The following is a 144,179-nucleotide window of genomic DNA, read 5'->3' as shown; positions in this document are numbered from 1 at the left end:
CCTTGACTATCACGTGGTACAGGTAACAAACCAGAGACAACAACTGTTTGTTCTAACTCCGAGCTTCCAACCTAGCTCCCTGAAAGCCTAACATCCTCATCCCTCTTCCTACCTATGTCTTTGATGTCAATGTGGACCACGACTTCGGGCTGCTCCCTCTCCCCCTCAAGAACCCGGAAAACACGATCAGAGACGTCACGTACCCTTGCACCTGGGATGCAACATACCAAACGTGAGTCTCTCTCGCTCCCACAAAACCATCTATCTGTGCCCCGAACTATCGAGTCCCCAATAACTATCGCTCTGCTCTTCTCCACCCTTCCCTTCTGAGCAACGGGGACAGGCTCCGTGCCAGAGGCCTGAACCCCATTGCTTACCCCTGGTAAGCCGTCCCCCCACAAGTATCCAAAATGGTATACTTGTTCTTGAGGGGTACGGCCGCAGGGGGTCCCTGCACTGGCTGCTTCCTCCCAGTCCCCCTCACTGTCACCCATCTGTCTGCAAACTTTGGAGTTACTACATCCCTAACGATGTAGTATTAGAGGATCTATGGCCCGGAATAAAACCAATCTGATTCTCCTTTACAATAGAGGGCAACACCTTCACCAACCTCAGCACTAGTGTCTTGGGGAGAATTTTAAAATCCAAGTTTAACAGTGAGATGGGCCTGGATGAAAAGCACCGTCCTCCAGGGGTTTCCCTCTTGAAAAAGGGAGGGATATTATCTTCTCTTAAAGAGGACAGGAGGCAGTCCTGACTGTACAAATAAGTGTCCATGTCCAGCATCGGCCCAGCCAACGTATTCAAATTCCTTATTAAAGGAAAAATTCACTCGGAAAGCCATCTGGGCCAGGTGCCTTACTGCCTCCTGTACTTCCTGCACCATCAAAAGGGACAACTGCTCTAGAGTCATATCTGGAATATCTGGGTTCTTCAAGGACTCCATCTTCACCAGCCTGTCCTCACACCCTCTGGCTAATACAGCAAGGAGTAAAATTTCGTAAGTGCTGCATTGATCTTTTTGGAATCGAGAGTACCAGTACCAACTCTAATAGGTTGGGGGCACTCTTCTTCCTAGAGAATATAGGGCAGGCTTTTATCTTTCTTTTCACCATACTCAAATAGCCTTTGTTTCGCCAAAAAAAATCTTTCACTTTGCTGTCCGAGTAAGCACAGAATTCAGAGCAGCCCGAAGAGCTGCGATCCACTGTAACTTAATCACAGATAGCCCAAAGTACACAGTCTCGGCTGCTTTCAACCAGGCCTCGAGCATAGGCTGCTGCTCTCCCTTCGGTCATTTCCAATGAACTGAATGAGAGAGTACTAGATCCCTTGTATAGGCCTCGGCAGTCTCCCAGAGCACAGATGGGTTACTGGCAGTACCTGACTGGATATCAAAGAACATCTAAACTCCTGCAAAAAGTATTCACTACAATTATGGTCCTTCAGGAGTAAAGGATCCAAGCATCAATGCAGTGAACCTACCTCAGGCCTTAACCTCCAAATATACTGCCTCATGATCAGAAATGGCTATGTTCCCAATTTTACAGGGCAGCACTGAATCAAAAAAGAGAAACAGATCAAACCTTGGTGTGGCGCTTGTGCGGATTGGAGAAAAAAAAAGTCAAGCCCCTAACCACCAGGAGAAGGCATCTCCATACACCCACACGTCCCAACTCCCCAGACAAGCCCACCAGTTGTTTACAGTGTAGGGAAGTGCCTGGGAGACCCTGGACACTGTGATCCACGAGACGATTATAAAGTCTCCCCTTATAATTGTATGGTGGGCTCTAAGGGCCACCAACCTTGGAAGCACATTGTCGAAAATTTAAGGGGGTGTGCTGGGGAGCAATAAATACTGTACTCCTCACTACATATTAAAGCTGGAGGATCACAAACCACCTGTATTCATCCTTCATTTGATCTAACAACTGAAATAGGAGATTCTTCTGAACGAGTACAGCCACTCCCCTGCTTTTAGAGTCGAGATGAAAAGAACACTGTATCCAAATGGCTAGTACTCCCTGTATTCCATGAGATCTAACCTTGCTAATCAGTCTCCCATGGGGAACCTTGTCGAATGCCTTACTGAAGTCCATGTAGATCACATCTACTGCTCTGCCCTCAATCTTCTTTGTTACTTCTTCAAAATAAAAACCCAATCAAGGTTGTGAGACATGATTTCCCACACACAAAGCCATGCTGACTATCCCTGATCATTCCTTGCCTTTCCAGATACATGTACATCCCATCCCTCAGGATTCGCTCCAACAACTTGCCCACCACCGAGGTCAGGCTCACTGGTCTATAGTTCCCTGGCTTGTCTTTACCACCCTTCTTAAACAGTGGCACCACATTTGCCAACCTTCAGTCTTCCGGCACCTCACCTGTGACTACAAATATCTCAGCAAGAGGCCCAGCAATCACCTCTCTAGCTTCCCACAGTTCCTCGGGTACACCTGATCCGGTCCTGGGGATCTATCCACTTTTAACCGTTTCCAGACATCCAGCACTTCCTCCACTGTAATCTGGACATTTTGCAAGATGTCACCATCTATTTCCCTACAGTCTATATCTTCCATATCCTTTTCCACAGTAAATACTGATGCAAAATATTCATTTAGTATCTCCCCCATTTTCTGTGGCTCCACAAAGGCCGCCTTGCTGATCTTTGAGGGGCCCTATTCTCTCCCTAGTTACCCTTTTGTCCTTAACATATTTGTAAATCTCCTTAATTCTATTGCCAAAGCTATGTCATGTCCCCATTTTGCCCTCCTGACTTCCCTCTTAAAGTATACTTCTACTTCCTTTATACTCTAAGGATTCACTCAATTTATCTGGTCTATACCTGACATATGCTTCCTGCTTTTTCTTAGCCAAACCCTCAATTTCTTTAGTCATCCAGCATTCCCTATACCTACCAGCCTTCCCTTTCACCCTGACAGGAATATACTTTCTCTGGATTCTTGTTCTCATTTCTGAAGGCTTCCCATTTTCCAGCCATCCCTTGACCTGCGAACATCTGCCTCCAATCAGCTTTTGAAAGTTCTTGCCTAATACCGTCAAAATTGGCCTTTATCCAACTTAGAAAATCAACTTTTAGATCTGGTCTATCCTTTTCCATCACTATTTCAAAAGAAATGAATTATGGTCTCTGGCCCCAAAGTGCTTCCCCACTGACACCCTAGTCACCTGCCCTGCCTTATTTCCCAAGAGTAGGTCAAGTTTTGCACCTTCTCTGGTAGGTACATCCACATACTGAATCAGAAAATTGTCTTGTACACACTTAAATTCCTCTCCATCTAAACCTTTAACACTATGGTAGTCCCAGTCTATGTTGGGAAAGTTAAAATCCCCTACCATAACTACCCTATTATTCTTACAGATAGCTGAGATCTCCTTACAAGTTTATTTCTCAATTTCCCTCTGACTATTAGGGGGTCTATAATACAATCTCAATAAGGTGATCATCCCTTTCTTATTTCTCAGTTCCACCCAAATAACTTCCCTGGATGTATTTCCAAGAATATCCTCCCTTAGCACAGCTGTAATGCCATCCCTTGTCAAAAATGCCACTCCCCCTCCTCTTTTGCCTCCCTTTCTATCCTTCCTGTAGCATTTGTATTCTGGAACATTAAGCTGCCAGTCTCCTCCCCATCCCTGAGCCATGTTTTCATAATTGCTATGATATCCCAGTCCCATATTCCTAACTGAGTTCATCTGCCTTCCCTGTTAGGCCCCTTGCATTGAAATAAATGCAGTTTAATTTATTAGTCCTACCTTGTCCCTGCCTGCTTTACTCACTTCTGTTCTCAGCTGTACCCGACTCAGATCGATCTCTTTCCTCACTACCTCCCTGGGTTCCCCCCAGCCTTACTAGTTTTAATCCTCCCAAGCAATTCTAGCAAATTTCCCTGCCAGTATATTAGTCCCCCTATCCAATTTAGGTGCAATCCGTCCTTCTTGGTGTAGAAGTGCCCTGTACAAAAGAGATTCCAATGATCCAAAAAATGTGAATCCTTCTCCCATACACCAGCTCCTCAGCCATACGTTCATCCTCCTATTTCTGCCCTCACTAGCTCGTAGCACTGGGAGTAATCCAGATATTACTGCCCTGGAGGACCTCCTTTTTAAATTTCTATCTAACGCTCTGTAATCTCCCTTCAGAGTCTCAACCTTTTCCCTTCCACGTCATTGAAACCAATGTGGAGAATGACCTCCTGCTGGCCCCTCTCCCCCATGAGAACATTCTGCACCCTCTCGGAGACATCCTTGATCCTAGCACCAGAGAAACAACTGCTTTTTCTCTGCTGGCCACAGAAACGTCTGTCTGTACCTCTGACTACAGAATCCCCTAACACAATTGATCTCTTGGAAGCCGACGTACCCCTCGTTAGATTAGAGCCAGTCTCAATACCAGAAACTTGGCTGTTTGTGCTATGTTCCCCTGAGAATCCATCACCCCCTATTTTCCAAAACAGCATATTTGTTTGAAATGGGTATATCCACAAAAGACTCCTGCATTAGCTGACTACCTCTCTTACCCTTCCTGGAGTTAACCCATCTATGTGACTGTATCTGAGACTTTCCCCACTTTCTATAACTGCCATCCATCACATACTGTTGCTGTTGCAAATTCCTCATCGCTTCTATTTGTCTCTCCAATCGATCCGATAAGATTCGCATCCAACAGCATTTATGGCAGATATAATCCGCAGTAACCTTTAAACTCCTCTACTTTTTGTCATTTACCTAAGTGATTTGGATGGAGCATAAGAGGTACACAGTTAGTAAGTTTGCAGATAACACCAAAATTGGAGGTGTAGTGGATAACGAAGAGGGTAACAGGATCTGGACCAGATGGGCCAATGGGCTGAGAAGTGACAGATGGAGTTTAAGTCAGATAAACGCGAGGTGCTGCATTTTGGGAAAGCAAATCTTAGCAGGACTTATACACTTAATGGTAAGGTCCTAGGGAGTGCTGCTGAACAAAGAGACCTTGGAGTGCATGTTCACAGCTCCTTGAAAGTGGAGTCGCAAGTAGATAGGATAGTGAAGGCGGCGTTTGGTATGCTTTCCTTTATTGGTAAGGGTATGGAGTACAGGAGTTGGGAGGTCATGTTGCGGCTGTACAGGACATTGGTTAGGCCACTGTTGGAATATTGCATGCAATTCCAGTCTCCTTCCTATCGGAAAGACGTTGTGAAACTTGAAAGGGTTCAGAAGAGATTTACAAGGATGTTGCCAGGGTTGGAGGATCTGAGCTATAGGGAGAGGCTGAACAGGCTGGGGCTGTTTTCCCTGGAGCGGAGGCTGAGGGGTGACCTTATAGAGGTTTACAAAATTATGAGGGATATGGATAGGATAAATAGACCAAGTCTTTTCCCTGGGGCTGGGGAGTCCAGAACTAGAGGGCATAGGTTTAGGTTGAGAGGGGAAAGATATAAAAGAGATCTAAGGGGCAACTTTTTCAAGCAGAGAGTGGTACGTGTATAAAATGAGCTGCCAGAGGATGTGGTGGAGGCTGGTACAATTGCAACATTTAAGAGGCATTTGAATGGGTATATGAATAGGAAGGGTTTGGAGGGATATGGGCCGGGTGCTGGCAGGTGGGACGAGATTGGGTTGGGATATCTGGTCAGCATGGACGGGTTGGACCAAAGGGTCTGTTTCCACGCTGTACATCTCTATGACTCGAACACCTGGCTGAACCCTTCCTGCTGTAACTTTAAATGCTCTACCATCAAGGTGGGTTTCTTGCAACAGTGACATCAACCCTCTCCTTTCTAAGACTCAAAAGTACTTGTCTCTCAGTAAGAGACTTCCCTTAATATTCCAGTGCACCATTTAACTGAGCAACTAGCCACAGCCATCTGAAACAGCCTCAAAAAGTTTCTTTCAAAAAAAAAGGGACAAATTCAGACGAACAAATCACAGAAAAAAAAAGGGAACTATTATTGTTCATATTGCTTGAACCAGTCAGTCTATTTTAACATGTCCAAAATGTCCTTTGCCTAGTCCAACTAATCAAAGACATGAACAGACCCTCCATGGCGGAAATGTAACACTGCAGGGTACCTTACAGAGTACTGAATATCCAGATACCTCCGCCCTTTCTTTACTTCAACAAGAAAAGAATTTTTTAAAAAGTCTTCTTCTTACGGATCACACAGTTGCAAAAATGTCCTTTTAAAAAAAAACACACAAACTTGGATCCCTTGTAAATCAGGGCCTGAGGATCCTTCCCCAGCGTACCGGAAGCTTCCAATACCTTTTGCTGGTCTCTGCAGGACTGGAATTGCACTCGGACCACGTTGGGGTACTGGTCCGATCCAGGCCTGCACATCGCAACCTGGCTCGATCTGGAACCGGCCTACCTCAGCTTCCCAACCCAAGAACTATGAGTGGGTAGCACAGTGGTTAGCACTACTGTCTCACAGTGCCAGAGACCTGGGTTCAATTCCTGCTTCAGGCAACTGTCTGTGCGGAGTTTGCACATTCTCCCAGTGTCTGCGTGGGTTTCCCCTGGTTTCCTACCACAGTCCAAAGATGTGCAGGTCAGGTGAACTGGCCATGCTAAATTGCCCATAGTGTTAAGTGAAGAGGTAAATGTATGGGTATGGGTGGGTTGCGCTTCGGTGGGTTGGTGTGGACTTGTTGGGCCGAAGGGCCTGTTTCCACACTAAGTAATCTAAATCTAAACTATGGCAGCCATTGCTCCAAAAAGCTGGCTGGCTTTCTACCCACTCCAACAGCCCAATAATATTCTTCCTCTGACCTTGATTTGAGGTAGATGACCTGCTCCACTAAGGCCTGGATGCATCCCACCGGAGGATTTGACCACAGTCTGATACCATGGCTCAACCTCCTCCATGTGCTGCCCGACTCGCTGCATCTCCTGCTCATGCTTTTGCAGCATGGTCACTGAAGAGTGTCTGTTTCCATGTTGTTTGACTGAATAGGAGACAAATTGCTCAAAGTGGCAGCTCTGCTACATTTTCAAGGCCAGTGATATCCACAATCCATAGAGCCTCCACACCGTTCAATAAAGAGAGTGACAACTGACTTGACTTTGATCAGAACTCCAAAAATCAGAAAACCAATAAAACCCAGGAATGAATCCAGGAAAATCCGAAGAGTCATCGAGTGGAGTTACCAGGATTCCTTTATAAAACAGAAAAAAAATGGACACGTACAGCAGCAAATAGGTGAATCTATTGAAACAACAACAAAAAAAAGCATAGACCAGTTGTTCTGCACTCTTGGCTCAATGTAAATGGAACAGTGGGACAACAGGAGGAAGAAAGGTAGGGGGTGAGGGGTGGGGAGGAAAGGGGAGAACTTACCATAATATGCAACTGCATTACTTTCTTGCACGCAAAAACCACTGTCTGCCACTAACACAGGAACCTAAAACAGATATCGGAAAAAAAAGTTCAAGTATAATGGCCGTCACTCTAAATGACTTTCTAAAAATTTAACAAAAACACCTCTTGGTATGAGAGCATGCAAGATCCCACAAACTATGATCAAAGATATCAAGGGGGTTTCATTGGTTCACTAGTTCCTCCTGGCCAAACGCTGGCTAATGGAATCACTTTCAGCTCATACAGATTCACAGCAGGGGGAAAAAAGTACCCAATTAAAGTTATGTCCTAATAATTCTAATGGCACACAGTTTCCACAGTAATTATGGGGTGTACACACCTGGTCTATAAAAGATCATTAAATATTAAAATATTGCATTACTTTCCACTCAGGAATATAAAACTCAGCTGAGAATGTAGCAGAATGTGAACATCCCTACATCACATATACAGCCACTGAGAACATTATGTCCAACATGCACCTCAACAGCCACAGTGTGGCATTAATATTTTTCCAAAATTAAATATCAATAGCCTGTCAGTCAATGAATTATAGCCTCTATCAGAGAGAGCCAATGTCATTCAGTTTGGATTAAAAACCCTACCATCTATAAAACATTCCTGGCCAATGTCTGATGGAGTTCCACAAGTACCAGGTAATCTCATTGCTGACGTTGTAATGGTCAGACTCCTGAATCATCTGTGTTCCCCAAGTAAAGCAGGTGCTTTTGAGTCCCGAACCATTACATGCATGCAGCCTACACTCCCATCTCCCAGTGGACTTCAGCGGCACAGCACATGATCAGAGCATCACAGGCTGCTTGGAATTTGAAGGATGCAATTCAAAACTTTCTCACCTTGCCCAGTTTTACACTCAGTTGCTGGGAGAAAACAGGAACATGACAATTCAATTCAGGTGTGTCAACATTATTTTTGTGCCATTACCCAGAATCTACATTTAACGTCATCCTCCTGCTTCCACCTTAAGTCTGTCCATAAACTAAAATGGACGAAAGACTTCACACTAGATCTTGGAGGCTAGTGTAATGGAAAGCAAACTTAAGGACTGACGATAGCAAGTTTGTTCACAGGAACCAGATTGATAGATTGCAGTTACAACCCATCACCATTGACATTCATTGACCTGTACAGGAGAGAGAACTCCCACAAGTTCTTCAAATAGAGCTTTGTGATCTTCTACAGACAACAGGATGGCAGCCAGAGCCTCAATTTAGTGTTTCATCTGAACAATAATTCAGCACACCCTCAGTAAAGCAGTAAGAGCACCTAATTAAATTTTGCAATCAAGATCCCAGCAAGGGGTCTGAACCATCAGATCCAAAACGTGGAAGTGCTAAAACTGAGCCATGACAGACACCTCCAAATAGCAGGGGTGTTATGGACTAGGCCAGACCACTCAAAACATTCTGAAGCAGGCAGCCCAGACCGTAACTTTGCTATTTGTTGATTCGATAAGTGTACAGTAAAAATTACCCTAAGTTAGCTGGGTTGACTATCAGGTTTTAAAAATAGAAAAAATGTAATCAAAATTACAGAATGAAACACAAACAACAGAATGTAGAATACCCACAGAACTCAGATTATTCAAATTAGACTTCATTATACTGCTTCAAAAATACCAAACAAACCCATTAAACACAGTAAAAACAAAACCAAGACTGGGAGTTTGAAGTCAGAAGGGCAGAAGGAGAGTGTTCAGCAGCCTGTTTCACACAGATCCCCTGCTGCAACTGAACCGACCAAAAATAAGAATTCAGCTTTCAGGACTGACCACTCCCCTTTCATTTTACAGGTTACTTCTAAAACATGAAAGCTGTGGCCTAAAGTTTCAGCTGTTTATGTATAAACAAAAAAAAAACTCCCAATACCCTTTTCATCTGTATACCAGCCCAGCCGATCTGGAGCCTGGGCTGTTCTACAACCTCACCTGAAAAAAAAATCAAGGACACAGCATCCTTGAGGAGGAGAAGCAACAACTTTTAGAGGGGAAAAAAAAAGGACCAGCTTTGTGACAGTGCGAATTAGAGATTTTCAAATTCTACCCACCTCAGACATGTCACAGCATTTCTGAACAGTTCGATTACAAAATATTACACTAGAACGTTTTTTACCAGATGCAGCAGCAGAATCCCTACATTTATGGGTCGAGGACAGTGAAAACCATGAAATTATTGAAAAACAATTTGGAGCTGGGAACAGTTTCCAGATAAAAATCAAGTTATATTTTGATCATGAAAGTCAAGTGTTGTTAAACTCTTGGGGCCCATCTGATCAAGATTCACGAAACACAAAACGGTGAGCAACTCACTGACCTTCCCGTGGATGTTCAGGGATGTACAGCTAGTCTTGGAACAAAATTCTGAATCCCTGGATACTACTGTGAGTGGGACATTGCTATATTCAGCTGCAATCAGAATTGCATACGACCTCCAAAAATCAGGGGGGGTGTACAGAGTCTGAAAAAGATAAGAAGCCATTACAGAGAGCTAAAGAATCAGATCATTTAAGAATAGACAATAAGTTAAGCTAAATTTTAAACCAATTTCAATTGGATCAAGAGGTTTCACCCACAAAAGTAACTTCAACTGTCCTACACTCCCAGTCAACTTACACATCCAAATAGCACAACTGTGAAGTATTGAATTGAGTTAATCACATTTCCACCAGAACCCTATATTGGATTCTGGGCACCAATTACTGCTACTTTGTGACTGTTGCTACCATGCTGTAATCTACATGTATAATGTGTACAGTTCATACTCTTTCTGAAACTTTTTACTGAAAGCTGTATGGGCCCTTATTCTCGTTTTATGCTGAGTTAAGGGCCCATCTAGTCATCAGTAGAAGATAGATCAGCAGAGAGTCTGAACACCACACGTCATACATACAGACGTAGATTACAAAATGGTAGCAACAGCCATTAGTTATTATTGCTCATATCAGAAGCCAAAGATGATACATCTGTCCCCTTCAGAACCTCATGCAAGGCTGCAGAGCTCACCACTCAAGATTACTGCATCTGATTTGGGGAAGCTAATGTAACTTGAACATTAATTCTTTCTGAAAGATTCCTTTTAGGCATTCAATAATAGAAGACACATTCAAGACTTCTTTAGAGCCCATGGTGGTCAGTGGTATATTAGCATAGATAGAGGATTGGCCAATTAACAGAAGTCAATTTAAGATAAGGGAGCATTTTCAGGATAGCAACCTGTAACAAGTGGAGTGCCACAGGGATCAGTGTCAGGCCACGCTTACTTACAATAAATATTAATGACTTAGATGATGGAAGTAAATGTGCTATTGCCAAGTTTGCAGAGGACAAAAATAGGTGGGAAGGCAAGTCGCAAGGTTGACACAAAGTTATAAAGGAAGAGAAGTTAAGTGAGTAGGCAAAAACTTGGTAGATGAGACTTTGGTAAGAATAGAGGACTAAATATTTAAAACGGACAAAGACTTCAGAAAGTTTAAAATCTGATTGAAGATTTGTAGCTCGGGTATCCGTTGTTGTGGTTCTGCTCGCCGAGCTGGAAGTTTTTGCAGCAAAAACTTCCAGCTCGGCGAGCAGAACCACAACTTCAGAAAATTACAGCACAGATTGGAGGGTACTCCCTGTTTCAGAATAGGGAGAGCCTGAAGACAGCAAACTATAGGCCAATTAATCTGACTTGGATCATTGGTAATATTTTAAAAGCCCATTAAGGGTGAGATTACAGAGTACCTGAAAGTGCATTGTAAAACATGGCTGAATCAGCACAGCTGTGTCAGTGGGACATCATGCCTGGCAGTCTGTTAGAATTCTGAGGTAATAATAAGCAGGTTAGATAAAAGGAGAGCTGATGGAAGTGATCAGCTGGTATTTTGAGAAGGCCTTTGACAAGGCATTGCACAGGACAGTCCTAATTAAAAAGATAAAATCCCATGAAGTATTGACACGGATCGAGGACTAGCTGAGAGAAAGTTGAGAAATCAGGATAAAGGGTCTTTTTCAGAATGTTAGCTGGTGACTAGTGGATTTCTGCATGGGTCGGTGTTGGAGTCACAACAATTCATATTATTCATTATGAATCTGGACAAAGGAACTGACGGCACTGTTGCTAAGTTTGTAAATGACACAAAGATAGGGGAGGGCCAGGCAATGTGGAGGAAGTAGGAAGTCTGCAGAAGGACATGAACAGGTTAGGAGAGCAGGCAAAGAAATGGCAGATGGAACCTAACGTGGCAAAGTGCGAGGAAGAACAGAGGTGAAGACTATTTTCTAAATGGGGAAGAACTTCAGAAATCTGAAGTTCAAGAGGATTTGGGAGTCCTAGTTCAAGATTCTGTTAAGGTTAATGTGCTAAGTTTAGTTGGCAGTTAGGAAGACAAATGCAATGTTAGCATTCATTTCAAGAGGGCTACAATACAAGCACACAAACTTATTACTAAGTCTGTGTCAAAGGTACGTTTGACTATCGAGAGCAGTTTTGGGCTTGACAGACATTGGAGGAAGAATTGTGTGTATTGGAGAGGGCCCAGGGAAAGCTCAGAAGAGTGATCCAGAGGATGCATGGCTTATCATAGGAATGGTTGAGGACTCCGGGTCTGTACTCAATGGGAGTTTAGAAGGTTGAGGGAGAAACATGATTGAAACTTGAGAAAATAAAGTGGATGAGGAGATGATATTTGCACTAGTCGGAGAGACTAGGACCGGAGGGCACAGCCTCAGAATGAAGGGATGACCCTTTAGAACTAGAGGAGGAACTTCCCCAGCCAGAGGGTGGTTAATCTGTGGAACTCATTGCCACAAAGGGCTGTAGACACCAAGTCATTGAATGTATTTAAGATGGACATGCTGAAAGCCTCCTTGTTTAGTAAGGGGATAAAGGGTTATAGGGAGAAGGCAGAAGAATGGGTTTGAGATATACTGCCATTTTGATAATGGCAGAAGGGCTTAAGTTCTGTTCCTTTACGTATGCTACCATGAAAAGCATACAAGTTCAGAAGATAATAGGAAAGAAAAATTGTTTACTTTGCTTAAAAAGGAGATAGAGAGTGGAGAATTCTTTTGGTCCCCTTATCGAAGGAATGATATATTGGTATTGCAGACAGCCCAAAGAAAACATTAGGTAGATACCAGGTATGGAGGGACAGTCTTGAGGAGAGATTGAACGCCTTGGCCTTTATTCAGTTTAGAAAAGAAAAGGTAACCTTCTTGAAGCATAAGATTCTAAAAAGGCTCAACAGAATAGCTGCAGAGAGGGGTTGTATCTCAAGGGAGTTTTGACCAAATAGTCAAATGTACAGCATGGTCCAACACACCCATGCCAACCAAATATCCCAACCTAAACTAGTCTGGTTTGCCAGCACTTGGCCCATATCCCTCCAAACCCTTCCTATTCACATATCCATCCAGATGCCTTTTTTTAAATGTTATAATACCAGCCTCCACCACTTCCTCCGACAGCTCATTCCATACATGCCCATCATCTGCATGAAAAGTTGCCCCAAGGTCTCTTTTATATCGTTCTCCTCTCATCCTAAACCTTCTAGTTTTGGACTCCCCCACTCAAGGGAAAAGACTGTCTATTTATCCTATCCATGCCCCTTTCTCATCTCTAAAGGTCACCCCTCAGCCTCCAATGCTCCAGGGAAACCAGCCCTAGCCTATTCAGCCTCTCCCTGTAGCTCAAATCCTTTAACCCCAGCAACATCCTTGAAACTGTTCAGAAAATTTTACAACATCCTTCCGATAGGAAGGAGACCAGAACTGAATGCAATATTCCAAAAGGGCCTAACCAGCATCCTGTACAACAGCAAGATGATCTCCCAGCTCCTATGCTCAACACTCTGACCAATAAAGGAAAGCATATCAAACGCCTTCTTCACTATCCTATCTACCTGCAACTCCACTTTCAAGGAGTTACGAACCTGCACTCCAAGATCTTTGTTCAGCAACACTCCCTAGGACCTTCATCAAGTGTACAAGATTTGCTTTCCCAAAATGCAGCACCTCGCATTTATTGGAATTAAACTCCATCTGCCACTTCTCAGCCCATTTGCCCATCAGGTCCAGATGCTGTTGTAATCTGAGGTAACCTCCTTCACAGTCCACTACACCTCCAATTTTGGTGTCATCGGCAAACTTACTAACTATACCTCTTCAGCTCACATCCAAATCATTTATATAAAATGACAAAAAGTAGAGGGCCCAGCACCGATCCTTGTGGCACTCCACTGGTCACAGGCCTCCAGTCTGAAAAACAACCCTCCACCACCACTCTCTGTCTTCTACCTTTGAGCTAGTTCTGTATCCAAATGGCTTGTTCTCCCTGTGTTCCATGCAACCTAACCTTGCTAACCAGTCTTCCATGGGGAACCTTGTCGAATGCCTTACTTAAGTCCATATAGATCACACCCACGACTCTGCCCTTCCAAATACATGTAAATCCTATACCTCAGAATTCCAACAACTTGTCCGTCACTGACATCAGACTCACCAGTCTATAGTTCCCTGGCTTGCCTTTACCACTTTTCTTAAATAATGGAACCACGTTGTTGTGGTTCTGTTCGCCGAGCTGGGGATTTGTGATGCAGACATTTCGTCCCCTAACTAGGTGACATCCTCAGTGTTTGGGAGCCTCCTGTGAAGCACTTCTGTGATCTTTTCTCCGGCATTTATAGTGGTTTGCCTCTGCCGCTTCTGGTTGTCAGTTCCAGCTGTCCACTGCAGTGGCCGGTATATTGGGTCCAGGTTGATGTGCTTGTTGATTGAATCAGTGGATGAGTGCCATGCCTCTAGGAATTCCCTGACTGTTCTGTTTGGCTTGTCCTATAATAGTAGTGTTGTCTCAGTCAAATTCATGTTGCTTGTCATCCACATGTGTGGCTACTAAGGATAGCTGGTCACGTCATTTTATGGCTGGTTGGTGTTCATGGATCGGACCGTTAGCTGTCTTCCTGTTTGCCCTATGTGGTGTTTTGTGCAGTCCTTGCATGGGATTTTGTACACTACATTGGTTTTGCTCATGCTGGGTATCGAGTCCTTCGTCCTGGTGAGTTGTTGTCTGAGAGTTGCTGTTATGAGTCCTAGTGGTCACAGTAGTCTGGCTGTCAGTTCAGAAATGTTGTTCCAATAATGGAACCACATTAACCAACCTCCAGTCTTCCAACAACTCACTTGTGACTATCGATGATACAAATCTCTCAGCAAGGCGCCCAGCAAGTCACTTCCCTAGCTTCCCAGAGTTCAAGGGTACACCTGATCAGGTCCTAGGGATTTACCCACCTTTATGCATTTCAAGACATCTACACCACCACCTCTGTAATATGGACATTTTGCAAGATTTCACCATCTATATCTTCCATATCCTTTTCCACCTTAAACACTGATGCAAAATACTCGTTTAACATCTCCCCCATCTCCTGCAGCTCCACACAAAGGCCACATTGCTGATATTAGAGGGGCCCTATTCTCTCCCTAGTTACCCTTTTGTCTTTAATGTATTTGTAAAAACCCTTTGGATTCTCCTTAATTCTATTTGCCAAAGCTATCTCATGTCCCCCTTTTGCCCTCCTGACTTCCCTCTTTAGTATACTCCTACTGCTTTTATATTCTCAGGATTCACTTGATCTCTCCAGTAGATACCTGACATACACTTCCCTTTTTCCTTAACTAAACCCTCAATGTCTTTAGTCATCCAGCATTCCCTACACCCACCAGCCTTTCCTTTCAGCCTAACAGCAAGATACTGTCTCTGAATTCTCATTATCTCATTTCCGAAGGCTTCCCATTCTCCAGCCATCCCTTTCCCTGTGAATATCTGCCCCCAGTCAGCTTTTGAAAGTCCTTTCCTAATAACATCAAAATTGGCCTTCCTCCAAGTTCGAACCTCAACTATTAGATCTGGGCTATCCTTTTCCATCACTATTTTAAAACTAATACAATTATGGTCACTGGCCGCAAAGTGCTCCCCCACTGACACCTCAGTCACCTGCCCTGCTTTATTTCCCAAGAGTAGGTCAAGTTTTGCAACTTCTCTAATAGGTACATCCACACACAATCAAAGTTTTCTTGTACATACTTAACTTCCTCTCCATCTAGACCTTAATATTATGGCAGCCCCAGTCCATGTTTGGAAAGTTAAAATCCCCTACCACAACCACCCTTTTATTCTTACAGATAACTGAAATTTCCTTACAAATCTGTTTCTCAATTTCCTGCTGACTGTTAGGGGGTCCATAATACAATCCCAATAAAAGTTGATCATCCCTTTCTTATTTCTCAGTTCCACCCAAATAACCTCCCTGGATGTATTTCCAGGAATAACCTCCCTCAGTACAGCTGTACTGCTATCCCTTATCAAAAATACCACTCCCACTCCTCTCGTTCTATCCTTCCAACAGTAGCTGTATCCTGGAACATTAGGCTGTCAGTCCTGTCCATCCCTGAGCCATGTTTCAGTAATTGCTATGATATCCCAGTCCCAAATTCCTCACCATGCCCGGAGGTCATCTGCCTTCCTGTTAGGCCTCTTGCATTGAAATAAATACAGTTTAAATTTCAGTCCTACCTTGTTCCTTGCTTTGTCCCTGCCGGTTTGACTTGCTTCTTTCATCAACTGTACCACGCTCAGATTTCTCTTTCATCACTATCTTCTTCTCCCCACCACCACCACCACCTTACTAGTTTAAATCCTTCCGAATAGTTCTAGAAAATCTACCTGCCAGTATATTAGCCCCCTTCCAATTCAAGTCCAATCTGTCCTTCTTGTACAGATCACCTCTATCCCAGAAGAGATGCCAATGATCCAAAAATGTGAATCCTTCTCCCATACACCAGCTCCTCAGCCATGCATTCATCTGCTCTATCCTCCTATTCCTGCCCTCACTAGCTCATAGCATTGGGAATAATACAGATATTACTACCCTTGAGAACATCCTTTTAAAAATTCCTGCCTAACTCTCTATATTCTCCCTTGAGAATGTCATCCTTTTCCCTTCATATGGGATTGGTTCCAAATGTGTACAATGACCTCCTGCGGGACCCTCTCCCTCTGGAGAGCATTCTGCACTCTCTCCAAGATATCATTGATCCTGGCACCAGGGAGACAACACACCATTCTGATTTTTCGCTGCTGGCCACAGAAAAAGCTGTATGTGCCTCTGACCAAAAACAGGTCCCCTTACACAAATCAATCGCTTGGAACTCGACATACCTTTCTTTACATTAGAGCCTGTCTTGATATCAAAAACTTGTCTGCTCATGTATATTCCCCTGAAAGTCCATTTTCTAAAACAGCATACTTGTTTGAAATGGGGATAGCCACAGAAGACTCTTTACTACCCGCCTACCTTCCTTGGAGTTAACCTATCTACCTGCAGCTTTTCTCCCTTCCTATAACTGCCATCCATCACACCCCCTAGTTCTCAAATTCCTCATTGCCTCTAACTGTCACTCCATTCGATCGGACAGGATTCACAAACAACATTTATCGCAGATATAATCCTCAGTAACATGCAAGCTCTCTCGAAACTCCCACATCCGACAAGAGCGTATCACCCTAAGGCCATTTTGCTCTTTCCAATCTACAGACCCAGAAAATAGCATGGTCTTACTACTCTACAAAACTGCTCCAGACTAACTTAAACTTTAAAAATATAAGCCATAAAATATTAATCAAGAGACCGATCCCAATAAAAACACAATCAAGAAAGAACCCACTCTACTCACTATTGTAGATTTACAACAAGGCTAGATTTAAAATTATTCACTTATCCTGTTTCTATGCTGTGACCTCTCCCAAACAGGTTCCTCCAAGATCAATTGTGAATTTCGCTGTTTGTTAAGTTTTCCTAATTCAAACAGCAAAGGCAGTAACTGCACAAATTCACTGCTGTGTTAGCAGTGCAAATTTCTTCTCTCTCTCTCCCTTACAGATAATATTCTCGCTGCTTTTGTCAGTCTTTCTCCCTTTTAAAAAGGGAGATTGTTTTGACTTTTTTCCTTCAAAAGTTTTAGAACAATTAGAATAACATATAAGACAGTAACTGCTGCTCCTGGTATTCAAGGAAATCACCTCCAACACCTAAAAAAACTCAAAAAATAATTTAAAAAAAAAGGAGCAGCTGTTACAGCGACAAATTTTTCCAATCCTTCATTTTGGTTTACCCAGCCAGAGAGGGATAATCTCAATAAAGGGGGTCACCCATTTAAGCCAGGAGGGTTTTTTAACCTCCTGGAGGTAGTGAATCTATGGAATCCTTTACACCTGAGAACTGTCAAGGCTGTTGTTAATTATATTCAATGCTGAGAGATAGATTTTAAATCAGTAAGGGAATCAAGAGTTAAGGTGATTAACACAGAAAATGGAAAAGATCATTATCAGGTCAGCCACAAACTCATTGGTTCAGCAATCTGCAGTTCAGATTTGATGGGTCAAATGGACTTCATACAATGGGCAGTAGTCAGATCACCAAGACTTGAGAGGCACAGTGGTTAGCACTGTTGCCTCACAGCACCATGGTCCTGGGTTCGATTACAGCCTTGGGTAACTGCCTGTGTGGAGTTTGCACATTCGCCCAGTGTCTGCATGAGTTTTCCTCCCACAGTCACAAAGATGTGCAGTTCAAGTGAATTGGCCATGCTAAATTGCCCATAGTGTTAGGTGCATTAGTCAGAGGAAAATGGGTCTGGGTGGGTTACTCTTCGGAGTGTCGGTATGGGCTGGTTGGGCCGAAGGGTCTGTTTCCACACTGTGGGGAATCTAATCTCCTTTAAGTGTAGGGATGTATAAAAAGTTAGCTTGGTCAACTGTGGTAAAAGGATATTTTCTTAGTAGTCTAATAATGAATGGCTTTAGTCTTAGTTTTCATAAGATTTACTATTAATTTCTACCCAGGAGTAGAGAGGGTGGCAAAAGAAATGAACAATAAGCCTCTCAGTCTAAACTGTGGGCAGCACGGTGGCACAGTGGTTAGCACTGCTGCCTCACAGCGCCTGTAGACCCGGGTTCAATTCCCGACTCAGGCGACTGACTGTGTGGAGTTTGCACGTTCTCCCCGTGTCTGCGTGGGTTTCCTCTGGGTGCTCCGGTTTCCTCCCACAGTCCAAAGATGTGCGGGTCAGGTGAATTGGCCAAGCTAAATTGCCCGTAGTGTTAGGTAAGGGGTAAATGTAGGTGTATGGGTGGGTTGCGCTTCGGCGGGTCGGTGTGGACTTGTTGGGCCGAAGGGCCTGTTTCCACACTGTAAGTCTAATCTAATCTAAACCAAGGTAGACCATCAAGCCCTCACCTAGATCATAAGGTTCTCTTTCACATGGTCCATAGGAAACACCTTAAGCAGTGTCAGAATATAACAGATAATTCAAACATCAGTAATAAATTCTGAAAAGACATGTAATATTTCTCTTACTCCAGCGAATTGGAACTGGATTACCAAGCTACAAGCAGAGATGGCCCTAGAAACCATGACAACCAAATACCCCTCTAATAGAACACAGTCAGAAAGGGGAGAAATTTAGGAAGAAAGACAGGCCGAAGTCCACAAATATCGGCAGCGAATAGCAGCAGGAACAGAAAAGAATAGAGTCACCTAACTCTCGGTGAACTATCCGCTCGGATGACAGAGATTTGCACCGGATTATACAGATTCCTACTCACCATCGCCGCCATCACATCACCACAGTCCCGCCAGGCCATTCGGTCCGGACTACAACCCTGTAGATCCTAAACGTCAACGTTGATAGAAATAACCATTCCGTTTCTTTTATTTGCTGCAGGTGAGAGTTATCCTGCAATTTACATACCCTGACTTATTGTTATTGGAATTTAAAGAGACGGCCGTTACAAAAAAAGGAGGGTGGGGCCATCGACGCGTTGAAGGGAGACTCACTTTGCTTTGCCTGTATACAGTTCAACTTATCTGACGTTATAAAAGAAAAACTAGTAGTTTGCATTTAAATATAACACCGTTTTTGTTCTTGGTGCTTTAAATCTTTGGAAACATGGATGTTGTTGTAGTAGACGTATGAGCACAACAAGATCCCACATAGCAAGAAAATAAATGGCCAGTTATTTTATTTACCAAACAAACATAGAGAATGGCAAGGTAATTCAATAGGTCTGACAACATCAGTGCAGAGGAAAAGTTGAGGTTTTGGGTCTGGTTATGACTCTTCTTCTGCTACCAGTGTTAGTTGAGTGGCAAATGTTATTTGACTACAAGACAAGAGGAACTCTTTAATGCTCCATTGGAAGAGGATGGGCAAGGTTTACAGTTTTACACCTCTTTCAGGCAGTAGACTCTCCAATGGTACAGTACTCCTTCAGTGTTGTTCTGGAGTGTTAGCCCAAATCTTAAATCTCTCAATTGGAACTTGAACTCATAATCTTCTGACTTGGAAGGTAGAAGTACAAACTGCACCATAGTTTGAACTTGGGTTCAATCCTGGAACTCTTTCAATCTATATATTTAATTTGTTCATATATTTGGTTGTTGAATGTGAAGTGTGTTGTGAGGCACAGGTCCAGTAGTTTGAGTATGCCGTCTTTGTTGATAGGTTCCCTTTCTTGTTGTCTGTTCTGTATGTCCAGCAGGTTGACTATTGTTTCTCTGGCTAGGGTTTTGTCGATCGAAGTGAATAGTGCTGTTACATCGAATGAGACCATAGTTTCTTCCTTGTCTATGTGTATATTTCTGATGATTCCAAGAATTCCTGTGTTGACTATATACAATGTCTGGATCTGCTGATCAGGTGTTTCAGTTTCTGTTGTAGTTCTTTAGCCAGTTTGTGTGCTGGTGTCCCTGGTAGATGGCACAGTGGTTAGCACTGTTGCCTTACAGCGCTAGAGACCTGGGTTCAATTCCCACCTCAGGCAATTCTCTGTGTGGAGTTTGCACATTCTCCCCGTGTCTAAGTGGGTTTCCTCTGGGTGCTCTGGTTTCCTCCCACAATCAAAAAATGTGCAGGTTAGGTGAATTGGCCATGCTAAATTGCCTGTAGTGTTAGGTGAAGGGGTAAATTTTGGGAATGGGTCTGGGTGGGTTGTGCTTCAGTGGGTCAGTGTGGACTTGTTGGGCTGAAGGGCCTGTTTCCGTGCTGTAAGTAATCTAATCTATATAACCAGACCACTTTTCATTATTGGTCACTGTGGGCATCCTACCAATGAAAGAAATCTCTTGACACCTGGACACATCATCATCTAAAAGAAAGTTTTGCATTTATATGGATACATATACTGTTACCACATTTCAAAAACATTTGGAAAGGTAGATAAATGGGAAGGTTTAGAAGGATATGGGCCAAATACACGCAAATGGGACTAGTTTACTTTGGGAAGTCGAAGGGTCTGTTTCCATGCGGTATGACTCTGACTCTATGTAGCGCCTGTTGTAAGCATTGGACATCCCACAGCACTTTAAAGCGAATGAAGTACTTTGAAGTGGTGAAAACACAGCAGCCAATTTGTACAATAATAAAGTCTCGTAAGCTTCACTGTGATAATGACCACAAAGGCAGTGATGTTGGTTGAGAGATATTCATTGACCAGAGTACTCACAGATTTCCCCTCCTTCCTTTCATATAGTGGGGTATGGGGCCAAGATGTGAATGTGTGCATACAATTCCTGAAGCTGGTAGAGCAGGTTAAAGAGGCATACAGGAACATGTGTTTTATAATAGAGGCATAAAGTACAAAAGCAAAGACATTATGGCGAGCCTTTATGAAAAATAGCTTTTGGCATAACTGGAATATTATTTCCAATTCTGTGCATCATATTTTATGAAACATGAAGGCTTTGAAAAGATGCAGAAAAGATTTACAAAAATAGATGGTGTGCTGAGAAATTTGAGTTATGTGAATAGATTGAAGCCAATGACTCTTTTTTTCCTCAGGAATCATGCAGTTATTGAAGAAGTGCTGCATAAAATTCAACCTGATCAACCAGATTGAACATTGGCAAGTTAATTAATTTGCTCCAGATACTTGAGGACTTAACCGAGAAATCAGTCCATGGATAAATTCCCAATTTGCCTTCAGTGACAATCCCTTGGATTATGCCAAAAACCCATCTGGTTTCTTAAAGATCAGCAAGGAAGGAAATCTGTCATATCTATCTGGTTTGACCTGTGTGTGACTCCGGATCTACAGCAAACTGGTTGAATCCTGACTCGTGGCAATGGCGAGTGGGCCCAGCATGGACCTTGTGGTAGCAGTGAGTGAGCCCAGTGCGGACCTTGTGGTAGCAGTGAGTGAGCCCAGTGCGGACCTTGTAAGCCCCTACTTATTTTTTCCTGGGTGAGCATGGGATCTGGCAGCTGGTATATTGGTGGAGGTAAGGTAGGCCCAGCAGCGAAAGATGGCGCTTGATGATCAGTGACTTTGTTGTTAGTTGGGTCTGGCGCTGGCCAGACAGTGGCAGGATGAGCAGCATTGAGGTCGGCCCAGCAGCGAGAGAAATGATTCTGACATTGGCCGGTCTGGCACAGGCAGAGACAAGGCAGTGGTGGAGGAGAATTGGCCCAGCAGCGAAAAATGGTGCCTGAACAGTGGAAACTTCAATATTAGTTGGATTTGGTGTAGACAGCAGCAAGGTAGTGGACGAGGACTGACAACACAGGTATCCTTGATGATGGGCAGGCTTGGACTGATGGACTGTCTTTGAGCTATATCTTTGTTATTATTAGAGTCAAAGAATCATAGAGACGTATATATGGAAACAGTCCTTTTCTTCCATCTCATCCATGCCAACCAGACATCTTAAATTAATCTAGTCCCATTTACCAGCATTTGGCCCTTATCCCACGAATTTCTTCCTAAGGTATACCCATCCAAATACCTTCAAAAGTTGTAATTATAACAGGTTCCACCACTTTCTCTGGCAGCTCATGCCATACATGTACCAACCTCTGTGTGAAAATGTTGCCCCTTAGGTCCCTTTTATAACTTTTCCTTCTCACCTTAAATGTATGACCTCTAGTTTTGGGCTCCACTAACCTGGGGACAAAACCATGTCTATTGATCCTATATCTGCCCCTCATGATTTTATAAACTTCTATAAGGTCACCCCTTAGCTTCTGGCGTTGTGAGGAAAATAGCCCCAGGCAATTCAGCCTCTCTCTATGGCTCAAACCCTCCAACCCTGGCAACTTGTTTGAAAATCTTTTCTGAACTTGTCAAGTTTCAAAACATGCTTCCTATAGCAGGGAGACCAGAATTGAATGCAATATTCCAAAAGATGCCTAAAAAAATGTCCTGTACAGCCACGGCAAGACCTCCAAGCTCCTGTACTCAATGAACTGACCAATAAAGGCAAGCGTACTAAATGCCTTCTTCACTATCCTATCTACCTGTGACTCTACTTTCAAAGAACTATGAACCTGCACTCCAAGGTCTCTCTGTTCAGCAACACTCCCCACGGCCTTACCATTAAGTTTTAAAACTAATCAAAATGATGCAGGATCATGGTGACAGTAGAAAATTTTTTCACTGTATTTTACTCACTGCAAAAGATATGTGACAATAAAATCATTCATTCATTCATAAATGCCACATATCAGAACTGCTAGCTTGTTCTCACAGTGCTCGCTCACGTATCACCTACCTAGATGCTCACAGAATCCCTCCTTGCTTTGCCAATCAGTACAATCTGAGAAAGGATCACCAGATCCAAAACATTAACCCTGATTCCTCTTCACAGAAGCTGCCAGACCTGTTGAGTTTTTCCAGTAACTTCTGTTTTTGTGTACAATCACACAACCAGGCAGCTGTGAAGATGGTCCCTAGACTCAAAATGTTAACAGTGCTTTGTCTGCACAGAGCTGCCAGTCCTCCTGAGTTTCTCCAGCAATTTTTGTTTTAGTTTCAGGCAGCTTACCTTGTTGGCAGCAGTTGGCAGTCAAAGGGGATGCACATTTTGCTGTACAGCAGGGGACCATGTCAATCTCAAACCTGCAGTGTGTCCTGGAAACACAAAACTGTGCAGCAAGCAAGCTGCCATGTCTCACAGTCTTCATCGTGTGGTCCTCACCAAAGTCCTCACTTCTTAGTCAGTGAGTCCTGGCACAGTACGTCAAGGAGCAGTCTCCAGGAGCACACCAGGAGATTGACCACAGTCAGGTGTCCACTTGGATGGATCTCAGTCTGGGAGTCAATGCCTTTGCAGTCCAGGGAGTGTCTCACAGTTAATCCTATAGCTCCATTGCAACTAGTTTTAGGGACAGAGGGTGAACACAGTTATGGGGGATGTACGGTCATCAGCCAGGGATCTAGATGGGTCGCAAAAATCCATCCATTGGGATTGTTCACGGAAACTGAGGAGATAAATGAGTGGGGAGGAGGACAAGGTGGGGGTCACTGCCACAGGAAGGAGACTCAGGAACCTATTCATTGGGATTGGGGTGCTTCAGTCTAGGGAAGGAGGAATAACTGTTGTGAAAGGGGAGAACTGCATTTGTAAAGGTCGGGGTGTGGGGGGTGTGGGTGGGGGGCGGTGGATATGGTAAACCTTGGATGGGACCAGGGAAATGTGGGGGGAGGGTTTCTGCACAGTCAGGAGCCTCCTGGCTTTCAAGGGAAGGCAGTTTATGACCATACCCAGAATGATCATCTCATATGCCAGGGGCTCAGGAGGTGGGCGGAAGATGAAGGCTCATGTGCATGTATTCTTTGGAAACTTGGGGACATGTGAAGACTATGGGGTTCACGGGAAGAGATATCAGATTGGAGATATGGATGTTTGGGCCTCACAGAGACTGAGGCTTGAAGCCACTGTTCACCGAGTGTTCTTTGTCACCTTGTATCATGTTAGGTTTCAAAATTATGCAATAGAAAAGAAAATATTTGTGACCACACCCAGGTTGGGTGGGACAAGTGTGAGGGAATAGGCTGTAAAATATACCGATGTGAGACCTTTAAGTAGAAACAACATTACACGCAGACCCACCTGCTGTAAAGGATACAGACCTGCTTGGTCCCAAATCCCTGGCAATCCTAATGAATTGACTCCCTGTGTGCTGTGTGCTACTCCAGGTATCACTGAACACCTCATTCACACTAACACTTTTGACAATAGAAGCCAGAGGTAGAATATGAATGTTTTAGCAAAGGAGCAATAATGTCGGCACAATCCTTAGTCCTATTGACACCTTGTTCATCTTGCCTCTATAGACTGCGGCAGGCTCTTGACACAAACATCAATCATGATGCACTCTCGGTGGGCCTCATGCTGGTCCAATTACATTCAGAGCTGGATGCAGAATCAACCAAACAGTTGCACAAAACCAATCAGATTTAAATGAATGTGATACTTATACGCAGTGCTCTTAAAGCACCCATGCCACCAATGTCCCCTCAAAAGGCTTTTTCTTTCTTTCCCTCCCTCTATGTCTTAGCGTTTTCCCTGGTTCTACACCTGGGTGGTGCCAGTGGAACTCATTAGCCCTGAACACTTGTTGGGGTGCAAATGGAAACTGGACAGCCCTGACCTTGCTGAGGATCTTTTTTGCTGGAGGATAACGGACTGTCCTTGGCTTCAACTTCGAAGGATTAGGGGCGGAGTTTAGACAGGATGGGCCCTGCCATCTCTTGAGTATATGAGAGAAGACTTCTGAGGAGCCAATGTTTGGTTTCTCCTCCAGCTGTGTGGCACTACCCTGTCCTCTTGTGAAGAAGGGCCACCTGGATTGCAGGCGTATATCAGTTTGCCACTCCTGTTTTTGAACATGCATATGGACAAAGTCCCTGCTTGCCGACACTACTGGATCCTCCGTTGAGCAGGTTTCTGGTCTCTAGCAATCCCCCAAGTGTCAGCACTCTGGGGTATTTCTTCCTTTACCAGTTGAAAGGCTGTCATACTGAGGTGCTCACCAGCTCATGCTCCCAAACTTTCTAAGGCTGACATTCCCACCAGGGTTTCAGTTCTGAGCTGATAGGAGGTGCAAGAGGGAGCATTGCCAATGCTTCCTGTTAGGCCCCAGTAGTCTTGATCTCAGGAAAACAGCCAACATAATCAAAGATCACTCCTACCCTGGTTATGCTCTCTTCCACCCTCTTCCATCAGACAGTAGATAGAAAAATTTGAAAACACATACCAACGGATTCAAGAACAGCTTCTTCCCAGCTGTTATCAGACTTATGAATGGACTTCTCATATATTAGAGTTGATCTTTCTCTGCGCCTTCTGTGTAGCTATAATACTCTGGTCTGCTGATATAGTTAGGTAAGGTATGGTTTATCTGGATAGCACACTAAACAATAATTTTCACGATATCTAGGTACAGTGACAATAATAAACCAAATCAAATCAGAGATCGAGAAGGTGTCTTCTGGCAGAACCAGCCATTTCTCCATTGAGATATACATTCTACTGATACTCACAAGACACATGGAAGTAATGATGATGTGGTCAATGGTTTGAAGTGGTGTGCAACGTTAAAATTGCAGTCAAATGAAGACTGATATTCATTTGAATTGGTAGAATGTGGATATCTCTGCATCCCCACGAGAAGGACTCTACAGTTCCCCTGCGAGGGTCAGGATTCTCACCTTGTGAAGTGCCTAATGTTGGACACCGCTGCAACTGTGCCCTGTTATGGGGTGTCTTCTTCTGGAATGAGAGAAAGAGAGTGATTGAGTGTGATCCCAGTGGGTGGTGCAGCTGTTAGTGCTGTTGTAAGTAATTGAAAGGTAGTGAGGTGTTCTGAAGCAGTTAGTATTCAGCACAGAGGCCTTGCAAGATTAATGGTTTGGGAGTTTGGCGAGGGAAGGGGTGAGAGTGCTTAGTGAAGGAAGATGTTACAAGCAACCATGATATTGGTAGAAAATGAACTTCAGTGGGAGATGTATGCAGTAGCAGAGATGCAGTGAGTGTGAGGCAGGAGAGAGCAGAATGTGGTGCTTATCCTGGTGCAGCACAGGCCGTTAGCCTTCCTGCAGCACTGCTGGCAGTTCCTCTGCCCCTTGAGGTGATAATCTCAGACTAGGCTCCCAGGCGCTAGAATTATGACCTGCTCTGTCAGTTCCCTGAGATGAGGACATTCCCCTCCCCTTCTGTTCCACCCTTTCCACTAGGTCCCAATCGGAGAATTGTGACACCACCTTCTCTGACTGACTGTTCATCACCGAGCAGGGTGGCTTCAGAAAGACAATGCTTGTCAAAGTGCACAGCAACCTTTTCGAGTATGGTACAGGAGGAAGCATTGCTGGTGTTTCTGTGAGTATCCACTGGGTGGCGAGTTGTTTTGGGAACGGTGCACAGCAAGATGAATCAGATGAGGGAGATGTCTCAGGCCTGGGTGGGTCGTTTAATGAGGTGACAAGTTTTACTATGCTTCATGGCAAAAACCCCTCCACATAATCTCAACACAACTGGCACTTAGTCAAAAAAAAACATAAGCTTCAGCCCTCAGTTTTAATTTATTTTTTGAGTTCTGAGAGTGGTTCCTGGGTCTGGAAAGATTGCTTTGTTGTTGCAGTTATACAGGGGCCTTGATGAGGCCATACCTAGAAAATTGTTAGCAGTTTTGGAATCCTTTTCTAAAGAAGGGTGCTCTTGCTCTTGAGGGAATGCAGCGAAGGTTTACCAGGCTGATCCCAGAGACTGATGAATGAGGAGACATTGACTAGATTAGGATTGTTTTCACTGGAGTTCAGACGAATGAGGGGGGATCTCAGAGAATCTTGTAAAATTCTAACAAGAGTGGACAGGGTAGATGCAGGGAGGATGTTCCCAAACAAGGGGGCACAGTCTGAGGATTCAGAGTGGACCATTTAGGACGGAGATGAGGAGACATTTCTTCACCCAAAGAGCAGTGAGCCTATGGAAATCATTACCACGGGAAGCAGTCGATGCCAAAACATTGAATGTATTCAAGAGGCAGCTAGATATAGCACTTGGGAATGATTGGGTTCAAAGGTTATGGGGAGAAAGCAGGATTAGGCTATTGAATTGGCTGATCAGCCATGACCGTGATGAATGGCAAAGCAGGCTCAAAGGGCTGAATGGCCTCCTCCTGCTCCTATTTTCTATGTTTCTATGTTTACCTGTACTTGAATCAACCTTTAAAAATCCCTTGAGTGAAAATTAAAAGCTTTAAAAACAATGCAGATGAGAGAGAAAAAGAAGGTACTGTTGCCAAGCAGCAAGGTTTGCTATGATGCAAAGTGGCAGAGACAGGCAAAGGCGACGTTAGAAAGGCAGAACCTCCAGAAGGTCAGTGAGTGGGAAGGTTTCTTTCAGAGAAACAAGCAGGTCATTCAGAGAGGAAGAGGTCTGTAACGTCAGCAGTGCAGTTTAGCAGCTGAAAAGAAGTGGAGTAAGTGACCTGTTTTGACAATTTGTTTAAGCGTCTTATGAAGTGATGTTAACTAAAGAAGATAGCATCGAAAAAATGCGTAGGTTTGCCGGAAAGAAATCAAGTGCAGCCATGCCAACTGAACAAGGAACTTAACTGAACCTTCTCTGAGGTTTGAGTATCTGTAGGATTGTTGTTCAGCGTTGAATCTTTATTGCTGATATTTATAAGAAGTGCCTTTCAAAGAATTGCGGGGCGTAAAGTAACAATTACATAGTATAAAGTGGGTGGCACAGTGGTTAAGCACTGCTGCCTCATAGCACTCAGGACATGGACTCGATTCCAGCATTGGACGACTTTGTGGAGGTTGCACATTCTCCCCATATCTGCTTGGGTTTCCCACCACAGTCCGGAGATGTGCAGGTTAGGTGGATGCTAATTTATCCCATAGTGTCCAGACATGTACATGCTAGGTGGATTTGCCATGGTAATTGTGGGGTTACAGGGATAGAGTGGGGTTGTGTGCTCTTCGGAAGGCCAGTGCAAACTAAGTGGGCTAAATGGTTTCTATCTATGTTTTCTTTTCTTTTGATGTTTTCTCTTTTAATTTTTTTTAAGTACTTCAGCAGCCTCTCAGTGACTGACTACCACAGTGGCCAAATTGCAAAACTTAAGCTTCTGGTCAATCAAGCCAGGTTGCATTCTGAAATCTGACTTGTCCAATCTTATAGTCAGCTGAGATTAGAATGCCATCCTTTCTCCGAAATGGAATAAAATGGTTTTCAAACTTATGACAAAATGGAAGCATCTGAGATAGAGAATTCCAAAGATTCACACCCCATGGGTCAAGAAATACTATCTCATCTCAATGCTCAATGTTCCAGAACACCCCCATCCCAACCAGTGGAAACCTCTTTCCTACATCTATGTTTGATAATTCTGATAAGAATTTTGAGATCAACTTTCAATCCCCAGAGAATATGGACTCAGTCTGTTTGATCTTTCTTCCTAGGAAGTAGTTTGGTGAACCTTCATTGCACTCCCTCCAAAATAAGTTTATCTTTCCCCAGGCAAACTGTACATAATATTCCAGGCTGATCAGGATTATAGTTGTGTAAGACCTTTTTACTTCAATTCTCAAATCCTCTTGCAATAAAGGCCATCATATAATTTGCCTTCTTACTTATTTATTTCCTGTCTGTGGTAATTACGTAAGCCTGGTGGTGGTCAGTTTAGTTTTAGCACAGCAATGACGGATTTTTGTGTTTATCTTGGCAGTACTCACACTGAAGGGTAGTTAATCTTTGAGGTGAATAACCATTGTTAGGGAGATTGAAATATAGTGAGGACTGTCACATAGCCTTGCTTAACTCTGGTCCAGATTTTGAAGGTATTGGTTTCAGATCTCCCACTTAAACCAGCTGCAGCCACATCATCATGAAGCAGTTACCAGATTGCAAATTGGGACATCCCAATTCCCCCAAGCTCAATCCGCCGAATCTTTCAATTCACTGAGTTACTTTGGTCAGGTTGGTGAACGCAGAGTTCCTGGTGTTGCTCTCAATATTTTTTCTTGCATTATTGTGGTAGAAAAGATCATGTTAGAAATTACTCACTAGGCCTCAGGGAAGATTTCCTCAGCGACAGGAAGTAGCTAATTCATGAGAATGTGAGCCGGGATTTTCCCTGCTGTGAACAAGAGAGACATACATAACCCTTCTTGGAGATAGTTACAATGGTCACATTCCTGGAGTCAGTGGTGAGTTCTTTTCGGTCCCAAATCCAAAAGATAATTGCATGGTATCTTGATATGACCAGACCTGGAAAGAAATAGAAATGGGGTCATAGGCAAAATGATGCAGGAGGTCCCATTGTCACAGGAGTGAGGAGGAACCCTCTGACTCAGAGGGGGAAGGATGAGATAACCTCTACAGAGTTCATGGGAGTCGCTAATCAATCTGCCGATGTAGCAGTTGAGTGTGAGTGTCCTTGGTAACAGGCCGTGGCCTACCCAGCTGCAACTCGTCGCCTGAGCCCTTTGTAAAGCAGACTCAATAAGAATAAATAAAAATCAAAATAAAACAGGCCCAGTTTGTGAGTGAAAACACTTCCAGACATTTAATAAAAGAGAATAAAGCAGACCCCCAGTGTAAGTTTCTGTTTGGCTGCACAGGTGATTTCCTGGTGCTGGTGAATGGTTGAAGAAAACATTCACAGTGATTTAGTGGTGGGAAAGCCATTTGGTTGTGTATGGTTAACACTTTGAAGTATAAAATTTAAAAATCAGCTCCAGGAGGAACCTGATGGCACCACAGTAGTGTGCCTATCTCTGAGCCAAAGACCTGGGTTCAAGCCCCATCTACCACAGAGGTGTGTCATAACAAGGGGCAGCATGGTGGCTTAGTGGTTAGCACTGCTGCCTCACAGCACCAGGGTGCCAGGTTCAATTCCAGCCTTGGGTGACTATCTGTGTGGGGCTTGAACATTCTTACTGTGTCTGCGTGGGGGTGCTCCAGTTTCCCCCCACAGTCACAAAGATGTGCAGGTCAGGTGAATTGGCTATGCTAAATTGCCCATAGTGTTAGGTGCATTAGTCAGAGGGAAATGGGTCTGGATGGGTTTCTCTTCGGAGGGTTGATGTGGATTTGTTGGGCTGAAGGGCCTGTTTCCACACTGTATGGAATTTAAAAAAACTCCAAAGGTATCGATTAGAAAAGATCCATAAAGCGGACCCAGGAGCTGCTATGGTGCAGCGATTATGTCCCTACTTCTGAGACAGAAGGGCCAAGTTCAAGTCATCTACAACCAAGAAGATGACATCCCTAAACAGGTCGATTAGGAAAAGATCAACGTTTAAAAGAGGAAGGGCTCTTGTGACTCAGTGATAGCGTACATGCCACTGGGCCAGAAATCCTGGACTCATGTTCCATTATCTCCACCTGAACTAGTTGATTTAAAAAAAACAAAATCTATTACAAAAGAAGCCTTATTAAGGCAAAGTTGAAGAAGAAAGAAAAAGCAGAGGAGTGGGGTGGTGGCCAGTGATGTCGTAGCGCTGCTAAACGAGAGATGTGGCATCGTATTCCACCTTGACAGATGATCAAATTTGCATTTAATATAATCTACATGTCATGGGTGAAATGACAAACTTTTGGTCTGTTATGGTACAATGGTAAAGTTCCTTCTAGGACACCTGGGTTCAAGTCCCATCTGCTCTGGACATATAAGACATGTTCATTGAAATACCTGTTAAGCAGACCCAGAGGGACCTTGTGATGCAGTGGTAGTGCCCCTGTTTCTGAGGCAGGAGGTCTAGGATGAAGTCTCACCTGCTCCAGAGATGTGTATAATAGCATATTTGCACAGTTTGATAAGAAAGAAAAAAGCAGACCCTGCAGTAGTCATGTGCAACCACAGACTCCCAGTTCAATTGTTTATTTTGGAGTGGTGTGGAGGTGGTGAGTCACATGTATATTGGTTGTGGGCAATTGCACTCTCTTTTTAGTTATTTGAGAAATGTGATATGTTTGATTTGATTTGCTTTGATTTGACTTATTATTGTCATATGTACCAAGATACAGTGAAAAGCATTGTTTTGTGTGTAATCCAGGCAAATTATACCTTACATAAATACATCAGGCTAATAGAACAGAATATAATGTTACAGTTACAGAGGGTGCAGAGAAAGATCAATTCTAATATACGAGACTCTAATATATCTGTTCATAAGTCTGATAAAAATAGGGAAAAAGCTGTTCTTCAATCTTTTGGTACATGTTTTCAAACTCATGCATCTTCTGACCGATAGAAGAGAGTGGAAGAGAGTATAACTGGGGTGGGAGAGGTCTTTGATTATGTTGGCTGCTTTCCTGAGTCAGTAGGATGGATAGATGAAGCCAATGGAAGGAAGGCTGGTTTTTGTGATGTAGTGGGCTATAATTAGAGTCTCGTATATTAGAATTGATCTTTCTCTGCATCGTGTTGCAATGGTCTGGCGATGGAGGAGTCCAAGGACCTGCATGTCCTTGGTGGAGTGGGAGGGGGAGTTGAAGTGTTGAGCCATAGCATGGTTGGGATGCTTGGTCCAGGTGTCCCAGAGGTGTTCTCTGAAACATTCTGCAAGTAGGCGGCCTGTCTCCCGAATATAGAGGAGGTCACATTGGATGCAACGGATGTAGTAAATGATGTGTGTGAAGGTGCAGGTGAATTTGTGGCGTATATGGAATGATCCCTTGGGGCCTTGGAGGGCAGTAAGGGGGGAGGTGTGGGTGCAAGTTTTGCATTTCTTGCAGTTGCAGGGGAAGGTGCCGGGAGTGGAGTTTGGGTTGGTGGGGGGTATGGACCTGACGAGGGAGTCACGGAGGGAGTGGTCTTTTTGGAACGCTGAAAGGGGAGCGGAAGGAAATATATCTCGGATGGTGGAGTCCGTTTGGAGGTGGCAGAAATCACGACGGATGATACGATGTATATGGCGGTTGGTGGGGTGGTAGGTGAGGACCAGTGGGGTTCTGTCCTGGTAGCGATTGGAGGGGTGGGGCTTAAGGGCTGAGGAGCGGGAAGTGGAGGAGATGCGGTGGAGAGCATCGTCGATCACGTCTGGGGGGAAATTGCGGTATTTGAAGAAGGAGGCCATCTGGGTTGTACGGTATTGGAACTGGTCCTCCTGGGAGCAGATGCGGCAGAGACGAAGGAATTGGGAATACTGGATGGCGTTTTTACAGGGGGCAGGTTGGGAGGAGGTGTAGTCTAGGTAGCTGTGGGAGTCGGTCGGTTTATAGTAAATGTCCATGTTGATTTGATCACCCGAGATAGAAATGGAGAGGTCTAGGAAGGAGAGGGAGGAGTCTGAGACGGTCCAGGTAAATTTGAGGTGTTGGTAAAGTGGATGAACTGTTCAACCTCCTCGTGGGAGCACGAGGCAGCGCCGATACAGTCATCGATGTAGCGGAGGAAAAGGTGGGGGGTGGTGCCAGTGTAGCTGCGGAAGATGGACTGTTCCACATATCCTACGAAGAGGCAGGCATAGCTGGGGTCCATGCGGTGCCCATGGCTACTCCTTTGGTTTGGAGTAAGTGGGAGGATTGGAAAGAGAAGTTGTTTAGAGTGAGGACCATTTCAGTCAGTCGAAGGAGGGTGTCAGTGGAAGGGTACTGGTTGGTACGGCGGGAAAGGAAGAAGCGGAGGACTGAGTCCTTTGTGATGGGGGATGGAGGTGTACAGGGACTAAATGTCCATGGTGAAGATAAGGCATTGGGGACCAGGGAAGTGAAAATCACGGAGGAGGTGGAGGGCGTGGGTAGTGTCCCGAACGTAGGTGGGGAGTTCTTGGACTAAAGGGGACAGGACCGTGTCGAGATATGCAGAGATGAGTTCAGTGGGGCAGGAGCAGGCTGAGACAATGGGCTGGCCGGGGCAGTCAGGTTTGTGGATTTTGGGCAGGAGGTAGAAATGGATGGTGCGAGGTTGTGGGACTATACCCACCACCAGGGATATATTTCCCTCCCCTCCCCTTTCAGCGTTCCGAAAAGACCACTCTCTCTGTGACTCCCTCATCAGGTCCACACCCCCCACCAACCCAACCTCCACTTCCGGCACCTTCCCCTGCAACCGCAAGAAATGCAAAATTTGCGCCCACACCTCCTCCCTTACTTCCCTCCAAAGCCCCAAGGGATCCTTCCATATCCACCACAAATTCACCTGCACCTGCACACACATCATTTACTGCATCCGCTGCACTCGATGTGGCTTCCTCTATATTGGGGAGACAGGCCGCCTACTTGCGGAATGTTTCAGAGAACACCTCTGGGACACCCGGACCAACCAACCCAACCACCCCGTGGCTCAACACTTCAACTCCCCCTCCCACTCCACCAAGGACATGCAGGTCCTTGGACTCCTCCATCGCCAGACCATAGCAACACAATGGCTGGAGGAAGAGCGCCTCATCTTCCGCCTAGGAACCCTCCAACCACAAGGGATGAACTCAGATTTCTCTAGTTTCCTCCTTTCCCCTCCCCCTCCCCCTCCCTTGTCTCAGTCCCAACCCTCGAACTCAGCACCACCTTCGTAACCTGCAATCTTCTTCCTGACCTCTCCGCCCCCACCCCGGCCTATCACCCTCACCTTAACCTCCTTCCACCTATCACATTTCCAACACCCCAAGTCCCTCCTCCCTACCTTTTATCTTAGCCTGCTTGGCACACTTTCCTCATTCCTGAAGAAGGGATCATGCCCGAAATGTCGATTCTTCTGCTCCTTGGAAGCTGCCTGACCCGCTGCGCTTTTCCAGCAATATATTTTCAGCTTAGCACCATTTGATGACTAACCCTTTTGGTTTCTAATACTGACATTTATCCATGTCCAGGCTGTTTTTCCCATTCTCATCTGGTTACAGTGAATGATGGAGGTCATTACCTCAAAAGTTCATGCTGCTCCATATTGTTCTATAATTTTAGTGCCAGATAACTAGCAGTGCTATGGGTCCAGGGCATAGACCATACGTGCTCAATTTATCAATCAGTTCAGTGAGACTTTGCTTTGGGAACTGGACAGAGGCCCAAAAGCACCAATAGAACAGTGTAGCCAAGGTTTCCCTCTGAATTCAACCTTTGTTGCAACTATTCTGGAAATATTCAATAGGAACAGAATAGAGAGAGGTTTACTGCTTATTTAACTCCACACAGTACCTACCCTGAAGACTGTTTGATAAAAATTATGCAGAGGTGTTCTAGTCCGAATTCTGAAATCAAATGTCTCATCTTTTTCCACTGCCACCAATCAAACTGATAATGATTTTAAATGTTTAAAGCAAGTCAGCTAGTTCTAATGCGTGGCTTTCCACAACTAATGGAATAAAGGAGGATAGCATCTCCAGTTGAATAATACACTGGAGAAACTCAGCAGGTCTTGCAGCATCAAAAGAGCACTGGACTGGAAATGTTAACTCTGCCTTTCCACCATATATGCGGCCAGACCTCCTGAGATTTCCCAGCAATTTGTTTTTGTTCTGGATTTCCAGCATCCACAGTTCTTTGGATTTTTTTTGGTTGGTGTTCTGAAGGGTCATTGGACTCAAAACATTAACTCTGCTTTCTCTCCATAGATGTTGCCAGACCTGCTAAGTTTTTCCAGCAATTTCTGTTTTTGTTTCGGATTTCTGGCTTCCAGAGTTCTTTGGGTGTTTTTTTTAATGTATTGCATGTTTGGGCAAATTCAGACCAAGATCTCTAGGCTGAAATCATTGGGTAGTCTGGATTTGGTTTGTACCTGATAAAGCAGGCAAATGGATCCAGAGTGCGTGAGTGAGAGAGAGTGAGTGAGTGAGTGAGGGGAGATAGACAGACAGGTGCTGGCAGTGACTTAAAGCATTTTGAAAATAAAAACAAGGTCCACAGATGGGTAAATATGTAGAAATCCTCACTGAGGGTCAACTTTATTATGACAAAAAATCGGTTAGTTAACATTGTATGCAAATTCACCCAGCAGTACAATTTTAATGCAATATAAATTAAAAAAACATGCATACTCCAGTATTTTCCAGCAATTGTTCATATACACAACAGTATAAAGATGGGAGCTTAACACTTTTTTATGGATAGCTTTGTAAACAATGTGTGCTTGAATGTATTTGGACCTGGTAGGTAAGACCTCAACCTTACTTACAAAGGGTAGGGCTCTATATTTGTGGGGAGTTATGATTAAATCCGAGAGACAGCAGGACAGTCAGGCACAGACAGCTGGCCTGGGTATTGAGATAAGTTTGGTTAATTGGTATCCCAATGTTTTATGGGGAGGACACTCAGAGTCTAGTACTGTCAAAATCTACTGATCAACTGGTGGAAATGTTCTGAAGGCAGTATTTGCTCTCCCTGCAGCATTTAAGAAACAGCAACGGCTAAGTGCTCAGACCATTGGGCCATGCTGTTTTGACAGTGCTGTAACCAAGGTGAACCTCCTTTACCACTTCTGACCCATTTAGATGCAGTACACTATCAGCTAGGTGCTGTACAAAGGCATTCTCTCTCTGAACAGCAGTAAAAAGTCTCTAACCTTCAACTCATGCTGGTAGAATCAATGAAACTTTTCAATCTAAACATCCCTTGGACAAAATGGTGGGAACTTGAAGGAAAGCTAACAGTGTAACAGACTAAATTAACCCTTTGAAGGTCAAGTAGAATGCCAGGCTTCTGCCTCCCTGAAAACAAGGTTTCTAAATTATTACTACAAAAAGTCTTTTTGTCTTATTAATGAACAAAGTTCCTTCCTGCTGTCTATGGCAAGATAGAGAATAGGGAGAACTCTACTCTGATCACATTGTGTCAGAATCTCAAATATCACCAACAGGAGAAAGCGGAGCTGCTTTTGTGCAAACCGCTTCCCAACACTCTCCATTACACACGTCACAGGGGACACACGTGACAAGGTGTTTGTTTCAAACAGTAAGATGATTTGATGGTCATACAAGAATACACTTCCACCTAGTCAAGGGCAATTATGGATTAGCAACACTGGCCTTGCCAGAACTGCTCACATTCCAATAAAACTTTTTAAAAACAACTTTGGATTTTGAATTAAAAATGGTTCACCCCAGCATAGCTTCTCTGCTGGTTAATAACTCATTTCACAGCCTCACCACCAGATCGGAGCCTGATAGTGGAGATAAAACCCTCACTCATAAATGTAAAAAAGTAGATAACAGAGGAAAAAAAATCATTTAAGACACATTGCAATTAAGATTCAGTGTACACAGTCCCGTATAGTACAACAAATTCTTATACATAAGGCAAAGACCCCTGTAAAAAAGGTGAGGGGTCAGAAATATTTACAACGACTCAACTCAATTTTGTTCTGATAATTCAGTGCTGCCACTGGGATTATAGTGAGAAATATAGGCTTTGCATTTCTTGCAGGTAACTCTAAATCTGTTGGTCTAGAAAGGATCTTTTTGAGCCAGTTATCAGATGGGTAGAGAGATCACTTGCAGCTGGTCCACACTCGAGTAAAGGCAACAATCAAACCCCTGCTTCCCCTATATATCCGCTTCAGAAAAATGTCTGTACATTAAAATATTTTTTAAAAACTGTAACAGCTGAGTGTTGCTTTAGGTACGATGGCTATAACCCATTGGTGTCTGAGCTACGCTGCTATGACAAGCCTTGCAGGACCAAGAATGGATTAACTTCAAAAAAACAAGACTACAAGAAACCCCAAAAGGACAGCGAGTGACTGGGCTGGTAACTCCACGTTTTGTCTGTTGCTCAACATGGCCTAGCCCCTGTACTTGATCTACAGTCAGGCAGCCATTTCCTGCACAATGACACCACATGGAGAGAATGCAAGAACTGGTCCCACTTCAACAGTGCTGGACAGAGGTGCAGTAATGGATAAAAGGTACCACTGGTCTTTGTGTGTTTATAAAAACAAAAAAGGTACTTCCAGTTTACTCCCAGGACAAGTGGATTGATTTACTGGCCAAGTTTCAACAGAGTATCAGCCCAAATCAAACTCCAAAAAGAAACCAATGAGGAATGGAAAAAAAAAGCAGTAAAACTAGCCTTAGGAACAGAAAGAAACTGAGAGACTGGGTGTTACGAATGGGTAAATAGTCTGAAGAATTCTGTACTTCAGACTATTTACTTCCTACTCAGCTAAACAAGCCCTGCCCCTGCTTCAAATCAAATTCAGATTGAGAGACTTTTCTTACAATTGTTCTTTCACAAGGTTTAGACTGTGATAATGTTATCAGTGAGCATTTTCACCATCACCTGAACCCACCTGGCTTCTACCTAGCTTGACCACTGCACCAGAGGGAAGTGGTGGGAAGCTCTCGAGTTTATCATCAGTGCACAGTGCAGTAGGGTGTCCCTACAGGGAATTTCTCTTGAGTCACAGCATATCATACAAGTTCCAAAAATGACAAATCGAGGAATAATGGAAAAGCATTTCCAATCCATACAAAAGCCACAGGTCTCAGTGCCAGTGAAAGGCTAGTGGGTTTCACAGCTGTTCAGTTCATCAGCTTTAAAAAGATTGAACAGATCCAGGAAATATCTCTGCCCTCTCCAATGTTTCTGCTCAAGTTCCATCTTGAAAAAAAGTGTTCATGAGCTGAGCATTTCAGTGTCTGCTCTGCATTGACCCACATGGGGGGAACGTCCATAGTTCAAAGTTGAAACTCCTTCCTTCTTACTTTCACCATCAACATCAGGGGGCAGGCAAAGTACTCAGAAAGGTCAACGTCACATCTTAGATGCAGCACATCAAATCCCAGAAATTACTCGTGTGGCCTCAGCTTATCTTTGTTAAGCCATTTGTATCCCATATCATCAAACCTCCCCCCACCCCCAACCCATGACCAACATCCCAACTGAGTGTTGCTTCCCTCCTCTGTAACCACGACAAATTGGTGAAGGAGGGAAAGAAGTTTCCAAAGAATAGTCCAACCCACTTCACTCCCCACGTAGGGGGGGGCTGTATGTCATCCTGAAAGCGGCAGACTTGGCCGGCTGAGAATGGAAGGCCCGCAGGCTGCTAGAATGAGTCACTCCTCTATCATTTGGCTGATAATGTTGATGAGGTTGTCCATCCCCCACAAGTAGCCATCCTCTCGATTGCCCTCCACCCAGGGAACCCTGTGGTTCAGTGTCCCATGGTCAGGTAATAGCACTGTCTTCCCAAAGTCAATCATCCAAACCTTCGCCAGCTCGGACTTGTCATGGACGAACAGGAGAGAACTTCCAACCACCTGGAAAGAACAAAACAAAAAGACATATTTCCCTGGTCAGGAGTCAGTCAGAAGAAATACAAAGAGGCCATTCAGCCTGAACAACATTGCTGTTGAATAAAGTCATGGCTTACAGTTGATCTCAACCTGTTTTTCTCATTCTTGCCCCATTTCCCTTCATTCCCATGGTGCCCAGAAGTCTTTTGATCTCAGTCTTGAACACACTCGTTGACCGAGCATTCCACAACTCTCTGGGTTAGAACATTCCAAAGATATACAACCCCCTTAAGAAACTTCGTCTCATCAGTCTAAAATGGCAGAAGATCATTTATAAATTTGCTTTTGGTGCATTCTCAGCATATAGCTGTTAATTAGTCCAAATTTATTGCCATCTAGAATGGCTTGAGAAAGCAGTGAACGACATGTCATCTTGCACTGCTGCAATAGGGATGAAAAGGTGAGAGAGACAAAAGAAGCCATCAGCTCAAGTGAACCCCAGAGGAGGAAGCAAGGAGGCAATTCTGAAGCACTCCATGGTTAACCAACCCAATGACTCAAATTATTTTAATCAGCCAGGAACCTAATAAGTGCAGAAACCATGAATATATTGAACAGCCTCCAAATCAAACTGTTGAGAAATCAAGAGTGTGTGTGGAGACTGCGCAGTTTTGTCTTAAGCAATTGTTGGAGAGCCACTCATACCCCAGCTACCAAGAGATATGGGGCAATAATGATAAGAACATAGAATCCCTACATTGAAGATAGAGGCCATTTGGCCCCCTAAGTCTGCACCAACCCTCTGAAGAGCATCCAACCCATCCCATAACCCGCATTTAACACAACCAATCCTCCTAACCTGCACGTCTTTGGTTGTGGGAAGAAACTGGAACACCTGGCAGGAACCACACAGATACAGGGAGAAAATGCAAACAGCACACAGCTAGCGTGGAATTGAACTTGGGTCCCTGGCACTGTGAGGCAGCATTGTTAACCACAGTGCCACCCAAATAACCTCCAAAACAACAATACTTGCCAAGTCTCAAACATGGCATAAGTAAATGGGCAGAGTAACAACAGGAAACAGAAATACAAGCAGCAACTTAATCCTGACCCCAACTCAAAGATTAGGAATGACGTTGATACAAACAGACCAAATCAGGAACATTAAGCAGACAATTAAAAGGCTCCTGGACAGCCTAATTATATAAAAAGGTACAAAATCGTGGGTGACACGGTGGCTGAGTGATGAACAATGTTGCTTCACAGCACCAGGGACCTTGGTTTGATTCAGGTAACTTCTGTGTGGAGTTTGCACATCCTGCCGGTGTCTACATGGGGCTGTTCCAGGTGCTACAGTTTCCTCCCACAGTCCAAAGATGTGCAGGTTCAGTCAACTCACCATGCTAAATTGTCCATTGTGTTCGAGGGATGCGTTAGTTAGTGGTAAATGTAGGGTAACAGGGTAGGGGAATGGGTTTGGGTGGGATACTCTTCAGAGAGTCAGTGTGGCCTTGTTGGGCCAAAGGGCCTGTTTCCATACCGTAGGGATTCTAAGATTCTCATTCTAAGAAATCAATGGCAACAGCTCCATCTACACACAACTTTGATTCTGAAAGTATCACAAACATTAAATTTTTGTTTCCTTGCCAGCTGCATCTGGGATTGCTGTACATTTTCAGCTGCTAATGTTTTTTAATGCATATATGGTTAATGTAGCAAACAGAGATGTTAGTTCACAGTGGTCTGTACGCTGAGTGAGCAGACAGGCAACATGCATTACCTCATGTGTGTTGAAGAACTCAGAGCCCTCCAGAGCTGCCCTCAATTCCTTCAACCGTGTCAAATAGTTTCTCTGCAACAGAACAATACAGGAATATTAGCATCATTTACATGAACAAAGGCAGGTGGGGGATGTGGAAGGGCAATTTGGGAATCTCCATGGATTGGTGGTGTGTGTGAAATAGAAGAGGAACAGTCCAATCCCAGACAGAGAAATGAGGGAAAAATCTGTGAACTCTGACATGAAGAAAGCAGAGACCACTTGGCTCCTTTAGTTTACTCTGACATTCATGGCTGATCTGGTATGGCCTCCTCATTCGTGGTGTCCCCATAAGCTCGGCTCATCAATCCATCAAAAAAAAACTCCACCTTGAATATATTCAGGATCCCAGCCTCCACTGGAGAAAAGAATTCCAAAGACTGACAACACAGAAAAATAATTTCTCCATTATAAATGGGAGACTCCTTATTTTGAATTCAAGCTCCCTAGTGGAGGTCTGATAATGCAGAGCCCCAAGCTAATGTTCTGGTGAAACTAGTTTTGAATTCCACCGTGGGAGATGGTGCAATCTGAATTCAAAAGAATAATTCTGGAATTAAATGCTAGTCTAATTGTTGTTAACTTTGTCAGTTGTTGTAAAATCCTATTAGGTTAATTTGTGTCCTTTAGGGAGGTAAATCTGACATTTTTACCCAGTTATGTGACTGTTGGCCCACAGTAATGTGATTGACTTTTATCTGCCCACTGAAATGGCTTAATTCACAACTCAGTTCAAAGGCAACTGGGAATGGGCAACACATGTCAGCAATGCCAACATCCCAGAGAGTAAAGAAAACAAAAGACACTTTTTACTTTTCTAAGTGCCATTAAGTATAGGCTCAACCTGCACAGCCCTTCCTTGTAAGGCAACCCCTTCATTCCAGGAATCAGCTGAGTGAGAATCTTCTCTGAACTGCTTCCAATGCAAGTACACCTCTCCTCAAGGAAGCCACAGCTGGATGCAGTATTATAGCCTCACTGGTACAAGCTACACTTGTAGCAAGATCTACCCTTCCTTTACGCAACATCCCCTTGCAATAAAGGTAAACATTCTATTTGCCTTCGAAAATGTTTGTTGCATCTGCATGCCACCCTGGTAATGGAGGATAGATAGTTACCAGGATGTTTCGGTTGCTGTCCACAAAATCTTTCAGTGCTTCCATGACCTCCTCTTTGAGTCTGGTTTTCTTGAAGCTTGTGCTGCAGGAGCCATCAGCCTTCTACGCATATGAAAGAGAAACAAAAAGCCTTTAACGTAAGTGAAGGCAGACGTACAGGTCCAAGTGAAATGAATGCCAGAGTCACCATTTCTATGGAGCGTGATTCCCCAAACCCTGCTGTCTCCTCTTGCCCAACTGACTTCCCCAAAAAATATCTGGCTGGTTTGGGACTCTTTTACACTGAGTTCTGACTGCCACACCTTAGGAAGGTTGTATTGGCCTCAGAGAAAGTGCTGCATAGCCTCTCCACATCTATGCTTGATTGACCAGGGTTAAGTAACAAGGAGGCAAAAGTGAGGACTGCAGATGCTGGAGATCAGAGTCAAGATTAGCGTGGTGCTGGAAAAGCACAGCAGGTCAGGCAGCATCCAAGGAATACGAAAATTGATTTTCCTGCTCCTCGGATGCTGCCTGACCTGCTGTGCTTTTCCAGCACCACTCTAATCTTAAGTAACAAGGAGTCATCACATCCATAGACACACATACTCAAGGGTGTAATTACCCAAATGATTAAAGTGATAGGAGGAAAAACGTTTACAGGTAGCTCTTCTATAATACAATGGTTGCTTTAGAAACAGCGCTTAAAATGTTGGCAATATAATCGCACTACAGCCAACACACATTTTAAAAGTTGGTACTTTAGAAAGAATGTCCCCAATTCACCAATCACATTATAACGAATTTGCCTTAACAAAACGCATGTTATAGCGAAACGACCTGTACATGTACTGAGTTTTTAATGTCAGGAGTGGACTGCAAGACTATGGAGCCATATTAAACGGAGGCATTCAAAAATGGACTAAATAGTTATTCAAAGGGTCATAAGGAGGAACAGCACAATGGCATCAAATACATTGCTCCTTCTGAGTTCAAACAAAATGGGCTGAGATTCCAGGTTTAAGCCCCGAAATTAAAACAGGTTAAGCAGTGAGTAGATCTAAATGTTTAAGATAATAAAGGAAATTATCTTAATGATTAGGGAATCTTACACCAAGGGATATTGTCAAAATATTAGAGACAGACATGTCTGGAGTGAAATTAAGGATTAATTCCATAGACAAAAGAGAAAGAGCCATTTTCTACAATTTTACAATTCTAAGTCAATTATTAATTTTAAAATGGAGATGGATGGGGTTTTGGGACCAAAGGCATTATGAGATATAAGGCATAGGCAGCTAGAGTTATGGATCAGCCATGACAGATCTGGTTCCAGAAGGTGAGTGGTTTACTCCTTTTTCTAGCTTTCTCTGACAATGTTGATTCTTGACTGGCCCAGGCAGCGCCCCACACCTCCCACCTACCCTGATGCCTTCTATCCTGAATCCAAGTGTTGCAGTTGAACTGAGTGTCTCCCGCCACTGCATGTAACGTGGCTTCAGGACAGCTTTCTGCTCATGCTCCTCCTGCGTGGGGGCATTTGGATCCACTGCGATCATCTTCTCGTACATGTCTTTCCGCAGTTTGGGCTTCTCACGAGCTTTGGTTAACTCTTCCTCAAGGTATGTCCTTCAAAAGGAAAGTTGAGTTCCAGTTAGAAAAATGTGAGGGCTAATCCAAAAAACATCACTATTTGTAAATGTGGTTACTGTACACACTGTCCAGTTCAACTCTCTCTTTCACCTCTTAATCCACATCCTCTAGCAATACCCTGTCTGCCTGAGTGTGTTTGCGTGAGCGTTCATGTCTCCCTGCCTGAGAGCGTGCGCGTGAGCGTGCATGTCTGCCTGCCTGAGAGAGTGTGTATGCCTATCCCCGGAAAGAGAGTTTGTGTGCATCTCTGTCTAAGAGTGCGTGCGTGCTGGGAGTTATACTAAAGAGAAAGAAAGAGAGAGAGAGGAGAGATCACAACTAGGTATGGAGCACACAGCTTGCAGCTACAGCAGAACATTGCACCATTCCCGGCACCCCTCACGCAAGGATCTGGGAAAAATAGTGAATTATGCAGCCGACTAGCAAAGGAACAAGCAGTGGTTTTAGAGGTCACACAATGCCCTGCATTTAAATCCAGCTGAATGGAAAGTTTGAGGGTGCTTTGCAAACCACGCATTTGCATTCTGGTCTGGTTTTCACAAGTGAGCATGCCACAGCCCCATGCTCAGATGTGTAAAGAATGTGGCTAAATGCTGTTGCAGGCTCTTCAGAGTTCAAAGCAACAACTCCACAGCATTTCTAGTATAACCTGGTTGCTACGACCAAAGCTGCAATAACCGAACAGGGAACAGTGTTTCCTGTTTGTTCAAAACTCCTGTTTTGAAAACACTGCAGAGATTTAGTGACATCAGAGCAGAGTGCCGATCCTCTCCTGCTTCTGACAAGATACTGTCATTGTCTCTTGCTGTAATCTCCCAGAGACGCTTAGCCTCAGCTGGTCACTTTCCAGACATGTGGAGAATCACAAGTAGTCCTCACACTCTGAGCATGCACTCACCACAGAAGACATGGGGGTGGTGACTGAATCTTCACACTCTAATCCAAAGGGCATTCAATTAAAGTAAAGCCTCTCAGCCCAAGATCACGAGCTGCACAAATAAGCAGTCAAACAAGGAACCCTGTGATCTGGATTGCTTCAAAAGCAGTGACCAACTCCAATTACAATCTTAACTAACATACATACAAATCCTTTGAACAAGGTTCTGAAATGATGCATCAACATATCAGGGCATTAAATTCTGAATCTAACAATTCACATTTATAATAGTGCCTTTAGCTGAATAAAAACATCCTAGGATGCTGCACAGGAATCTTAGGAAGCAAAAGTGAACATACAAAAGGGAGAGAATAGAGGCAGCATATTAAAAACAATAGAGATACAGAGGGGAGCTGAAGGCACAGTTGTGAATGGGAGCACAATAAAAGAATGAACAGTTCAAGTGACTAGAATTGGGTTTGAGCTTGAGGGAGAAGCTGAACAGGCTGGGGCATTTTTCTCAGGAGTGGAGGCTGAGTGGTGACCTTATAGAGGTTTATAAAATCATGAGGGGCCAACATCTTTTTTAGGGTGGAAGACTCAAAACTAGAGGGCATAGGGACCTGAGGGGTAACTTTTCACAGACAGTGGTGCATGTATGGAACAAGCTGCCAGAGGAAGTGGAGGAGTCGAATACAATTACAACATTTAAATGGCATCTGGATGCGTAATAGTTTAAAGGGATATGGGCCAAATGCTGACAAATGGGATTAGGTCAGATTGGGATGTCTGATTGTCATGGACAAGTTGGACCAAACGGTGTCTTGCCATGCTATATGACTCTATAGTCGGAAGAGGGTAACCACGTTCTGGGTTGCAGGGTTGATGGGAGTTACAAGGATCTCAGAAATTTACATAGTGGGTGAGATCAGAGAAATCAGGGAGAGTTGCAAAGTTGGAGGAGGTTACAATGAAATGCCACAGTCAACACTTACTGCTAGCTGTCACTTTGTAAAACTAAAGAATACAGCACAGGAACAAGCCCTTCAGCCCTCCAAGCCTGCGGCAACACATTTTACTCTTCCATACTAAGACTGTTTTCACTTCCAGGATCCATTGCCCTCTATTCCCCTCCTATTCATCCAGGTGCTTCTTGAATGCTGCTACTGTGTCTGCTTCTACCGCCTCCCATGGCAGTGCATTCCAGGCACTCCACCCTTTGTGTGAAAAACATGCTTCTCACATCTCTTTTAAACGCCCCCACCTACCGCACCTTGAACCTGTGTCCCCTGGTAATTGACCCCTCCACCCTGGGAAGAAGCCTCATACCTTCCACTCTATCCATACCATTCACAATCATACAAACTTCTATCAGGTTGCCCCTCAACATTCTGCAGTCCAGTGAAAACAAACCCAATCTATCCAAACTTTTTTCATAGCTGAAACCCCCCAACATCCCAGTAAACCTTTTCTGTACCCACTCCAAAATTATCCACATCCTTCTGGTAGTGTGGTGACCAGAACTGTACGCAATAGTGGCCTAACTAAAGCTCTAAAGCTGTGCATAACTTGTTTAGCCTTGTATTCATTGCCCCTTTCAATGAGGGCAAGCATGCCATAGGCCCTTTTTAACTACCTTATCAAGCTACGCTGCCACCTTCAGTGATTTGTGGATCTGCATACCCTGATCCATCTGCATATCAATATTCCTAAGGGTTCTGCCATTCACTCTATAATTTCCAAAATACATCATCTCACATTTGTCTGAATTAAACTCCATCTGCCATTTTTCTGCCTATGTCTCCAACTGATCGATATCCTGCTGTATCCTCTGACAATCCTCCTCCCTATCTACACCACCACCAATCTTCGTATTGTCCACAACCTTACTAATTAGACCAGCTACATTTTCCTCCAAATCATTTATGTAGACCACAAATAGCGAGGTTCTAGCACTGATCCCTTTGGAACACCACAAGATATAACTCCCCATTCCAAAAACCATCATTCCATCGCAACTCTGTCTCCTATGACTCAGCCAGTTCTGTATCCATCGTCAACGTTTGGGAGCAGATTTGTAGCTCGGGTGCTCTTTGTTGTGGTTCTGTTCACTGAGCTGGGACTTTTTGTTGCAAACGTTTCGTCCCCTTTCTAGGTGACATCCTCAGTGCTTGGGAGCCTGCTGTGAATCACTTTTGTGATGTTTCCTCCGGCATTTATAGTGGCTTGTATATTCCATGCCTCTAGGAATTCCCTGGCTGTTCTATGGCATTCATCCACAGATTCAATCAATAAGCACATTGACCTGGACCCAATATTCCGGCCACTGCAACGGACAGCTGGAACTGACAACCGGAAGCAGCAGATACAAATCACTATAAATGCTGGAGGAAAGATCACAGAAGCGCTTCACTGGAGGCTCCCAAGCACTGAGGATGTCACCTAGACAGGGGACGAAACGTCTGCTACACAAATTCCCAGCTCGGTGAACAGAACACAACAACGAGCACCCGAGCTACAAATCTTTTCACAAACTTTAAAGTTCACGTAACTTGCCAGTAATGCAATTCCCCCACCCCTTTTACATCCCTTTTTATTACACCTGAAACATCTAAATCCTGGGACATTCAACTGTTCGTTCTGTCCCTCTTTTGGCCAAGTCTCCATATTCGCAATAATGTCATAGTTCAAAGTACTAACTAAAGCTCTGAGTTCACCTGCCTTGCCTATTATACTTCTCACATTGAAACACATGCATTTCCGAGACCACCTCCCTTCCTCTTTCCAGCAGCGTTTCCCTGCCTGTTCATGTTCTTGGTCATGTTTGCCTTGGTTTCTATGTCGTCCTCAATTTCTGCATCTACTGCCCTACTCCTCTGGTTCCCACCAAACTAGTTTAAACCCTCCCAACCACTTGGCCAAGTAGCCCCCAACTCAAAAGGACATCAGATGTAACCTGTCCACTTTGTACAGGTCCCAGTTTTTAGTTTAAGACTCGGAGCACGAACACCCAGAGTAAAAACAGGGTAACTTACCGCACACCCATCTTACAATCCATGATTGAGGGCGAATCAAACTCTGATAACAGGTCATCCATCTGGTTATAGCTGTCTCCATCTTTGTCCACCACTCCATAATATCCTGGCACATAGGGGCGCAGTAAAGAATCCTTCATCAAGGATTCCAAACACTGATGCTCGCATTCACAGTACTTCTTCAGGATCTTACCATAATCTCCAGCTTTAAAATTACCTGAAATAAATACAGCAGCTTTGTGAAACACCATTATTCATCCTTCAACTGTTCACATTTCTGCTGCCGTCTAACTCACTCCAATATCCTAACCTCAACCAGATTATTCTCACAGATAGGGCTCGACCTGTGAGGGACAGTTTTTTTTTAGATTACTTACAGTGTGGAAACAGGCCCTTCGGCCCAACAAGTCCACACCGACCCGCCGAAGCGCAACCCACACATACCCCTACATTTACCTCTTACCTAACACTACGGGCAATTTAGCATGGCCAATTCACCTGACCCGCACATCTTTGGACTGTGGGAGGAAACCGGAGCACCCGGAGGAAACCCACGCAGACACGGGGAGAACGTGCAAACTCCACACAGTCAATCGCCTGAGGCGGGAATTGAACCCAGGTCTCTGGCGCTGTGAGGCAGCAGTGCTAACCACTGTGCCACCGTGAAAGGGGAAAAAGGGGTCTGCTATCGATCTCCCGATCTTCTCCCACTGCAAAGGGACAGTAAATTCCTGTCAAATACAACTAGACTAATGACATTTGAGGCTCAAGTGTGTGGCAGTCCCAACCTTGAAACAGAAGTTGGTGACTTCAAATACTATTTCAGAGAGACACAAAATCTAGGCTGATGTTCTCGCGTAGCACTGAGAAAGTGCTATCTGGTCAACGTTCCTTCCTTTGAACAAGACATTAAACCAGGGGTGCAGCTGCCTTCTGTTGCAAACGTGTCACATCTCATTCCTCACTCCAAATACAAGCAAGGAGTTCTTCCTAGTCAATATTTATGCCTCAACCAATAGTTTATCTGATCCCCATCATATTGCTGTTCGGAGGATTGCACCGTGCAGAAAGTGGCTAACTCATTTCTTGTCGATCACAATTGGTGTATTCATTGGGTGTAAAGTACTTCGGGGTATGCTGAGAGCATGAAAGGTACCACCTTATTGTTAGCTTTCCTTCTGATGACAACCAAAGGAGTAAAAGCCCTTCAGCAGTGTGAAATTCCAGCTATACAGCATATCTTCACAGGGAGATTACACAAGGATAAAAGCTTCACTGTTCTGGAGCTAGCTTAATCATTGAAGCTTACAATGAGCAGCCTACTCTTATAGAACCTTGGTTACTCTCCTGACAGAATTTTACAAGGTCATAGGACGTAATCAATCAAATCCCGGTGCGGTCAATCTCATCCATCAATTTCTACTTTCAATTTGCATCTAACCCTGCCTCTTATTGGTACAACTCTACAGTGCTTAATGAGATATCACATGCTTTAACCAAGAGCTGAAGAATATTGCCAACCTGTTTGGTCACAAGGAACATCAATAGGTCTAATTCTAACCTGACACAAGCCGAGTCTCCATTTCTAGCTAATAAACACTGATCAGGAGTGGAAATCAGTGCATTGATTCCTCTCTCCTCAATCTACTCCAATTAATCCAACAATGCATCTCTCCCAATGGTTCCCAGGTTGCAGTCAAACAAACTGGATATGGAGAGTCATCACTGTTTGCACCGCCCCAAGAGGAACTGGCCAATGAGCTATTAGGAGAGCTAAAGCTACTTTCTCAGTGCCAGCCATTCTCCTAAGTAACGGAGCTACCCACTGACAGAATGTTCAGGGTGAGGTTACCTGCATGTCCTGCTAACTGTACCCACGGATAGCGCTTCTTGAAGGAGACAACAAATGGGGACCAGTGCACCATAGTCTTCAGCTTTTTCCACGACTTATTCTGCAAAGGAAAACACCAATTAAACAAAAATAGAATTACAAGGTCTGGAGTGACCCTCTCCCACACTGCCTCATCCCAAGGTCACTAAGACCCACCCACTTCCCAGTTCCCCCACCACCTGAAAACTTTGTACACCTGAACCACCTCACAAATCACTAACAATATCTCCCCCTGCAAAAACTATTGATGTCCCTGTCCCACCCTGAAAGCCATCAGCATCCCTATCATACACACAAACACTTCCCCCGCCCGACTCCTCTATTTTTTAATTCATTGATGGGATGTGGGGATCGCTGGCTACGCCAAAATTTATTGCCCACCCCTAGTTTCCTTTGAGGTGGTGATGAGCTGCCTTCTTGAACCACTGCAGTCCATTTGGTGTAGGTACCCCTTACAAACCTGTTCGAGATAGTTCACCCATTGGAACCCTCGGATGATAACGATAACAACTTGATCTTATTCAATGGTACCAGAGTGTTTATGACAAGAGTGAAACAGAATTTAACAAAGTTAGAGAGACAGAGATAAGGACAAATGGCCATTGCTTGCCTAAATAAGTTGGATTGAAAGAACACTTTAATGGAAGACAGAGCTGGTGAGATTTAGCAATAGATACATCGAGCGTTGGTTGAGGCATCTGAAAGTTATTCCACCAGTTCTACTTATCACTTCAGCCCTGAGTAATTAGTCTACTCTGCATCAAGTGAGTGATCACACAAGTAGTGCTCGACGCTGGAGCAAAGAAAATCTGGGTACACAAAAGGCCAGAATTGGAGGAGCACTTTGATCTTAGAGGGTTACATGGGGTTGCAGGAGGTTTATTTATGTATAGGAGCAAGTGAGGAATGCCGATGTTGGAGATCGAAGTCGAGAATGTGGTGCTGGAAATACACAGCAGGTCAGGCAGCTTCCGAGGAGCAGGAGAATCGACATTTCGGGCATAAGCCATACATGTGGGCGGCACGGTGGCACAGTGGTTAGCACTGCTGCCTCACAGCGCCCGAGACCCGGGTTCAGTTCCCGACTCAGGCGACTGACTGTGTGGAGTTTGCACATTCTCCCCGTGTCTGCGTGGGTTTCCTCCGGGTGCTCCGGTTTCCTCCCACAGTCCAAAGATGTGCGGGTCAGGTGAATTGGCCATGCTAAATTGCCCGTAGTGTTAGTTAAGGGGTAAATGTAGGGGTATGGGTGGGTTGCGCTTCGGCGGGTCGGTGTGGACTTGTTGGGCCGAAGGGCCTGTTTCCACACTGTAAGTAATCTAATCTAATCAGGATTTATTGATGTATGTGTATTGGGGGGAAAAAAAGTGTATATCTGGCATCGAATCATATACAAACAAGATGAGACTTAAAGCCTTTGAAAGGAACCTTTACTATTAACAAATTAATCTGACATAATTGTCAGCGACAGGCAGTCCTATATGCATTTATGGACATTGCTGAAGTTAATGCTCCTCAATCTTCCGGAAACTTCAACACTCTCTTGGAACATTCCCCTAACCTTATAAACAAGGGCTACACAAATAGCAGGGAAGCCATAAGTGTTTATAGGGAATGCTTATAGCCTGTGAACATTTGTTTTGAAGACATCTGCAATCAATGTCACAGCTAAAAATTGTGCATTCCCTGGTGTTCTGAACTCATTTAAACCTTTCTAGTATTGTCTAAGCTCAAAGGTAAACACAGCTTCTTACTCAAGCTGCAACTTCACTATTGGAAAGCCAAACACACACAGCAATTCTCAAAAGGATCCCCCTTGTCCTCACTTTTCACCCCACTAGTCTACGCATCCAATATATCACCCTTAAACACGTCCGCCAATTCCAACTAGACCCCACCACCAAGAACATTTCCCCTCCCCATGTTTCTCTGCCTTCCGCAAGGACCGTTCCATTCGTCATTCCTTAGGTCGCACCACTCTCCCCACAACCGTAAGAGATGTAAAACCTGCTGGCACACCAACCCTTCCCCGCTCCCCCATTTCCACCCAGGACCCCAACCAGACCTTCTAGGTGAGACAGAAGTTCACCTGCCTCTCCTCCAACCTAGTTTAGTGTATGTTGCGTTTCTGTTCACCGAGCTGGGAATGTGTGTTGCAGGTGTTTCATCCCCTGTCTAAGTGACATCCTCAGTGCTTGGGAGCCTCCTGTGAAGTGCTTCTGTGATCTTTCCTCCGGCATTTATAGTGATTTGTCTCTGCCGCTTCCGCTGGAGTGGCCGGTATATTGGGTCCAGGTCGATGTGCTTATTGATTGAATCTGTGGATGAATGCCATGCCTCTAGGAATTCCTGGCTGTTCTCGGTTTGGCCTTCTCACAAACTTTAGTTTAGTGTATCCCGTGCTGCTGATTTGGTCTTCTCTACAACATTAACTAAGGACACGTTTCCCCAGCAGCTCAGCTGGGCCCATAAGGGCCAGCCTGACCTCCTGGTCGCTGTCCTTTCCCCTTCCCACACCTCTCTTCAACATGTCCATCCTTGGTCTCCTCCATTGTCACAATGAATCAGACAGCAAATTTGAAGAACACCTCCCCATCTTCCACCTGGACAGCCTGCAGCCCAGGACTCAACATGAAGTTCTCCAATTTCAAATAACCTTCCCACCCATCCCCCAACTCCCTTTCCAATCCTGTCTCCTCCTTTCCATCCCACCAACTAACCGGATTCATTCTTCCATGCGACCAACCAGGTCATACCCACCACCTGTATTCACCTATCACTACCTCACCACTCTGCCCCTCTCCCTACCATAACCCTTTCCCCTCCAACCCCAAGCTCCATTCCTGAAGATGATTCATACCCAAAATGTCGACTTCTCCCAACTCCTGATGCTGCCTGCTTGTCTACTTTGGATTCCAGCATCTGCAGTTTTTTTTTGTCACTAATGCATCTCATCCCAGCACGACCTCACACAGAGGTCTGGATATGACGCTGTGCATTCCCATGAATCTGACTTCAGCCAACTCATTCCCCTTTGTGCGAGTGTCCAAAACAAGACACACACAACTTCCCCCACCCAATGTGGGCAGCCCTCAACATATACATGCTCGCTCAGCCTCACAGGGAGGCTACCACATACTGCAGGATGAGGGTGTTACTGTTGTGGTGCGATCTTACTTAGAAACGTGCATTTATTCTGCACTAAATTACATTGAACTGTGCAATTGACTAATGTGTGTGTTCCATTCATTTAGTTCCTCCAATATTAGTTAACCATAATTTTGCACCAACTGCAAACATTGATAATCTCTTCACACTGGAGTCCAGATTATCTAAATGAAGTCGAAAGAGTTCAATATTAATCCATGTCAGAATACTGACCAGGAAATTTCAACCTTTCAGTCACCATAAGTGAATGTCCTTTAAGCAGTTCCTATTTCTGCTACTCGGTGCCTTAACCTCCATTCCATGAACGCCCTACTTCTCTCCCCACTGTCTACCCCAGACTACTGTGCTGCATTCCTCCCAGTAACTGACAAGTCTAGAATCCACAAAGTCATTCCCTCAAAGCTGCTTTATTAAAACGTGACTGCATCCCTATTGGCTGACAGGAATGAGCTGATGTTTTGTTGAACGTGTGACCCCAGTTTGGAGTCTCACCCCTTTTGGAGGCACACATGTGGGCATTGGAGTTCAGAGTCATCTCAGCTGGAACATCAAGTGAACAAACTATCTTTTGACATGGAATGATCATCAGAGGTGGTCTTTTCAGCTGCCTTGGCCCCAAACACTGGAATTCCCTTCTTAAACAGCCACCTCTCCACCTTTCAGACACTCAAACCTCTTTCATCAACCAAAACCTCGGGTTGCCTCTCCTAATACTTGACATACCTTGGTGTCAAATCTTTGTTAACACCCTTGTGAACTGTTGCTGGGATGTTTTGCTATAATGAAGTTGTTGTGTACTTTTAGGTTGGATGAGATACTGAGGATCTCTGATAGCTGAATCCGATGGTTTACTCAGTTCAATTAACAACCCACTCTATAACTCCACAGGTTCCATGACCAACCAGTTCACCACAAATGGCAGCCCTGTTAGCTCGTCCACAGGAGTTTGCCTGAATAGGTCAGCCTGTTTCACAAGCAACTGAGAAATGAAGTACTTGCACATTTCAGGGTTCCCCGACATTCAAACATTTATGAATGTGATCTTGTGAACTGCTCTGTATTTTAACAAAGTCAGGTCTACAGGATCTGGCTGGGTGCCAACTGTCATGTCGTCCTTAGCTGCTAGCGCTCAGGGTATTGCTTGTTTCATTGTGTGAACAGCCCTCAGATTGCAGATCTATTGCTGATATCGTGCAGTAGAGAAGGAATGTTTCATCCACGTGAGCTCAGGCCTTTAGGAGCCGCAACTATTTCTTTGTTGAGAAGACAAGCAATGAACTGGAACATGTTGACAACATAGCATTCCTTTGTTGGGTGGTATGGTGCTTTGTTTGCACCTCAGGCAGCAGTCTTCTTCCTACGACACTCTGCCATTTACATACACTATACAAAAAGTTAGTATTGAGACTGAGGAAGGTTTTGCTCCCTTGGTACCCCAAGAAAGGGTATGTTAGTAACTGTGCTACACAAACAAGACCATCTCAACAAAACTGCATTTAAATTACACCTTTAACATACCAAAGTGTTCACACACAAGCATCATCAACATTCAAACTCACAAGGCCTCTGAGGGCAGAAGACGTAAAGTCCATCTAAAAGGCAAGTTTTAATGACTATCTTAAAGAAGGAAAGAGTGGCAAGATAAATTAGGGAGTAAACTTTCAGACCTTAAAGCCTTGGCAGGCAAAGGCACACTCACTGAAGTGGAGTTACAATTGGGAATGTTCAAGACCACAATCAAAGGAGCGCAAATGTCACAACATTTCAGGGTTAGAGGAGATTAGTGAAAAAGAGGCAAGGCTAGTGATTCCTCTTATCTTTCTGGTAGCATGGACCTCCAAGATCTGTGCATGGCAGTGACTTCTGGTGCCAAAATTGGCATACCAATCATCACACATAGAACCTTGGAGTGGTTGCACATGTATGCAACTTTGAGGGAAGGTTGGGTGAGACCAAGATGCGAATTGTAAAAGAGACATCAATTGATCACCAAGGAACCACCGTAGGTCAATGAAGGCAAGTGTGAAAGAGCCAGTGAGAGCAGATGGAGAGCAAAGGACACCAAGGAAAAGAGGGAACAAGGTATGCAGGTGGAAAACAAAATAAAAGGAGTGAAGGAAGGAGAAGCGACAGCAGGTAAGGAGGGTCATATAGAATTGCTAGTCGTCATCACTATCCCGTTCCCTGTGCTTCCCAAGTGAAGCTCATGCTGAGCAGCAGGAAACAAACAGGAAAACAGGTATGGTGACAAGATCAGGTGGAAATAGTGTGATAGGTGGTTTGGGTGAGACACACACAGGGGTGTACTGGAGAGTGTGTGAGAGAGAGAGTGTGAGAGAGAGAGAGTGTGAGAGAGAGAGTGTGAGAGAGAGAGTGTGAGAGAGAGAGTGTGAGTGTGTGTGTGTGTGTGTGTGTGTGTGTGTGTGTGTGTGTGTGTGTGTCTGTCTCTCTCTCTGGGTGGCACAGGATTTGGATTGGATGTATTTGCATGACAATAGCCACAATACACACAAATACAGATTAGCCAGTGGAACTAAATTTCATATTTAATCAATAGGGGTTTTGCTTGCAGAATGTGATGCAAGAAATGCAAAGTCAGAAAAAACACCCACAACCTATTCTCAAACCAACAAATTTATACAGTTCAGCCAGCCAGGATAAGGGGCAATACAGGACATGTGGGACAGGGATGGGGGAGCAAGGCACTTTATGCCCCATCTGATAAATCCGGACTGTCTCACTCCATTATCATGCTGCCCTGCCCAAGCCGAGTGCTGTCAGCTCTCTGCAACTTGCCTGCAACCTAAGTGATGACACATCTTTTCCATTACAGCCTATTTGTGGTTTCTGCGGATCTCTTAAGTCTTTTTTTTTGTGTAACACAATAACATAAGCACAAGTTGCAGCAAATCTGGCAGAAACCACATCCACATGGATGCCTTATTTTCAATCTACACAGCTGTGAACTGACATATGGATTTAACAAGGCCTTCAGGGTTTGTTGAATTGATAAAATTCCATTTGCAACCAGGTCAATGAGTTCACATATCAACACTAAAACGTGTTGATCAAGCTACTTACTGACAATTTTAAACCAGGAATTTTCAAAGAAACAGGAAAGTCTTCTTGAAACAAGGTGTCGTTTGTATAAACAAAACGTATTTATACAGTATCTTTAAGATCATAAAACATCCTAGGGCTTATGGAGGAGGAGGATGACAGAGGCAGTATCTAAAGGCAAGGACACATTCAATGCTGCACGATAAACAGGCTGAATAAAAATGCAAAGCTTTCGAGACACTGAGCTGATCTTAGGTTGATCTTTTGCCTTTCCCTAACCAGTTCTGCAACATTTGTCAACTGATACGCCACATAAAAATGGCTAAAACAAACACATTCAGTGCAAAGTATTCTTATAAACCCTGCCCCCAGCATCCAACAAATTAGTAGAGCAGGCAGATCCCTTGCCCTTACATTCATCAACCAAATCTCGCAACTACTACACCAATCTGATGCAAGTAAGAGATCAGAATTAAACAGAATGACCACTTGAGAAAACTTTGAGACCCCCTGCACTCATCTCACAACTCAAGGAGGCCATACGATTTATTGTTGTCTTGAAGCTCCAGCACAAGCTGTGATCTAATTAATCTCCCAGCTTCACTCATTCCCATTCTTATTCCAATTTAAAAGTGAATTTACCTTCAAGGATATCATTCCAGATCATCACCGCCTCATCATGTAAAACCCTCTGGCTCTTTTGTGAACACATTAAATGTGTCCTTCTGGTTAATGACTCTGTTTCCAGTGGAAGCTGTTTCTTCTTAATTACATTATCAAAACTAAGCAACATGGATTGCAATCAGGAACTGGTCATTAGCAGGCTGGACCCAGAGGTGAATGACAACAAAAACATGAAAATAAAATTCAAGCTGTTATTCAGGAATGAATTCAGTTCTCCTTACCACTGACTCTGTTTCCACAGAGTTATATTCTCAATGTCCATTAACACAGCATGCTTCTTTAGTATCAAAAACACTGCTTAGGCAGGTCTCCCAAGTGCCACTAGCATTAAACAGAGCCTCAGCAGCACCAGACACGCTCCAGGAATAAATACTTCAACATTCCCCTTCGGTCAATTCAACCTAATAGATGCTCTCAGTCATAACACAAAATGGACAGGATGAAACATTTACCAGTTTCACTAGCCACAATGCAAGGCTCTCTCAACTGCCCAAAAGAACACTTCGTATTCCTCCTTTAGACGACAGTCTAATTAAAAACCATTTCATTAGTGAAGCCCCACTACTTACCGCGACTTGACAAGATTTCAGAAAAAAGTGATTTCAACAATTTTTTAAGCAATCACAAATCCTTGAAGATTTTTTCGCAGTAGCCAAGGGTTTCAGTAGACACTGTACTGAGAAGACAAGTCCAACGAGAAATAGAGAGGCAGATAAAAAGTCATCAACCCAGATCAAAATCACCAAGGGCCAAAATCAAAGAATGCGCCGAGACAGCTGCTGCACAAGGTACGTCTCCACAGTTAATGCTGCAGCTTCCTGGTTTTATCCTGTGTCTCAGGGAACGTCAATGAGACACTCCCCCTCAGTACGTGAGGGAAAGCAGACTGACGGTTGCAGCGACTCATGACTGGGAAATGATGTCAGAAAGCGACCTTGGCTCAGCATGTTTGTTTTCACTCACATTTCACACTTGGACAGGATTAGGCCACAAGAGTTTCAGTCGATCCAGTCAGAGTTTCTGCTGTACTATCAGCCTGAGCTGCCTCTGCCACTCAAATGAGAGAGAGAGAAAGATTTTTTTTCTTCTGCAAAGAGAACTTCCCACTTCCAGTTTCTGTGGAATGACAATGACTTGGCAACTCAGGCAGCTTTGAGATGATTACTCAAAAAAATTATGACAGAATAAGATTTGATCATTCTGCCGCTCTAAATGAACAGTCAACTTCCTTACACAGAGGATTTGCACTATGTTACTGGACCATTGCCTAAGATGATATATGTCAGTCACTGCATAACAAGGAGATTGGTACTGTGCAGAATAATAAAATTACATCAAAGCTTCTCTTCGTTCAGAACTTGTACAATTACATTTTTTGTAAAGTGCTCAATTCAAATCACAGGGCTGATATCTGCTTAATGCCTAGGCAAGTTGCTATTCCAGATCCTAATTAATCAGCTCAGAAATTTTTTATGTTATTACGAGTTCATCGATTCCCAGAAAGAATTTTCTCAGCACTGCTGTAAAGACATTGGGCAGACAAGTATTGATATGGAGCCTTTCACAATGTTAGGCCGCCCACAGCTCTTTACAACCAATTAAGCACTTATTGAATTGCAATGTCTGTTGTAATCTTGGAAATATGGCAACCAATCTGCACATAGCAAGATCCTACAAACAGAATGTGGTAAAGATCAAATCAACCGTTTAAGTGACAGTGGCCAAGAGCCAAACAGCCAGGAGGCATTGTCCACTAAATACTTCCACTAAAATTAGTTCAGAACATTGAACAAAGTTGTCAATGTGATGTATTCCACCTCTGGGCCCTATAATGACTACAGTTATGGTACAGAGACCAGCATTCAGAGAAATGAAAAACCAAGTATAACATGATATACGAATGACTACCTACTCTAGCTGTGTGCATACAACACCAAAACTGCAGTCACAAGAAGTCTGAGGGACAAATGATACTTGAGCTTTCAGGAATTGTTAAGGTGACACTGGGTAAGCAGCTTCATATCCTAACTAAAAAGGCACGATCAGAAGAAGCTATGTGGATAAAGAAACAGTGTTCATATGAAAGCTGCCTTAATTGATGAGCACAGCATTGCTGAATGGCCTGGCAGCTGCCCAAGAACATACAGGCACAGTCCCAGAGATAGATAAACTCAATTGAAAAGGTTCAAATGAAGAGTGGTTGGGGTAGTATGCAGCATAGATTGAAACAAAAAGCAAGGTTAATCTTCGCACCGACTATAACCAGAAGAGCTGAACCCAGGAACTCTAGGTCAGGGATTGAGTCAGTGCTTGCAATACCAAGCCATGAGGAGAACCTTAAGATTAGCTTATTTGTGTGATCTTTAAACTAGACACTCTGGGGAAGGTTGCTCTAGATCTGAAAATAACTATTATAATTCCTTTATTCAAAGGGTTAAGGCGGCAGAAAGCAGGAAACTGCAGGCAGTTAGCTCATATGGAAAATGTTAGAAGCTATTTTAAAGATGTTATAACAGGGTATTTGGATAAATTCAAGGTAATCAGGCACAGTCACCATAGTTTTGCTAAAGGGAACTCTTGTTTAGCTAATTTATTGGAGTTATTTGAACTAACTTGTGTTGTAGATAAAGGGGAACCATGGATGCTTTGTATTTAGATTTTCAGGAGGCATTTGGTAAGATGCCTCAAAAGGTTATTGGAGAAAATAAATGCTTATAATGAATAAGATAAACATATTGGCATAGATCAAAGACTGGCTGGCTGCCAAGAAGCAGAGAGTAGAAACAAATACATCTTTTTCAGACTGGCAAGTTGTCAGAATGGTGTGCCACTGGGCTGGGGCCTCAACTCATTACAATTTATATCATGGCTTTGATGATAAAAATCAAAGGTATGGCAGCTAAATTTGCTAATGACACAAAGATAGGTAGGAAAGTGAGTTGTGGAAAAGACAAGGAGTCTACAAAGGGATATAAATAGGTTAGGAGAGTGGACAAAGATTTGGCCAAAGAAATATAATGTGGGAAAATGTAAAACTATCTATTTTGTTGGAAAGATAGATGATGGGAGATGCAGATTTCTGAGATGCAGGGAGGTCTGGGTATCCTGGTGCATGAATCACAGAAAGTTAACATGTAGGTACAGCAAGTAATTAGGAAAGCTTATAGAATGTTCTAGTTTATTGTAAAGGGAACTGAATGCAGGAGTAAGTAAGTTTGTTTCGGCTATACAGGGCACTGATGAGATTACATCTGTGCATAGTACTGATCATCCTACTTATGGAAATATATTAGTGAGTCAGAAGCAGTTCAGAGAAGGTTTACTACACCAATATCGGGAAGCAGCAGATTGCCTTATGAGGAAAGGCTAGTCAGGCTATGTCCTCTACAGTGGCTACTTCTAGTATTTGTTCGTGTTTCAGGCTCCTAATTGACCTCATTTGACCCAGTTATCCAATAACAAAACTTCCTTACTTAGTGTGCTGAACTTGTTTTAAAAGAGAACATGACATCAATGCACAGGGTTACATTGTGGTACGGTCACTGGATATGTCATTCCACCATTTTAAGAGTCCCAGGCTAATGCCCTTAGGACATAGGTTTAAATCCCACCATAATTGCTGGTGGAATTGAAGTGGAATATTCAAATAATTCAAAATCTAGAACTGAAAGCTAATCTCACCAATGGTGAATATGGAACCATCACAGCGTAAGATTCTGTTAAACTCACTACAGGCAGGAAAGAAATCTGCTGCTTTATCTAAAGTGACCTCCATGTGACTCTAGAGTCTCACCTACCCTCAGATTTACCTAAACAAGCAGTCATACCAAACCACTGTAGGAAAATTGCCAAACAGACAGCAGTGGTTTGAGAAGGCAGACCAGCACTATTTTCACACAGGCAATTAGGGGCAGGCAATAAATGTTGGCCAGTGATATCCACGTTCCATCAGAGAGCTTTAAAATTCCCAACCCTTGATTATTAGAGTCAATACAAGAGAAAGCGTGGCATCAGTATGAGACATACTGCTTCCTGTCATTATGCCACAGAGTCTGGATTAACACAATTACAATAGCTTTTCTAATAGCTTCCAAGATCCAGGGCTGCAGGGCTTATATGAGCCTATGAGTCAGAGTCAAAGTCAGAGTCATAGAGTCATACAGTAAGGAAACAGAACCTTCAGCCAAACTTGTCCATGCCAAACACGTTTCCGAAATTGAACTAGTTCCATTTGCTCACAGTTGGCCCATATCTCTCAAGACTTTTCCTATCCACACACCTGTCCAAATCTCTTTTAATAAGCTGTAACCGTACTCACCTCTACCACTTCCTTTGGCAATTCATTCCACATACGCATCAACCTCTGTGAAAAAGTTGCCACTCAGGTCCCTTGTAAATCTTTCCCCTCTCACCTTAAACTTATGCCCCTTAGTTTTGAACTCCCCTACCCTAGGAAAAAGATTTGGCTATTCACCTTATCAATGCTCATGATTTTATAAACCTCAGTTAAGTCACCCCACAGTCTCCTATGCTCTAAGAGGAAAAAACCCAAGCCTATCCAGCTTCTCCTTATAACTTAAACTCTTCAGTCTCAGTAATAATGTTGGAACCCTTCTTGCATCCTTTACAGTTCAATAACCACCTTCCTATAGCAGGGAGACCAAAGCTGCACACAGAATTCCAGGTGCAGCCTTATTGATGTCTTGTAGCCACAACATGATGTCCCAACCCTTGTACTCAATGTGGATTGAGGTTAGAGTGATCAGAACAGTCAAGTAGACTAGGTGACAGGATAACGAAGGGGGACAGGGAAGCTGAAAACAGGCAAAGTAAGCTCAAAAATATTAAAAGCAAATCAAATAATCATTACAATAGCATATGGAAAATTTCAATTGAAGTCATCATATCCTTACAACCTTTCTAAAACGGCACAAAAGACCTCAAGCACAAGTCATGTATTCTGTTATTCAATGAAAGGAAAAATAAGCAGCAAAGAGAACAAAAGGAAGGGAAATTTTCCTGGACATGGAGAAAATCTAAAGCCAACAGAACTTATTTTTTTTTAACAAATTCTAAGCAGTCTTGGAGAAGGAGAGAAAGACGACAACCTCTCCCTCAGTATCAGCAAAACGAAGGAGTTGGTTATCAACTTCAGGAAGTGGAGTTGAGAACATCCCCGTTTGTATCAATGTACTGAGGTGGTCAACAGCTTCAAGATCCTTGGAGTAAATATCACCAGCAATCTGTCCTGGTCCATCCATGTTAACACTACAATGAAGAAAGCCTCAACCAGTGCCTCTACTTCTTTAGAAGGCCAAGGAAATTTGGCATGGCCACAATGACTCTTACCAATTTTTAGAGATGCACCATAAAAAGCATCCTACCCCAATGCATCACAACTTGGAATGGCAACTGCTCTGCCCAAGACAAAGAATTTACAGAGAGAGACCCAAGGGGCAACCTTTTCATGCAGAGGGTGGTACGTGTATGGAATGAGCTGCCAGAGGAAGTGGTGAAGACTGGTACAATTGCAACATTTAAGAGGCATTTGGATGGGTATACGTATAGGAAGGGTTTGGAGGGATATGTGTTGGGTGCTGGCAGGTGGGACTAGATTGGGTTGGGATATCTGGTCAGCATGGATGAGTTGGACTGAAGGGTCTGTTTCCATTGTTGTACATCTCTATGACTATGTGAATGCAATCCAGTCTGTCATGAAAACCAGCCTTCCTTCCATAGACTCAGTCTATTCTTGCCATTGTGCCTCAGGAAGAGAGAAAAGAAAACTGCAGAGGCTGGTAGATAAGCAGGAGGCTGGAAGAATACAGAAACCAGGCAGCATTAGGAGGTGGAGAAGTTAACATTTCAGGTGTAACCCTTCTTCAGGACATGGGGTAGGTGTGAGGGGAGCTGCAGATAAAGGGGTGGGGGAGGGGGGTTGCGGGTGGTGAAGTAGGGAAAGATGAACAGGTAGAGGGTACGAATTGGTTGGTCGATGGGAGGAATGAATCCAGTTGGCGGCTGGAAGGAAGGGTCGATCAGAGGAATGGAAGGGAGGGGATGGGGCTGGGAAGGGAGGTTATTTGAAATTGGAAAACTCAAATGTTGAGTAAAGCATCATAATCAAAGACCTCTTCCAATCAGATTATATCCTTTTTCATCCTGTTCCACCAGAAATATACAAAAGTTGGAAAACACAGACAAATTTAAGAACAGCTTCATCCCTGCTGTGATTTATGAACAGACCTCTCACATATTAGAGTTAACCTTTCTCTGCACCGTCTCTGTAGCTGTAACACTATATTCTGCATTGTGTTCTATTACCGTGATCTGATGTATGGTATGATTTGCCTGGATTGCATGGGGAAAAATACTTTTTGCTATATCTGGGTACATGTGACAATAATAAATCATATCAAATTGACCATTCGAAACTAAACGTCCTCAAGTTGAACAAGCTAAGTTTCAGAATGGAGTTTCAGAATGTCCCAGTTCCATGGTAAGCACATGTTGTCAGGTTTCTGATTTTTTTTTTAAAAACTGAAATTACCATACAAAAAGGTCCCAACAAGAATTAAGTTTAATCTTAAGTGAGCCTCACACTCACTAGTGGGCACTATCAGGTGACCATGGAGCCAGTAAAGTCACAAAATTAATGGACAAAACTATTGTGTTTTGGAATGATAATACGTTGTAAACTAACACAGAATTGAAATTCTATTTCTCTGTATAATCTTTCTTAAAATAAAGTCCTAGCTAAATATTTACTGAATATTTCTGAGTAAAGTGTGAACAGGCTGGGATCAAATACTCTTTCGAAAAAAAGACTGAGGCAAACCAGAAAAGACATTTTGTTTAAATTAAGACGAGGTTTGGTCGGCTAAACAGATGTATCCACTTATTGGGGGGGGGGGGGGGGGGGGGGGGGGAAAAGAGGTCACTGAAGGGACATAAACATAAGACACGCACTAACAAGTTCGATAAGGAATGCAGGAGAAGCTTCCTTAGACAGTACAGCAGATATAGTGCAGAACTCACGACTATAAGAGCAGTTGAATTGAATAACGTGGACGCATTTAAAAAGTTAGGTAAGTATCTGGTAAAAAGGGGAGTAGAATATATCAACAGGAGGTTCGTGGATGGCATAAACGCCAACATGCACCTGTTAGTCTCAATGCTGTATTGCTGAGCTGTAAATTCTGTGCAACATTTAAATTAGATGTTTGGAAGCAAAGATCCACAATTAGCCTCAGCCAATTCACTTTACAAAGAACAGTGCACATTGCTATTTTTGAGAATCTAGCTCAGATGTAACACCCACATAGCTGAATAACATGGCAGTAATTATCAAAAACAAAATTCTTCACACAAGGAGCATGTCTGAGAAGCAATCAGCATCTACCAAGAGGGAATAAAGTAAGGATCCAAAATATATTTGGAGGTTGAACATAAATAAACTGACATCTGGGGCCACAGATGTGACTGAAACAGCTGGGATCAAAGGACACAGTAAGAATTTACAAAAAAAACTATTTAGAATCTATTTCAATGACTTGGATGAAAGCACAGGGCATACTAAGCCAAATTTGCTGATAACATCAAGACCGGTCAGAAAACAAGATGGGCTAAACAGTCTGCAAAACGACATAGGATAGGATACATAAGTGGACAAAAAATTGGCAATTGGAGTAATAGCGTGAGAAAATGTAAACTTGCATAATTTGGCACGAAGTATAAAAAAGGAGTCAGATATTTAAATGGAGAAAGATTGCAGAACAGTTGAGAGATCAGACTGTCCTAGTACTTGAATCACAAAAATCTAACTTGGAAGTACAAGTGATCAGGAAGGCAAACAAAATATTGTTGTTTATTCGAAATGGAACAGAATATAAAAGAAGGGAAGCTTGACTGCAGCTGGACAGGGTGTCAGACAATCATTCTGCAGGACCAGTTTTGGTTTCCTTATTTATAAAAGGACATAACTCTATTAGAAGCAGTTGAGTGAAGATCCAATAATTTGATTCCTGAAATGAAGGGCTTATCAAATGAAGAAAAGTTGAACTAATACCCAAGGGCTGTCACTCTCACCTCACCTCTGGAATTCAGCCCTTCTGTCCATGTTTGAACCAAGGCTGTAATTAAGTAAGGAGCTGAGTGGCCCTGGCAGAACCCAAACTGGTTGATGCTGAGCAGGTTAGTGCTGAGCAGCTGCTAATAGAAAGTGTCAGCAACGGTGCTTTCAATCAGTTTATTCATGATGTACAGGAGTCTGAGGCGGCGGTAACTGGCCATTTTGGATTTGTCTTGCTTTTAGCTTATAGGTCATACCTGGACAATTTTCTATATTGTCAGGAGTTGCCACTGTTACAACTGTACTCGGACAGCTTGGCTATGGACACAGCAAGATTTGGAGCACAAGTCTTCAGTCCTACTGCTGCATTGCTGTCTAGGCCCATAGCCTTGCATTGTCCAGTGCCTCCACCCATTTCTCGATATCACATGGAGTGAATTGCATTGGCTGAAGACTGGTTTCTGTGATGCTTGGGATCACTGCAGGAGGCAGAGATGGATCATCCACTTAACATTTCTGGTTAAAGATTATTACAAATGCTTCAGTCTTCTCTTTTGCATTGATGTGCTGGGCTAGTGGCGCAGCGGGAGCGTGCTGGGCCCATAACCAAGAGGTCGATGGATCGAAACCATCCTCTGCTATTAGTGGGCGGCACGGTGGCACAGTGGTTAGCACTGCTGCCTCACAGCGCCTGAGATCCGGGTTCAATTCCCGACTCAGGCGACTGACTGTGTGGAGTTTGCACATTCTCCCCGTGTCTGCGTGGGTTTCCTCCGGGTGCTCCGGTTTCCTCCCACAGTCCAAAGATGTGCGGGTCAGGTGAATTGGCCATGCTAAATTGCCCGTAGTGTTAGGTAAGGGTAAATGTAGGGGTATGGGTGGGTTGCGCTTCGGCGGGTCGGTGTGGACTTGTTGGGCTGAAGGGCCTGTTTCCACACTAAGTCTAATCCATCATTGAGGATGGGGATATTTGTGGAGCCTCCTCCTCTAGTGAGTTATTTAATTGTCCCCCACTATTCACAAGTGGATGTAGCACGACTGCATTGTTGGTTGTGCTTTTGATACTTGGCAAGTAGCCCGGTTTGGTAGCTTCACCAGGTTGACATCTCATTTTTCGGTATGCCTGGTGCTGCTCCTGCCATGCCCTCCTTCACTCTCCATGGATTACTAAGGGGATCAAGAGTTACAGAGAGAAGGCAAGAGAAAGTAGTTGAGAAATATATCAGCCATGAGCAAATGATGGAGCAGATTTGGTGGGCTGAACGGCCTATTCTGCTCCTATACCTTATGGTGTGATGGTCCACTGAACCAGGATTATGGCAATTGAGTGAGGAATATACCGGCCTATTAGTTACAGATTATGCTGGAGTACAAATCTGCTGCTGTTGATGGCTTATAGCATTTCACGAATGCCCAGTTTTGAGTGGCTAGACTGGTTGAAAGTCTGTCCCATTTAGTGCAGTGACAGTGCCACACATCATAATGGAGGTGAGTCTTCAATGAGGTGAGTCTTCATCTCCACAAGGACTGTGCGGTGGTCATGGACAGATGCATCTGCTACTGACAGATTGCTAAGGATGAGGTTAAGCATATTTTTCCCCCGTGTTAATTCCCTCACTACCTGCTGCAGATCCTTTAGGACCTGACCAGCTTGATTAACAGTGCTGCTGGCAGAGGGGAACATTGAAATCCCCATCCTGAGTACATTTTATGCCCTCAACTACCTCAGAGCTTCCTCCAATTCTTGGTTAACACTGAGGGTGCTTCCTCAGCCAAGGGAGGATGGTACATGGTAATCAGCAGGAGGTTTCCTGATCTATGTTTAATCTGAAGACATAAGACTTAATGGAGTTCATCATGAGTGCTGAGGACTCTCAGGGTAATTCTCTCCTGACCACATACAACTGCGTCGCCACATCTGCTTGGTCTGTCCTGCCAATGGGACAGGACATATCCAGAAATGGTGATTTCTGAGACTACGCCAGGCTGTTGCTTGACATGTCTATAAGACAGTTCTCTCAGTCTTGGCACAAGCCACCAAATGGTAGTAAGGAGGAGTTTGTAGGGTTGACAGGGCTGTTTCTGCCATTGTTTTTTCCAGTGCCTTGGTTGATGCCAAGTGGTCTGTCTGGTTTCATTTCTTTTCTGAGACTTCGCAGTGATTGATACAACTGAGTGGGTTGCTCAACCACTTCAGAGGACAGTTGATCAGCCACATTATTGTGGGTCAGGAATTTGCAAGAGGAAAAAAAGTTGTGAAGGCTCTTCAATAAGGTAGCGATATCCCTTACTTTCTAAATAGAGAACTTAAGTACTAAGAGAAAGTGAGGACTGCAGATGCTGGAGATCAGAGCTGAAAAATGTGTTGCTGGAAAAGCGCAGTAGGTCAGGCAGCATCTAAGGAGCATTCCTGAAGAAGGGCTTATGCCCGAAACGTTGATTCTCCTGCTCCTTGGATGCTGCCTGACTGCTGCGCTTTTCCAGCAACACATTTTTCAACTTAAGTACTAAAGCAATGAAGATGTTGCTTAACCCTTTACGAAACTGGAGGAGGGACCGTTTTAAGTGATGGTGATTAAAGGATAAACACTGGCCAGTGCACAAGAAGCAATTCCCATGTTCCTCCCTGAAATAGAATTATAGCATAGAACAAAGCCCTTTAGCTTTACATCTACAGCACTCAACAAACACTAAACCATAATAATCCCAATTATCTGCATTTGGTCCACACCCTATGCCCTGGCATCCTAAGTCCTCATCCAGGTGCTTCTTTAATGGTGTGTGAGTATCTGCGTCCATCAACCTCAATTCCATATTTCAACCACGTCTGGGTGAATTTTTTTTTCTCTCCAATCCCCTGTAAACCACTTATCCCTTACCTTAAACTATACCCTCTGATCTTAAGATGTATCTGCCATGGGGAAAAAAATTCTCAAATTGATCTATCAATACTTTTCCATTTTTTATACCTCACTCAGATCTCCCCCCTCAGCCTTCTCTAGTCCAAACACAATCTATCCAGTTCCTCCCATAACTGAGACTTCCCATCAGGCAACATGCTGGTCAATCTCCTTTGCACCCTCTCCAGTGCAATCACATCCTTCCAATAGTGTGGCCATCAGAACCACATACAAGAATTCCATCTGTGGCCGAACCAAATATTTTATGAAGTTATAACTAGACTTCCCTGTTCCCAATATGCTCTTTTCCAGCTAATGAAATCAAGCATCCTTTATGCCTTCTTCATGACCCTATCTACCTTTTCTAACACCTTCAGGAATCTATGCACTTTTACACCGAGGTCCCTTTGTTCCTCAGCACTCCCTAGGGACCAACCATTATGTATATCCCTCCCATATTAGATCTCCCAAAATATATCACTTCAAAATTATCAGGATTAAATTCCACCTGCCATTGCTCTGCCTAATTTACTATCTGATCCATAGACTGAGACCATTCTCCTCACTATCAACATCAATTTTCCTGTTACCTGCAAACTTAGTAAATTATTCCTTCTATATACACACCCCAAGTTGTTCATGTACATGACAAATAGCAAGGATCCCAGCACTAATCCACATGAACTGCTTGTCACTTGCTTCCAATCACAAAAGCAACCCTCTACTATCACTCCTTTCCCTCCTGTTGGAAGTGTACTAATTTGTCTTGGATCCATTGGGTTCCTATCTTTTGGTCAAGGCTTCTATACGGGGAGGCCTTGCTAAAGTCCATGTAACCCATTTTTATGACCATTTGAAGGGGTTGATAGAGCCTCTGCTTAGCATCTTAGCTCAAAGATCACAACAAGAAAGTGCAACTCTCCCTCCATGCCATATGGAAACATCCAGTCAGATTGTGCACTTCTCAGTGTGTGAGTTGAACCCACAGTCTCTGACTCAGAGGTAAGAGTGCTACCCACTGAGCCACAGCTGTCACTGAGGTTTTGGGAACTTACACCACAACTCCTTCACACTTTGGGGGAAAAGAATCAGACCTCCCTTCTGACTGTTAAGTTGCTTAACAGAGAGAGAAAAAAAAATCAACCTCGCAGATTTCTTACAAAACACAACTAAACCTTGAAGAAAAATGCAGAAAATGCTGGCAAAAAAAATCAGCAAGTCTAGTTCCACACAAAGTGCGTGTAAACATCTCATTGTAATACAGCAGAAAACCCATTCACCTTGGTGGGTGACACATTTTGAGTAATACTCAGTTCACAACCTTAAAAAAAAACTCCAACCACGATAACCACCAAGATCAGAATTCTACACACCAAAATAGGGTGCAAAGGGCTCATTGTTGACAACAGTGCAAAAGGGACAGAACACAAAAGGGACAACACCAAACTGCTGAGGGTACTTGCACAGGGCAACTGTTACATGCCACTGATATTTAAGAATGAACAATTTGCAATACCCATTTCCTAGGGAATACAGAATACTGATTTGCAAGCTCATTACCCAGATTGGAAGGTTTCCGTTGTAAGGAGAGGCTGGATGGGTTGGGACTTTTCTCCCTGGGCCATAGGAGGCTGAGGGTTGACCTTATAGAGGTATTATTAATCATGAGATGTATAGTTATGGTGAGGAGTAAAGATCCTTTCCCCAGAGGAGGGGAGTCCGAAATTTGAGGTTTAAAGTGCGAGGGATAGATTTAAACGGGATTAGGGGACAACCTTTGCACACAGAAGGTGGTGCATAAATGGAACGAGCTGCCAGACGAAGGGGTAAAGGCTGGGACAATTATAGCATCGACAAGATATTAGGATAAATACGTGGATAGATGAATATGGGACAAATGTAGTAAATGGACTGGTGAGCCAACATGGACAAAATTGGAATGAAGGGCCTGTTTCCATGCTGTATGACTATGAACTGTATAAACTGCACAGATTGCTGGCTTTAATACCTTTACACTAAGTGTCTGCAAAGTTTCAAACCAACAGCCTCACCTGAAGCTGTCAACCCTTCTGACAGTATCACTAGGACTTCAGGTGGCACTCGAAGTGTCAGCACAATTTCAGGCTTCTTATCCATACCTTTACTTTATATACAGGCACCAGAAGAGACATATAAACCAATACTGAGAAGCAAACAGAAGTTTATGAGAAGCCACAGTCTCTGCTTCTCTTCCCAGTCATACCCAACACCTACCCTCAGCTGCATTCAATTTTAAATCGTCCAGCAACTGCACCAATGCCTTCCACATTCTGATGACCCTGAATACTATCTCCAGTCCTCTCCTTCAAAATATTGAGTTGCCAGGTCATATTTTCCCACTTTCCATCATCCTGTCCTTTTTCATTCTTTCATCATTTTGAACACCACTGTCAACTATCCTAATCGCCAGAGTTTGCAAACTCACAATTTGAGTTGCTGTTTTTTTCCCTCCTTGCTATCAGGAAGATGTTATGAAACCTGAAAGGGTTCAGAAAAGGTTTACATGGATGCTTCCAGGTTTGGAGGATTTGAGCTATAGGGAGAGGCTGAATAGTCTGGGACCGTTTTCCCTGAAGCATTGGAGGCTGAGGGGCGATCATATAGAGATTCATAAAATCATGAAGGGCGTGGATAGGGTAAATAGACAAAGTCTTTTCCCTGGGATGGGGGAGTCCAGAACTAGCAGGCATAGGTTTAGGGTGAGAGGGAAAGACTTAAAAGGGATCTAAGGGGCAACTTTTTCATGCATAGGGTGGTATGTGTATGAAAGGAGCTGCCAGAGGAAGTGGTAGAGACTGGTACAGTTGCAACATTTAAAGGCATCTGGATGAGTTTATGAATAGGAAAGGTTTGGAGGGATACAGGATGGGTGCTGGCAGGTGGGACTAGATTGGGTTGGGATATCTGGTCAGCATGGATGGGTTGGACCAAAGGGTCTGTTTCCATGCTGTACATCTCTATGACTCCATTTCTGATAAATATTCCACCTCTTCTGCAATGTTCCTGAAACAGCTTCAAAACGACATGCTTTCTCAATGGGCCTCAAGCTATATTTCTTTAAACTGAGGATTTATGACTGCACAGATTTTTATTTCTTGGGTACACAAGAAAAGGCAGGAAAGTGGAGTTGAGGATTATCAGAAAGCAAAGATCTCACTGAACGGCAGAACACACTCGGTGGGCTGAATGGCTTACTTCTGATCTTATGTCTTATGGTCTTATTGTTTTACTGTTAAAGACATACTTTCTTGGTTTTTTTTTCCTGCCTCCTCCACATAATGGATAACCTTACACTTGTATTGTGTTCCCCAATGACAGGTGATCTGTTTCAAATACCACGTAAATATGATTATCCACAGTGAGCAGTATGCCAACCATGCTCAACAAGCCTGTGCTTATAAAACTCAGGATGAAGTATTCATCAGATATGTTTCGGTGACTGGACTACATTCACCAAATAATTCCTACTGTGCTAATGATTACACCAGAAATCAAACTTATCACCACCAATCTGGCTTGCAGTAATACTTATTCACAAACAGAGCCCTGGTCTTTGGGAGTAAAAGGTATCTGCTTACCGATGCATGCGCATCAAACTGCATCTCTCATTTGTCTGCCTGCTGTCACAGTTTATTTGTATCCTTCTGTAATATATCAATCTCTCCCAGCAGTTTGCTGGTTCTCTCTTTTTGACATGATCAGCAAACCCAAAGTTAACACTTCCTGGCAAAGTGCAGATCATTTATGCTCATTAGAGAGGCCCAAAGGCTATGCAATCAGACATCTGTCTCTAGTCTTAGATACATCCATTTACCACAAATATTTGCCATTTGTACCTTATCAATTTCCCAATCCACACTTTCCATTTGATGCCACATAAGTAAATTTCTTAACTTGAACTTCTACAAAACAGTGGCAAACTCACACACTTGCCTTCCTCCCCATCCTCAAATCAAAGATGACAGGAGTCATGCAGGTATTCCTGCTGAGACTTTGCACAAACCAGGTATTGAACCAGCGATGCCCCGAACCAAAGGGAGTTCCAGTACTAGGCCCCAAGGAAAGATAACACTGGGAACACTTGAAAGGACGCAAGTTTTCTTTATTGAACAGGTTGTTCTCAGAAAGTGCAATTCTCTGGCACTAACTTTTTTTCCCCATTAAGTAGGCTATTTGAAGGAAGAAAAATAGAAATGGGAAACACATGGAGAGCGTGATTAGGCCAGGTGCAGAAAGACAGCAGAGCTGAACTGGTGGGCTAAACATCCTGTTCCTGTCCTTTACTTTTATGGAGCAAGGCACGTGGAATTTTTATAATGGTCACAGCAATCAAAACACAAGGAATCCGAACAACCTATACCCTGATGACAAATGCCACCCGTCAGCAGTCAGTGCGTCATACTCCAGATAACCAGCTCTCACAATCAGTACACTGGAAAACAACTTCATGCCTGCTCAGTCATAACTCAGATAACCAGGCAGTGCAGGACTGAGCTGAAACCTAGTCTCTGTAGGTAAAAGCTTATAAACTCATAGAAAGACATGTAACATGTCATGCAAGTCCAATTCATATCACTTCAGGTTAAGCCAGTTCCTAGTCAAGTTAGTATTTTGGGTATAGTGGTAATCTTCTTATTTTAGCTCAGATTCAAATTCCATTCTGGAAGCTTATGGAATTTAAATTCATTTTATAAAATCCTCAATACAGGGACGTTTCTAGTGTAGTGAAAAGCCTAACTCTGAGCCAGAAAGTCGAGATCCAAGACCCACCTGCTCCAGAGATTTCTAGTAACATAGCTGATACAAGTTGATTAGAAAATATCCAAAACTTGAAACATAAAGCCAATTGCAGTAAAGACAGCGATCCTGATTGTTATAAACACCCACCTAACTCCCTCGTGTTCATTCAGAAAGGAGATTTGCTAGCCTTATCTGATCTGACCTATATGTGACTTCAGACCTACAGCAATGAGGTCGACTCAACTGTACTGTGAAACACCTGAGCAAGCCACTGAATTCAAGGGTGACTAGAGATGGACAACACGTGCTGGCCTTGAATAATCTGCCAATCCCCTAAAAAGAACAGAAAAGGGCAGATGAATGCCAGCTAATGTCCACCATGAGAGAGTCATTAATCAAACATTAGCATGCTCTTTCACTGCCTCTCTTAACCAATAACCAACACAGTCCTGCACTCCAATTCTGTCCTTTACCACTTACCCACAGGTATACACAACTGCTGAATACCCATATTTAGTGTACATCTTTTTTCTCTCATTGAAGCACAGTGACAGCAGCTGAGTATTGTAAACACAGGGTCAGGAGAAAGCGATTCAGACCTTTCAGATAGGTTTTTATTTGTTATTCATGGGACCCAGGTGTTGCTACTTGTCCAGCATTTATTGTCCATCGCTCTTTACACTCAAGAAAGTGGTGGTAAGCTGTCTTCTTGAACTGCTACAGTCCATTTAGCGCAGATGCACTCTCAATGCTATTATTTTGGGTGAGGGGGCTGGATGGTTGACCCACAGCAGTAAAGGCATGGCAACATATTTCCAAGACAGGATAGTGAGTGACTTTGCTGGTGGTGGTGTTCCCATGTATTTGCTGCCCTATCTTTCAGGGTGGTGGTGGAGGCTGTAGATTTGGAAGGTACAGTTTAAGGAGCTTTGGAGAATTTCTGCAGTGCATCTTGTAGATGGCACACAGTGCACTGGCGTTGTATGGAGTGAATGTCTGTGGATGTGATGTCATTAATGCAGGTTGCTTTACCCTGGATGGTAGCAAGCTTCTGGAGTATTCTTGGAAGTTGTGCTCATCCAACCTGCGATCCGATGAGATCACAACTGCTCGGATTGTGCTCTTTATTCCAGCATCCTGTCTTTCCACTATAACTATAAACTTCTCTGTCCACCAAAAAATGTCTAACTCAATCTTGAATACATTGGTTGTTCTGCCCCATAAAGCAGCCAAATGCCCATCTTCACAGCAACTGACCCATGCTGAAAAGAAAAACACCAGAATCTTGGACTAAGCTTCACCCTGAAACATGGGTTTATTTATAAAATTAAAAATCAACTTGGATAAAAAAAGTCACATTAATCAGTAGGGCAAAACACATCGAAATCAATTCCACCTGGGTGGGAGTGATGGCAGAGTTGACTACAATCGAAGGTGTATGCAGCTTTTCATTTGTGGAACATTCGATTCACCATATTTCCTATCCAGCCACGCAGAAAATATACCCAGAGGAAACTTTGGCAAATAGCTTAAATACCCTGGAGAAAGTTTCCACCCAGTTCTAAAGACAAACTGGGGCAGGCGTGAAGAAAAGAGCTCACCACATACAAGATTAACTGCAATCAGAGAATGATTATAAATGACAACCACAGACCGGCCCTGAAAGGTTAATTAAAATGTCAGAGACTAACACCTAGAAATATCAGAAACATTTATTTTCCAAAGACACTGGTTGAGTTTTGGAGTATTCTCTCTCAAACTCCTGTGACAATAATCATGAACTCAATTGGTCTGGACAAGATCAGAAGTTACAACTCCAGGTTATAGTCCAACAACTTTATTTGAAATCAGGAGTCCACCTGATGAAGGAGCAGCACTCCAACAGCTTGCGACTTCAAATAAACTGTTGGATTATAATCTGGTGTCATGGAATTTCTGACCTTGTTCACCCCAGTCCAACACCATACCTCCACTTCATAGTCCAGACAAGGCCATTCTGTGCTCATTACTATGATATCTCTCAAGCAGAGCTATCTAATTGAAATCTACATGAACCACTGCCTTTTCAAATGAACAAACACTTCATGCCATTCCCTTACCTTTTCTCTCGAGCGTGGCACATTTTTCCTTTACAGGCAATAATCCAATTCCCTCTTAAATGCTTCAACTGCCCCTGCCTCCACCATATTTTCAGGAGGGATATTCCAGACCTTAATTTCTTTTGTGAATACGTTTTTGATGCAAATCATTTCACATAGGTTACTTTAAATCTGTGCCCCTTTACTCTCAATCACAAGTTTACTTTCCAAACCTTTCCTTTTAAAAAACCTTTATCAAACTAGAAAGTTCACTTTATCAAATGATAATTCATCAATTGTGGTGGGAAAACCAAACCACATTATCAGCATCACCCCCACCTGCCTTTGTGGCCAGATTCAACTCTGAAATTTGCAAAAGTCTAAAGACTGTGTTGTAATCCCTAAAATCAGCAGAAACATGGTTAGACAAGTGACATACACCAGCACTTATCAATGCAACATAATCTCAATCCAGGAAGAGAAACATACATTTTTAGGATTTGGAGGTGCCAGTGTTAGACTAGGGTTTACAAAGTTAAAAATCACAACACCAGGTTATAGTCCAACAGGTTTAATTGGAAGCACTAGTTTTCAGAACGCTGCTCCTTCATCAGGTGATTGTGAAGGAGTGGCACTCTGAAAGCTAGTGCTTCCAATTAAACCTGTTGGACCATAACCTGGTGTTGTGTGATTTTTAACTTAATTTTAGATTACTTCAAAATTCTCTTTTCATCTTCAATAGCTGTTCAACCTGGGGTAAGAGGAGTTGGGGAGAAAGGAGAGACCGGGGAAAGAGGGATGATAGGTTGGGGAAGGGGTTAGAGAGGGAAGAAGCGTTACTGCTGAACATGATCTTGTTTTAATTAACAATGACAAGCAACAGGAGTTCGACTGGGACAACATTACTATTATAGGGCAAGCCAAACAGAGAAAAGCCAGGGAATTCCTAGAGGCATGGCACTCATCCACAGATTCAATCAATAAGCACATCGACTTGGACCCAATATACCGGCCACTGCAGCGGACAGCTGGAACTGACAACTGGAAACGGCAGGTACAAATCACTATAAATGCCGGAGGAAAGATCACAGAAGCGCTTCACAGGAGGCTCCCTAGCACTGAGGATGTCACCTAGACAGGGGACGAAACGTCTGCAACACACATTCCCAGCTCGGTGAACAGAACCACAACAACGAGCTACAAACCTTCTCCCAAACTTTGTTATAATTAATTTATACACAAGTCATTCTTTTCAGCACAGTTCATTGATGGACAATAAGGGTTACCTACAGTTCTGTGATAGACTCCACAGCACATAGCTGCTCCTCTGCACAGACTACTCATAACAGTCAGTTTCTATAAATCGTACATCTTAAATGGAATACTCTCATGTACTGTGGGGCAAATGTCCTATCTAGGTATGACATGGGGACACAATAGTCTAGTGGTATTATCACTAGGACTATTAATCCAGAGACCCCAGCTAATGTACTGGGAACCCAGGTTCAAATCTCATCATGGCAAATGGTGGAATTTGAATCCAATAAAATCCAATAAAAATTTGGATTTAAGAGGCTAACAAGGTCTTTGAAATCAATGCCGATTTTCGGAAAAACCCATCTGATTTACTAAATGCCCTTTAGGGAAGGAAGCTGCCATTCTTACTGGGTTTGGCCTACATGTGACTCCAGTTAACTGCCCTCTGAGTAATTAGAGATGGATAGTAAATGCTGGACTAACCAGCGATGCCCACGTCCCATGAATGAATACATTTTTTAAAATGTGCACTTGTTGCAATTTTGTCCACAGAATGCTCCAAGGGAAGATCAGTGCAAAACGTAGCCAGCTCACATACTTCCAAACAACATACTAATAAATGATACAAATCTTTGAGATGTGGAGGTGCCAGAGTTCAGCTGAGGTGGACAAAGTTAAAAATCTCACAGCACTAGGTTAGAGTGCAACAGGTTTATTTGGAAGTGCAGGTACAACAGGTTTATTTGGAAACGCTGCTTCTTCATCAGGTAGCAAGTTGGGCAGGATCATAGGACACACAATTTATAGTCAAAAGTCCAAGTGTCATAAACTCATTTGATGTATTGTATTAACCTAGATTGTGGTTAAGTCTTTCACCTTTTAAACTGGGTTACTATTAATTATTATGTAAATCCCATAAGTTCTTTCAAGTCACATTCCCGAGATAACTTTAGGTTTTAAGTATTTAAAAAAAGAGACAACTCAGTTCAGACAATGCATTAAAGGTGTGAGGTCAGAGTCTGTCTGTATTCCAATCTTGAGTCAGACTGGTTCTATTTCCAAAGGAGGAATTTATAAAATGTCATATGGACTGACTGCCTACAGATCGCGTGCTTTTTAAACAAAATAGAATGTATCTGCAAATGCAAATTCACCTCACAGATTTGTATGTGTGCATGCATGTCAGGGAGGGAGGGAAGATGAGAGCGAGAGTGCATACATGTAGATAGCGAGGGTGAGTGTGCATGTGCATGCTTGATAAAGTGTGTGGAAAAGTGTGACGGTGTGTATGCCTGTGAGAGTGGGTGTGAGCGGGAGAGCATGTGTACCAGAAAGGGATCTCGCCGAGATGTTCCCTAGACTACCACTTCTCGCCTTTAAACAACCAAACCTTAAACGGCTCAGTGTTCACAGCATATTGCCTAATCTTTAGAACAACATCAACCACAACACCATAGAACCCTGTCATGGCAACCACTGCAAGTCATGTCAGAGTGTCGACAGGGATACTACCATTACATGTGGGGACACCACCCACCATGTGTACGACAGGTACTCACGTGACTCAGGTGCTCAGCGGACAAGGGGGATGCAGTGGTAGTTTGGCACACTTCCCTCTACACTGCTGAAGCCAGCCACCAATTCGAAGACACCTCCTGCTACTGCCCCATTGACCATGACCTCACCACCACCCCCTTCACCAAATCATATCTCCCAGACCATACACAATCTCATCGCCTCAGGGGATCTTCCACCCACAGCTTCCAACCTCATATTTCCAGAATTCCACACCACCTGGTTCTACCTCCGACCCAAGATTCACAAGCCTGACTGCCTCAGTCATCCCATCGTCTCAGCCTACTCCTGCTCCCACCGAACTCATCTTCACATGCCTCGATAGTGACCTATCCCCCCCCCAGGAATTTGCCACATACGTTCGGGACACCACCCACGCCTCCACTTCCACCAAGACTTGCATTTCCTTGGGCCCCAACGCCTCACCTTCAGCATGAACATTCGTCCCTATGCACCTTCATCAGCATGACGAGGGCCTCCAAGCCCTCCATTTCTTCTGCTCCTGGTGTCCCCAACAGTACCCCTCCATTGCCACACTCATTCATTTGGCTAAACTGGTCCTCACCCTCAGTAATTTCTTCTTCAAGTCCTCCTATTTCCTCCAGATGAAAGGGGTAGCAATAGGCACCCACCCACATGGGCCCAAGCTATGCCTGTGTCTTTGTCGGTTATGTGGAAGAGTGCATCTTCTGCAGTTACATGTGCGCCATTCCCCACCCTTTGCTATGCTATATTGATGACTGTATCGGCATGACCTCGTGCTCACATGAGGTGGTTGAACTGTTCATCAACGTTTGTGCGAAGATTTGTAGCTCGGGTGCTTGTTGTAGTGGTTCTGTTCGCCGAGCTGGAAGTTTTTGTTGCAAACGTTTCGTCCCCTGGCTAGGAGACATCATCAACTTCACCAACACATTGCACTCTGACTTTAAGTTCACTTGGACCATCTCTGACACCTCCCTCCCCATCCTGGACCTCTCCATCAACGATGACCAACTCAACATGGACATATTCTACAAACCCGACTCCCACAGTTAGCTGGGCTACACCTCCTCCTACCCTGCCTCTTTTGTAAAACGCTACCCCCTTATTCCCAATTCCTTAGCCTCCACCACATCTGCTCCCAGGAGGACCAAGTCCACCACAGAACACACCAGATGGCCTCCTTTCTTCAAACACCACAATTTCCCCTCCCACATGGCCGATGATGCCCTCCACCGCATCTCATCCACTTCCCATACTTCCACCCTCAAATCCCACACCTCCAACCACAACCAGGACAAAACCGCCCTGGTCCTCACCTTCCACCCCACCAACCTGTGTATGTTGTATCATCCTGCACCATTTCAGCCACCTACAAACAGACCCTACCAGAGGTTTACTTGTCTCCCCTCCCCTATCCGTTTTCCATAAAGACTCCGTGACTCTTGCCAGATCCACGCCCCCCACCAACCCACCCTCCCCTCACCTTCCACTGCCACCGCAGGAAATGCAAAGCCTGCACCCACACCTACCCCCTCATCTCTGTCCAAGGCCTCAAAGGAGCCTTTAACATCCATCAGAGTTTTACCTGCACTTCCATATGTCATTTAGCATATCCGTTGCTCCTGCTCGCAGTTGGAGAACACTTCAGCAGTCAAGGACATTCTGCTTTGCATCTTCCAGTGACCATTCTCCAACGCGGGCTTCAGGATACGCAACATGGAGTCACCCAGCAGAGGCTGATAGCCAAGTTCGGTAACCATGAGGATGGCCTCAAATGGGATCTTGGGTTCATGTCACACTACAGATAACCCCACTACACTAATCACTCTCTCACACACACACACACACACACACACACACACACACACATTAGATTAGATTAGACTTACAGTGTGGAAACAGGCCCTTCGGCCCAACAAGTCCACACCGACCCGCCGAAGCGCAACCCACCCACACCCCTACATTTACCCCTTACCTAACACTACGGGCAATTTAGCTTGGCCAATTCACCTGACCCGCACATCTTTGTGACTGTGGGAGGAAACCGGAGCACCCGGAGGAAACCCACGCAGACACGGGGAGAACGTGCAAACTCCACACAGTCAGTCGCCTGAGTCGGGAATTGAACCCGGGTCTACAGGCGCTGTGAGGCAGCAGTGCTAACCACTGTGCCACCGTGCCGCCCACATTCTGACATGATCATACTCACACAGACCCTCTCAGACACAAGCACACACTCACCCACAGGCATATACTCTATCATACTCGCACACAATATCAAGCATACGCACTTGCATACTCCCACACCTGCACACACTCCCTTACCTACACACACACATACATGTCTGTGGGGTGAGTGTATGTGCATTTGCAGATACATTCTACCTTGTTCAAAAAGCACACACAGCGTAGGCAGTCAGTTCCTGTGACGTTTTATAAATTCCTACTCTGGAAGGTCAGAATACAGACTGACTAACCTCACATTTTTAATGCATCATCTGAGCTGAGATGAGCTTGAAAGAAGTTCTGGTATTTACATATTAATGAATCAAAACTTGCAACCCATTCTACGATTAAGGCTAAACAGCAATCTAGGTTTGTACAATGCATGGCAATGTATGACACTTTGAGCTTCTACTATAAATTCTGTGTCCTACGATCCCGCCCCACCAGCTAACTGATGAAGGAGCAGTGCTCCAAAAGCTCGTACTTCCAAATAAAGCTGTTGGACTATAAACTTGCGCCGTGAAACAAATTTTTAAGCTAGTGTCAGGATCTGTGTTGTTGAACCTAAAACGGTGGAGATGGATTCCAAATCCAGCCTGCAATCATTCTCATAATTGCTTTGAAATGTTAATCTCGTCAGAAGTTAGAAAGATTACTGCCAGTGACACACCCAGCCCCTCGGGCACCGCTGAACAGTCTGCTCTATGACTGGCTACACTACTGAATAACTTGCATTCAAATCACAGGCCATGCACACCCAATCTCCTACAAAAAGTTTACAAATTTGAATTTACAAACAAATACTCCAAATCTCAGACGTACTGCACAAAGCAATGAGAAAACAGAAGTAGCAGCTTCTGAAGTTCCACCATTTTAGTTCCTTTGTAGGATGTTGGCATCTCTGGCAAGATAGCATTAATTTCCTATCCCAAACTGCCCTGGAGAAAGTAGTCGGAAGATGTTTTCTTATTGCCCATAGGGGTATAAGTACTCCCACAGCTCGTCAGAGTATTCCAGGATTTTGATCCCACAACAGCAAAGGAACAGAGGTCTAGTCCAAGTGAGGATGGTGGGTGGCATTCTCACGCACCTCTCTTGTAGTTCGAGGTACAGGAAGTCAAGTTTGGAAGGGGTCTTTGAAGGATCAGGGGTGAGTCATGCTTTCTTGTTAATAGGCACAGTGCTGTCACCATGTGTTGTTGGCGGAAGAAATGAATAGAGAAGGTATCAGTATCTGAGTCGCTGAAAATAGTACTGAACTTTATCAACACCAAATATCTCAACTTCTGACCTCACAATGGAAGCTGAAGCATGTGAAGATGGTTGGATCAAGACACTAACTTGAGAAACTCTTGCAGTAATATCCTGACTGCCAACCATCACAACTTTCTTCTCTTGTACCAAGTAGGACTCAGGAGTGATCCCTACCAACCTTCACATAAACCACATCATCCAACGACATTTCCGCCACCTCCAAACGGACCCCACCACCAGGGATATATTTCCCTCCCCTCCCCGATCAGCGTTCCGAAAAGACCACTCCCTCCGTGACTCCCTCGTCAGGTCCACACCCCCCACCAACCCAACCTCCACTCCCGGCACCTTCCCATGCAACCGCAAGAAACGCAAAACTTGCGCCCACACCTCCCCCTTACTTCTCTCCTAGGCCCCAAGGTATCCTTCCATATCCGCCACAAATTCACTTGCACCTCCACACACATCATCTATTGCATCCACTGCACCCGATGTGGCCTCCTCTATATTGGGGAGACAGGCCGCCTACTTGCGGAACATTTTAGAGAACACCTCTGGGACACCCGGACCAACCAACCCAACCACCCCGTGGCTCAACACTTCAACTCCCCCTCCCACTCCACCAAGGACATGCAGGTCCTTGGACTTCTCCATCGCCAGACCATAACAACACGACGGTTGGAGGAAGATCTTCCGCCTAGGCACCCTCCAACCACAAGGCGTGAACTCCGATTTCTCCAGTTTCCTCATTTCCCCTCCCTCCACCTTGTCTCAGTCAAATCCCTCGAACTCAGCACCACCTTCCTAACCTACAATCTTCTTCCTGACCTCTCCGCCCCCACTCCACTCCTGCCTATCACCCTCACCTTGACCTCCTTCCACCTATCACATCTCCATCACCCCTCCCCCAAGTCCCTCCTCCCGACCTTTTATCTTAGCCTGCTTGGCACACTCTCCTCATTCCTGAAGGGCTTATGCCCGAAACATCAAATCTCCTGCTCTTTGGATGCTGCCTGACCTGCTGCGCTTTTCCAGCAACACATTTTTAGCTCTGGAATGTCATACTCAGTCAACTGCTACCTTGATGCCAAAGATAAAAATTCCCACCTCTCCTCCTAAGTTCGGCTCTTTTGTTCATGTTTAGACAAAAGCTGTAATGAGAAGCTCAGAGGTCTGACAGAATTCAAACTGAATGTCAATGAACTGTCACTGTAGATGACTCCCTTCCATCACTTTGCTTATGATCAAGAGCAAGATTGATAGAACAACATGTGACTGAGTTGGATTTGACCTGCTCATTGCTGGCAGACAGACACCAGTGTTAAGAATTTGGTAAGGAGCACAGCTAGCTCTGGGATGCAAATCTTCAGTACCATCATCAAAACGTTGTCAGGGCCAACTCTTGCCTTTTCGGTATTTAGTGTCTTCAGCTTTCTTTTGATGTCACGTGGTGTCAAATTGGCTGGAAGACTGGCCTCAGTGATGCTGAAGCTCTCAGGAGGAGTGTGAGATGAATTGTCCACTCAGCAGTTCTGGCTGAAGATGGATACAAACGCTTCAACCTTGACTTTTGAACTCTTGTGCTAGGGTGACCCAATGTTGGAGGTGTGGTTATTTGTGGAACCAACTTTCCCATCATTTGTTTAACTGTTCACTGCTGTTCACGATTAGATAAGGAAGGGCTGCAGAGTTGAAACCTGATCTTTGGGTTCATTTAGCTCAATGTATCACACGCAAGTTGCCCCATGCAGCAGCATGACCAGGTTAATCTATCATTTTTTGGTATGTCTGGTTTATACTCCTGGCATGCCCTCCTGCATGGTTACATGGCTCGATATGATTCTAGTGAGAGATTCATGCCAAGCTTCTAGTTGAATTCAATTCTCTTGATGGTAAACTTGTTGTAACTGAACTCTCTAGCTGGTGTGACTAATTAGTGAGTCTAAACTTTCTAACAAAGGCAATATTATAGCGTCATAGGGTTATGCAGCATGGAAACAGACCCTTCAGTCCAACTCATCCATGCCAACCATATCCTAAACTGATCTCATCAGATTTGCCAGCATTTGGCCCATACCCTTCTAAATTCCCCCCACTCATTTACCCATCAGATACCTTTTAAATGTTGTAATTGTACCAGTCACCACCATTTCCACTGGCAGCTTGTTACACAAATGAATCATCCTCCGTATGAAAAAGTCGTTCTTCATGTCCCTTAAATCTTTCCCCTCTCACCTTAAACCTATGCCCTCCAATTTTACACTCACCTACTCTGACAAAGAGACCTTGGCTATTCACCCTCATGAATTAGTAAACTTCTATAAGGTCACCTCTCAGCCTCAGATACTCCAGGGGGAAAAAAATCCTCAGCCTATTCAGCCTCTCCCGAAAGCTCAAACACTCCAATCCTGCCAACATCTTTCAAAATCTTTTCTGAACCCTTTCACATCTAATAACATCCTTCAAATAGCAGATAGACTGGAATAGACAGTATTCTAAGCAGTGGCCTCACCAATGTCCTGCACAGCTGCTATGTTATGTCCAGTTCCGAAACTCACCAATGATCTGACCAAAGAAGGTAAGCACGCCAAACCCCTTCTTCACCACTGTCGTTTCTTACACACGACCGTTCTTTCTGTCTACTGAAAGAGTCAGCAGGCAACGAAGCAGGGGTTGAAAGTAATGTTATATTGTTGAGATGGAGCATTCTGGAGTTTAAACACAAGATGCTCATAGATATTGTACTTCAACTTGGCCATTGCACACAGGGAGAAGCTTTAATTCTTAAAGGCAAATTAGGGCAGGACTTATACACTTTATGTTAAGGTCTTGGGGAGTGTTGCAGAACAAAGAGACCTTGAGGTGCAAGCTCAGTTCCTTGAAAGTGGAGTAAACAGTAAGAAAATGCAACAGTAGTAGACTCATCAAGTTTAAGAGCATTTAAATGGTCCTTGGATAGACATACGGATGAAAATGGAATAGCGCAGGTTAGTTGGGCTTCAGATTGGTTTCATAGGTCAGTGTAACAGAGGGCCGAAGGGCTTGTACAGCGCTGTAATGTTCTAGTTTCTATGTTCTATGAGTCACAGGTAGATCGGATAGTGAAGACAGCGTTTGGTATGCTTTCCACTATTGGTCAGAGCACTGAATATAGGAGTTGGGAGGTCATGTTACAGCTGTACAGGCCATTGGTTAGGCCACTTTTGGAATATTGTGAGAGATTCTGGTCTCCCTCCTATCCGAAGGATGTTGTGAAACTTGAAAGGGTTCAGTAAAGATTTACAAGGATTGTGCCAGGGTTAGAGGATTTAATCTGTACAAAGTGTTTGAATAGGCTGGGGCTATTTTTTCTGGACTGTCAGAGGCTGAGGGGTTACCTTATACAGGTTTTTTTAAATCATGAGGGGCATGATCAGGGTAAATAGACAAGGTCATTTTCTTAGGCGAAAGTGAGGACTGCAGATGCTGGAGATCAGGGTCTAGATAAGAGTGGTGCTGGAAAAGCACAGCAGGTCAGGCAGCATCCAAGAAGCAGGAAAATTGACGTTTCGGGCAAAAGCCCTTCTTCCTGGCATGGGGAAGTCCAGAACTAGAGGTTTAGGGTGAGAGGAAAAATTTAAAAGCGACCTAAAGGGCAACTTTATGCAGAGGGTGGTGCATATATCGAATGACCTGCCAAAGGGCGTGGTGGACGCTCATACAAATACAACATTTAAAAGGCATCTGGATGGGTATATAAATAGGAAGGGTTTAGATGGATATGGGCTAAATGCTGGCAAATGGAATTAGATTAGTTTAGGATATCTGGTTCGCATGGACGGCTCGGACCTGCTTCCGTGATGTACATCTCTATGACTCTAACTGCTACACTGTTCCAGTGAATTTTAAGCTACTTCACAACCATCAAGCAGCAACATCAGCAATTTTAGACCGTAACCATTAATCAAAACAGACAATGTTCAGACATTATCTTTACAACCACTGTGGAGAATCTTTTGTTTCTTTCTCATATTCTCATCCCCTCCCCCCACCCACCCACTGCCTTGCACCAACATTCCTTGTTATTTAATCTTCTCTGCATTCCACGCTATCACAGGCAGTCCCTTTTGTTCATTTCTCCTGTGCCTCTGCATTTGTTCAATTACAGAATCTCTAAAGTCTCGCACTTCTGACTTGAAACATTAACTCTTTCCTTCTCCTCATTAGTTATGTCTCCTCAGAATTTGAAATATCTCCCATTTGTAGTTTTCATTTGAAAGTCACACATTAAATTCTTCTATTATAGGTTCCTATGTCTCAGTTAAAATGGAAACCGTGTACCTACCTGTAATGCTGTCACACTGCAACTACACTCACCAACCAGTGGGGACTCTGATCTGCTGCATTAAGCTTAGTTCAGTTCATCAGAGCCACTGGCTATCACTTGATGCAGAATATGTTCTAAACGACTGTGAGAGTGTCCCTTCAAGTGACATGCTTGCAAAGAAGTTTTCAATTTAAATGTTATTTCAAATACTTCATGAAGTCAATTATTACACATTACAAGAGAATGCAAAGTGTGCCCTATTCCTTATTACAATGTTGGACCGTGCCTCGGTGGAGTCCACTAGAAAGACAACACGAAAACTGTCTCAGTTCGTGGTGCCCAATTGAATCCATGCCAGCTGGACCCCATTTCATCTTCCAATAAAGATCCATCCACAGTTCTGCATTGCCATCCACCTCAGCTATGAGCCAAGCACAAGCTAAGAATTGGTTTGAGCAAAAATCTGACCAAAACATTCCTTCAATAATTCTGGAGAAAATCAGAATTTGAATACATGTACTTTGATGAGCAAATCAAACAGGACAACCAGCAGCTTATCCCTAGGGCATAGGTAAATCAGAAAAATAGAAACCTATTGATTAATATTAGTCTACTTAACAACAGCTCTGTACAGTTCCACAGTAATCGTTAGCCTGACCAAACAGAAGCTATGCAGCTACACAATGAGCAATCCCTTCCCGTGCTCAGTAACAGAAACCCAGTACAATTACAGTTCTAAGCAGAAAGCTATAGATAACACTAAATGATCCCACAACCAAGGGATCAAGTCTAAGCTCTGGAATCCTTGTCAGACAAAGTAACACAGTATGCAACACTTAACCTGCTGGGAAATAGGAACTCCATTACAGTCACACTGATAGTTTGGTCTGGTGAATGCAGTAACTCATATTTGCACATGAAGAAATTACATTGTGAAACAACAGAGTTGAATTCAAGTCCAATGCTTCATTTTGATTAGTATGGGAAAAGCAGGCCAGCTGCACCTTGTGCTCCTGATATAACATTAGACCATAGAAAACAACTAATCTGCAATTAGACACCAAACATAACAGTCCCCACAGTCAGCTCAAAACATTATTCTGTAGGCTGTGAGGTTACCAGGGAGCAGAGAGTGCGAGAGAAGGAAGGGAGTGAAGTGTAACTAAAACAGCCTAGCTAACATTGCACTCTTGATGGCCAGTTGCCTTAATTATCTTTCCACAAAAAGCAGACATGGAAGTTACAAGTTATCATGAATACATGTATAAAATGAAACATTTGTCTCCCTAAATTAAGTCAGAAAAAAACAATCCAGGGATAACTTATAAAATTATGCAATGGTCTAATCTGAATTGAGCATAAAGTTATCACAGTATCAGCAAAATCTGGATTTGGAGATCTGGGAAAAGCACAGCTCACCTTTACAGGCTCTGCAGCATACGGTGATGCAGGCGATGTACAGTCACGTGCCTGCAGCATTGACAAAGATTTCTCTTACCCAGGCAGGCTCCCGCTGCCCCATTCAACCCAAAGGTAGCCACACAGAATGCCTTAACAGAGCGGAGCAGATCAGAGCAGCTCAGCTCATAGCCTGCTCCCCTCCTCTGGCAATTTCCTGCAACACCCTCCTTCATCTGGTCCTGCTTGCTACAAAAGGCAAGGTGACGTAACCTGGTTGCCTGGCAACCCGTTACCTGCACATAAAAAAAAGTTTCCATTACAAACAGCTATGTGGTTTCTGTGACAAAACATACAAAGCGTTGAGAGTGGCAGAGTTATTAAATCACCTACAAATAGCTCTTCTTGCAACCAACAATCTTGTTGAGGGCAGTATACACAACCTGTAGACAGAGATACTATTAACAGGAATAAAGTGGTAATGTATACTTAGATCTAAAATAGGTAATAGACCCCTTATCTGGTTTATAGTATTATAGAATCATCTGAATAGACAAATTAGGAGTAGGTGGTCTATCCCTTGCTCAGTTACTCAGTAAGATCATGGCTGCTCTGATGACCTCTTAGTTCTGCCTACCAGTGATATCCCTTCACGCCCTAATCAAAAATCTACCGACATCTGCCTTGAAAAGATGCAAAACTTCTACCACCACCTGTCATGGAGAATATAAAGACTCACCATGTTCAGAAAAAAATTCTCATCTCTACTTTAAATGGACAATCTCTCATGTTTAAACAGAATCAGTAATCTCCCAGAAGAGGAGATATCTTTTCCCCAAGATCTTGCGTATTTTGAACAAGTTGCTTCTAAACTCCAAATCCTAGCCTGACCAATCGAAACCCAGAACACTTCCAGCACAGAAGGCCAATCAATTATTATGCCAAATGTATATACTTTATATTAAGAAGCCAGTTCTCTTTCTCCTGCTCAGATTTGGTATCATGCAGTTTACTAGTAATGAGAGGAACTTGCACGACCCTCTTCTGATTATTACCCTTCCTCTGTAATGATAATTACCACCACCAAAAGGACGTTCACAGCCACAGCACAGAGACATGGCCAGCGGAAGATTTTCTGGGACTTGTATTCATGATAAGCCGACCTACCTTCAGTAGGCTTATCAATACGCCCATCAGCAATACCTGCCTACGTTAGACCATGCAGGAGGCTGGAAGAACACAGCAAGCCCAGCAGCATTATTAGGTGGAGAAGTCAATGTTTTGGGTATAACTCTTCTTCAGGACTTGGGGTGGGGGCGCTGGAAAGGCAGTCGGGAGCTGGGAAGGGAAGTTATTTGAAACCGGACAACTCAGTGTGGAGGCCGCACGCTGTACACTGCCCAGGTGGAAGATGAGGAGTGTTGCCCCAATTTGCAGTCCCTTTTCAGTACACACACAGGCACTGTTCCCCAACTCTTCCGGCATTACATCAATGGCTGTGAGAGTGCAGCATCCTCCATCCAGGCTGAACTGGAGCAGTTCATCTACTTTACCAGACAACTTCCACCCCGCCCTTACATTCACGTGGTCTAGCTTGGATACCTTCCTCCCTTTCTTGACTCTTCGTTTCCATTTTCGGCGACAGTCTACAAACAGATGTTTACTATAAACCCACAGACTCCCATAACTACCTGCACTACACCTCCTCCACCCAGTATCCTGCAAAAACTTCATTCCATTTTCCAAATTTCTCCATCTCTTCTGCTCAGACAAGGAGACATTCCACTCCCAAGCACCCCAGATGTCGACCTATTTTGAACAATGTGCTTCTCCGCCCTCTGTCATCCAGACAGCCCTCCATCACACCTCCCCCATTCCCCTCTCCACTGCTCTAATCCTCCTCCCCACCCTCCAAACATAATAAAGACAGAGCTCCCCTTGTCCATTCCTTCCTCCCCACCAAGTCTCCACATCCAACTTATCTCTATATTGGGGAGACGAGACATAAACGAAGGGCTCGTTTCATCAAGCATCTCAGCCGGGCCCACAAGGGTCGGCCTGACCTCCCAGTCAACCCCTAATTTCAATTACCCCTCCCACTCCCTTTCTGACATGACCATCTTCAGTCTCATCCATTCCCTCAGTGAGTCAGACCACAAATTGCACGACCACAACCTCATCTTCCACCTGGACAGCCTATATCCCACTCCCCCCACTCCATTCCACTTACTGACCCTTCCCTTCAGCCACCAACCAGATTCATTACTCCCATCAACCAACTGGGCCATACCCTCTACCTGCATTCACCTATCACCAGCTCACCATTCCGCCCATCTCCCCACCCAAAACCGGTTAACCACCCCCCCGGCACTCAATAGACAGCAGGTGCAGGAGTAGGCCATTCTGCCCTTCGAGCCTGCACCACCATTCAATATGATCATGGCTGATCATTCTTAATCAGTATCCTGTTCCTGCCTTACCTCCATAACCCTTGATTCCACTATCCTTGAGAGCTCTATCCAACTCTTTCTTAAATGAATCCAGAGACTGGACCTCCACTGCCCTCTGGGGCAGAGCATTCCACACAGCCACCACTCTCTGGGTGAAGAAGTTTCTCCTCATCTGTCCTAAATGGTCTACCCCGTATTTTTAAGCTGTGTCCTCTGGTTCGGCACTCACCCATCAGCGGAAACATGTTTCCTGCCTCCAGAGTATCCAATCCTTTAATAATCTTATATGTCGCAATCAGATCCCCTCTCAGTCTTCTAAGCTCGATTTGCTCTCTGACCCTAATCCTCAGTCCTGAGGAATGGTTATACACAAAGTGTTGACTTCTCAACCTCCAGATTGCTGTTTTCTTCCAACCTCCTGCCTGTCTACTTTGGGTTTCAGCATCTACACTTTTTTTTAGTCTCTACATTAGAACAGAGAGTCATAGAGATGTACAGCACGGAAACAGACCCTTCAGTCCAACCTGTCCATGCCGACCAGATATCCCAAACCAATCTAGTCCCACCTGCCAGCACCCAGCCCATATCCCTCCAAACCCTTCCTATTCACATACCCATCCAAACGCCTCTTAAATGTTGCAATTGTACCAGCCTCCACCACATCCTCTGGCAGCTCATTCCACACCCATACTACCCTCTGTGTGAAAACGTTGCCCCTTAGGTCTCTTTTATATCTTTCCCCTCTCACCCTAAACCTATGCCCTCTAGTTCTGGACTCCCTGACCCCAGGGAAAAGACTTTGCCTCTTTACCCTATCCTTCCCCGTCATAATTTTGTAAACCTCTATAAGGTCACTCCTCAGTCTCCAACACTCCAGGGAAAACAGTCCAAGCCTGTTCATCCTCTCCCTATAGCTCAAACCCTCCAAACATGGCAACCTCCTTGTAAATCTTTTCTGAACCCTTTCAAGTTTCACAACATCTTTCCGATGGGAAGGAGACCAGAAATGCACTCACTCAATATTCCAACAGTGGCCAAACCAATGTCCTGTAAAGCTGCAACATGACCTCCCAACCCCTGTACTCAATACTCTGACCAATAAAGGAAAGCATATCAAACACCTTCTTCACTATCCTATGTACCTGCAATTCCACTTTCAAGGAGCTATGAACCTGTACTCCAAAGTGTCTTTGTTCAGCAACACTCTCTAGGACCTTACCATTAAGTGTATAAGTCCTGCTAAGATTTGCTTTCTCAAAATGCAGCACGTCACATTTATCTGAATTAAACTCCATCTGCCAATTCTCAGCCCATTGGCCCATCTGGTCAAGATCCTGTTGTAATTTGAGGTAACCTTCTTCGCTGTCCACTACACCTCCAATTTTGGTGTCATCTGCAAACTTACTAACTGTACCTTTTATGCTCGCATCCAAATCATTTGTGTAAATGACAAAAAGTAGAAGACCCAGCACCAATTGTGGGCGGCACGGTGGCACAGTGGTTAGCACTGCTGTCTCACAGCACATGAGACCCGGGTTCAATTCCTGACTCAGGCGACTGACTGTGTGGAGTTTGCACATTCTCCCCGTGTCTGCGTGGGTTTCCTCCGGGTGCTCCGGTTTCCTCCCACAGTCCAAAGATGTGCGGGTCAGGTGAATTGGCCATGCTAAATTGCCCGTAGTGTTAGGTAAGGGGTAAAATGTAGGGGTATGGGTGGGTTGCGCTTCGGCGGGTCGGTGTGGACTTGTTGGGCCGAAGGGCCTGTTTCCACACTGTAAGTAATCTAATCAATCCTTGTGGCACTCCACTGGTCACAGGCCTCCAGTCTGAAAAACAACCCTCCACCACCACCCTGTGTCTTCTACTTTTGAGCCAGTTCTGTATCCAAATGGCTAATTCTTCCTGTAATGAGAGTTCTAACCTTGCTAATCAGTCTCCCATGGGGAACCTTGTCGAACGCCTTACTGTAGTCCATATAGATCACATCGACCGCTCTGCCCTCATCAATTCTCTTTGTTACTTCTTCAAAAAACTCCATCAAGTTTGTGAGACATGATTTCCCTTGCATGTAGCCATGTTGACTATCCCTAATCAGTCCTTGCCTTTCCAAATACATGTACATCCTGTCCCTCAGGATCCCCTCCAGCAACTTGTCCACTACCGACGTCAGGCTCACTGGTCTACAGTTCCCTGGCTTGACCATACCACCCTTCTTAAATAGTGACACTACCTTAGCCAACTTCCAGTTTTCCAGCACCTCACCTGTGACTATAGATGACACAAATATCTCACCAAGAGGCCCAGCAATCACTTCCCTAGCTTCCCACAGAGGTCTAGGGTACACCTAATCAGGTCCTGGGGATTTATCCACCTTTACCAGTTTCAAGACATCCAGCACTTCCTCCTCTGTAATCTGGACATAGTGAGCGGCACGGTGGCACAGTGGTTAGCACTGCTGCCTCACAGTGCCTGAGACCCGGGTTCAATTCCCGACTCAGGCGACTGACTGTGTGGAGTTTGCACGTTCTCCCCGTGTCTGCGTGGGTTTCCTCCGGGTGCTCCGGTTTCCTCCCACAGTCCAAAGATGTGTGGGTCAGGTGAATTGGCCATGCTAAATTGCCCGTAGTGTTAGGTAAGGGGTAAATGTAGGGGTATGGGTGGGTTGCGCTTCGGCGGGTCGGTGTGGACTTGTTGGGCCGAAGGGCCTGTTTCCACACTGTAAGTAATCTAATCTAATCTATGTCACCATCTATTTCCCTACAGTCTATATTTTCCATATCCTTTTCCACAGTAAATACGGATGCAAAATACTCATTTAGTATCTCCCCCATTTTCTGTAGCTCCACACAGATCATGCACTGCATTTTTAAAAAATCTTCAATTCACTGTTAGTTATTGTGTTCATCATTTGAAATCCATGATCACTGCCTCTTGGCTTTCCTACTGATGAGTAGTTTAGACTCCACACGAATTTAAAGACGCCTATCAAATCTCCTCTCGACTATCTCAAAGTCAAGTAATCAGCTTCTCCAATCTTTATCTGTCCTCACGGGTGAAGGATATCAGTTTCATTAATGTTTCCGGCATCCTCTCTGGGGCCTTCACATATTTCCCAAAGTGTAATGCTCAAAACTGGACACGCTACTTGAGGCAGAATCAATATTTCGTCAAGTTTCATCATAACATGTGCTTTTGTCCTCTATCTTCCTATTATACAGCCCAATGTACTCAGGCAACTTCACCATTTTGTGGACATACATCAGTCCCTTGGTTCTTGCACCCCTAGACTGGTGTTGCCTCTCTTCATTCTTCCTATCAAAATAAGCCACTTCAAACCAGTATGTTCCATTAAATTCATTTCTGCAAATTCCACCTCTTGAAATGGGAAGCGATGGCCTAGTAGTATTATTGCTGGATTGTTAATCTAGAGACACAGGTAATGTTCTTGGGGCATTTCAAATAATGCCATGGTTGATGGTGGAATTTTGAATTAATTAAAGATCTGGAATTAAGAGTTCAATGATGACCATGAATCCATTGCCAATTGTCAGAAAAACCAATCTACTTCACTCATGCCTTTTAGAGAAGGAAGCTGCCATGCTTACCTGGTCTGGCCTACATGTGATTCCAGACTCAGAATAATGTGATTAACTTTTACCTGCCCTGTGGGCAATTAGGGATGGGCAGTTAATGCTGCCCAAGCGAGCAAGTTCACATTCCATGAATGAATGTTTCAAAAAATGTCACGAGATCCCTCCTAGCTCACATGGCTTTCAATCTTGCCATTTTAAAATTTTGAAATTAAATCCTGTACACCCACATCTTGGGCCCCAATATAAATAAAAACAAAAGCAATGGACCCAGAAAAGGACATTTAGTCATTCTTATCTAATCTGGCTCCACGTGTCTCTAGACCATAAAAAAAGGAGTAAAAGTAGACCATTCAGCCCATTGCTCTGCCATTCATTGACATCATGGATGGTTTGATAACTTTCAACTCTACTTTCCTGCCTTTTCCTCATCATTCTTGATTCCTTACTGATTAAAAAAATTGTCTATCTCAACCTGAAATACACTGAGCAACCCAGCCTCAATAGCACTTTAAAGTAAACAGGTTCACTACCTTCAGAGAATATTCTCCACACCATTATCGCAAGCCCTTATTCTAAGATCATATTCTCTAGTCTTAGACTTTTGCACATGGATACACAACCTTTCTGTATCTATCTGTCAAGTCCCCATGGAATCTTAAATGTTTCAATCAGGTTGCCTCTCAATCTTCAAAACCTCAATAAGCATGAACCCAGTATACCCCAAACTTTCAAATCACTGTGCTATAGCATTCTGCAGTTTTTCTCCATTTCAAGTAATATTCAGCTTCTCTATTCTTTCTACCAAAGCACACAGCAGTGTGGTTAACTTCTAACCACTGTTTGAAACAGCCTTGCAAGTCACTCACTTGCATAACAATTTGGGATAGGCACAGTTGCTAACTTTATCAGCAACATCCATGTATCAAAGAATAAAGAAAATACTAACCTGTGAGGAACCCCAAAGTACACCTCTCTCAGTGCAACAAATTGTTTATCAGCACTCTGTTTCCTGGCAGTTAACCATCTACAAATCTATGCCACCACTATCCCATTAATTTCAAGAACTCGAAGTTTGCTAGAAAGACTTTTCAATGGCATTTCAGCAAATATCTTTTGGAAGTCCTCAGCACATACCCGTCAAACAAATTAACTTAGCGTGTTTCGCCTTTAAGAAAGATGTGATGGCTTTGTTTAATTAATCTAAACTTTTTGAATTAATTGTCAATTTTGTCCCAGAACATTGTTTCTAAAAGATATCCCACCATTGATGTTAAACTGACTAGCTTCTCATTGATGGGTTGAACCTTGCAACGTTTTTTTTAAGTAAGGGTACAACATTTTTTTTAATAAGGGTACACCGTGGGCGGCACGGTGACACAGTGGTTAGCATTGCTGCCTCACAGTGCCAGAGACCCGGGTTCAATTCTTGGCTCAGGCGACTGACTGTGTGGAGTTTGCACGTTCTCCCCGTGTCTGCGTGGGCTTCCTCCGGGTGCTCCAGTTTCCTCCCACAGTCCAAAGATGTGCGGGTCAGGTGAATTGGCCATGCTAAATTGCCCGTAGTGTTAGGTAAAGGGGTAAATGTAGGGGTATGGGTTGGTTGCACTTCGGCGGGTCAGTGTGGACTTGTTGGGCCGAAGGGCCTGTTTCCACACTAAGTAATCTAATCTAATATGCAATGTGTTGCACCTTTGATCTTTAGCCACCAGCACTTGAACTATGACCCTGGTTGCATTTTTTTTTGTTCGGTGGCAAGGAGAGAAATGAGAAGCATTGAAGAGGTTGACATTTCAACAAGTTGGAAAAAAAGCAGGTGGTTTGAGGGGTTGGTGAATGGAGTTGTAGGAAACAGAAAAGGGGATCAGATCAGGGTGAAGCTGGTGAAGAAATGTTCAGTTTTGGTCTTCATATCATTGAAGCTGTGCAAAACTAAAACAAAACAAAAAGAAATTGGTGAATTGATACCAGAACTGAGGGAGAAGACCATCAAACTTGACATTTTTCCTCAAAAGGCAAATTTGGAGAGGTGACCTAACTATGGTCTTTCAGATTTTCATTTCCGCCTGTGATCAAAACCAGAACAAAGGGCCAGAAAGATAAATAGTCGCTCATCAATCCAATATGAAATTCAAGATAACATCTTTACCCAGTGAGTAATTATAATGTGGAATATGCTGCTACAGAGAATGATAGAGGCAAACTACATTTGCGTATTTAAGGGGGAGCTAGCTGAGCACAAGTACAAAAAGAAAGAGAAATGGTGCTAGGGTTAGACAAAAGGAGGGAGGGTGGAAGGAATTCCATGTGGAGCACATACATTCTCTTGGAATGTATTAGATCAAGTGGCCTTTTTCTGCCTGTAAACATTTGTAAATGTGGAGTTTAAAATGAAAGTCAAGATCAAACAGTACCCAATGTGGTACAGCCTGAACACCGGCAAGGGACAGAAAAGGAATTCGGACAGAGCTTTTGGCAGGAGCTAAATGAGATGGTGACAATTTTCTCCGGGTCACATTTTAAAGATTTTAGATGACCCATAACATTGACAGTCTGGCCACAGAGTGATGGACAGTGCACTGGGAAGCCAGGTGCAAAAGCAGATATACTCAACCTATTTAAAAGGTCCTTTTAAAACCTACACATCCCTGAACACTATAGGTTATTCACTATGGCCAATTCAGTTAACCTGCACACTTCAATTGTTGGAAGAAACCGGAGCACCCAGAGGAAACTCATGCAGACACGGGAACAATGAGCAAACTCCACACAGACAGTTGCCAGAGGCTGAAATTGAACCCCCGCCCCTGGCGCTGAGAGGCAGCAGTGCCAACCACTGAGCCACCGCGCTGCTTGCACACTGCTTGCAATTCCACTCTCCCTGCTATAGGAAGGATGTTGTGAAACTTGAAAGGCTCCTGAAAAGATTTATAAGAATATTGCCAAGGTAAGAGGGTTTGAGCTTTAGGGAGAGGCTGAATAGGCTGGGGCTGTTTTCCCTGGAGTGTCAGAGGTTGAGGGGTCACCTGATAGAGGTTTATAAAATCATGAGGGGCATGAGTAGGATAAATAGACATGGTCTTTTCCATGGGGCGAGGGTGTCTAAAAACAAATGGCATCGGTTTAAGGTGAGGGAGAAGATTTAAAAAGAGACCTGAGGGGCAACATTTTCATGTAGAGGGTGGTAATGTATGGAATGAACTGCCAGAGGAAGTGGAGGCGGCCGGTACAATTACAACAATTAAGAGGCATCTTGATGGGTATATGAATAGGAAGGGTTTGGAGGGATATGGGCCAAATGCTGGCAAATGGGACTAGATTAATTTAAGATATCCGGTCAACATGGAGAGTTGGACCGAAAGATTTGTTTCTGTGCTGTACGTTTCTAAAACTCTATGACTCTAATTTAGAAAGCTCCAATATTGGAGGCATCAACAAATCCCAAACCCCAGTTCACCCACTGCAGTCGATGGTAACAGAAGGAATCAAGCGAAATATGTTTTAATAAGGTGGTTTTCAGCTTTACGGTAAATATCAATATATAACTACAAAATAATACATGCTGGGATGTTGCTTAAGTTTAATGTTGCGTGCCTGATTAGATTACTTAGATTAGATTACTTAACAGTGTGGAAACAGGCCCTTCGGCCCAACAAGTCCACACCGACCCGCCAAAGCGCAACCCACCCATACCCCTACATTTAACCCTTACCTAACACTACGGGCAATTTAGCATGGCCAATTCACCTGACCCGCACATCTTTGGACTGTGGGAGGAAACCGGAGCACCCGGAGGAAACCCACGCAGACACGGGGAGAACGTGCAAACTCCACACAGTCTGTCGCCTGAGTCGGGAATTGAACCCGGGTCTCAGGCGCTGTGAGGCAGCAGTGCTAACCACTGTGCCACCGTGCCGCCTGAGTCAGCCTTGTGTGACTGCAGCCTGTCAGATGACAAAAAGGTGAAGAAAGAGGACTACGACACAACGCGATGGTCTGCAGCAATCCAGAAGACAATTGTGGCAGAGTCTGATTGGTTAAGGGGATATGCAGGTTATGTAGGCCTAGTGTGATTGGTTATGCTAATATAACAGGACAGAGCATGGCTTTTATAACAACATAACTTTCCAATACTCTCGCTGTTCCGGGGCTTTTCGGAGTTGGCTTCTCTGATGGCCACAGCTTTTGTTTACAAATAAAGGCTCATTACCTTGCGGAATTCTGAGGCTCCTCGTCATTCCTAAAAGGTGCTATTAACCACAACAGCTTCTCCCTCTTTTCATCGTAAAAACTGAGGGAAACATACATTTCAACTTTCATGAGGTTCTTTCACAATCATTTCAGACTCCCAACATTGGTATTTTTGGGGAGGCAAAGGAAAATATCAAATTTGGTTTGTGACAGATGTCAGATCGTTCAAAATTTATTGGGTTGGCACAGCTGTTCTTGAAAAGCTGGCATAGGCACAACAAACCAAATGATTTCCTTGAATCTCACCCTGTGGTTTGAAGTAGCAAAGTGTAGCCCTACATAAAGACATTGTTGAGGATTGAAGGATACACACCAGGCAGCAAGCCACCACACATTCAAAGATGGTATGCGACAGTGAAAACATGGTCAATAGAGTAGTTTGTGTGCTGGCAGTGCTGAATCTGCTGAGTGTTTAAGTGCCAATACTACCCAAGTAAAACAGAGTGGAAGGCTCAGTAATAAGCTCAGGATGGATGAGAATTCACTCCATGTACAGCAATCAGTCAGGAGATACCTGCTGTTTTGGGGAAGTTTGTTTTTACATTCATCTTGCTGTCCTCAATCACTACTACTCAAAGAAAGTTTATTTGCCTGTTATCGGAGTTTGCTGCGCACAAATTGGTACACATTTTTCCTTTCCTGCACACAACAATGGCGACACTTCTAAAGTACTGTAAAACATTATAAGACAGCTCAGGTCATGGTTTTCTTTCATCGTATGGTAATTGGACTGCATAGTTCGGGAGCCAGCCACAGACATTCAGGAAGCAGAGTGATGTGGGGTATTCCCTTCTCTCCCATGGGAGACAAATGACTGGATTGGTTTTTAGGAGTTGCTGAGGAAAGCTGACTCATTCCAGCCTTTCCAGAAATAACGAACTTCCAGTATCTGTGGGCAATCAAAGTGCTCATGAGCTCCTGGGGTTTAAGAGGAAGTTTTCGCACAGCTTCCTGAATTAGCAAATTAGTCTGTTGTTTCCAACCTCTCAGGAAATGAAGAACATAATGATGAGTTTCAGTGGAAAATGGGATGGATCATACTAATCCAAGAGTTCAGCAGAAATTAGTCTTGAAATGTGTATATTTCCCTAAAATCTTGTTCAGCTAAAAGGAGAACGTTCCTCCTCTGTTCCTAATCACTTTTCAATGTACAGTGCCTTACTCAGGCAGGAAGTGACTGCAGAACATGAGATAAAGTACTTCCGGCTGATTCCTGAATCAGCATTTCCAGTGGATATTACTACCTTTGTTTCCTCACTCAAGCATCGGAGGAGTGAAGGGCCACATCAAAGAGTGTCTCACACAAAAATACAAACAAAAGAGGTGAGGAAAAAGGGATGCAGAAAGGGAACCAAAGAATGGGCTGGAGGTCGTGATAAGAGAGACTTGAGAATAACAGACTAAGAGGGAGACAGGGAGCACAAGTGAGCACAGCTTTGCAGTGCCCTCAAATGTTACCATTTCCATTCCGGTTCCTCCACCTCTACTTCTTTCAAGTCTAAAATTACAACCATTTTCTCCAAATTAACTTGAATCCAAACTAACACATGAATGTCCCTTGATTCCAACTCAGACAAATTGGCATCTTTAAGTTCACTCATAGAATGAGATTTTATCAATGATTTCAGATTAAAACATCCCTTAGGGTGAACCAAGGATACAATGAACAGTTTTGGTCTCCTATAAGATATACATTACTTGAAATGGAGGCAGTATAAAGAAGGTTCACTAGGTTGATCCTGAAAGGAGGTTTTTTGTTTTATGAGGAGACATGGAGTACTTTGGGCTTACACTCATTGGAGTTTAGAAGAACAAGTTTCATTCCATGGGACATGAGATTCTTAGCAGAATTGACAGGACAGATTCAGTGAAGTTGTTTCCCCTTATCGGAGAGTCTTGGAACATAGAGCATAATCTCAGAGTAAGGGGCTGAGATAAGGAGGTATTTCTTCTCTGAGAAGGTAATGGCTCTGTTGAGCTCTTTACCGCAGTGGGCATCACAGAGTCATTAAATATATCCAAGGCTGAGATCGACAGATGTTTAAATGAATGAGCAAATCAAAAGTTATGGAGATAAGGCAGGAAAGTGGATTTAAATATTATCAGATCAGCCATAATTGTATTGAATGGCTGAGCAGACAATTGTTCAAAATAACCACTTCTAGTCCTGTATTTTATGGTTTAAGACTATTGTCAGTAATAATAAGTATTAAACTTTGAAAGAGTTAATTGATTAATTCTGTGGCTGATCAAATTTAAAGAGGAACTGACAGTACAATGGAGTGGAATAAGCTGCGAGAATGACAAGTCAATAAACTCAATTCACAAGGAAAGAGTGTTAAGATCTGTTTCACCAACAGGATGAAAGCAGAGTTGATAGGCATTGCTTCCACAGCCAGCAATTACGGCCTGTCCCATATAGCCCTTGAGAACTGATGATGAGCCAACTTCGCAAACACAATGGAACAGTCTTCTGATATACTTAATGCAGTTACAAAGGATCAGGCGGAGATCATTTGCACCCTCGAGCCTGTACCACCATTCAAAGAGATCATGGCTGATCTGTGGTCATACTCCATATTCTGACTTTTGACACATATCCCTTAATTCCACTGCGCAACAAAAGTTTACCTATCTCAGATTTAAAATCAACAACTGTTCCTGCATCCACTGCCATTTGTGGTCGAGTGTTAGAAACATCTACCACCCTTCATGTGTAGGAATGCTTTATAACATCTTTCCTATTTGTCTGGCCCTAATTCTCAGACTATGGCCCCTACTTCTTGAATCCTCAACCAGTGAGAATAGTTTATCTTTATCTATGACTTTTTCTGTTAATATCTTGAAGACTTTAGTCAGGTTTGGTTACCCCTTAATCTTCTAAATGCTAGAGAAAACAGGCCTAATTTGTACAATTCCTCCTCATAACTTAGCCCTTCAGGTCCTTTCATGATTCATGTAAACCTACATTGTAACCCCTCAAAAGCCAACATGTCCTTCTGACACTGATACCCAGATCTGCTCACAGTACTCCAAGTGGGATCAGACCAGGGTTTTGTATAACTGCAGCACAGCTTCTGCATCCATGTGTGCTAGTCCTACAGATATAAAGGTCAACATTCCATTATTAGCTTTCTCGGTCATTTTCTGCACCTGTGTGTGACATTTTAAAGATCTATGCACCTGAACAGCCTGGTTTCTTTAGACAGGAAAATCGACACAAGACAAACAAGATAGTCCCCTTCTGTACACTGATGTTGAGCCTAAATTCCCTGTCTGCTGTGCTGGAATTTGGATTGGTTTTCATTTTACCAGGTCAACAAAGTATCCTAAGTTATGTTGCTGCAAATTTCTGCTGGTGCCAGCAACTCTTCCCACTTATCTTCAGCAACTGGCTACAAAAGTTAAACAGTCTCACTTCCCTGTCCAAATAACCTCAGGAGAAACTATTCTTGCACCTTTTCATTTTAGCATACTAGTGGTAACTCTCAGTTCATGTCCCTTTGATACTTTCTTGCCTCAGTTTCAAAATTGTTACCCTTGTTTTCAGATCATTCCCTTAGTCACTCCTCCCCATCTTGGTAACGTTCTCTGCCCAACAATAGTCCAGGTTTTGGAATTCGCTCTCTCCATCTCCCTGTAACATGAATCAGACTTAGACAAACTCCTGTCCCCCTTTCTCTGAGAGATTTGGGATGTTTTGTTTGAGAATATTTTACGTTATTAAGTTGCTTTATAAGTACAAGTTCTTGTTGCCATAAATCTTTAGCATATAGAATATATAGAATTTCAAGGCAGGAAAAGACCAGTAATTCAACCGGTCCTTGCTGGCGTTTTTCCCCTTTCCCAATTCATTTCCCTCAATTCCTTTCCCAAAACTTAGCAAAACATAACAAGTTCTTCCAAACTTCCAGCCGAGAAATAAATCTCCAATTTTCTGAGCCTTTTGTTTTGGAACTATAAACTCTTGGCTTCAGAGTCAGCCAAATACATCTTCACTGCCCTCCTTGCCCTTGCTTCACATCCCTCGTGCAATGCGGTGGTCAGAACTGTGTGCAATCCTTGAACTGTGACCTAACCGAAATCTTTCACAAGCTCCACAGCACTTCCTTGATTCTGCATTTAATCTTAACTACTCACTTCCTAGCAAATGCCTACTTAGCAGGCTTACATCTTTCTGCATCACTCCTCTGTTTTGACGTCTTGTCTGTGCTCAGATAATTTATATACACAGATATTGAGAGGTTCCAGGACAGATACCTACATCATTGTCCCACTCATCTCTATTTGTTTCTTTCCAGCATACCCCCAATCAATCACTATCTATACTATAATATTCCACCTAATAACACGTCTTAGTTGGTGAAATGTTAAAGCACCCAAAGTTCAGTGGGAAGTACTCTCACTTATGTCAGAAGGTTCAAGCCCTCTCTTCAGAAGCTTGAGCAGCGTTAAAGCACATGAGCAACCTGGTTCCATAACATCACAATCTTCAAATACTGGAAATGCAAAGACAAAAAAAAAGACCTCATATTTCAAACTGCTGAAGAACTGTAAAACGGAGTTAACATGTTAAGTGCGGATAACTTGGTATGAACATACAACATCTGACAATTGTCTGCCTGATAAGTTTGCATATTCTTTAAGATCCCACTGAAATCTGTGCAGGTCCTAACTGTCGAAATTCTCTGATCTCTTTGCAGGTCCTCACCAACCTACTATGATTCCCTGTTCTTGGAATGCAATTGTTCGACAGAGAGTATTCAAATTTTTGAAGCGGTATCATGTGTTCCTGAAGTCTTTCCAGTCTTTTCTGCTGACTTACAAATCTAACAGACTGTATAAATTATACACCAACCATGACAAGTTAGGAAATACCGTTTGTGATAAGTGGATGAAGCACAAGAAAGGAGGTTTTGGAGACAGAGGCAGGGGGAATCAGTTATTTCCTTGCGTAGGTAGGTTACCATGCAATTCTGGTCTCCTTCCTATCAGAAGGATGTTATGAAACTTGAAGGGTTCAGAAAAGATTTACAATGACATTGCCAGGGTTGGAGGATTTGAGCTATAGGCTGACACTGAATAGGCTGGGGCTGTTTTCCCTGGAGCATCGAAGGCCGAGGAGTGACCTTACACAGGTTTGTAAAACTAGGGGGAATGGATAGGGTGAATAGACAAAATCTTTTCCCTGGGGTGGGGGTGTCCAGAACTAGAGGGCATAGGTTTAGGGTGCGAGGGGAAAGATATAAAAAGGGAACTAAGGGGGTGCATGTATGGAATGAGCTGCCAGAGAAAGTGGAGGAGGCTAGTACAATTGCAACAATTAAAAGGTATCTGGATGGGTATATGAATAGCAAGAGTTAAGAGGGATATGTGCCAAGTGCAAATGGGACTAGATTAGGTTGGGATATCTGGTCAATACGGACAGTTGGACCGAAGGGTCTGTTTTTGTGCTGTACATCTCTATGACGTTATGATTCTAACTAACGACAGATCTGCCAAATGCTATTTTCCAACATCTGACAACAGAAAAGAATGTCAACAAACCAGAATTAGAATGGATAGTGCCTTTCACCATATCTGATCTGCAGCCCAACATTTAACCTTCCAATCACGGTAGGTACAGTTCTATCAAATATCACAGAGGCACAGTAGTAGCCCTCTAACACTGGTTTCATCACTGCATAACACTTGGTTGTGGTGCTGGATGAAGGCATTTATGTACTACTTCACCCTATCCCCCACCAAACCCCTAACAGCACTTTGAAAAAGCATTCTACCTAAAAGGAAAGCAAGGGATAAGCAGAAGGTAGAATAAGCATTAACTGTGATAAATTATTGAACTAATATATCAACAGAAATGGTACTGTTATGAGGTAAGACAAACGGCAGAGGTGGTCAAGTTCACCAAGATAATCAAAACCTTTTAAGGAAAAAAAAGCAAGCCCTTCATTTGTGTTTACACAGGAGTCTGAGAAAAAGCAAATCATGAACTGGATAAAAGTGAGCAAGAAACATTTCATTGACAAAAAGGAAATGCTTATATTAGTTAGTTAGCTAAAGGTTGGGTTCGGAAACAAAATAAAGAATGCTTAGGGAAGTTGGAGAAGAAATACGATCAGTCTAAAATGTTCTATTCCCAGCACCGTTGAATCAGACTGGAAGTCTTGTTTTTTATAGAAACCTCCCCCTCCAAAAATTTAAAATTTTTTGTAAGTATATGTTTTATAACATATTTTTAAAATGTATTTTTAAACTTAAATTGCAGAAGCTGCAAAAAAATCCATCTTGTTTTCATACTCATGCCTCACCACAATTGCAGTAGGCTTAATATTTGCAATATAAATTTCACATTAGGTCCACAGTTCGAGGCAAAATGTTACAAAGTTAAAATCAGCAAAAAGTGCACAAAAGATAAATTCTTCTTCCTATAATGATATTCCACTCTGGGATCCTCAATACAATTTCAATATTCTTGGAGCTCAGTTCGAGTACTATGGCTGAAAGACCTTAGACACATTAACAAGAGGTAAACAGTTGGTCCTGCCACCTAGAAATGGAGCTCTTAGAACATGAGGAGCTGTAACATTGAAATGACTGAAGGTCATCACTTTTTGTTCAATAGAACCATCAGAAGTAGGGATATTTGCAATTTGGAACTGTGATTCCAAGTGTTAATAAAGAAAACAGAGCTAACCTAAGAGAATAACAGGCCAGATGAGTCTCACATCATTAATAAGGTTTTTGGGACTTGAATTATAAATTACCTAATTGAATATCTAAAATGATACAAAGTAGTCCAATACTGATCTCTGAAAACAAGTCAATTCTTAGCAAGTACACAGGAATCCAGGAGAAGCTAAACACAGTGAATACAGATACGATGTCCATGGGCTACGAGTGAATCAAAGAAATGGGTTCACGCAGATAATTGGAGTAGACAAAGGGGTGGGGGGTGGATAGCAAGTTGGTTCAAGGGGAAAAAAATACTGGTGAGATCAGAAGAAAGATCATAGAGAAATACAACATGGAAACAGACCCTTCGACATAACCAGTCCATGCTGACCATGTTCCCAAACTAAACTTGGCCCATATCCCTCCAAACCTTTCCTATTCATGTACTTACCCAAATGTCTTTTAAACATTGGCAAATGGAATTTAATATAGAGAAGCACGAGATCTTGCATTTTGGAAAGTCAAAGCAAGGTAGGAGTTGCATGATGAATGGTAGGGCCACATGGAGTGTAATGGAACAGGGGGATCTTGGAGTTCAGGTTCACAATTCTCTGAAAGTGAAGTCACGGGTCGACAGGGCAGTGAAGAAGGCTTCTGACACACTGGCCTTCTTCAGTCAGGGCATTAAGTATAGAAGTTGGGAAATTATGTTGCAGTTGTACAAGATAGAACATAGAACATAGAAGGATACAGCGCAGTACAGGCCCTTCGGCCCTCGATGTTGCGCCGACCGAATCCTACCTAACCTATACTAGCCCAATAACTTCCAAATGCCTATCCAATGCCCGCTTAAATGACCATAAAGAAGGAGAGAAGATGTTGGTGAGGCCACAATTGGAAGTACTGTGTTCAGTTTTGGTAATTTTGTTATCGGAAAGATGTTATTAAACTGGAAAGAGTGCAGAAGAAACGTACAAGAATGTTGCTTGAACGCAATGGTCTGAGGTAAAGGGACAGGTTGGCCAAGCTAGGACATATTTTCTTTAGAGCATAGGAGACTGAGGGGGGATCTTATAGAAGTGTATAAGATCATGAGAGGCATGGATAGGGTGAATGCACAGAGTCTTTTTCCCAGGGTTGGGGAATCAAGGATTAGAAAGCATTAATTTAAGGCTAGAATGGAAAGAATAAAAAAGGGAACCTGAGGGGCAACCTTAACTTTTTTTTTAATTAGAGGGTGGTATGCATGTGGAATGAACTGCCATTTTAAGTGATTGAGGCCAGCATGTTAACAACATTTAAAAGACATTTCGACAAATATGTGGATAGGAAAGGATTAGAAGAATATGGGCCAAGTGCAGGGAAATGAGGTTAGCATGGACAGATATATTGGTCAGCATTGAGCTAAAGGGCCGGTTTCCGTGCTGAGGACCATGTGACTATTTACATCCATTACTTCTCTGGAAGTTCATTCCACACATGAACCACTCTCTGTATAAAGAATGCCCCTCAAGTTCTTTCTAAATCTTTCTCCTTTCACCCTAAACATATGTCCCCTAGTTTTGAAATCCCCCACCATAGGGTTATTCATCTGATCTATGTCCTTCATATTCTTATAAACCTCTGTAATGTCACCTGTCAACTTCCTACATTCCAGTGAAAAAAGTCCCAGCCTTTCCAGTCTATTTTTATATCTCAAACTCTCCATTCCTGGCAACGTCCAAGTAAATGTTTTCTGGACCCTCTCCACTTTAATAATGTCCTCCTGTCAGGTACAAGCACCAAGATAGCTTGATAATGAAACATGGGCTCTTTCTGCGCTGCAGTTCTGATGTAATGTCGTGCGCCCATGGTGCATTCAGTTTTTATGATTCATCGAGCCACTGGCAATTTCTCTCTATCACGGGCTCAGAACACTTGACTAAATTACCATCATTGTTGCCAAAACAAACAACTCTGGTCAGTCACTCTTAACTTAGTCGGCACTAAAATACAGTGACAATTCACCAGGAATTGCATTCAATCACTTCAACCTAACATAGTCAAGCACACCAAGTCAGCGAATCTTAAAATAATTCAGTTCACTGCTCTGTCATCCTATGATAGAAGGGGGGTTTCTTTACCGAGACTAGTCAGTTCAACTGGTGTTTACTCATACCTGAAATTCCTTCAGGAGTCTCTGCTTGGGTATACAGTTTATATTAATAGCAGTGCCAGAGGGTTATCCGTTACAACACTACTGACATTGAGTAGAGCTTAATCACAGCAACTATATTCACAACAAAAACATCTGACTTGGCCAACACAGACAGACTCAGACACAAACCGGGGCTTTCATAATACCATACACTCAACCACAGATGCAGAGTTAGTCACAGAAACAGGCTAACACTTCCTCTCTCCACAGAAACTGTTTGATCAGCCGAGTGTTGCCAGCACTTTCTGCTTATGAAGTACAAGCAATAAAGGCACTGGCACTATATATCCCATTCTGACACACTCAGCTCCTTGCGTAAATTAGACAAACAGCCATGTTGTTCAGTTTTATTTCTTTCACTCAGGTTTTTGTTAAAATCTATAATCACAATTTAAACCAACTCCTCATTACCAAGAAATTATACAAATCAACTTTTTAGAACTGATGCTCTTGATTGCAATTTAGATGATATTATTCGCACAGCTTTATAATCTCACAATCCAGTCAGAACAGACACAAATGCTTTTGTCTCCAGCACAACGTGACAGTGCCTATCACATCCTTATGGTCTAACAAAATAGGGCTGAAAAAGTCAAATCAGATTGAAAAGATCAAAACAACAGTAGTTACAAGGATAGAGATAGTCTGAAGGAATTTTGTGAGGGATGCATGAACAAGAAAATGAACAAGGAATTCAAAACTCCCAAAAGGTAGTATGTTCTGTTCACTTGCCAATATGTCTCTGAAACATGGACAATAATTACAGATCTACGGAAACCTTAGAATTGCACTAAGATGCAGCTAAACATTCCATATACAGACTATAAGACAAATTAAGCTGGAAGAGCATTACAAACTCTAAAATGTGACATCCAGAAAAGAAAATGTCAGTATTTCAGCAACTTGATCAGAGCTGAAAAGCTACAGAGAACGCTTCCACAGGGTAAAGTGGAAGACTGCAGGAAAAAAGATTGACAAAGGGGTGGCTGGATGACAGATGTGACAAAATGGATTCAGACGAGCTACAGTGAGGAAGGGACAGCATGGCACAAGACTGTCCAGCAAAGCATAACATGACAGCAGATCTCCCAACACAAGTTGGTACAATCAACAGCAGCAGTTTCACATCTTTGGGACATTCCAGAACACACTGCAACAAATTTAGTACTTCCCAAGTGTGGTAATTGCTGTCATTACGTACTTCTGGGAGTTTGCTGTCTGCAAAGTGACAATGATGAGGTTAACTCAGTATTTTTTTAACATTATGTCAGTTTGAGGATAATTATCAATTTTGGCCTGACTACACTGCTCCACCCTGCTTTAGCAGTGTTGGGTTATCATTATGTTAAAGCCTTACACCTTCAACACAACAGAGTCAGTTTAGATTATGCGAAGTCTTTAGAATGGAACTTGAACTTCCACCTTTGGACTGCATTGAGAGTTATCAACTGAATAATTCGAAATTACACATACCCTTAATAGTGCAAGGGGCCTCACAGAACTGTAAACCAAAGCATGGGCACTGATTCACTCAAGATATTAATATAGATTAGCAAAAGCTTGGTCAAAAAAGGAAGGTTTTAAGGGTCTTACAACTGGGGAAATAAGTCGAGGGGGAGAGCGGTTCAGGGAGGGACTTCTAAAGCTTAGGATCCAGGCATGTAAGGTATGAATAATTATTTATGAAATGAGTGCGGTGTCTGTGCCTGTGCGCATGTGTGTGTGATTATTAGCCATTGCTCATTTATGCGAGTGTGGTACCGAAGGTATGACCACAATTGGTGAACCAATTAAAAGCAGGGATGTTCAAGAGGCCAAAATTAAAGGAATGCATAGATTTTGAAAGGTTATAGGATGAGAACAAGTTAGAGATAGGGAGGTGGGGAGTCAATACATTGATCTGAAAAGAATAAAAGTTTTAAAATCATGGTGGTTCTGGGTTAGCAGCCAACAGATCAGCCAGCTTGGGGTGAGGGAGAATGAACAGGCTTCGCGGGGAGTGGAGGGCAAGATAACGAAAATCTGAATGAACTTTGGATTCACGGAGGGTGCAAAGTGTGAAACAGACCTGAACCTCCTGAAGGCAATTCCTGTATACCAGAGCGCATTTTAATTTGCGCTCTGTATTCCATTCATTCACATCAGCTGGATTCCTGCAATTGCCTTTCACCTTCCAGAAGTAAGGAAATCCAATAGTACACCAGATCCTTGCTCAACAACTGATGAATCCTACAGGATCAGACAAGGTACTCCAAGCCAAACAAATATGAAGAAGCTAGAGTACTTGTTGTCGTGCTGCAATGATAACAATCTGTCTTGCAAAATGAAAGAACTGAACATTGACTTCAGGGAGAAAGGAAGAGAACACGCCCCCATCTACATCAACAGAGCTAAGGTGGAGAGGGTCAAGAACATCACATTCTGAGGAGTGACAATAACCAATCTGCCCTGGACCTCCCATGTTGATGTGACGGTCAAGGCAACACAATATTACTTCTTCTTTCTCAGCAGGCATAGGAAATTCAACATGTCCACGAGGACCCTAACCAATGTTTACAGATGCACCACAGAAAGCCTTTTATCTGGGTGCATAACATCTTGGTGCAACAACTGCTCTGCCCAGGATCGTAAGAAAATATTGAAAGTTGTGTGCACAGCCCAGACGCTCACCGAAGCCAACCTCCGAGCCACGGACTCCATTTAAATCTCTGGTTACCACAGAAAGGCTGCCAACATCAAAGACTCCTCTCACGCTGGTATACGCTCTTCAAACCTCTTCCATCAGGAAGAAGTTACAGAAGCATTAACACACACACACACACACACACACACACCCCAACAGGTTCAAGTCCAGCTTATTTCCTGCTGTTATTAGACTGCTGAATGGACCTTCTAATTTCCAAGCCAATGTTGACCTTGGTTTTGTGCACCTCCTGTGCAGTGGTAACATTGTGTGCATTGCTTGAAGCACCCTACAATTTCTATGTCCTTGTTTGCTATGATCTGCCTGTACTGCTTGCAAAACAAAAGTTTTCACTGTACTTAGGGACATGAAGCGACAATAAATCAAACAAATAAGCAATTGGAGACGGCCCAAGAAGGTCACAAGATGTTGTTCAACTTGAAACGATTCAGAGAAAATTTACAAGGATGTTAGTGGGATCAGAAGGTTTCAGCTATAGAGAGAGGCTATATAAGCTGGGTTCTTACTCCCTGGAGCATAGGAGGCTTAAGGGTGACCTTATAGAGGTTTTTAAAGTCATGAGTGCCATGGATAGAGTGAGTAGCCATGGTCTTTCTCCCAGAGTAGGAGAGTCCAAAACTAGAGGATATAGGTTAAAAGGTGAGAGGGGAAAAGTTCAAAAGGAACCCAAGGGCAACTTTTTCATGTAGAGGGCAGTGCATGTTTGGAATGAGCTGCCAGAGATGGAGGAGAAGGTGGGATCAATTACAACATTTAAAAGACAACTGGATGGATACATGAATAGAAAGGATTTGGAGGGATATGGGCCAAATGCTGGGAAATGGGACTTGATCAGTTTTGGATATCTGGTCAGTGATGATGGGTTGGACCAAAGGGTCTGTTTCCATACTATGTAACCCTATGGCTTTATAATCAAGAGCAGGAGTAGACCCTCAAGCCTCCTCCACCATTCAATAAAATCGTGCCTGATTTCCCTATGGCCTCAAACTCCCTTTCAAGTCTGCTCTTCTCCTCAATAATCCTCAATCAAAATCTATCTGACTCAGCCTTAATTGCAATCAATGACACAGCCTCCAGTGCTCCCTGGGGGAATCACTAAGACTCACAACCTTTAGAGAAAAGATTACTCAACTCCATCTTAGAATCTGAGTCCTGATTTTTAAACCATGTTCTCATTCTAGACTTCCCCACAGGAACAGGGGTCTCAGATAAGGATATGGGGTAGCCCACTCAAGATCGAGATATGGAGAAACATCTTCACCCAGAGCGGCATCCTGAGGAGTTCTCCTCCGTAGAAAGTTGTTAACGTCAAAAACATTCTATGTTTTCAAGAAGGATTTAGATAAAAGAGTGGGGAAGAAAGTTAGAACAGGGTAGTAAGTTGGATGATCAGCCACGATCATATTGAACGGCAGAACAGGCATTAAGGAGTGAATGGGCCACTCCAGCTCCTATTTCCTATGTATCTCCAAGACCAGAATTGGACAGCAACAATTTCAGTGAAAATAGATCACCACAGCAACTTGATTCAGTGCAACTCTCAGCAATAAACGAGAGCAGAAATACTGAACTTCCCTCCCGAGGATTCGGTCTGTCCCGCAAATGGACCTATACCCACAAAACAGAACACTGGACCAACGTTTCTAGCTCCACCACAGCATGTAACAAAGACTTTCAATCAAGCTATCTGTACTTAAATAACACATCAGAAATAGTAGAATGCACAGAACATAGCACAATAACTGCAAACCCTCAAAACAAGAACAATGCTCTCTTCTTAAAATGAAAGAGAACACACCACAAAGAAAAAGAATGCGACTTCCAGCTCCATTCTTAATTTAAATAACCTCCGTAACTCCAGAATTTATCTGCTGCACAGAATCTAAACACAGTTTATGCTCCGTTATGACAGCATCAGAAAATGAATTAAACAAGCTGCTCGAAATCAAACAAAACAAAAAGAAAACAGAAATGGCAAAGAGCCATTTGAGGAACTAGGAGAAAGTGAGGACTGCAAATACTGGAGAGTCTGTCAAAAAATGTGGCACTGGAAAAAACACAGATCAGGCAGCATCCGAGAAGCAGGAGGATCAACGTTTCAGACATAAGTCCTTCATGTGCCCAAACTGAAAGCCCACAACAAAAACATTCTGACAACCATCTGATGAAGGTGCAGCACTCAAAGCTAGTGCTTCCAAATAAACCTCCTGGATTATAACCTGGTGTTGTAAGATCTTTAATTCTGACAGGACACACCATCAACTTCATCAGTCTGACATAGCACACCTTTCACGTGAGCTACAACTACCAACCCCTCTGCAGTCTTCAGGGAATACATACTGTACAACATACGGTCTCAACCCTCTCCCACTTACCCTTGTGTCTGGGGAGTGGAGGAGCTAGGATATCAAGCTTTCTGCCTCTGTCACCCACCCACCCACCCACCAAACCACTTGCACCCCTCACTCAAGTTACATCAGTCCACATCACCCTACCGTGGATGTGTGAACATCCCTGACCCAGAGCATATCACACAAAAGACTCCCACAAGTCAATTCCGCTCCCCAACACAAACTCTGGCGCATACGTAAACACATATACCCACCCTGCACTGGATCCCAGAGGGACTGGGGCAGGGGAAGGAGAAAGAGACAGTGGAGGCGGGAGGAAACGGGGATAGGTGGCGAGAAAGAGGGATTGGGAGAGGACTGAAGAGGGATGGGCGTGTAGGGGGTAGGGTGCTGAAGCGACTCCGCAGGCCCCATGACCTGTGGCACTACCTTCTCCCCTCTCCTCCCACCTCAGGCCCCGGTCACTCACCCCCAGGCCGTCCTCCAGGCCCAGGCCTAGTCGCTGCTGTTGAGTCTCGGCGTCGCTGGAGGGACTGAAATCATCCTCGGATTCCTCGAAGGAAGACGAGTGTCCGGCGGAGGATAACGATGAGCCCGAGAGTTTACGGAGCAGCAGCGAGGGAGCCGGTGAGCCGCCGCAGCCGCTGTCCGAAGACCGGCACTCCTCGTCCGGCGGATCATCAGCCGCCCGCTCGGCTCCGGAGTTGGGGCCCAGCAGCAGCGACTCGTCCTGGGTGACAATCAGCTGCGGGATGAGCCTGTGGGGGCCCGAGGACTTGGCCAGGCCTGGCTCCCCGCCCTCCTTCCCCCCCGGGCCGTTCGCGTTCTCCGGACTTTTCATCAAACTCCGAATCCCCGCATCGCAGAGCCCCGGGCGGAGCCGCTCCTTAGGCGGACACCCCGAGCTGCTCCGTCCATGCACAGTCTCCCCGCCCCTGCTGTCAATCAACCGGAGAACCCAACCCCGCCCCTGCTGTCAATCAACCGGAGAACCCAACCCCGCCCCTGCTGTCGATCAACCGGAGAACCCAACCCCGCCCCTGCTGTCAACAACCGGAGAACCCAACCCCGCCCCTGCTGTCAATCAACCGGATAACCTAACCCCGCCCCTGCTGTCGATCAACCGGATAACCTAACCCCGCCCCTGCTGTCAATCAACCGGAGAACCCAACCCCGCCCCTGCTGTCAATCAACCGGAAACTCCAATCCCACCATTGCTGTCAATCAACTGTAAACTCCACTTTGGATGCTGCCTGAACTGCTGTGCTCTTCCAGCACCACTAATCCAGAATCTGTAAATTCAAAACCCACCCCTGCTGTCAATTAACCGGAAACTCTAAACCCGCCCCTGCCGTCAATCACCCGGAGATTCCAAACCCACCCTCTGCTGTCATTTACCAGGAGACCCCACCCCTGCTGTCAATCACCCCGAAACCACAGCCACGCCTCTGCTGCAAATGTGTTGCTGGTCAAAGCACAGCAGGCCAGGCAGCATCTCAGGAATAGAGAATTCGACGTTTCGAGCATAAGCCCTTCATCAGGAATAAGAGAGAGAGAGCCAAGCCGGCTGAGATAAAAGGTAGGGAGGAGGGACTAGGGGGAGGGGCGATGGAGGTGGGATAGGTGGAAGGAGGTCAAGGTGAGGGTGATAGGCCGGAGTGGGGTGGGGGCGGAGAGGTCAGGAAGAGGATTGCAGGTTAGGAGGGCGGTGCTGAGTTGAGGGAACCGACTGAGACAAGGTGGGGGGAGGGGGAATGAGGAAGCTGGAGAAATCTGAATTCATACCTTGTGGTTGGAGGGTTCCCAGGCGGAAGATGAGGCGCTCCTCCTCCAGCCGTCGTGTAGTTGTGTTCTGCCGGTGGAGGAGTCCAAGGACCTGCATGTCCTCGGTGGAGTGGGAGGGGGAGTTAAAGTGTTGAGCCACGGGGTGATTGGGTTGGTTGGTTCGGGCGGCCCAGAGGTGTTCTCTGAAGTGTTCCGCAAGTAAGCGGCCTGTCTCACCAATATAGAGGAGGCCACATCGGGTGCAGCGGATGCAATAGATGATGTGTGTGGAGGTACAGGTGAACTTGTGGCGGATATGGAAGGATCCCTTGGGGCCTTGGAGGGAAGTGAGTGTGGAGGTGTGGGCGCAAGTTTTACATTTCCTGCGGTTGCAGGGGAAGGTGCCGGGGGTGGAGGTTGGGTTGGTGGGGGGTGTGGATCTGACAAGGGAGTCACGAAGGGAGTGGTCCTTGCGGAACGCTGATAGGGGAGGGGAGGGAAATATATCCTTGGTGGTGGGGTCCGTTTGGAGGTGGCGGAAATGGCGGCGGATAATACGTTGTATGCGCAGGTTGGTGGGGTGGTAGGTGAGAACCAGTGGGGTTCTGTCTTGGTGGCGGTTGGAGGAGCGGGGCTCAAGGGCGGAGGAGCGGGAAGTGGAGGAGATGCGGTCAATCACCAGAAGACCCCACAAACCTGCCCCTGCTGTCATTTACCAGGAGACCCCAAACCCGCCCCTGCTGTCATTTACTAGGAGACCCCAAACCCGCCCCTGCTGCTAGTCACCAGGAGACCCCAAACCCGCCCCTGCTGCTAATCACCAGGAGACCCCAAACCCGCCCCTGCTGCTAATCACCAGGAGACCCCAAACCCGCCCCTGCTGCTAATCACCAGGAGACTCCAAACCCGCCCCTGCTGCTAATCACCAGGAGATCCCAAACCCTCCCCTGCTGTCAATCAACCGGAGAACCCAACCCCGCCCCTGCTGTCAATCAACCGGAGAACCCAACCCCGCCCCTGCTGTCAATCAACCGGATAACCCAACCCCGCCCCTGCTGTCAATCAACCGGAGAACCCAACCCCGCCCCTGCTGTCGATCAACCGGAGAACCCAACCCCGCCCCTGCTGTCAATCAACCGGAGAACCCAACCCCGCCCCTGCTGTCAATCAACCGGAAACTCCAATCCCACCATTGCTGTCAATCAACTGTAAACTCCACTTTGGATGCTGCCTGAACTGCTGTGCTCTTCCAGCACCACTAATCCAGAATCTGTAAATTCAAAACCCACCCCTGCTGTCAATTAACCGGAAACTCTAAACCCGCCCCTGCCGTCAATCACCCGGAGATTCCAAACCCACCCCCTGCCGTCAATCACCCGGAGATTCCAAACCCACCCCCTGCTGTCATTTACCAGGAGACCCCACCCCTGCTGTCAATCACCCCGAAACCACAGCCACGCCTCTGCTGCAAATGTGTTGCTGGTCAAAGCACAGCAGGCCAGGCAGCATCTCAGGAATAGAGAATTCGACGTTTCGAGCATAAGCCCTTCATCAGGAATAAGAGAGAGAGAGCCAAGCCGGCTGAGATAAAAGGTAGGGAGGAGGGACTAGGGGGAGGGGCGATGGAGGTGGGATAGGTGGAAGGAGGTCAAGGTGAGGGTGATAGGCCGGAGTGGGGTGGGGGCGGAGAGGTCAGGAAGAGGATTGCAGGTTAGGAGGGCGGTGCTGAGTTGAGGGAACCGACTGAGACAAGGTGGGGGGAGGGGAAATGAGGAAGCTGGAGAAATCTGAATTCATACCTTGTGGTTGGAGGGTTCCCAGGCGGAAGATGAGGCGCTCCTCCTCCAGCCGTCGTGTAGTTGTGTTCTGCCGGTGGAGGAGTCCAAGGACCTGCATGTCCTCGGTGGAGTGGGAGGGGGAGTTAAAGTGTTGAGCCACGGGGTGATTGGGTTGGTTGGTTCGGGCGGCCCAGAGGTGTTCTCTGAAGCGTTCCGCAAGTAAGCGGCCTGTCTCACCAATATAGAGGAGGCCACATCGGGTGCAGCGGATGCAATAGATGATGTGTGTGGAGGTACAGGTGAACTTGTGGCGGATATGGAAGGATCCCTTGGGGCCTTGGAGGGAAGTGAGTGTGGAGGTGTGGGCGCAAGTTTTACATTTCCTGCGGTTGCAGGGGAAGGTGCCGGGGGTGGAGGTTGGGTTGGTGGGGGGTGTGGATCTGACAAGGGAGTCACGAAGGGAGTGGTCCTTGCGGAACGCTGATAGGGGAGGGGAGGGAAATATATCCTTGGTGGTGGGGTCCGTTTGGAGGTGGCGGAAATGGCGGCGGATAATACGTTGTATGCGCAGGTTGGTGGGGTGGTAGGTGAGAACCAGTGGGGTTCTGTCTTGGTGGCGGTTGGAGGAGCGGGGCTCAAGGGCGGAGGAGCGGGAAGTGGAGGAGATGCGGTCAATCACCAGAAGACCCCACAAACCTGCCCCTGCTGTCATTTACCAGGAGACCCCAAACCCGCCCCTGCTGTCATTTACTAGGAGACCCCAAACCCGCCCCTGCTGCTAGTCACCAGGAGACCCCAAACCCGCCCCTGCTGCTAATCACCAGGAGACCCCAAACCCGCCCCTGCTGCTAATCACCAGGAGACCCCAAACCCGCCCCTGCTGCTAATCACCAGGAGACTCCAAACCCGCCCCTGCTGCTAATCACCAGGAGATCCCAAACCCTCCCCTGCTGCTAATCACCAGGAGATCCCAAACCCTCCCCTGCTGCTAATCACCAGGAGACCCCAAACCCGCCCCTGCTGCTAATCACCAGGAGACCCCAAACCCTCCCCTGCTGCTAATCACCAGGAGATCCCAAACCCTCCCCTGCTGCTAATCACCAGGAGACCCCAAACCCTCCCCTGCTGCTAATCACCAGGAGATCCCAAACCCGCCCCTGCTGCTAATCACCAGGAGACCCCAAACCCGCCCCTGCTGCTAATCACCAGGAGACCCCAAACCCGCCCCTGCTGCTAATCACCAGGAGATCCCAAACCCTCCCCTGCTGTCCAGAAGAACCTGCTGTGCTTTTTCCAGCTCCGCAGGTTATTGACTCAGTGTGTTCAGTGACATGTTGTAAAAACAATCTCGCCCTCAATGAATTGAATTGAATTTATTGTCACGTGTACTGAGGGACAGTGAAAAGCTTTGTCTTACGAACAATACAGGCAGATAACAGAGTTAAGTAGCATAGATAAGTAAATAAAGATATACAGCGGCAAAAACAAAAACACAGGTACAGACGAATGTTTACAGTTTGTGAGTCCGTTCAGTATTCTAACAACAGTAGGGTAGAAGCTGCTTTGAAACTGGCAGGTGCGTGTATTCAGGCTTCTGTACCTTCTCCTCGATGGTAGAGGTTCTAGAAAAACATTGCCAGGGTGGGATGGATCTTTGAGAATGCCTTTCCTTGACAGCGGGCCTAGTAGATGGATTTTATAGATGGAAGGTTGGCCTTTGTGATTGTCTGGGTCGAGTTCACCATTCTCTGTAACCACCTCCTTATTTTGAATGGTACAGTTGCCATACCAGGTAGAGATACATCCAGACAGAATGCTCTCAATGCCGCATCTTTAAAAGTTCACAAGAGTATTCGCCGTCATGTCAAGTTTCCTCAGCTGCCTGAGGAAGAAGAGACGTTGTGTCTTTATAGCCAGTGCATCCAAATGAAGAATCCAAGAAAGCTTGTTGTGGATGACCACTCCCAGGAGCTTGACACTCTCCACTCGTTCCACCTCTGTGCCGTTAATGTGTAGGGGGACATCCCACTGAAAGTCAATAATGAGTTCCTTGGTTTTGCTGGCATTGAGAGCTAGGTTATTCTCATTTTTCCAGGTCTTCCAATTCCTGTCAGTGGTCTGTTTAAAATCTGATTGAAGATTTGTAGCTCGGGTATCCGTTGTTGTGGTTCTGCTCGCCGAGCTGGAAGTTTTTGCTACAAACGTTTCGTTCCCTGGCTAGGGAACATCATCAGTGCTGTTGGAGCCTCGTGTGAAGCGCTGCTTTGATGTTTCTTCCGGTATTTATACAAAGAAAGTGATGGGACCAGACGGAGTACCAGGCTGTGCACTCAGAGCATGCACAGATCAACTGGCAGAGGTCTTCTCGGACATGGATCTGTTGGTCTGATAGGCAAGTTGGAGTGGGTCAAGGGTAGTAGGGGAGCTGGAGTTGATGAATGACATGACCAGCCTTCCAAAGTACTTCATGACCACCGAAGTTAGGGCAGTGGACAGTAGTCATTGAGACATGCTGCATGAGCCTTCTTAGACACAGGGATGATGTTGGCCCTCTTGAAACAGGCAGGGACAGTAGCCTGCTGCAGGGAGAGATTGAATATGTCCAAGAATATTTCTGCCAGTTGATCTGCGCATGCTCTGAGTGCACGGTCTGGTACTCCGTCTGGTCCCATCGCTTTCCTTGGATTCACACGAAAGAAAACTGATCTGACCTCTGATGCAGTGACTGTTGGGATAGGTTCGCCAGGATTTGCAAAATGTCAGCAAAATGGAGGATTTGGTCATTGACCTCAGGAAGCAGAGTGAGTTGGAGATGGTCAAGAGGATCAGGTTCCTGGGAGTGGCAATTACCAACAATCTGTCCTTGGCCACCCACATCGACGCAACAATCAAGGAAGCACAACAACGTCTCTACTTCATCAGGAGGCGAAGGAAATTCAACATATCTATCAGGACTTATCCATTTTCATAGATGCACCATAGGAAGCATCCTACTTGAATGCATCACCTTGTGGTATGGCAACTGCTGTTCCCAAGACCAAAAGATCCTGCAATGAGTTGTGAACAGAGTAAAGTCCATCATGCAAAACAGCCTCCCATTGATAGACTTGGCCTATACTTCTCATTGTCTCAGGAAAGCAACCAACAAAACCAAAGATCCCTCTCACCCGAGTTATACTCTCTTTCACCCTCTTCTGTCGCGCAAAAGTTATAAAAGTTTGAAAACACATACTAACAGATTCAATAACAGCTTTTTCCCAGCTGTTATCAGACTTTTGAATGGATGTGTTTAATGTTAATGTTGATCTCTCTCTGCACCTTCTCACCAGCAGTAACATTGTACTCTGCACTCTGCTCTGTTACCCTGATGTAGTACGATTTGTCTGTAAAGCATGTAAGACAACACTTTTCACTGTACCTCATACATGTGACAGTAATAAGTCAAATCAAATCAATTACTGGAAGACCCTGCCCTGCCCCTGTCGTGAATCAACCGGAGACTTCCACCTTTGCACACGCTGTCAGTCGCCAAGAGATCCTGCCTCTCCCGCTATCAATCACCAGGTGACACCGAGGCTGACTCTGTCCTGACTGCGGTGAGTGTCACTGGAGGGACTTGGGCTCAGAGGTGTAGAACTGGAATGGTCACTGCTGCATATCAGGGAGGTGAGGAAACACCTGGATCCTGGAGGCAGTGGTGTAGATTAATTATATCAAAATTGGCCATAGTCAAGAACATAAGAGTGTGACTGCGTATGAGGCTGCTTTGGAGGACCTGGAGCCAGTTCCTTTGTCCCATACCAGACCCTTGCTCACAGTGTAGACAAGGCTATGAACTGCAGCAGGATGCACAAATTGACCACAGCACCATTCAAGGGACAGGTGAAAAGGGAAATGTAGCAATAACTGAGGAAAGTAGTTACGGGAATAAATATTATTCCATGCAGGAAAGCCAGAGAGTCCCAAAGGCTAGGTTCCCTACCCAGTGCCAGGATTCAAAGTGTCTCTTCTGGGCTGGAGAGGAACTTGGAATTGGAGGGTACGAATCCAGTTGTTGTGCCTGTAGGTACCAAAAGCATAGGTAGGAGTAGACCACACTACAAAGCAGAACCACAAAACTTATAAATTTCAGGATATAATCTGAGCCCCTTGCAAATTGGTCTAGGGTAAAGAAGATTCAAGAGGTAAATGTGTGACTCAAAGACTGGTGTGGGAGAACTGAATTCTACTTCATGGAGCACTGGCATCAATAGTCAGGAGAGAGAGAGAGAGAGAGCTAAAATAAAATAAATTCGGATATGTTAAGACATTGAGCTCTTCTTCCATCACCTTCACTTCCATGCCCATTTCTTTGGACAAGGCTCCTCTGGATGTAAGCTTGCTCACTGAGCAGGAAGGTTCATTTTCAGATGTTTCATCACCATACTAGGTAACATCATCAGTGAGTTTCCGGATGAAGCACTGGTTTAACCACATAAATGGAAAGCGGGCCAAACACTAGTGCTTCAGCCAGAGGCTTACTGATGTTACCTAGTGTGCAAAACGTCTGAAAATGAACCTTTCAGTTCAGCAAGCAAACCTACATCCAGAACCTCAACCTTAGTTACAAATTTTCTTAACGCTCCTCGCTCCACCTACAGATCCCTTCCCATGTCTCCAACACTCTCTCTCCACCTAGACTCCTCCCTGTTACTTACACTTGAATGGTTTATTGTCAACTATCAATGTGACATTAGTTGCCTTATTTTTCCTTGCCGAGCACCCACCTATTTGAACCCCTCTCCCTCTGAACTGACTGCATTTCTTGCTCCCAGGTCCAACCCTGACTTTGTACTGTACTCAAGTCTGCCAACAGGGTTGTTGTCTGGTGTACTGACCTTTATATTGTAGTGGCGAAAGTGAGTACTGCAAATGCTGGAGTGTTTTGCCTGAAACATCAATTTTTCTGCTCCTCGGATGCTGCCTGATCTGCTGTGATTTTCTAGCACCACACTCTTGACTTTATATTGCAGAGGCTGAGTGCCAGCTCGTGGATACCTCTCCTATCTCCCCGTGGTCCATGACCCACCATCAAACATCAGGCTATTGTGTACACATCCAGCTCGAATTTCATTTTATCTGGGGATCTCCCCATTATTGCCTCTAAGCTCATAGTGCCCCAACGCAACACAAAATCCACAAACAGGACAACAAAGTCAGATTCATTGTTCCTGTCTGTTCCTGCCTCTCAGAACATAGCTTTTCCTGCCTTGATTCAATGTTTTCTCCCCTTGTCAAGTGGAGACACAGGAGATGGGGGAGATACTAACTGAGTATTTTGCATCGGTATTGACTATGGAGAAGGACGTGGAAGATATAGAATGTGGGGAACTCGATGGTGACATCTTGAAAAATTATAAAAATTAATCCATATTACAGAGGAGGAGGTGCTGGATGTCTTGAAACGCATAGAAGTGGATAAATACACAGCACCCGATCGGGTGTACCCCAGAACTCTGTGGGAAGCTCAGGAGAAGATAGCTGGGCTCGTTGCTGAGATATTCGTATCATCGATGGTCACAGGTGAGGTGCCGGAAGACTGTAGGTTGGTAATGTAGTGCCATTATTTAAGAAAGGTGGTAAGGAAAAGCCAGGGAACTATAAATTGGTGAGCCTGACATCGGTGATGGCCAAGTTGTTGGAGGGAATCCTAAGGAACAGGGTTTACATGTATTTGGAAAGAAGAGGGTGGGGTGGATGGCTGCTTTTCAGACTGGAGGCCTGTGAGCAGTGGTGTGCCACAAAGATTGGTGCTGGGTCCACTGCTTTTTGTCATTTACTTAATGTGAACATAGGAGGTAGTGGACAGTGAAGAAGATTACCTCAGAGTACACCAGGATCTTGATAAGATGGCTGAGGAGTCGTAGATGGAGTTTAATTCAGATAAATGTGAGGTGCTGCATTTTGAAAAGGCAAATCTTAGCAGGACCTAGACACTTAATGGTAAGGTCCTGGGGAGTGTTGCTGATCAAAGAGACTTTGGAGTGCAGGTTCACAGTTCCTTGAAAATAGAGTCACAAGTAGATAGGATAGTGAAGAAGGTGTTTGGTATGCTTTCCTTTATTGGTCAAAGCATTGAGTACAGGAGTTGGAAGGTCATGTTGCACCTGTATTAGACATTGGTTGGGCCACTTTTGGAATATTGCATGCAGTTCTGGTCTCCTTCCTCTCGGAAGGATGTTGTGAAACTTAAAAGGGTTCAGAAAAGATTTACAAGAATGTTGCCAGTGTTGGAGGATTTGAGCTATACGGAGAGTTGAATAGGCTGGGGCTGTTTTCCCTGGAGCACTGGAGGCCGAGAGGTGACCCAAAAGAGGTATTTTAAATCATAAGGGGCGCGGATAGGATAAATAGACTGGGTCTTTTCCCTGGGGTAGGGGAGTCCAGAACGAGACAGCATAGGTTTAAAGTGAGAGGGAAAGATATAAAAGGGACCTAAGGGACAACCTTTTCACACAGAGGGTGGTGCATATATGGAATGAACTGCCAGAGGAACTGGTGGAGGTTGGTATAATTACAGCATTTAAAAGGCGTCTGAATGGGTACATGAATAGGAAGGGTTTAGAGGGATAAGAGCCAAGTGCTGGCAAATGGGACTAGATTAATTTAGGATATCTGGTTGGTATAGACGAGTTGGAGCAAAAGGTCTGTTTCTGTGCTGTACATCTCTGTAAATCACTGACTCTACATCTGTGATTCTTCTGATGCTTTACGTCAATTTCCAAATTTGCAGTTAACGGGAACTAACCATCTCTTCTTTACCATGGATGTACAATCCCTTTCCACATCTATTGCCCAACAGGGTAGTCTCAGGGCTCCCTGCTTCTTCCTGAGAAAAGGTCTGAATCACCTCCATCCACCAACACCCTCCTCCGCCTGGCTGAGCTTATCCTCACTTTGAACAACTTCTTCAACTCCTCTCACTTTCTTTAGATCAAAGATATGGCTATGGGTACTCACATGGGTCTCAGTTGTGCCTGTCATTTTGTGAGGTTTGTGGAACATTTGTCTTTCCAGTCCTACTCAGATCCATCTCCAAAACGTTTTCCCCAGTACACTCATTCTATCATCATTGTTGCTTCCTCCTCTCCTTTGGAATTGGAAAAATTTATCAATTTCACTTCCAGTTTCTACCCTGCTCTCTCTTTACATTGATCTGTCTCTGACTCCTCCCTTCTCCTCCTCGACACCTCTGTTTCCATTTCTGGGATAGGCTGGCCACTATTATCCATTACAAACCCTCAAATTCCCCCAGTTACCTGGACTATACAGCCTCACACCCGGATTGCTAGAAAGACTCTATTCCATTCTCTCAGTTTCTCCATCTCCATTGCATATGTTCTATGATGCCATCTTCTGCAGGGGGGGCCTCAGAAATGTCCATCTTTTTCCTCAGCTGTGATTCTGCCACCATGGCTGACAGGACCATCAACCGCATCATAGAATCATAGAGTCATAGAGATGTACAGCATGGAAACAGACCCTTCGGTCCAACTCGTCCATGCCGACCAAATATCCCAACCCAATCTAGTCCCACCTGCAAGCACCTGGCCCATATACCTCCAAATCCTTCCTATTCATATACCCAACCAGATCTGACCATTTCCCAAAGTTCTGCCCTCACCCTTTCTCTTCCCTCCCACAACACCCATATGGTCCATCTTGTTCTCACTTTCCATCCCACCAGCATCTACATTCAAAGGATCATAAGGTGCCATTTGCATGATGCCACCACTGGTCATGATGTGAAGGTGCCGGTGTTGGACTGGGGTGGTCAAGTTAGAAATCACACAACACCAAGTTATAGTCCAACAGCTTTATTTGGAAGTGCAAGCTTTTGGAGCACTGCTCCTTTGTCAGGTAGCTACATCCATCTAACATTTAAGAATTATTTTGACGTGCATTTGTGTTTCCAAGGCATACATGACTATGGGCCAAGTGCTGGAAAATAGGATCATGTTTTTGACTGGTGTGGACATGATGGGCTGAAAGGCCTTTTTTCCATGCTGGAGATTCAAAGATCTATGGTTCTAATATAAATAAACGAATATGACTTAACAGCTATTACAGGGACATGGTTGCAGGGTGACCAGGACATGAAACTCAATACGAAAGGAACTTGCTGTTCCAGAAGAATAGGTAAAAAAGGAAAAGGACGTGAGATAACATTGTTAAGAAAGGAGAACATTGGTGCAATAGGTAAGAGTGAAATAGTGTAATAGATTGTGATGTGGAATTTGTTTAGATAGAAGTAAGGAATAGCAAGAGAAAGAAGTCTTGGGTGTAAATCATCGATATGCCTTGAAGAGTTGCCTTACTATAGGAAGGCATCTGGATGGGTAGATGAACAGGAAGGGTTTAGATAGATATGGACCAAATATTGCCAAATGGGATTAGATTAGTTTAGGATATCTGGTCATAATGGAGGGATTGAACTAAAGAGTCTGATCTATGCTGTCTGACTCTATGACAAAGTACAAATCGGGAAATAATGGATGGGAGCAAGAAAGGCACTACAATTGACACAGGTAATTTTAATCTGCATATTTATTGAACAAACCAAATGGTCTGCTAACTATTTGGCCGTCTTCAACAGTTATCCTCTTGCTCGGAAGTCATTGGAGGAGGAGCACGCAGTGTCCATCAATCTTCTCAATAGCTTGAGAGAGAGGTGGGCACCATGGGGGATACTGTGTATATTTTCCCCATCCAACTCAATTTTGATTATAACCCTTCCCACTCTCTCTAACCCCCTTTACCTTTGATGACTTATATTACACATAATGGGCTTTGCTTGTAAATATTCATTTGGCTACATGGGTATTTTACTGGCGATGGTTACTAGTTTAAAATAAAAGCAAACAAAAAGTCACGGTAATTTTGGTGGTGTGATGGTTGCTCAGTTATGTATAATAGTACTTCTGAATAGGGAATGAAAAAGAAAAGAGACAAATCAAGGATAATATGGAAAATGAATTGTCAAGTGCATTATGAATTGTTTCTTAGAGCAATCGCAGAACCTACCCAGGGAAAGGCTATTTTAAATCCAGTAATGTGTAATGAAGTTGGATTAATCAGAGACCTCAGAGGTAAGGATCCTCTGGATGATACTGTTCTACCATAACATGGTAGAATTTCTAATTCAGTTTGACGGAAGGCACCTTGGATCTCAAACAGCTTCACCCACTTAAATAAGGGCAATTACAGAGGAATGAAGAAAGAATTATCTAAGCAGGCTAAGCAGGAAAGTAGACAAAGGGAATGGTCAGTAGTTGAACAGTGGCAGACAATTAAGCAGGTATTTCATAAAGCTCAGCAAAAATTTGTTCTAGTTAAAAATAACGACTCACTGAGAAGGGTGAAACATCTATGGTTAACAGAAGCAGTCAAGAATAGGCAATATCTTTCAAAACTATGACCACTTCTATCTAGAAGGACCAGGGCAGCAGATATGTAGGAACACCACCAGCTGCAAGTTCCCCTCCAAGGCACTCACCATCTTGACTTGGAAATATGTCACCATTTCTTTAGTGTCAAAATCCTGGAATTTGCTCCCTGAGGGCATTGTGCGTCAACCTTCAGAATGCAATTGTAGGCAGCAGCTCACTCTCACTTTCTCAAGGACAACTTGGAACAAGCAATAAATGCTGGTCAGCCAGAAGTGTCCACATCCCACGAGTAATAAAAAAAAGAGTATCCAATAAAAACTAACACATAAAAAGTGATGAAAACTAGTGCTGGCCAGAGGATTAAGAATTGTTGACAAAACAGCAGCAGGTAGCTAAAAAGGTAATAAAGACGGAGAAAAATGGTTCTGAAAGTAAATTGGCAGAAAATATAAAAACAGCAAGGATTTGCACAGGAGAATAGTTTAAGTGAATGTGGGAATCTTAATAATGCAACTAGGGAATTGATAACAGGGAACAAGGACAGGGTATACAATTTAAACCAATATTTTGCATCAGTCTTCAGGGTGAAGAACACTATAAACATCCCAAAGCTATCAGATATGCAAGGTGCTAATGGAAACAAAGATTTATAACAGTCCCTACCATGAGGACCAAAGTATTTGACAAACTAATGGGACTGACAGCAGACAGGACTTGATGACCTGCCTTCAAAGGTTTTAAAGGAAGTGGCTGCAGAGACAGGGAAGCTATTGTTCAAAATAGCCAGAACTTATTGCATTTAGGGAGAGTTGCAGTGGCAAATGTCTAACGTCACATGTATGGAACGGAAGTAGTAGAGGCAGAAACATTACAATGTTTGAAAGGCATCTGAATAGGTAAATGAATAAGAAAGGTTTAGAGAGATATGTGCCAAATGCTGGCAAATGAGACTAGATTAATTTAGGATATCTGAACAGCATGGATCAGCTGGACCGAAGAGTCTGTTTCTGTGCTGTACAACTCTATGACTCTATGTCCCTGTTCAAGAAGCGGGGGAGATAGAAATCAGGAAACCATAGCAAGTTAGCCCAACATGTGTCACTGAGAAAAAGCTAGAGTCCATTATTAAGGAAGAAATAGCAGGAAAGCTTAATGCAGTGTCAGAGTTCTAATGGGTTTAGGAAATGAAAATTATATTTGACAAATTTGTTAGAATTCTTTGAGGTGAGGTGCATTTGGATTTTTAGAAACCGTTCGATAGAGTACTACGTAAAGGATTATTGCACAAGGTAGGACCTCATTGTATTAGGGATAATGGATTAGCATGGTTTGAAGATTGGGCAACACTTAGAAGACAGAATGTCAGATTAACAGGCCTTTTTATGGTTGGAAAGATTTAAGTAATGGCGTGCCTAAGGATCAGTCCGAGAGTCACAATTATTTACTATCTATGTTAATAATGTGGAAGAGGTAGAGGAGAGTAAAATATCCAAAATTCCTGATGATACTAAAATAAGTGGGAAGGCGTGTTGTAATAAAGTCTGAGGATTCTGCAACAGGATATGGTTAGGTTGAGTGAGGGGGCAAAAACTTGGGACTCGGCTTCGATTCCAGCCTCAGGCGACTGTCTGTGTGAAGTTTGCACATTCTCCCCATGGCTGCATGGGTTTTCTCTGGGTGCTCTGGTTTCCTCCCACAGTCCAAACATATGCAGGTTAGGTAAATTGGCCATGCTAAATTGCCCGTAGTGTTTAGGGATGAGTAGGTTTGATGTATTAGTGAGGGTAAATGTAAAGTACAGAGGAGGAGAATGGGTCTGGGTGGGATAGTCTTCTGAGGGTCGGTGTGGACTTGTTCGGCCAAATGGCCTGTCTCCACCCTGCAAGGATTCAATGATTATATGAACCCTAATCTTGCCCTCCCGTGAACCCGCTCGCCACAAAATCTGCCTCCTTTTAAAAACACACAATGTTTTGGCTTTTATTTTTAGCCTGTGTTGTTTTGCAAAATTTAAATAGAGAGATTCCAAAAGTGTACAGTGCAAGGGATCTAGGTGTTCGTGTGCATGAAGCACAGAAAGTTAACATATGAGTACAGCAAATAATTAAGAAGGCAAACGAAGAAGCTGTCATTGCTAGGGGATAGATTAAGGAACACTCATTTAAAACTGAGATTTGAAGGAATTTCTTCTTCCAAAAGATAGTAAATCTCTGGAATTTTCTGCCCCAAGTGTTGCAGAGGCTAGCTCAATGAAAGTATTTAAAGAGATGGCTGATAGATTTTTGAAATCTTGGGAGTCGATGGCTGTGATAAGCTGGCATGAAAGAGGGGTTGAGGGGTGGAGCATATCAGGCATGATATTGTTGAATGGTGAAATAAGCTCAGGGGTTGAATGGCCTTCTCCTGCTCCTCTTTCTGAAGTCCCATGCACCCACTGTCAAGCATTAAATGTCTCCATCCTGACCTCCAGTCAAAGACTCATTGGATCTGTCTCACTCTCGTGAACCACTCAATGGCACAATCTACCTCCTGTCAATCACCTTGAGGATCTGCCTCTTGATAATCACTCAATGACACGCCCTGAACTCCTGTCAATCGCCTGGAAGATGCACCATCTCTTATTGCCAATCTCAAGGCTCCACATTCTGCTTCACAATGCTTCTCTCACTCAGGATTTTGGCTCCTGTCCACTGGTGAGTCTCTGCTTGAAAGCTTGTCCCTTTCCAGGTCAATCTGGAATTCCCTGAATTGATCTCCTGAGATTGGGTGTGTCCATTATCCCAGCTTCCTCAGTGAAAGTTCTGGTGATATGTCCCTAATCTCACGTTGAAGATCCTTAGAAAACAACCCTATGACTTACAAAGTATACTGGCCAGCAAATTACAAGGGTAAAAGCTGATGACTTAGTCAAAATGTTGCTATGCTGAAATGGTTAATTTACTCTGTATCTGTGATACAGATCAGAAATAGCCAATGACTACAGGAAAACTGAAATGGTTAGAGATTGACAAGTTCTGAAAAGGAAATTAAATCAAGTTGTTTTGTTACTTTCCTCCAAGCAAGTCAATAGTTCATCAAGATCTTGCGTCAGTAAACTCCAGTGTGTTACTTTATGCCTAACAACAAATACTTTGTCAAGGCTGGGCAGAAATCTGTTATTTGAGAACTCAGGAATTAGGAAGAGGAACTGGCCATTCAACTCCTCTTGAGCCTCCTTCACCATTCAACAAGATTACAGTTGATCTGGTTTGGTCTCAAATCCACTTTCTTATCTAGCTCCCCCACCCTAACCCTCAAATCCCTCGACCAACTCAGCCTTAAATTTAGAGTGGATGTGCTTTATTTGGATTTCCATAAGACCTTTGACAAGGTGCCCAACAGGAGGTTGCTTATTAAGACCCATAGTGTTCGGGACAAAGTACTATCATGTATGGAGGATTGGCTGACTAGCCAAATGTAGAAAGTAGGGATAAAGGGTCTTTTTCAGGATAGTAGCCAGTGGCTAGTGGAGTTCCACAGAGATCAGTTTTGGGACCACAAATATTCACATTATACATTAATGATCTGGATGAAGGAACTGAGTGCATTGTTGCTAAATTTGCAAGTGACACAAAGATAGGTGGTTGGAAAAGTAGTGTTGAGGAAGCGGGGAGACTGCAGAAGGTCTTGGACAGGCTGGGAGAGTGGTAAAGAAGTGGCAGATGGAATACAACATGTGTGTGAGGTTAGCACTTTGGTAGGAAGAATAGAGGCATAGACTGTTTTGTAAATGGGGAACGGCTTCAGAAAGCTGAAGCGCAAAGAGTCTTAGTTCAGGATTCTCTTAAAGTTAACAGTTAAAGTTAAGAAGGCAAATGCAATGTTGGCAATTATTTCAAGAGGACTAGAATACCAGAACAGGGATGTACTGCAGAGGCTGTGTAAAGGTCTGATCAGATCACATTTGGAATATTGTGAATAGTTTTGGGCCCCATTCCTAAGGAAGGATGTGTGGAGGGGTTTCAGAGGAGGTTTACAAGAATGTTCCTGGAGATGAAGGGCTTGTCATATGAGGAGCAGTTGAAGACTTTGGGTCTGTACTTGATAGAGCTTAGAAGGATGATGGGGAATCTGATTGAAAATTATAGGCCTGGATAGAGTGGAAGTAAATAAAATGTTTCCACTAGTAAGAGAGACTAGGACTCGAGGGTACAGACTCAAAGTCACAGGACAACCCTTTAAAACTGAGATCAGGAAGAGTTTCTTCAGCCGGAGCATGGTGAATCTGTGGAACAAAGAGCTATGGGAGGCCAAGTCATTGAATGTATTTAAGACAGAGATAGAGAGGTTCTTGATTTGTAAAGGGGTCAAGGGTAGGGGGAGAAGACAGGAGAATGCAGTTGAGAAACATATCAGCCATGATCAAGTGGTGGAACAGACTCGATGGGCCAAATAGCCTACTGCTGCTCCTATGTCTTATGGTCTAATGGCTCTCTCTTTCACATCCCCTTCTGACAATGCCCCAGGTGTCTTCTTCCTTTCACTGTAAGCAAAATGCTCAACCTTTTATACCCTTTCCTATGTCAACAAGAACAACTCTTTTTGAGGTTTCTTTTGAAAACACAGTCCCCAACTAGAATTAGAATTAAGTTTATTGTCATGTGTACTCAAATACGGGGTTACAGGAGAGAAAACAACAAATGCTGGAGACCAAAGCAGGTCAAGCAGCATCCATGGACAGACAGAAAGCTAACGATTCGAGTCTAGATCAGTGCAGTGAAAAGTTTACAAAGTCTCAGTTCCTGGCCCCATCTAAGGTACAAAGGTACATAGATGCTGTCTCACTGCCCACCGCTAGAGTACAGCTTGGTTTCCTAGACACCTCTCCACCGACCACTATCCGGGCTTACCAGCTGTGTCGCTGCAGATCACCATAAACCAAATCTTGCACAACACCGAGTCCCCAAGCTGCTTCCATGCTCCAGCCCTCGAAGAAGCCACAGCAGCACCACACCAGCCACCTCATGCCAAGGACCTGCTCCAGGCCCCCATCCATTGCTGTAGCCACTGCCTTCACAACTGAGCTCCTTCCAGAACGTAACCTGATAAAGAAACAAACTCAAAACAATGAAAATAAAAGTGATAAACTCAAGAAAGAAAAGTGGTCGGAATGGATGAGCCCGAACTCAGGAGCCCTACTCCGCTGACAACTTGATATCTTCCATTCTCCCAGTTTAAACCATGATATTGAACCTATCCATAGTTATTTGCCCTCCTATCACTTTCCCCAGTGATCTTCCATTATGCGCAGTCCCTTGTGTGAACTATTTAGAAAATAAGGATAATTAGACCATAAGATGTAGCAGCAGAATTTAGTTTGCTCCATCATCCAGTGAGATCTTGGCTGATCCTCAACTCCATTTTCCTGCCTTTTCCCATTATCACTTGATTCCCTTGCTGATTAAAAATCTATCTCATCCTTCATTACACTTGTATACAATATGTTGTTGTAAAATTGTGCTGATTGACTGTGATGTGTTCAGAAACTAAAGCTAAATGATCTCTTTCTGTCCTGCCTTTCTCTCAATAAAATTTATCTCTCAGCTTAGTAAGCTTCATGGTTTTGTTTTAGAAAGGGAGTGTAATAAATGTTTGCTTGGTCCAGTTCATTGGATTGAAAAATGTGATTGGCCATCTTGTTGTCCTGACTTCATTTAAAAATGTTATTTCCCTACACCACATAAATAGCTCCTCTACTGAGAATCAGATTGAGTTATGTTGACAGAGCCAAGAACTTAGGGTAAGGGGATGGGAGCTGGGGAGCTCATGATTAAGAACAAAAATATACACAGAAGGGGACAATAAATTGCAAGCCTGAGTCAGACCAGTGAAGTTACTCATTTTACGCATGATGTGACCTTGATCATTAAGAGCTGGAACATTGAAACAGACACAAAAGAATAAAACAATTGGAAAATGGCTCCTGAATGAATCAACACTTGAGATGACGACAAAGGAAGAGTGATTTTCTGGCTCTGATCACTCTTAAACATATTGTAACAATGTCTAGGAACAGACAAAGTGACATAGCTGAGCCATTGAGCCCTCCTGGCCACAACCCTTTCTGATTCATTTAATTAATCATATTCATGTAATTGTTCAAAGATAGGAGGCAGATAAGAAAATTGGACAAAACATAAAAAAGAGAAAAGAATTACTACAAGATTAATAAAGAGGGAAACATTAGAACATGCGAGCAAGTTAGTCAAAAATATTAAAAGAGATAGGAAAAGTTTCTTCAATTGTTCAAAAAAGAAAAGAGTAAACAAAGTAAGTATTGGTTCTATCAAAAATAAGTCCAGGTAATTAGTTATGAAGGATAAAAGGATGGATCAGGCTTAGGATACAAATAACATCACAGAAATAGCTATAAATCAGGAACTGAAAGGGAGCAACTTCGGAAAGTTATAATTACTAGGGAAGTAGTACTGAGTAAATTGTTGGAATTGCAAGTTGACAAGTGGCCATGTCCTGACGTATTTCACCCTGCAATCTTAAAAGAAGTAGCTAGTGAGATAGTTGATGCATTGGTTTTATTTTCAATTTTCCCAAATAGATATGGGTAGGATTCCTTTAGGTTCGAAAATAGCAAATGTAACTCCTTTATTTAAAGAGGGAGAGAGGCAGAAAGCAAGAAACTACAGGCCAGCTAGCTCATATGGAAAACGTTAGAAGCTGTTCTTAAAGACATAACAGGACAAATTCAAGATAATCAGATAGAGCCAACAAAGGGAAAACATGTTTAAAACTCACTTATCAGAGTTAAGTTCAAAGCCATAGAGAATGAGTAATACAGCACAGAAATAGGCCCTTTGGCCCACAAACTATACTGATCCCATTCACCTGCACTTGGTCCGTAATATACTATGCTCTGTTCTTTTAAGTGCATATCCAGATGCCTCTTAAATGCCGTGAGAATACCTGCCTCCACTATCCTTTCAAACAACATGTTCTTCTGGGTGAAAGAATTTTTCTTTCGATCTCTTTTCTCTCTATCTTAATTATGTGCCCTCTGGTCTTAGACACGTATGCCACAGGGAAAGGATTCTCACGTATACATTACCAAAAGGATGTGGATGCTTTAGAGATGATCAGGGAAGGTTTACGAAGATGTTGCCTGGTATGGAAGTGCTAGCTATGAAGAGAGGTTGAGTAGGTTAGGTTTATTTTCATTAGAAAAAGGAGATTGAGGGAGGACCTGATTGAGGTTTACAAAATCATGAAAGGTATGGACAGGATGGATAGAGACAAGCTTTTTCCCATGGTGAAGGATTCCATAACGAGAGGTCACACTTTCAAGGTGAGGGGTGGAAAGTTTAAGGGGGATACACACGGTAAGTACTTCACACAGAGGGTGGTGGGCATCTGGAATGCATTGCCAGCAGAGGTGGTAGAGGCAGGCACGGTAGATTCATTTAAGATGCGTCTGGACAAATGCATGAGTAGGTGGGGAGCAGAGGGATACAGATGCTTAGGAATTGACTGACAGGTTTAGACAGTACATTTGGATCGGCTCAGGCTTGGAGGGCCGAAGAGCCTGTTCCTGGGCTGTAAATCTTTTCTTTTTCTTGTATACTCTGTCGATGCCTCTCGTAATTTTGCAAACTTCAATCAGAGCCCCCTTCTGCCTTCTCTGCCCAGGACTGTTTCCTTCATTTTTTAAACTTTTGCCTATATGCCTCAGGAACTAAATCGAATCCACCCAGAAAAATCAATTTTTAAAACATGATCTGTAGAGAGTCCCCTGGCAATGATGCATTTATTTCCTGTGTTCTTTCCATTTAATTTATATAGATAGCATTTTTCTCTGGCCATTTTATTTGAGTTGTAATTTTATTTTTGAAGAAGTAACTTGAGTTGTAGATGAAGGGTAATCAGTGAATATATTATACTTAGAATTCAGAAGGCATCAGGTTCCACATTAAAGATTATTGTGGCAAATGCAAGGTCATGCTGTAGACAGTCACTATGTTTTCTCTCAGAGAGTTGCGAGTCTTTGGAATTCCTTTAATCAAAAGACAGTGGATGCAGAATCTTTAAATAATAGTAAGCCAGTAGTAGATAAATTCTTGATTATCAGGAGGATGAAAGATTAACGGGAATATGCAGGAATGTGGAGTTGAGATAAAATCAGATCAGCTGTGATTTGTGGAATGGTGGAGCAGGCCTACTTATTCGTATGTGAACTGATCCCAGGTATCATTAAAATGCAGAGACTCCTGGGATTCTGTGAAACTTGTCCACGCTCTGCCAGAGTAAATTAAAATTTATGGGGAGAGAGCAAGCTAACATTTTGAGTCTAAATGACTCTTCATCAGAGCTGAAGTGTGGAGGGGACAGCATTTATGCTGTAGTGGAGGGGGTGAGTTGGAGTGCTCACAGTCTGATCACTTAATCTGTACTATCAACATCCTTCCTCCCCCATACCCCCGCCAACTATTGCATAAATGCTGCCCCCTCCATACTTCATGACAGCCCTAATGAAGAGTCATCTAAATTTGAAATGTTAGCTTGCTCTCTCTCCATGGATGCTGCCTGACCTGCTGTGATCTCCAGCATTTTTTGTTTTCAGTTCAGATCCCAGCATCTGCAGTAATTTGCTCCTAAATTAAAATCTCTCTCTTCCCCAGCTCTTCATCTGTTTCAATTCTTTCCTGGTTAAACTTTCCAAACTCCCAAGATTATCCTAGCCCTCTCTCCATTCCATTTACCCATCAACACTGCACTGACTGACCTACACTGGTTCTTGGTCCAGCACGCCTCATTCTTAAAATTCTCATCATTCTTTGCTAATGCGTCCATGGTCTCGCCTCCTTCCCAACTCTGTAACTTGCCCAGCCCCACAAAAACTACAAAATCTCTTTGCTCCTCTAGTTTGGGTCCATTAAGCATCCCTGATTTCTATTGTTTCAACATTGCTGACCATGTCTTCAGCTGCCTATGCCCCAAACTCTAGAATTCCCTCCCTGAACCTCTCCTCCTCTCAACTTCTCCCACCTTTTATGATGCTCCTAAAAACCAGCATCTTTGGCCTAGCCACCAGTGGCTCAACCTGTTATCTGACTCAATGTCAAGCTTTGTCTGATAATATTTGACTACATTAAAGGTTCCATATAAATGTAGGTTGTTGCTGTATGCCACGGGGAAAGGATTCTCACGTATACATTACCAAAAGGATGTGGATGCTTTAGAGATGGTTCAGGGAAGGTTTACAAAGATGTTGCCTGGTATGGAAGTGCTAACTATGAAGAGAGGTTGAGTAGGTTAGGTTTATTTTCATTAGAAGAAGGAGATTGAGGGGGAACCTGATTGAGGTTTACAAAATCATGAAGGGTATGGACAGGATGGATAGAGACAAGCTTTTTCCCATGGTGAAGGATTCCATAACAAGAGGTCACGCTTTCAAGGTGAGGGGTGGAAAGTTTAAGGGGGATACACATGGTAAGTACTTCACACAGAGGATGGTGGGCAGCTGGAATGCATTGCCAGCAGAGGTGGTAGAGGCAGGCACGGTAGATTTATTTAAGATGCGTCTGGACAAATGCATGAGTAGGTGGGGAGCAGAGGGATAAAGATGCTTAGGAATTGACTGACAGGTTTAGACAGTATATTTGGATCGGCTCAGGCTTGGAGGGCCAGTGAGTGATGTTGGCAGGAGATCAGAAGAACACGAAAGCTTTTAAAACCTGTCTTCTGCCTTTTTCACAAGGTGTCAGTTCTTCGCGTGTTGCTTGTTATTGTTTGAAGTGTGCTGCTCTTGCACACATCATCTCATGGCTCCAAATAGACACAGTGTTCCTGCAAATTGGTGTCTGTTGTTATGGAGTCCATAGAACTATGTTAGAAAGCCTTCCTGACCCTGTCTGACCTTTGCTGACCCAGTCTCACCCAGTCTGACCCCATCTGCCCAGTCTAACCTTGTCTACCTTGACCAAACCAGCCTGACCCTAACTGCCCACTCTGACTAATCTGATCTAGTCCGACCTTGTCTGGCCCAGTCTGACCCTATCTGATCCAGTCTGACCTTATGTGCACTGTCTGACCCTGACAAACCCACTCTAATCCTATTTGCCCACTTTAACCCTATCTGACACAGTCCCAACTTGACATACCCAGTCTGATCCTATCTGGCCAGTCTATCCAAGTCTGACCTGATCTGCCCAGTCTGAATGAGTCTGACCCTGTCTGATCCAGTTTGACCCAGTCCGACCCTGACTATCCCAGTCTGAATGTATTGACCCAATCTGTCCCAGTCTGACCTGATCTGCCCAGTCTGATCCTGTCCAGTCTGTCCTAGTCTGATCTGATCTGCACAATCTGACCCACTTTGACCGAGTCCTGGCTATACTCACCCTATCTGACCCACTTTGACCCTATCTGACTCTGACTAATCCAGTCTATGCTTATCTGACCTAATTTGACTTAGACTATTCCTGACTAAACCCAGCCTGATGCTGACTAACCCAGTCTGTTCCTATCTACCATTCCGACCCAAACTGTCCAGTCTGACCCTGTCTGCCCTGTCTGACCCAGTCTTACCCAATGTGCTCAGTCTGACATGGTCTGCTATAAAATAAATAAAACAGCAGATGCTGGAGATCTGAAACAAAAACTGAAATTGCTGTTGAAATTCAGCATCCGCAGCATCTGTGGGGAGAAAGCAGAGTTAATGTTTCAAGTCCCACGACTCAGTTGAAGACTGGTCCTGACGCTGGCTAACTCAGTCTCATGAAGAATCATCAGACAGAAAACATGAATTCTACTTTTTTCCCACAGGTGTTACCAGACATACTGAGTTCTGCCAGCAATTTCTGACCTAGTCTAACCCCGACTAACCCACTCTGACCCAATGTCAACCTGACTAACCCAATCTGAGGGGAAAGTGAGGACTGCAGATGCTGGAGATCAGAGCTGAAAAATGTATTGCTGGAAAAGCGCAGCAGGTCAGGCAGCATCCAAGGAGCAGGATTAGATTAGATTACTTACAATGTGGAAACAGGCCCTTCGGCCCAACAAGTCCACACTGACCCGCCGAAGCGCAACCCACCCATACCCCTACATATACCCCTTACCTTACACTACGGGCAATTTAGCATGGCCAATTCACCTGACCCGCACATCTTTGGACTGTGGGAGGAAACCGGAGCACCCGGAGGAAACCCACGCAGACACAGGGAGAACGTGCAAACTCCACACAGTCAGTCGCCTGAGTCGGGAATTGAACCCGGGTCTCAGGCGCTGTGAGGCAGCAGTGCTAACCACTGTGCCACCGTGCCGCCCAATCGACGTTTCATCCCTGAAGAAGGGCTTATGCCCGAAACGTCGATTATCCTCTCCTTAGATGCTGCCTGACCTGCTGCACTTTTCCAGCAACACATTTTTCAGCTCTAATCCAATCGGACCCAGGCCAATCGAGTCTGACCCAGTCTGTCCCTGACTAACTCAGTCCAACCCAGTCTGACACTTACTGGCCCAGTTTAACCCTAGTTTACCCAGTTTGATCTAGTCTGATCCTGACTAATCCAGTCTGATTTATTTGCCCAGTTTGAGCTTATTTAACCCAGTTTGACCCTGACCAACGCAATCTGACCTGGCCTGACCCAGTCTGGCCTTATCTACCCCTGACATACCCAGTCTGACCTGATCTACCCAGGCTGACTTAGTCTGGCCCTGACTAAACTCACATTCAGCCACTCTGGGGGGTGCAGTGAGTTTGGGATGGAGGTGTACAGGAACTGGATGTCCATCGTGAAGATAAGGCGTTGGGGACCGGGGAAGCGAAAATCATGGAGGAGGTGGAGGGCATGGGTGGTGTCCCGAACGTAGCTGGGGAGTTCTTGGACCAAGGGGGACAGAACCGTGTCGAGGTACGCGGAGATGAGTTCGGTGGGGCAGGAGCAGGCTGAGACAATGGGTCGGCCGGGGCAGTCAGGTTTGTGGATTTTGGGCAGGAGGTAGAAACGGGTGGTGCGGGGTTGTGGGACTATGAGGTTGGAGGCGGTGGATAGGAGATCCCCTGAGGTGATGAGGTTATGGATGGTCTCGGAGATGATGGTTTGATGGTGGAAGATGGGGTCATGGTCAAGGGTGCAACAGGAGGAGGGGTCCGCGAGCTGGCGTTTGGCCTCAGCGGTATAAAGGTCGGTGTGCCAAACTACTACCACGCCTCCCTTGTCTGCCAGTTTGATAGTGAGGTTGGGGTTGGAGTGGAGGGAGAGGTTGGAGTGGGTAAGAGGGATGGACAGGTCGAGTCGGTTAATGTCGCGGCGGCAGTTGGCTATAAATAGATCGAGGGCGTGTAAGAGGCCAGCACGGGGTGTCCAGGTGGATGAGGTGTGTTGGAGGCGGGAGAAGGGGTCATCAGAGGGTGGACGGGAGTCTTGGTTGAAAAAGTAGACACGGAGGCGAAGGCGGCAGAACAATTGTTCAATATCTCGCTGCATGTTGAACTCATTAATCCGAGGGCGTAGGGGAATGAAGGTGAGGCCTCTGCTGAGGACTGATCTTTCATCCTCAGAGAGGGGGAGGTCTGGAGGACCAACCAACCCAACCACCCCGTGGCTCAACACTTCAACTCCCCCTCCCACTCCACCAAGGACATGCGGGTCCTTGGACTCCCCCATCGCCAGACCATAACAACATGACGGTTGGAGGAAGAGCGCCTCATCTTCCGCCTAGGAACCCTCCAACCACAAGGGATGAACTCAGATTTCTCCAGTTTCCTCATTTCCCCTCCCCCCACCTCGTCTCAGTCGATTCCCTCGAACTCAGCACCGCCCTCCTAACCTGCAATTTTCTTCCTGACTTCTCCGCCCCCACCCCTACTCTGGCCCATCATCCTCACCTTGACCTCCTTCCACCTATCACATCTCCATCGCCCCTCCCCCAAGTCCCTCCTCCCTACCTTTTATCTTAGCCTGCTAGACACACTTTCCTCATTCCTGATGAAGGGCTTTTGCCCGAAACGTCGAATTTCCTGTTCTTTGGATGCTGCGCTTTAACCAGCAACACATTTTCAGCCACTCTGGCCCACTTTGACCCGTTCTGACTCTGATTAACCCAGTCTGACCATTTTTGCCAAGTTTGACCATTTCTGACCCAGTTCAACCCAGTCTTATCCTCACTAGCCCAATCTTTTCCTCATTGACCCAGTCTAATCCTATTTTACCCAGTTTGATTTAGTCTAATCCTGACTAAACCAGTCTGACCTTATTTACCGAGTTTGTCCCAGGTTGACCCAGTCTGACCCAGCCTTACCCAGTCTGATCCAGTTCGACTCAGTCTGACCCTGACTGACCCAGTCCAACCCCATCTTGTAATTCCAATCCAATCCTACCTGCTGTGCCCAGTCTGATCTGGTCTGATATTAAACAAAGAACTGTGAATGCTGGAGATCCAAAACAAAATCAGAAATGGCCGCCAAAATTCAAAAGATCTTGCAGCAAATGTGGGGAGAAACCAGAGTTAATGTTTTGAGTCGCATGATACTGATCCTGACCTTGACTCACCCACTCTGACCCCGCCTAACCCAGTCACATGAAGAGTCACTGGACTCAAAATGCTAACTCTGTTTTCTCCCCACAGATGTTTCCAAACCCACTGGGTTTTGCCAGCAATTTGTGACCTGGTCTGACCCCAACTAACTCAGTCTGACCCAATCTGACCCTATTTTATCCAGTTTGGTTTTGTCTGATCCTGACTAACCCAATCTGACCTTATTTGACCATTCTGACTCTTGAACAGTACTCTTAATTGATTAAACTGAGCTCTACAGCACCCTCTCTTGATCAAATATTCCAAGTGCAGATTCAGTTTTCCTGGTCAAAATTCACAGCTGCACAAATGTGTTCCATGGCATCGTACACTAATAGGCTACTCACCCACCACTAGGCTGACCCTGACTTCACTTGAGCACTGATTATTGAGGGGCATAATTCCAAACTACACACAAACACCACTATCTCGTTGGGAAATTATGGAGAATTCTGACAAGGAGAAGCCAAGATTTAATTAGTACTTTGACACCTACTGAAATAAATTGGTTAAACGCAATTTTCCTTCCAGAAAGCCATATAGACTCTGCCTGATTACCTTAAATTTATCCAAATACCCTGCTATGACATCTTTAATAATACCTGTTTTCATTTTCCCTCTCACACATGTTAAGCTAATTGACTTATAGCTTCCTGCTGTTTATCTCCTCTTTTCAAATAAAGGAGTTAAATTGACTCCTTTTCAATCTTTTGGAACCTTTCCCAAATCTAGTGACATTTGAAAAATTAAAATCAAATATCTCATGAGCCACTTCTTTTAAGATCCGAGGATGAAGTCAATCAAGACTCAATGACTTTTGTTATTGGCCACAGCGGACTCCCTCAAAATATATTAAGAAGGCAACCCACATCCTAACTTTTCTTATTTTAAAGGTAAATGTCAGCTGCTGTGTGTCAGATGCAATTCAATTGGCCAACTACTTGGCGTTAAGCAAAATAGAATTGATTCAAACACTGTAGTTAAATACAAAAAAGAAAAAGGAACTTTGACAATGTAACTCTATTGGAAAATTGAACAGGATAATGGATTATTTTACACTAAACACTAACTGTTGTAATTTAGTAAAATCCCATAAACATAACATTGGCAAAAATGCAAATTCAGAATACATTGTCTCAATGCAGTTCTTTAATCCAGGAGGAAAGAATATCAAAAGACAATTCTTAGAGAAAACTCAGAGAGTGTAGCAGCCAGGAGAGATTCACTGCCTTCCAACTCTGCTGAGACCCCATTAACAACTGCTGAAAGTTAACTAAAAACCTTGGTTCTGTGAGAGCTTAACTACACCCATTCAGACTGCTTCTATTGTTCTGACTTAAATAAACTCAAAACCTCACAAGTTGTTTACCTTCTTGCAGACTGCTTGATACCTGTTCCCCCTATCTCCCTTTAGATGAGACGAGGACAGCTCCTAAAGCCATAGTATCATGACACTTACTTGTTACGTACTTCCTCCTAGGTGATTGTAATTTTTGAGTTACAGCAGCACACCACCCGCCCCAACTGACCTTTTAACTGATAAATATTTCTGGAATGTCTCTTGTATTCGTTGTATAGATTCTCAGGTAGCTGAACTGCTTGGATCTGTGAATAAGAAAAGCAGAATCCAACAGATCTCCAACAGTTCAGGAACTCTCTCTGTCCGCTGTAGTAAAAACCACTTTGAGTCAGTTTATCTCTCTTTTAGCAGTTGCTGTAAGCCATGCCTTTTAACTGTTAGTTTAGAGATCTCTTACATGTGTGAACCAACCACTCTGTGCCTTCTGCAATTCAGGAAAAACCTCTCCAGCATACTCCTGGCAAATGTCCAAACTATTGAAAACAAAATGGATGAAGTTAAGATTGACTTACCTTCCAGAGGAAACTGAGACAGTGCTGTGTGCTCTGCTTTAATGACATATCATACTCCTGGTACACCTGACTGTGCCTTACAATCTGAAGGTTTCTCTATATGTTGCATGGACTGCTCAGCGTCCTCAGGTAAGGCAAGGGGTGGTGGAGTCTGCTTTTTAATCAACACCTCCTGGCATTTAGACGTGGTGACCCTGACAAGTTACTGCTCCCTGCCCTTCGAATATCTAACTTTGAACTGCCATCCCTACGAACCTGCCATATGTGTTTACCTCTGCTATCCTGACAGCAGTCTACATATCACCCATTGTGGAAGTGAAGAGTGCTCTTAACGAAATATACACCGCCTAAATGCACTTGAGATGGAACACCCTGAGGCCTTAGTCATTATAACCAGTGACTTCAACCAGGCCAATCTCAAGAGGGTGCAACCAAAATACCATTAACACATCTCCTGTCCCACCAGGGGGTCAAACATCCTTGATTATTGCTACACAACCATACTCTGTCCGCACTTTGGAAAATCAGATTGCAATGCTATATTCCTCCTCCTAGACTACATGCAGAACTTTGAAATGTGAGGACCCAGGACAGAAAATAGCACAGTGCTGACCTGAGGCATCGAAAGAACTGCTTGGAATCAGTCCACATTCAAGAATTCTGGAGGCAATCTAGACAAAACGTCACCATTATCACAGACTTCATGAGCAAGTGCTTAGAGGACTGCATGCCCGAGAAACCTTGGATAAATTGGGAAATCTACTTCCTACTGAAGGCCAGGTGATCCTAACTTCTATGTAAATCCAGATACAACCTCCGTAAGGCTATTAGAGATGCCAAGAGGCAATACCAACTATGTTAGAGGCCCAAACTAACCACACGGACACCCGCCATCTGCGGCAAGGCCCACACCACATAATGGGCTACAAAACAAAGCAGAACAAAATAGTGGACAAAAATACATCCTTCCCTGATGCGCTCAATGCATTTTACGTCGAGTTTGAACAGTAGGCCAGTGAAATGTTATCACCTGCCCTGACAGCCTCAGTTGCACCTGTTCCCTCAGTCACCGCAGCAGGCGTCAGTTCGGCCTTCCTGAGAGTGAACCCATGGAAGATGATTGGTCCAGATGGAGTTCACAGCCGTGCACTTAGATCATGGCACTCACTAGCTGGCAGGAGTATTCGCTGACATCATTAACCTCTCTTGCTGCAATCTGAAGTCCCCACCTGCTTTAAGAAAACTACATCATCCGAGGAACCAAAAGAAACACAAGCATTGTGCCTCAATGACTACCACCTGGTGGCTTTGATCTCCATAATTATGAGGGGCTTCGAGACGTTAATCATGGCTCATGTAAACACTTGCCCCACCCCAACCTCCCTCGATTCCTTGCAATTTGCCTACTGGCGCAACAGGTCCACAGCAGAGACCATCACGCTAGCCCTACACTCATCTGTGGAACATCTGGATAGTAAAGATACCTATATCAGGCTTGTACTTATTGACTACAGCTCCACCTTCAACAGTTTAATCTCCAAACTCAGAGGCCTACATCTCTACTCCATCCTGCGCAACTGGATCCTCAACTTCCTGACCCACAGACTGCAATCGATGAAGATAGATAATGGCACCTCCTCCATGACAGTCCTCAACACCAAACCCCTTCAAAAATGTGTATACAGCCCTGTACTCTATTCCCTGTACACTCATGACTGGGTGGCCAAATTTCATCCAAACCCCATTTACAAGTTTGTTGACAACACTACTGTTGTAAGCCAGATATCAAACAATGATGAGACAAAATACAGGAAAGAGATACAGTGCTTGGTGGTGTGGTGTAGAGATAACAATCTCTCTCTCAGATCCAAGATGGCGGCGACTCAGCAAGTCTGAGTTTACAGTGCTCTTCCCAAAACCTGGGTAAAGTGAGTTACTCACCCCCACCACACTTACCAAACCACCCAAAAAAAATTTCTAACCTTAATTAGCTGCTTACTATTATATTTAAGCAGTTTAATATTAAGTGGATAATGAGTAAACCAAAGGGATCCCGCAGCTCTCAGAAAACAAAGACCCCTCTCCCACCCTCCTCTCCTCCTCCGGCTGCAGCTGATGTAAAAACAGGCCTTGAAGAGATGATTGCCAGGCTGGAAACGACACTCGTCAATTTCATTGTAGAATCCAGACAGAGATGGAACTCATTCGAAGAAAAGTTACAAAAGCACAGCCAGGCTCTCGAGGAATTACAGGGCCGAGTGGAGGGGGCGGAGCTAAAGGCCACGACCTCCGAGGCTGCAGCACAAACAGCTGCAGAACAGGTGCGAGCTCTGGAGCAGAGAGTCCGGGCCTTTGAAATCTACATGGATGACCTGGATAATAGAAATCGGAGAAAGAATATCCGTCTTCTGGGCCTCCCTGAACAAGAGGAGAAGGGACAGTTAGTAGTATTTCTGGAGCGATGGCTGCCCCAGCTTTTAAACCTGGGGGCTGAAACTGACCGGGTAAGGGTGGAGTGGGCCTACCGGGTCGCAGCACGCGGATCTGGCCCAAACCAGCACCCACGCCCGGTCCTGTTCCGGATGCAGAGTTATAGGGAGAGGCAGATACTCCTGGATGCCTCCAGAAATCTTGGAAAGGATCCTAAAGCTATGATTCACGAAGGATCCAAGATTATGTTATTTCAGGACTTCTCCCCGGCTTTGGCACGAAGGAGGAAGGCGTTTGATGAGGTGAAGAAATGTCTAAGGAACTTAAATATTCAATACACCTTACGCTACCCAGCGACGTTATGCTTTACCCACGAAGGATCCGAGTATAATTTTAGATCACCAGAAGAGGCTAAGGAACTTTTAGACTCGTTTAAATAAATCGTAAGAGACAATTTATGTTGGCTTGCCTCTTCCACACTCCGTGGGGAGAAATGGATACTTTACTTTACTTTTGCTTCTGGGAGCAGGGTTGTCTTCTCTTGCTATTTTATGTTATTATACTTAACTGTAATTTGTTGGAGTTGTAATTTTATAGTTATGTGTGTTTGTACGTGGCATTGATGCTATCAGATATACTCAGGTATGGGTGGGGAGGGGTGGGGGTGGGGCGCTCACTGTCAACTCTAGCTCGGTATTATATCTAAATCCTATTAAGGAGCGCCCGGGTTAAGGGTGGGACACTGTTTGGGAGAGGATATGGTGGACCTTTAGAAAGGAAGTAAGGCCCCCTGAGAACAAGGGGGAGGATCTCCATTCAAACATGTTTTTTTTTGTTCTTATTGTTTGGAAATAGTTTCCTTTTTATTATACTGTTACGAGTGTATTAGAGAACATTTTCTCTTGTTTGAAGGATGTAAGTGACTCAACTATACACTCTGGATAATTGTGGATTAGATTAGTAGTTAACTGAGTTTCATTGTTTTTCTTTCTTCTTTAGTATCATTCCTTTGAATTTTGATGATTATATATTTAAGATCTATTTTTATATTAATGTTTGTGCTTGAAAGTTCTGTTTATTTTTGTAAATCTGTCAAAATATTAAATTTCTAATAAAAATATCTTTAAAAAAAAACAATCTCTCTCTCAACATCAGCAAAACTAAAGAGCTGATCATTGACTTCAGGAAGCAAAGGTGAGAGCACACCCCTGTCTACATCAAAGGAGCTGAAATGGAGATGGTCTACAGCATCAAGTTCCAAGGTGCATCAGTCACCAACAATCTGTCCTGGACCTCACACTTTGATGTGACTGTCAATAAGGTACAACAATGCCTCTTCTTCCTTAAGTGACTAAGGAAATTTGGCATGTCCATAAAGACTATCAACACCTTTTATAGACTCACCATAGAAAGCACTCTATCTGGTTGCATCTTGGCTTGGTACAGCAACTGCTCTCCCCAGGATCATGAGAACCTACAGAAAGTTGTGAACACAGCTCAGTCCATCATGTAAGCCAACCTTCTTTCAATTGATTTGGAGATGCTGGTGTTGGACTGGGGAAGACAAAGTTAAAAATCACACAACACCAGGTTATAGTCCAGATCAATTGGTTCCATCAATAGACTCCATCTCCAGCTTCTTGCTGCCTTGGAAAGGTAGCCAACGTCATTGAAGACCCCTCCCAACCTGTTTATAATCTCCTTCAACCTCTTCTGTAAGGCAAAAGATAGAACAGCTTAAACACAAGCACCAACAGGTTAAAGAACAGCTTAGAGTCATAGAGATGTACAGCACGGAAACAGACCCTTCGGTCCAACCCATCCATGCGGACCAGATATCCCAACCCAATCTAGTCCCACTTGATAGCACCCGGCCCATATCCCTCAGAACTCTTCCTATTCATATATCCATCCAAATGCCTCTTAAATGTTGCAATTGTACCAGCCTCCACCATGTCCTCTGGCAGCTCATTCCATACAAGTACCACCTTCTATTTGAAAAAGTTGTCCCTTAGGTCTCTTTTACATCTTTCCCCTCTCACCATAAACCTATGCCCTCTAGTTCTGGACTCCCCAACCCAAGGGAAAAGACAATATCCCATAGACACCCCTTTGGCAAAAATGGAATTCAGCAAAACAGTTATGATTCTCAGGTGCTGTCTCTCTCCAGTCCAGCGGAAACAAAACTGAAAGAAATGATCTGCACTTTTGATTTTTAAGAGAAAGCCTCTCATCTAACAGCAAAGTCATAGAAACAGACCCTTTGGTCCAACCAGTCCATGCTGAATATAATCCCAAACTAAACTAGTCCCACCTGTATGCACTTGATTAGATTCACAGTGTGGAAACAGGCCCTTCAGCCCAACAAGTCCACACTGACCCTCCGAAGTGTAACCAACCCAGACCCATTTCCCTCTGACTAATGTACTTAACACTATGGGCAATTTAGTGTGCCCAATTCATCTCACCTGCACATCTTTGGACTGTGGGAGGAAACCCATGCAGACATGGGGAGAATGTGCAAACTCCACATAGAGAGTCGCCTGAGGCTAGAATCAAACCCAGGTCCCTGGCGCTGTGAGGCAGCAGTGCTAACCACTGAGCCATCCTGCTACCCCACCACTTGGCCCATATCACTCCAAACCTTTCCTATTCACATACTTACCTAAATGTCTTTTAAACGTTGAAATTGTACCCATATCCATCACTTCCTCAGGAGTTTCATTCCACACCCGCAACACCCTCTGTGTAAAAAAATTGCCCCTCATTAAATTTTAAATCTCTTTCCTCTCACCTTAAAAATGTGTTCCCTAGTCTTGAAATCCCCCCTCTTAGGGGAAAGGCAACTACCATTAACTCTATCTATGCCCCTCATTATTTTATAAGGTCACCTCTTAACCTCCTAAGCTCCAATGAAAAACAGTCCCAGCCTATTCAGACTTTCTTTCCAACCCAAACCTTCCACACCCATAACATTGTGGTAAATCTCTTCTGAACCCTCTTCAACTTAATAAAATTCTTACTATAACTGGACAATCAGAACTGGACACAAGAGGCCTCACCAATGTCCCATATAACCTCAACATGAGTATCCGACTCAAAGGACCGAGCAATGAAGGTAAGTGTGCTAAATGCCTTTTAAACCACCCTGTCCAAATGTGACTCAAACTTTAAAGAATTATGTACCTGAATCCCTAGGGCCCTCTGTTCTACAACACTACCCAAGGCCCTACCATTAATTGTATAAGCCCTTCCCTCGTTTGTTGCACCAAAATGCAATACCTCACATTTATCCAGATTGAACATCAACTGCCATTTTTCAGCCCATTGACCCATTTGATCAAGATCCTTTTGTAATCTTAGAAAACCTTCACTGTCTAATATGCCACCAATTTTGGTACCGTCTGTAAATTTACTAACCATACCTTCTATATTCTCATCCAAATCATTGATATAAATTACAAACAAAAGAGAACCCAGACCAATCCCTGTGTGACACTGCTGGTGACAGGCCTCAGAGAAGTCAAGTTTTAGTCTAGCAACCAACATTAAACTTCTCACTAACTAAAAGCAAAACTGAAAGTCTTCCTGGGTCTGTGTGAGCCCTGACCCCACCCACCC

General features: G+C 44.1%; 1 protein-coding gene and 1 long non-coding RNA gene across 2 annotated transcripts; one reads left to right on the top strand and one right to left on the bottom strand.

Annotated features, from left to right (window-relative positions):
• Positions 1-35,062: 35,062 nt before the first annotated feature.
• On the bottom strand, positions 35,063-110,647 carry LOC132836689 (inositol-trisphosphate 3-kinase C-like). Its single transcript, XM_060856087.1, has 7 exons — positions 110,184-110,647; positions 48,720-48,819; positions 46,868-47,084; positions 42,727-42,931; positions 41,324-41,425; positions 40,167-40,238; positions 35,063-38,407 (listed from the first exon to the last, which is right to left on the bottom strand). The coding sequence occupies exons 1-7, from the start codon at positions 110,553-110,555 to the stop codon at positions 38,204-38,206; spliced, it is 1,272 nt and encodes a 423-aa protein (XP_060712070.1). The 5' UTR covers positions 110,556-110,647; the 3' UTR covers positions 35,063-38,203.
• Positions 110,648-112,919: 2,272 nt separating this feature from the next.
• LOC132836706 (uncharacterized) lies at positions 112,920-140,291 on the top strand. The gene is made up of 3 exons (XR_009647388.1): positions 112,920-113,071; positions 118,675-118,818; positions 138,052-140,291. It is a non-coding gene; the product is annotated as an uncharacterized LOC132836706 (long non-coding RNA).
• Positions 140,292-144,179: the final 3,888 nt, after the last annotated feature.

This window comes from Hemiscyllium ocellatum, chromosome 47 (genome assembly GCF_020745735.1).
Source record: "Hemiscyllium ocellatum isolate sHemOce1 chromosome 47, sHemOce1.pat.X.cur, whole genome shotgun sequence".
Taxonomy (NCBI): Eukaryota; Metazoa; Chordata; class Chondrichthyes; order Orectolobiformes; family Hemiscylliidae; genus Hemiscyllium; species Hemiscyllium ocellatum.
The sequence above is the reverse complement of the archived record's forward strand: the minus strand, read 5'-3'. Positions and strand labels throughout refer to the sequence as shown.

Excerpts from the sequence above, each read along its gene's own strand:
- LOC132836689 (XM_060856087.1), bottom strand. The coding sequence starts at position 110,555 with ATGAAAAGTCCGGAGAACGCGAACGGCCCGGGGGGGAAGGAGGGCGGG. Across the intron at positions 42,932-46,867 it reads GATTGTAAGATGGGTGTGCG|GACATACCTTGAGGAAGAGT; the intron begins GTAAGTTACCCT and ends TTCCTTTTGAAG. Across the intron at positions 41,426-42,726 it reads TCAGGATAGAAGGCATCAGG|AAGGCTGATGGCTCCTGCAG; the intron begins GTAGGTGGGAGG and ends TCATATGCGTAG.